The sequence below is a fragment of the Cibotium barometz genome, chromosome 43, assembly GCF_041138505.1.
Source record: "Cibotium barometz isolate CiBa-2024 chromosome 43, ASM4113850v1, whole genome shotgun sequence".
Lineage (NCBI taxonomy): Eukaryota > Viridiplantae > Streptophyta > Polypodiopsida > Cyatheales > Cibotiaceae > Cibotium > Cibotium barometz.
In genome coordinates, this window is record NC_141088.1 from 12882975 (window position 1) to 13027153 (window position 144179).

Below are 144179 nucleotides of genomic sequence, written 5' to 3' on the forward strand. Positions count from 1 at the left end.
AAATTTCCTATTCATCGACACCTTGACCCTGTAGAGATTCAAGGATACGATTCATAGGTATGACCTAGCTCTATCCCGCACAGGGGGAGCGTGATTTTCTAAACATCAAATCACCCATAGGGCAATTGATCAAAAATTGGGCAACTACTAGACTTGATTTCTAGAGACAACGCTTTTTTCCTCATCTTATGCAAGGCACAGCCGCTGGCCTAGTCTTCTAGAATAGAGTTGCCCAAGAACCTAACTATCTAACGTAGGGCTTTCACTTAATCTGTTGGAAAGCTACCCGACTAATCGGGTCCACCCGTCCGTAGGATGGTGCCGTCAGGGCATTCCATCCTCCCACTTTCCACCCTACTCACGCATCAATTTGTTTTCTAATTAATACTACCACACTGTTTGACATAAATAAACATATTCCTTAATTAGGGCCCTTCTTCACAAGGTTCGTTAAAACAGCCTTCTTACACAATACCATCATACCAAAGACAAGATGCAATTATATAAAAAGTTTATACATGAATCCATTTCCATACAAGCCAATCCGGCTCTCTTATTCTTATTCTGCCGATGATCTAGAATTCGGCCTTCCAGCCTCTATATGCTGGGCAAAAACCCTACGGGACCATACACCTCATCGTCGACCGCCGCTGGCGAGGACTCAAGCCGGCCTGTCGCCCTCTCAGGCTCCATCGCTTGATCCTCCCGCCCCTTAGAGGGATGTCTGCACACTAGGGTGGGCTTATTTACCGCACTAGCCTGGGCCCTCAGAACTAGGCAGCCTCATAATCTCTCGCCTCAATCGGCGATCCTTATTCTCCCAAAGGTATGAGGGATACCTTGGGCCATTCCCGGGCTTTGCTAATGACGCCGCCCGGCGACACAAGCACGGAACGGAGTTAGCGTTGAAGCCAAAAGAAATCTTGAATTCCAAAGATAACAACTTCAATGCAATTTTCTAAGTATAGCATTCACAATTCATGAAGATAGCAATTTCAACGCAATTTATCGAAAACAACATCACATAATTCGTAATTTCATATAACTTTTATGTCCTCATTTTAAAAGAAAAAGACACCATTCATTAATACTAATTTAAGGAAAAATCTCTTCTTTTGAAAATTAACCAAGCTAACCTGGCCACCGTTTCCTTGAGGGACTTGAAAAGGGAGGACTGGAGCCGCATTGGGCGCATCTCCCTCCATCTCGTTGTTACGTGCGCCTCTTGAGGCAATATTTTGCTGTCTCCGAGATGAGGCCATCTTAGGCGTCGCCTTGTAGAGCTCGCTGCTGCGATCGAAACGCTTCAGTCGGATCTGAATTCCGAGCTCGTTTGCTCACCGTATGAGCAAAAGAATATGGCGCACGAACCCTCGCTTGAGCCAAAAATCCCTTACTAAAGTCTACGCAAATGGGGGGGGGGGGGGGGGGAATTGTGAGATGTCCTTAAGGCCAAAGGCAAAAACGTGGAGAGGGCTGGGAGGGGTTGCTGCAAGCCTCTCTGTAAGTCTATTCACACCGGCGGGGGGGGGGGGGGGGGGAGAGAAGAGTTAAGGACACTGGCCTCTAGCAAGAGGAGGATGGAGGAAAAGTGGCTTATCTGAAAAGAGCCAAATGAGGGGGTGTGAGAAGGGTGGCTGCAAGGGCGGCTGTACTTGCAGCAAGTACGTTACGGCGGTACGGACGGCGGCACAACAAGGCATACGCTACACAGAAATGCGTGCCGACTGCTGAGGAGCACCCCGGGGGTTTATATAGTTGAGGGGTGAGGGTACGGGCGCTGCGCAAAGCAGGGACGAAAGGACGGTGTACCTTCAAAGGCTATGGATCAGTGGCCTGCATGGGTCTACGGGAAAGGTACGGTGTCGGTTGTCTGGGAAAGGAGTGGTACGCATGTACCTTATCCGGTCTGGGTGTCCACCTTGGGGAAGGGTACGCGTGGACCATACAGTCGGCGGCCTTCCTTTGGTTCTTGGGCGGCCATTGTACGGGCATCCTAGTAAGTGTGTACGGACCAAATTTTGGGGCGGGATACCCAAATTTGGGGCGCCCGTCTCGATTTGCGTGCCGGACCGCCCTGGGGGGCGAATTTTTTTTTTTGTCCGGGAGGTTCTCCTGGTCGCAGGGGTTCAGACCGTTCGTCAATCGGACGTGCGGTCGTGCATTTATTAAGGTTTAAAGGTCGTCGTTTTTTAACTAAAATGATTGAAATTAGCGTATAGGCTTGATCCGGTGTCCGTTTTGGATGCTGTAAAATCCTATATTAGGGTAAAATCGCGCGTAGATTCCAAATTTGGGCTCAGAATTTGAAGATTCTAAGTAGAAATGACTCAAATAATAAAATCATTGATATTCATACCATAAAAACTCATAATTACATGGACATTTCTTTATTAGTGAAGATGGGTACGTTACATCCTTCCCCCCTTAAAGAAATCGAGATGTCCTCATCTCATCATGAATTGGGGATAATCCTTTAAGAGTGTAGCTTCATCTTCCCAAGTTGCATCCTCTTCAGGGTAATCTTATGTTCTACAAGAGTTCTATTTCGGAGTTGCCTTTCCCTAGAATCTATGATGCTACTGGGCTGTAATTCAAGGACTCCTTGAGTAGGGATTACAACTTGTTCATCATCAAGAATATGATCGAGACTGGGGACATATGGCTTTAACAAACTTACATGAAATACATTATGGACTTTGATATTGGCTGGGAGTTGGAGTTTATAGGCACTTTTACCTAGACACTTGATAACTGTATAAGGACCACAATACCTAGGGCTGAGCTTCTTATATTTCCCAAGTGATAGAGAACTTCGTTTGGGTCGCACCCGTAGAAGAACTTTGTCTCCTTCCTTGAAGATCCTTTCAGACCTCTTGTTGTCAGCATAATGCTTTTGTCGATCTTGGGCAGCTTTAATATCCTTTTGGATAGCCTTGGTTTGTTCCTCCATCTCTTTGAGCATTTTCCTGGATGCCTCAACTCTTATGGTCGGATCAGAGAAATTTAGAGGAGACAAGCATTCTTGCCCATAGAGTGCTTTGAATGGTGACATTTCTATGCTTTGATGATAAGACGCATTGTAGGCAAATTCTACCAGAGGAAGGTATTGAATCCACCTTCTGGGTTCCCGTCCACAGTATGCTCTGAGAATGTCTTCAATTACTTGATTGACTCTCTCAGTCTGGCCATCGGTCTCTGGATGATAAGCTGTGCTAAAGCAAAGTTGAGTCCCCAGAGCTTGGAATAAAGACTGCTAGAATTTTGAGGTGAAGTCAGAATCCCGATCACTTACTATCCTTTTTGGGAGACCATGAAGTTTGAGGACTTCCTTGATGAATATTCGAGCAACATCAGAGGCTTTGAAGGTCTTCTTTGCTGGTATAAGGTGAGCTACTTTGGTAAGTAAGTCCACTACTACTAGAATGGAGTCATATCCTCCTTGAACAGTGGGGAGACTTGTGACAAAATCCATACTAATGCACTCCCACTTCATTTGGGGAATATCTAAGGGTTGAAGCTTTCCAGGCATCTTGACCCTTTCAGCCTTGATCCTTTGGCATGAGAGACATTGTTTCAAGTACCGAAGCACATCATTTTTCAAGCCTGCCCAATGAAAGCTCCTTCTTACCGCATTTAATGTTTTTGCATAACCTGGGTGTCCTGCAGCAGGGCTATCATGAGCTTCATGGAGGATTAGTTTCTTTAAAGCAGGATCCTTAGGGATACATAGCCTGTGATTGAAGTAGAGGCTTCCTTCATGAGTGGAGTATCCCTTGATTAGATTCTTCTCTTTCTCTGAATGTCCCCCTTCTTCTACTAACTTTATCATCCTCTGATAATCTGGGTCATGAGATGAGACTTCTTCCACCTTGACCAGTATGGGATTATTTGGCATTGAAATTGCATTCAAGAAAGATTTGCGGCTAAGTGCATCAGCTACCACATTGTCTTTCCCAGGGCGGAATTTGATGTCGAAATCATATTCTTGTAGAATTTCAATCCATCTCCTTTGCCGCATGTTGAGGTTAGGCTGGGTGAAGATCCACTTTAGACTTTTGTGGTCAGTTACAAGCTGGAATTTGCCTCCCAAGAGATAATGTCTCCATAATTTGAGGCAATGAACAACTGCTAAGAGCTCCAAATCATGGGTGGCATAGTTTGCTTCATATTTCTTCAGCTTGCGGGAAGTATAAGCAACTGGTCTTCCTTCTTGGCCTAAGACACCACCAAGTGCTAGACTACTAGCATCGGTAACCACTTCAAATTCCTTGGAGAAATCAGGAAGCTTTAAGACTGGGGCAGAAGTAATAATGACTTTCAGTTGATCAAAGCTGTTTTGATGGATTGGCAGCCACACTATTTTGCAATCCTTCTTAAGAAGATCTGTCAAGGGTGCAGCTACCAAGGCATAATCTTTGATAAAAATCCTATACCAACCCGTGATTCCCAAGAATCCACGAACTTCACGAACTGATTTAGGGGGTGGCCATTCTAGAATATCCTTGACCTTGGCGGGGTCTACTGAGATGCCATCTTTGGAGACGATGAATCCAAGATACTCAATTTGATGAGTAAAGAAGGTACATTTGCTCTTCTTGTTGGCATAGAGTTTGTGTCTGCGCAGCAATTGCAGAACTCTACGCACATGCTCCTCATGCTCTTCCATTGATTTGGAGTAGATTAGGATGTCATCAAAGAAAACAAGCACAAACTCATCCAAGTACGGGCGGAATATATCTTGCATTAGGCGGTTGAAGGTTGCAGGAGCATTGGTTAACCCGAATGACATTACAGTAAACTCATAGTGGCCATAACGGGTATTAAAGGCTGTTTTGGGTATATCTGCTTCCTTGACTTTGATTTGATAGTAACCAGACCTCAAATCTATTTTTGAGAAGACTTTGGCCCCATGAAGCCTGTCAAGAAGTTCATCGATGCGAGGGATAGGATACTTATTCTTGACAGTGACTTGATTTAGCCCTCGATAATCTATGCAAAGGCGGAGAGTCCCGTCCTTCTTTTTTTGGAAAAGAACAGGTGCTCCCCACGGAGAGCTACTGGGGCGTACAAATCCTTGTTCAATGAGTTGGGAAAGTTGCTCCTTAAGTTCAATGGCTTCAGGAAGGGACATTTTATAGGGAGTTTTTGAGACGCCAGGGATCACCTCGATTTCATGGTCGACTTCTCGAGGAGGCGGTAACCCTGTAAGCTCGTCAGGGAAGATGTCAGAGAATTCTTGGAGCCAAGAGGGTTCTGTCTCCATACTAGGTTCAATGACTTTGTTGAGTTTGACTAAGAAAACTTGCTGACCCTTACGTGTCCCCTTGAGAAGATGTTTTGCCTTGACTACCCTAGACTTAGGTTTTCCTGTGATTCCCTGAACAGATATTACTTGGCCATGCTCATTTTCAAAAGTGATACTCCCCTGGTTACAATGAATGCTAGCTTTGTTTGCAATTAACCAATCCATCCCAAGGATTCCATCATAAATTCCTAGTGGCAAGACTCTAAAGTGACCATGAGTTTGCTCATTACCCAGCTCAAAATCAAGGTTTCCTATAGAGTGGCGAGATACTACTTCTTTCCCACTGGCTAACTCTACAATCATTTTTCTAGTTGTTTTTTTGACTCAAGTTTAATTTTTGCAAGCACCTAGGAGAAAGGAATGAATGGGTACTGCCACAATCAATCAAAAGCTGAAATGGCTTACCGTGATGAGTGGCGGGGGCTTGGATTACACCAAATTGTTTATTCGGACCTTGGTGTTCTACCGCCGCATGGACGGTGGCGCGCTCTTCTTCAGCCGTTTCCAAGGTCGGTTCTTCACTTATAACACAGGCAGTTCTAGCAACTGTTCCTCCGCGACCTCTGCCACCACGGCCACTGCCTCTTGCACCTTGGTGGGTAGGGGTTCCACGGCCTTGATTTCCTCTGTTACCTTGGGGGAATGATGTTGCCATCTTGGGACAGTTGGCTCTAAAGTGTCTCGGCTCATTGCACTCAAAACACAGAGGCCCTTCTCTGGAAGAAGCAGCATACGAGCGGGGGGCAAAAGAGTTGCCTTGTCGCCCTCTGTTGTAGTAGGGAAAATTCTGTTGAGGTTTCTTGTAGGGTTGATCTCTAAGGTTTGCCTCAGGGTAAGATCTCTTTTGATTCTTCGGTTTGTTAGCCTTCCTTTCTTTCACAAGGGGCTTAGCTCGTACGAGAGCATCCTGTAATGTGCTTGGCCTCATTGCTTCAAGGCGGGAATCTAGGGGTTCATTTAGCCCTTGGCAGAAACGAGCCACTTGCTGGGAAGTAGTCATAGCTGGGGCATACTTCCGAAGGGTAATGAATTTGGAATAGTAGTCCTCAAGAGTTAAGCTGCACTGTCTAAGACTAAAGAACTCATTCATCTTTATGGATTCATGGGATGGAGGAAGATATCTTTCCTTCACTGCCTGCTTGATGTCTTCCCACGTTTGAGAATGCTTGGTGACTTCCTTGTCTCACGGCACCACTGTTTCCACCAGAGTTTAGCATCTCCAGTGAGGCGAAACCGTGCGAGCATAGACTGATTTGCTACTCCAGTACCGGCAGCAAAGAAATAATCATCCATCGCCTCAATCCAGACTTCAGCATCCTTCTCAACCTTTGAACCTTCTCCTTTAAAGGAGGGAGGTTGCATTTGCTTGAGCAGGAGCTTCTTCTCCTGGGTATCGGTATAAAGCGCATTGGGAAGTGGAGGGTGGTCATCCTGGCCATCATCGTAAAAACAATTTTTAAGATTACAAGATTCATATTTGCACAACGCTTAATTTTTGGAGAGTAAAACCATTGAAATTATTTTATTTCCAAATATTTACAAGGACAAGTTTTATTACAAAGATCTGAGACTAATATAATTAGTCTTATTTGACATCAAGGGAAATTCCTAGGCTTCACTGTGACATAAGGGTAGAGCGGTCCACATATGTGAAATATGGGGGTTCCGCTGTAGTTTCTAAGACTCTAAAAACTGATGGTAAGGGTGGTAAACTCTGGATTGGGGTATGTCCCAACACTGCTACTCTATCAGCAGGTAAGACCTGCATTACTTTGTCATACACCCAACGATCCTGAGGTATGCGAACCCCATCTATAGTCACCGAGGTGTCGGCCCTGGGGGTACCGACGAACCAAAATAAGCGGATCATCTTCAGCTTCTCAATCCAACGAATCCGCTTAAGGTCGGTGGTAAGGTTCCCAATCTGATCTGCTCAGATGATGAAGTATCTCGGCCCACGACTCCAGAAATCTCTACCCCATCCTTTCTGAATACGAGAGAAATGAGGGAGGGATATCTTCTCTAATATCTGCACCATGGTGTCGTGGAACTCGAAATTCGAGGAGTGACTAGCAGTCTCGAAGATGCATTGGAAAACTAGAAATTTGGAGTAGGCATCTTTCTCTTCCTACAATCATTCAAACATCGATTTAATTTATTTGTTTTAGTAGGATGTCTTTACTAATTAGCATTATGTTAGGTAAAACATTTATTACAAAACAGTCCTTAAACTGCAATTCCTAGGAGCCAAACACCAATTGTAAGGTTCCTCCCTCTAAAAATGGGAGAAACACTTAAGATAGTCCGCTAAGTCTTATCTTGGGAAAAATTTCCTATTCATCGATACCTTGACCCTGTAGAGATTCAAGGATACGATTCATAGGTATGACCTAGCTCTATCCCGCAGGGGAAGCGTGATTTTCTAAACATCAAATCACCCATAGGGCAATTGATCAAAAATTGGGCAACTACTAGACTTGATTTCTAGAGACAACGCTTTTTTCCTCATCTTATGCAAGGCACAGCCGCTGGCCTAGTCTTCTAGAATAGAGTTGCCCAAGAACCTAACTATCTAACGTAGGGCTTTCACTTAATCTGTTGGAAAGCTACCCGACTAATCGGGTCCACCCGTCCGTAGGATGGTGCCGTCAGGGCATTCCATCCTCCCACTTTCCACCCTACTCACGCATCAATTTGTTTTCTAATTAATACTACCACACTGTTTGACATAAATAAACATATTCCTTAATTAGGGCCCTTCTTCACAAGGTTCGTTAAAACAGCCTTCTTACACAATACCATCATACCAAAGACAAGATGTAATTATATAAAAAGTTTATACATGAATCCATTTCCATACAAGCCAATCCGGCTCTCTTATTCTTATTCTGCCGATGATCTAGAATTCGGCCTTCCAGCCTCTATATGCTGGGCAAAACCCTACGGGACCATACACCTCATCGTCGGCCGCTGGCGAGGACTCAAGCCGGCATGTCGCCCTCTCAGGCTCCATCGCTTGATCCTCCCGCCCCTCAGAGGGATGTCTGCACACTAGGGTGGGCTTATTTACCGCACTAGCCTGGGCCCTCAGAACTAGGCAGCCTCATAATCTCTCGCCTCAATCGGCGATCCTTATTCTCCCAAAGGTATGAGGGATACCTTGGGCCATTCTCGGGCTTTGCTAATGACGCCGCCCGGCTACACAAGCACGGAACGGAGTTAGCGTTGAAGCCAAAAGAAATCTTGAATTCCAAAGATAACAACTTCAATGCAATTTTCTAAGTATAGCATTCACAATTCATGAAGATAGCAATTTCAACGCAATTTATCGAAAACAACATCACATAATTCGTAATTTCATATAACTTTTATGTCCTCATTTTAAAAGAAAAAGACACCATTCATTAATACTAATTTAAGGAAAAATCTCTTCTTTTGAAAATTAACCAAGCTAACCTGGCCACCGTTTCCTTGAGGGACTTGAAAAGGGAGGACTGGAGCCGCATTGGGCGCATCTCCCTCCATCTCGTTGTTACGTGCGCCTCTTGAGGCAATATTTTGCCGTCTCCGGGATGAGGCCATCTTAGGCGTCGCCTTGTAGAGATCATGCTGCGATGGAAACGCTTCAGTCGGATCTGAATTCCGAGCTCGTTTGCTCACCGTATGAGCAAAAGAATATGGCGCACGAACCCTCGCTTGAGCCAAAAATCCCTTACTAAAGTCTACGCAAATGGGGGGGGGGAATTGTGAGATGTCCTTAAGGCCAAAGGCAAAAACGTGGAGAGGGCTGGGAGGGGTTGCTGCAAGCCTCTCTGTAAGTCTATTCACACGGGGGGGGGAGAAGAGTTAAGGACACTGGCCTCTAGCAAGAGGAGGATGGAGGAAAATTGGCTTATCTGAAAAGAGCCAAATGAGGGGGTGTGAGAGGGGTGGCTGCAAGGGCGGCTGTACTTGCAGCAAGTACGTTACGGCGGTACGGACGGCGACACAACAGGACATACGCTACACAGAAATGCGTGCCGACCGAGGAGCACCCTGGGGGTTTATATAGCTGAGGGGTGAGGGTACGGGCGCTGCGCAAAGCAGGGACGAAAGGACGGTGTACCTTCAAAGGCTATGGATCAGTGGCCTGCATGGGTCTACGGGAAAGGTACGGTGTCGGTTGTCTGGGAAAGGAGTGGTACGCATGTACCTTATCCGGTCTGGGTGTCCACCTAAGGGTACGCGTGGACCATACAGTAGGCGGCCTTCCTTTGGTTCTTGGGCGGCCATTGTACGGGCGCCCTAGTAAGTGTGTACGGACCAAATTTTGGGGTGGAGTACCCAAATTTGGGGCGCCCGCCTCGATTTGCGTGCCGAACCGCCTCGGGGGGCGAAATTTTTTTTTTGTCAGGGAGGTTCTCCTGGTCGCAGGGGTTCAGACCGTTCATCAATCGGACGTGCGGTCGTGCATTTATTAAGGTTTAAAGGTCGCCGTTTTTTAACTAAAATGATTGAAATTAACGTATAGGCTTGATCCGGTGCCCGTTTTGGATGCTCTAAAATCCTATATTAGGGTAAAATCGCGCGCAGATTCCAAATTTGGGCTCAGAATTTGAAGATTCTAAGTAGAAATGACTCAAATAATAAAATCATTGATATTCATACCATAAAAACTCATAATTACATGGACACATTTATTAGTTAAAAATTATGAAGTATTAATAAAAAAATGAGATATTTTGGAGTAATCATTCATTTTTGACACATTGGTAAGGAGAAGGGGGCCCTTCAAGGAGGCACCTATTTCACATGTGTGGATGAGTTTTAAACTAAAAAATAATAGGATATTTTTATCTCTGCTCTCTCCTAGATCAAACCAAATAAAAAAGAGAGCCAAACTGGTCCAAAACTTGTCCAAATTCAGCCAAACTTGTCCAAAACTTGTCCAAATTCAGCCAAACTAAAGCTGGAAAATTCTAGAACTCACTTGGACTCAGTTAGTGGCCTCTCTCACCTATAAATAGACCCTCATTATTTTGTATTCTCATCTGTGAACTAAACTATGTCGGTATTACTCTAAGATAAGCTTATTTTCTATTATCCTCTAAAAACCCTCTACAAATTGAAGAGATTGGAGCTTTTCTCTCTCTTCAATATTCCTTGGAGACTTCATCAACATACCAAACCAATTGATTGGTTGGGGGCCTCTACTTTGATCAAAGAATCAAGCAATCTAAGAGGTAAAATGTGGTTTATGGTCTTTTTTCTTTAATCTCCAAATGTTTCTCTCTTCTCAACCCCTCTCAAGCTTGAGAAGCATTCAATTGAATGGCTTTTGAATACAATTGAAGTTCTTTAATGAATTGTAGTGATAAAACACATAAATTTCCATTTATGCTTAAATTATAATATTTTTTAAGCATTTCTTTCTCTCCCCCAAAGAATGGTCATTCCTATCACCTATTCTATATTCAAATGAAGCTTCTCATGAAGCAATTCTCTAATCTAAAAGTAATTTCTATGCTTGTCAAATTGATGCCAACTAAGTGGCTTTTTAATGCTTTTATGCTATTTAATTTAGAAAAATTAACAATCAAGTCCATAATTGGATATTGATCCAATTAATGGTCATTCTAATAGGGATATTACTAAACTTTATGCTTTCAAATTATTGAGAATTATTCAAATATTTAAATGAGGAAAGTGTAAGTCCTAATGTAAAGGAATTAATGGAGATTTTTATTTAAATTTTATGAGAAAATTTAGTTAAGTTTATCTTTTTGCATAGATAAGTTTAAATGGTGAAAGAGAAATTCCCACCATATTGGAATTCAAATATTTGAATGAGGAAAGTGTAATTCCTAGTGTGTAAAGGAATTAATGGAGATTTTTATTTAAATTTTAAGAGAAAATTTAGTTAAATTTATCTTTTTGCATAGATAAGTTTAAATGATGAAAGAGGAATTCCCACCATATTTGAAATTTAATCATTTGAATGAGAAAAGTGAAATTTCTAGCTTAATGAAATTAATGGATATTTTTATGTAATTTTTAAGAAGAATTTTAGATAGATTTAATTTATGGTAAAAGAGGAATTCCCATTGCACTCATTAAATGAGAAAAAGAGGGATTTTAAGTTTATTCAAAAAAATAGGTATTGGTATTTAGTCAAAGAAGAAATTTTATGATATTTAAGAAAAGAGGGATTTGAATTAAATCTTAGTGTCAAAAGATGAATTTCCACCATAATTCTACCTAATGAATTAAGGTCGAGAAATTATGTGGCATAAAGAATATCTTTGGATATTTTAATTGGTAAAATCACTAAATGTATATTTACACAAAACTAGATGTTTATTTGAAGGGAATCCTTGTAGAACTAAACCGAGTGAATTTGGTTAGACTACGAGAGGGACGGAAAGTAAACCTACTTGTCCATCTCTCGATCTGAATCAAGTAAAAACTTCGTGTGACCAATTCCAATTTCTAATCCACAAAGAATAGATTACCGGAACTAAACTAGTTTTTTCCTGACCGAACTCACCAAGTATCTAGTTGGATAATCAGACTGAATGATAGGTAGATTGCCCTGATGAGAGATCAAGGATCCTCATTACGAAACTAGAAATTATGGAAAAAGGGTTTTTGGAACCAATCTCAAACTGGAATCTTACTTGCATTGGAACCGGTGTTTTTTTAATTCAAAGGACTGTTTTACGCCAGAATGCCGGAGGAAGTATTTGGCTTATGTTTTTCTAAGAGGAGGTTCATTGGAACAGACGGTGGGGAGTTGTCAAGGGACGTTGCTCGTGGCAAAGCCTGCCGAGAGGTCTTGACCAGCCTCGGTATGGTTAAAATGGTGCGCTTTCGGTAAGATGGGCGAGGATCAACGAAGCGGTCCCTGAGTGAAGTGCTAGGACTCCTAAGGAGGATCCTAGAGGGTTCTGACCAGGCGATGCACGGGATCGCGGTTGCTAGGACACCCATGCATACGTCGAGGAAGATTTCGGATTGACTAAAAGGAAAGATTTTTGGGAACCAAATTTTAATACTGGATCTCGTTGGTTGGCCAGCTGGTCTTCAACGGAGAGTCCAGAGAATATTATTGTAATACAATGGACTCGGAATTTTGGAAAATGATGATCAGAAATATTATGATTTCTATTGAAGGATTGTTTTAAAGCCAGTCGAATCTGTTATAATAAATGGTAATTTCATATTAGGTGTGTACGTGGTATGCCTACCTTAATTTTTGCATGAATCACTGGCTAGGGGGGCTGGGAACTCTTTTCCTCGATACCCGGACAAAAACACAACCAAATATTTATAAAGGAGTCCCACCAATACAGTGGTCGGGTGGTTGGCTACCCCATGGGCCGAGGCTATGGATTGGAGGATTCCTGATGTGAGAAACAACTAGATACGATTAGTTATGTTAATTAGTTTAAATCCTGAGAAGACCTTGTTCTGTGGGAGGGGATCAGTGGGACTGTGCCTCGTAAATGAGGAAAAAAGCGGTGATTCCATGGACCAAATGCAAGTCTCTGACTATGTGACTTCAGGTTTGGTCAGATCAGTTTAACTAGTTAAGACTTTGACTCGTTAGAGTAATTACCCGTTAGAATATTTTTCCCATGGCGGAATCGTCCGTGCCTTCCGAGCAAGGGAAGTCTTCCGGGCCCGGTCTCGGAGGGACCGCTCGGGCTAGCCTCTAGTCGCGCGGACATCCGCAGGCGAGGCCCCGAGTGTGGATCCCCACCTTGCATGGGAGGCCGATGCCGCTTCTGCCGTCGTCGGCACCGCAGAGGGGGCAGGGACCCCACAGCTGGTATCAGAGCTTTGTTGAAAGCTAATAAGGATAAACGAATTCTTATCAGAAATTGATAATAAAAAACTTAGAAAAAGCATTTTTCATAATGTATTTTCATTCCGCAAGTCTCATTAATAAAGAATTTTTAATCAAAGAAATTATTTTTTTAGATGGAAGTTCCATACTTATCTGGTGTTCCCGACCTCACCCAGTCACAAGACATGACTGCGTTCGCTCTTCGAGCATCTCATCTCTTCCGCTACAACTCGAACAAGCCGAGTCAGAGACTCGCACGCCATTTTGAGGATTTATATTTTCTTGACCCAGCGAAGAGACGACAGCAAGTGGTTTGCAGGGCAGCAGTATGTCCACGCCTCTTGCAACCAGCATGCAATGCTGAGGCAGAACTTCTCATTGGCCATGATTCTGATGAAGCTGAAAGTGGTACATGGCATCATTCTATATCATTCAACGCCTCTCGAAATTTCAAACTTTCATGCCAAATCTACAGACTCCTTAGTCGCTTTATTCCTAAGGAGAAGATAATAGCTCCCTTGGCAGTAAGAGAACGGTTGTATCAGGGCATGGCTCTGGCCCCCCCCAGTACCGTCGTCTTATGCATATCTCGAGGAGGAGATTTTGATTTCTGGAGCCGAGCTGCTCTATGTACATATTGCAACTTTTATATAAATAAAGAAATGTTTTCTGGAGAAAAATTCCATGTTGTATAAGTGATTGTTTATGGACGAACTGATAAAGAAAAATCTATTATCGGACATATGTCATAGATCTCCAATAAGATTATTTATCTTGTTTAAGAAATTGTTTTCCGAATCCCTTAAGTCTTAGGATCTCGTGGATGATATCAAAATAAAAATTTAATAATATATCATTTTTGGCAGAATCATGAGAGGCGAGGAAACTGTGGTCGGCCAGATCTTCTCTCTGAAGATGATGAGCTTGACCCCGACGTTCGCAAGGCTCTTCATAGAACTCAGCACTTCAAAGGAGAAGGGGAGAACCTGGGCGAGGCTGTGGAGAAATGGGTGGAAGCTATGGAAGAATATTTTGATGTCACAGGATACAATGAGCGAAGCAAAATGGCTCTTGCCAGGCTAAAAATAGTGGACACAGCTAGGGTGGCATGGAGGAACCATTGTGACACCAACCGTCTGGACAGGAATACTCAGTCCTAGAACGACCTTAAAACCTATTTGAGGAAGAGATTTTGTCCCCCTGGGTTTTTGGAAACCAAAATGAACGAATTCTTAGAGCTAAAGCAGGGGAGCAAAACCATCGAGGAATATCACCAGGCCTTCGCTCTTCTACTCAAATATTCACCACCTCTACTAGTAGATGAAGAGCAACTCATGGGGCCAGGTTCATTCAGGGAATGAACAAACCCTTGGACACACTAGTCAAGAATGCCAAGCCATTGTCCATGGCAGAAGCTGTCGGAATGGCGAAGGACTTTGCCAAAGCCTTCATCGTGAAAGTCCCGCGCCAAAGCCAACTCCCTCATCCTTTAAAAGATTTCAGACAGCGGGAAGTTCTTCCAACTTTTCGCCTCCAAAGAGACACCAAGGTCCTAACCAGAATGTGGAGACGGAAAGTTTCAGAAATGAAGGAAGACCTTTCCCCCGAAGTACATTCTTAGGAACTCCGGCTCTCTCTAGAATGCAAAGGGAAGAGCTTCGAAGCAAGAACAAATGCTTCGGATGTCAGGGATTTGGGCACCAGCTCAAGGATTGCCCATCTCCTTCGGTGGGCCAAGGAAGCCAGGGTCCCAGAGTTCAAAGAACGACTCCTTCATATCAGTCCAATGAGGGTCCTCCATGCCAGAATCAGGGTAACCTAAGAAGAGTGCCAGCTCAGCCTGCAGCCTCCATGTAAAGCAGTCTTTGAACTCCCTCCCAGAATTGGAATAACCAAAGAGAGAGAGTTCCACCTTAGACTGCAGCAGCTAGAGCAGTCACCATAGCTGAGGAAGTAGAGGAAGAGAAAGGATAGATCTATGCAGCAATAGAGCATCAGGGGAATAACCGTCAATTCTCAATCCTCCAGACTCCAGCAGAGTACCAGGGTAAGTAATTCAAGCTTTTGATTGATTCAGGCAGTACTCATTCTTTTATTTCCCAGGATGTCTGCGTAAATTAGTCCTAAATAAAAAATCAGGGAAACCTATGCAAGTGGAATCAGCCTAGTGGGAAGATTCTTTTCACTCACATTGAGACTAACCTTATTCAGTTTAGCCTAGATGGGAACGTAACAGAGTGCCAGTTCAGAGTCCTACCCCTGGGAATATATGATGGAATCCTTGGAAAGGATTAGTTCCAAAAGAATCAGGCTGACATTCATTGTCACAAAGGAACCATCTCTTTTCTTGACCTTCAATCACGGGAATAAAGTTCAAGGAATTGGAATTTTCGGATCCCCAGTGCTACAATTAGTCAAGGCTTCCAAATTATTAAAAGGGCTCAGAAAGAGGCAAGCTGTGTATGTTGTTAAAATGAATCCAGTAGACAATCAGCTATGTATCCCCAATGATGTGGGAATAAAGGGAAGAATTCTGAGAGAAGCCCATGATAGCCCGATAGCTAGACATCCAGGGTTTATAAAAACCTATTTGTCTGTGAAGAAAAGCTTCTTTTGGCCGGGACTCAAAAATGATGTACTTGATCATGTGCGAAAATGCTTGATGTGCCAAAGAGTCAAGGTTGAGAGAGTCAAGATGCCAGGAAACTGCAGCCTCTAGACATTCCACAGATGAAGTGGGAATGCATCAGTATGGACTTTGTCACTGGATTACCTTCAGTGCGATTAGGTTACAACTCCATTTTTGTGGTAGTTGACAGGCTAACCAAAGTTGCCCATCTGATTCCAGTAAAAGAAACATACTCTGCAATGGATGTTGCCAGAGTTTTCCTTAAGGAGATCTTCAGATTGCATGGTTTACCCAGGAGGATAGTAAGTGACAGAGATCCCAAATTCACGTCGAAATTCTAGACTGCGTTCTTTGAAGCAGTAGGAACTTTCTTGGATCTCAGCACAGTCTATCACCCCAAAACAGATGGCCAGACGGAAAGGGTGAATCAGGTAATAGAAGATATCCTTTGGTGATGCTGCAGAGCAGGGAACCCAAGAAGTGGTTAAGTCATCTGGTCGAATTTGCTTACAATGCTTCTTATCATCAGAGCATTGGGATAAGTCCTTTCAAAGCTTTGTATGGACAATATTGCCTTACACCGTTGACTTGGTCTGACCCATTGTTCAGAGTCAAAATATCCAGACAAATGCTTGATGACATGGACCAGCAGATGCAATCAATCCGTAAAGATATAAAGGCAGCCCAAGACAAACAAAAGCATTATGCAAATAAAAAGAGGTTAGAGAGAGAGTTTGAAGAGTCAGATATGGTCTTCATTCGAGTACAACCAAAAAGAAGTTCCTTATCCTTAGGGAAGTACAAGAAGCTCTCTCCTGGATACTGTGGGCCGTATGCTGTCATAAAGAAAGTGGGTGATCTAGCCTACAAACTTCTTCTACCTCCCCATCTCAAGGGTCATGATGTATTCCATGTTAGTTTGCTTAAGAAGTATGTACCTAGCCTGAGTCACATGCTTGATGATGAACAATTGATCTCTCCGACTCAAGGCCAAATGGTACTCCAACCTCAGGAAATCCTTGACGTTTGGGAGAAGATTCTCAGGAGCAGAGTCCTTAGTAAAGTGGAAGTTCTTCCCTCTAGAAGACGCCACCTCAGAGAAAGAAGAAGAGTTGGCGAAGGATTACCCCCACTTTGCGGATGAGGACATCTCACGTTTTTCAAGTGGGAGAGAATGTAAGATTCCTCCTTAGACTGAATAACAAATAAGCCTCTACTTCAATCCCTTGTAATCATTCTATGTTTCTGAATACAAGAAAATATTATTTTTCCTTGTTTGGCCTCGTGAGATAAAAATTTCTAGAGTGGTAAATCAATATTAGAATATTTTTGGATAAATAAATTCTATAAATATCAAAAAAATATTTTCCTAAAACAAAAAATCAAAATAGATTTTCCAAGGTGCAATTGGGATTAATTAAAAATAATTTAGAAGACCTTAGTGTAAGGGTCAAGATTTTCTAAAATTTTTGGATTAAAGTTCCTATGGACCAATAAGATTAATCCAAATGTTGGGATAATATAAATCCAAAGAATAAAAGAAAATACGCAAAAATGAATAAATGCCCACATAAGATGAAGAGTTGACTGTACTAGATTTATTAGTTAAAAATTATGAAGTATTAATTAAAAAATGAGATATTTTGGAGTAATCATTCATTTTTGACACATTGGTAAGGAGAAGGGGACCCTTCAAGGAGGCACCTATTTCACATGTGTGGATGAGTTTTAAACTCAAAAATAATAGGATATTTTTATCTCTCCTCTCTCCTAGATCAAACCAAATAAAAAAGAGAGCCAAACTGGCCTAAAACTTGTCCAAATTCAGCCAAACTGAAGCTGGAAAATTTTAGAACTCAGTTGGACTCAGTTAGTGGCCTCCCTCACCTATAAATAGACCCTCATTCTTTTGTATTCTCATCTGTGAACTAAACTATGCCGGTATTACTCTAAGATAAGCTTATTTTCTATTATCCTCTAAAAACCCTCTACAAATTGAAGAGATTGGAGCTTCTATCTCTCTCTCTCTCTTAAATCTTCCTTGGAGACTTCATCAATATACCAAACCAATTGATTGGTTGGGAGCCTCTACTTTGATCAAAGAATCAAGCAATCTAGGAGGTAAAATGTGGTTTATGGTCTTTTTTCTTTAATCTCCAAATGTTTCTCCTTTCTCAACCCCTCTCAAGCTTGAGAAGCATTCAATTGAATGGCTTTTGAATACAATTGAAGTTCTTTAATGAATTGTAGTGATAAAATACATAAATTTCCATTTATGCTTAAATTATAATGTTTTTTAAGCATTTCTCTCTAGAATAGGTCATTCCTATGACCTATTCTATATTCAAATGAAGCTTCTCATGAAGTAATTCTCTAATCTAAAAGTAATTTCTATGCTTGTCAAATTGAGGCCAACTAAGTGGCTTTTTAATGCTTTTATGCTATTTAATTTATGAAAAAATTAAGAATCAAGTTCATAATTGGATATTGATCCAATTAATGGTCATTCTAATCATAGGGATATTACTAAGCTTTATGCTTTCAAATTATTGAGAATTATTAGTAATAGCAGCAGAGCTATGGTAAAATTTCTAAAAAATTAACACATAAATCATTTTCATTCATAATATGAAAAGAGGACTTCCTACCATATTCTAGGATTAATTATCCTAGATTAATTGAATGATTCTCATTATAATCATGGAAAAAATAAAATTTATGTTTATGCATAAATAGTTAATTAGGAAAAAGAGGAATTTCTAGAAATCTATTTTTATGTTAAAAGAGTAATCCCCATGACAATGGAAATCCATGTAATGAAGTAAGAGAAAAATAATGATGCTAAAATAATGTATATTTCATTTAAAAATTAAAGAAGGATTCTAGTTAAATTTATCTTTTTGGATAGATAAGTTTTAACGATGAAAGAGGAGTTCCCACCATATTGGAATTCAAATATTTAAATGAGGAAAGTGTAATTCCTAGTGTAAAGAAATTAATGGAGATTTTTATTTAAATTTTAAGAGAAAATTTAGTTAAATTTATCTTTTTGCATAGATAAGTTTAAATGATAAAAGAGGAATTCCCACCATATTGGAATTCAAATATTTAAATGAGGAAAGTGTAATTCCTAGTGTAAAGGAATTAATGAAGATTTTTATTTAAATTTTAAGAGAAAATTTAGTTGAATTTATCTTTTTGCTTAGATAAGTTTAAATGATGAAAGAGGAATTCCCACCATATTTGGAATTCAATCATTTGAATGAGAAAAGTGGAATTTCTAGCTTAATGGAATTAATCGATATTTTTATGTAATTTTTAAGAAGAATTTTAGATAGATTTAATTTATGGTAAAAGAGAAATTCCCATGATAATTGGATTGCACTCATTAAATGAGAAAAAGAGGGATTTTAAGTTTATTCAAAAAAAAATAGGTATTAGCATTTAGTTAAAAGAAGAAATTTTATGATATTTAAGAAAAGAGGGATTTGAATTAAATCTTAGTCTTAAAAGATGCATTAAATCTTAGTCTTAAAAGATGAATTAAATCTTAGTCTTAAAAGATGATTTTCCACCATAATTCTACCTAATGAATTAAGGTCGAGAAATTATGTGGCATAAAGAATATCTTTGGATATTTTAATTGGTAAAATCACTAAATGTATATTTACCCAAAACTGGATGTTTATCTGAAGGGAATCCTTGTAGAACTAAACCGAGTAAATTTGGTTAGACTACGAGAGGGACAGACAGTAAACCTACTTGTCCATCTCTCGATCTGAATTAAGTAAAAACTTTATGACCAATTCCAGTTTCTAATCACAAAGAATAGACTATCGAAACTAAACTAGTTTTTCCTGACCAAACTCACCAAGTATCTAGTTGGATAATCAGACTGAATGATGGGTAGATTACCCTGATGAGAGATCAAGGATCCTCATTTATGAAACTAGGAATTATGAAAAATGGGTTGCTGGAACCAATCTCAAACTGGAATCTTACTTGCATTGGAATCTGTGTTTTTTTTAATTCAAAGGATTGTTTTACGGCAAAATGCTGGAGGAAGCATTTGGTTTATGTTTTTCTAAGAGGAGGTTCGTTGTTGGAACAGTCGGCGGGGAGTCGTCAAGGGACGTTGCTCGCGCGGCAAAGCCTGTCGAGGTCTTGACCCCCAGCCTCGGTACGGTTAAATGGTGCGCTTCCAGTACGATGGGTGAGGACCAACGAAGCGGTCCCTGAGTGAAGTGCTAGGACACCTAAGGAGGATCTTGGAGGGTTCTGACCAGGCGATGCACAGGCTCGCAGTTGCGAGGACACCCATGCGTACGTCGAGGAAGATTTCGGATGGACTAAAAGGAAAGATTTTTGGGAACCAAATTTTGATACTGGATCTCGTTGGTTGGCCAATTGGTCTTCAACGAAGAGTCTAGAGAATATTATTGTAATACAATGGACTCAAAATTTTGGAAAATGATGATCAGAAATATTATGATGCCTATTGAAGGATTGTTTTAAAGCCAGCCAAATCTGTTATAAATGGTTATTTCATATTAGGTGTGTACGTGGTATGCCTATCTTAATTTTTGCATGAATTGCCAGCTAGGGGACCTGGGAACTCTTTTCCTCGGTACCCGGGTAAAAACACAACCAAATCTTTATAAAGAAATCCCACCAATACAATGGTCAGGTGGTTGGCTAACCCATGGGCCAGATGGGGTAGGCTGGATCGGAGGATTCTTGATGAGAAACAACTAGATACGATTAGTTACATTAATTAGTTTAAATCCTGAGAAGACCTTGTTCTATGGGAGGGGATTAGCGGTTGTGCCTCGTAAATGAGAAAAAAAGCAGTGATTCCATGGACCAAATGCAAGTCTCTTCTTGACCTGACTATGTGACTTCAGGTTCGGTCATATCAGTTTAACTAGTTAAGACTTTGACTCGTTAGAGTACCGTTAGAAGATTTTTCCCATGGCGAAATCGTCCGTGCCTTCCGAGCGAGGGGAGTCTTCCGAGCCCGGTCTTGGAGGGACCGCCCGAGCTAGCCTCTCGTCCTCCCGGACATCCGCAGGCGAGGCCCTGAGTGTGGATCCCCACCCCCCGCGTGGGAGGTGACGCCGCTTCCCATCGGCATGGGCACCACACGGAGGGGGCAGGGACCCCACAATATCATTGGATAGAGCAAGGGAATGCTAATCTTTGTGCATCAACAATGGTGTAAATTAATCTAAAATAGGAGATTAATTAGACTCTTAATTAAAGTCTCCTCTTTTAAGGCAAAATTAATCAAAGAAAGTCAAATTTCTCAAATCGATGAAAAAATTGAAGTTATTAGGTGTTTTGATGCATCTAGATGCTCTCAAAACACTCAAAAATTATAATTTTGACTACTCATATAATCAATTTAGACCCCAATTAACACATTTTCTAATTTTTTGGCCTCTTCAACAAGATTAATCACCCTTAATGATAAAAACCAGTCCATTAAGAGAAATTAACCAAATTCAAGGATTTTTTTATGGTTTTAAGAAATTTTTTGAAAGATTAAGCTACTCCTAATGCTTGCTAACACTCTAATCCAAACAATTTCAACAAAAAACACACAATTAAACTAAAATTTATCTTAGTTCTATGTTTAAACTAAAGAGAGCTAACATTCACTAAAAATTGCATTCTATTGCATTGTTTGATGCAATGGATGCAAACTAAGCCTAATACAAACTATGTGCAAGCCCTAAGAACATGAAAAACCAAAACAATAATAAAAACAACAATTTAATCTAAAAATTAAGCAAAAAGCATTCTTTTCAAAAACCAAAAAGAGAGCTATTCTACACCAAATCTTACACAAATCACCTTCAAATCCACATCTTTTTCATGGGAAACCACTAATCAAGATAATGGGCAATGGGTTATGCATAGATTAGAGGCAAAACGATAGAAAAAGCCAAGGGATGGCTTCTCATCAGCAGTGGCGCCAAAAATGTTATGGCTCACCTTAACCCTCCTTAAAACACATCCAAAAAGAGATTACCTGGTGAACTGCAACTGTCGGTGGATCTTTCCAATGGCTGAGCTTGTAACCCTTGAGGTCTCCAAGTTCTACAACTTATTGAGAAGCAATTCCACCACGTCTCCCGAGCGTTGTCACATTGCCGCGTTGCACTATGGGTCCTTGTCCCTCCTCTCACCTCACTTCACTCACACACTCACTAGCATGCATTAGGGAGAGAGATAAGCAAGAGGATTAGCAAGAGCAAGACTCAATTGCACAATGGGAGAGTATCTTGTATTATGAGAGAAATTCACTTATATACATGGCCATAAGTGTTCACACTCACTTAAACTATGGCCGGCCAGGCACTTTAGGCTCATAAGAGGCCTAGTGCTATTATAATGACTACTCTCATAATATATCCATGAAGCACATCACTTAGGACTTCATCCTAACTTGCTACCACACGCTCTTGAAGCAGGAATCGCCATAAATACTCCATCATACCATTACGGGCGCTCGTCCAAGTTATAGCTTTGGATACTATTGCTTCATATCTTGAATGTATGACCCTTGGTGTATCTACCGTGACTCCTTGATGTAAGATAATGGTGGTAGCTCTTGTTAATCCTAGAATTGGATTAACACTTATTTAATGTTTTTGTGCCTTCTTCTTTGAGAGTGATGGTGTCTTTTAACACTTTCAAAGGAATTCGCTTCATGATGTTTGTGTACTTCCAAGAGAAAACATCTTGAAAATTTTTGAGTAGATTTATCAATTCTCCTTGCTCTGCAAGGTGAGGTCTTTGAAAATTAATATTGGCTAGGGTTCTTTACCAAGGCCAATGAGGTTTACTTCCTTGACCTCAGCAAAGGATGTCATAAGAGGTATGTGGAAGTTCTCCACTTGGGCTTCTTTGGGCCCTCATTGTGTAGCTTTCTGCCCATAATGTTGTAGGATTTAAAGTACTCAAGAACTTACCTTAGATCTTCCTCTAAAGGCTAGGAGATCGCTTTAAGCTTGGCTTGTTTCTCTACCTTTGCCTTGATCTTGTCGAGCTTGTGTCTCGCAGTTCAGTAGAGATTGGTTTACTCAAATCTAGTGTCACATTTTGTGGCCACTACCTTGCATTTGAGAGGGTAATTTTATTTAGGTCAAATTTCTAATATTTGGGGTAGATCTCATGTGAGACAACGGCCTTGATGTAGCAAAGCCAATGAAGGTATGTCTCTATAGATAGAATATGTTTCTTAGACTTCTTACGGGTTTTCCTCTTTCTTTGCTAAGAGTTTATGGGAAATATAGAAGTTGATTCTTTCAAGGAGGAATATTTGCTAGCTATTCCAAGTTTGATGTCACCACTGTTAGCTTCTAAAAGGGATGACGCACTTAGCATAAACATGGATGTGTTATCTCCATCCCATGCAATCTTGTAAATCTTATTCCAAGTTTCTATGGGGGGGAGTGTCCTTGAATCCCCTAGCCTCCTTTACTTATGTAAATGTGATTGGTCTCCCAATCATGAATTGGCATTGCATCTCTCATGTAAGGCCATGGCCTTCCAAGGATAATAATGTACGACCCTCTTCTCTAAAATCCCATCACAATGGATGGTGGAAACCCAATCCAAAGGTCTTGACTTTTACATCCTAAATCATGTCCAATGGTTTAGTTGTGTTCCCATTAGTAAGCTTACAAGTGGTGGACTTTGCGAGGCCTCCCAATAATCCTTGGTGATTTTATTAACACCAACACCACCGTCCAAAAGGTTATGGTGATATGCTTTTTTTATAAATTACATTTGAAAGCAAAAAGAAAAAGAAACAAACAGCATGTTAGGTGCTCCAAAGAATGAGTCATCGAACATTGCTTAATCTGATTGGGCATTTATGGTCACATGTGCTTATGATCCTTCAAATCGTATAGGATGCATGTCAATTGTAGAATCCAAACATGCTTGGTACTATGATATTGGTGCTTCTATACAGAAATACCAAGGTAGACGAGCTTAGGTTCATGTGGTGCACCTCCATGCAAGAAGAAATGGATAAATGGAAGGTAGAAATGTATGCCCAAATGATGAGCTAGTTAAATGAGATGCGAGAAGAATTGATTAAGATGGTGGAAGCCAAAAACAACCAAGAAGCCTTGCTCAGCACAGGGTTGGAGGCCTAAGTCACCACATGCAGGAAGTATGAGGAAGGTGAAATTTAACCATCTCTTAATGATGAGATGAATATGCTTAGGGAGAAAGTGTAGACCACATGGGATAAAAAGATCCAAGACATAGAGATTGATGGAGGAAGCAGGCAACTAGATCGAGGTTACAAAGAAACAACAAAACCCACCCTCAACCTTGAACCTAATCAATTACTTGCTTGAAGAGGAGAAGAGACAAAAGATCCGAACACCACATATGAGAGCGGTGGGATGAAGGAAGGGGCCTCACCAAAAGAAGGTGCCATAGCACTATGCAAAAAGATGGGAATTCCCTACACTCCCTTTGATGAGGCATGGAGAGTGGTGGGATGGAAGGACGGGGCCTTACCAAAAGAAGATGCCATAGCACTAAATAGGAAGATGGGAATTCCCGACACCCCCTTCGTCAAGGCATGGAGAGTGGTGGGATGGAAGGAAGTGGCCTCACCCCCCTTCATTGAGGCATGGAGAGTGGGCAAGGACACCACAAAGGAGCATGCACTCATCCTCAAGTTTGAGGGTTTGGAGGTGAAGCAAGTAAGGCAAACCTTAAAGGGGGAAAAGACTCACCTTAAGGATGATCTCACACCAAACTAGGTTGCTCATAGGAGGGAGTGCATGTGACACATGCTAGAAGCGCAAAAGGAAACGAAGTGAACAATGTACACAGATGGGAGGGTGATTATTGCCAAGCAACACTATCCATGATGGTGCGCGACCTATGAGACCAAGCTAGGGATTGTGGTTTGGAACTACAATGGCACAATGTGGACAGATGCAGGCCTATTAGAGGAAAAATTTAGAGGGCGTGACATGGTCCTATATATAGAGACACACCAATGCTAGGGGAGCCGACTACATAAGGTTCGGGGATATAGATAGGAGTCCATCCATCACCCATAGCCATGCATAGCACGAGGCACTAGAGGCTCAAGAGGAGTCGTCATATTATATAGCAAGAGCTACAACATGTGATGTAGGTGCTAAGACATGATGATGAGGATGCACAATTCATGTGGGTGAGGTTCATGAGAGAGAGGGCCTAAGACATCTACCTTTGCAGTGTGCTACTTTGCACTAGCCACACATCTAGATATGCCACTTGTGGTGGGGAGTCTCCATACCTACCAATTATTCAAGACAGATGATCCCCTGTACCAAGAGATCGACATGGTGGGCACGGATCTCGAGTGGACATCACAAGACATGGCAACTTGCACAAACTATGGGGAGTACTTCTTGGCCCTTGGTGGGGCTCACAAAGCTATTTACAATGGCCTAGCCCAATGGCCTAGTTCCAAGTCTTTCACTTGCTAACCCCTTCCGCCGACATGGAGCCAGTATAGTGGACTACTTAGTGGGTTCTCTCTCCTTGATACCATCCATACCGTAATTTACCATTTTTCCCTGCCCCATTGATGTTATATAGCTGATCATGTATACTTAGCCTTCTCCCTCACATACTAGTACACCACTCAGCCACCTACTCTAGCACATCATCATCACCTGAGATACCGCTTCACCAAGGAAACCTATTCCGTCTACTCCATTGACATTTTTTGCACCCTTTCCGACCTCGATCCACACATCCCACTTGATGAGCTTACCATATAGCTCGTATAGCCACCCTTCATACATCAGCCATAGCTTCCTTCTCATAAACTAGATCCACTTCCGTACCACTAGGTGGGACTATTTCACAAAATAGTTGGTATGATGAGAAGTGCCACGAGCGATCTTTTGACGTATCACATGGACGAAGAAGCGATCCTATCTAGCCAATCTCGATGAGCAGGATCTATACTCGTTATTTCTAGGACGAGTCTGCAAGGAGGCTTGGAGGATCTTCTAGGATTATTGCCTCTACTGCCCCTGATCACCTCCCCTGACATATGGCATACCTATGCCACCTCCCTTTACCATGTCCCTAGACAACCACCCCTCCCTCACCCACTTGAGTCTCATCTCCCCCATTCCTCCTTCTTCCACTTGACCATGGTGAGAGATGCTATTGAGACATGATGCAGAATGGGAAAGCACAGGATCATGATGGGCTACTTGCCATCATCACTTCTCCCATGCAAGGGATGTGTTGACTCCACTTTTGGTTCATATGTTTAACAGGGCCTTATGTGAAGGTTTCCCCCACCAATTGGTCTTCTAATACCATTTTCCCCATTCTGAAGTGTAGGTGACCCCATGGACCCCGATAACTACAGGACTATTATGATAGGTCACAAATTGGCCAAGATTTATGGATCAATTTTGGAGCATGAGCTTAGCAAATGGGCGAGGAGTAGAGACTTAGAGTAATAGGGCAGGTAGGTTTTTGGAGGGGACACTCCACACTAGATCACATCTACATGCTATGGAGGATCATTGAGGAGGGGAGAGCAGATATACTATTGCTTTCTGGATTTTCTCAAGGCTTTTGACACTGTCCCATGGGCTAGAATGATGAGGAGACTTCAGGATATGGGAGTACCAGAGCACATTGGTTATGGGCCCCAGCGGATCATACACAGCACTATCGAGGGGAAATAGGGCTACCCTTAGTCTCCTACTCTATTCGGGCTATACATTGATGAGATGTTTGACTACATAGATAAATAAGGAGGATTAGAAGAACAATTGGTAGGAGTATTGATACCTATCCTATTGTATGCAGACAACATTGTTGTAAGATTCCTCCCTTTGGCTTTTGAGGTGTGTAAGTGTAAGAACCTCCCCTTTTGATCTTATAATTATTCCCCTCTCTGAAATAAAAGAAAGATCCTATTTTACTCTGTTTTGGCCTAGAGAGAGAAAATATCTAGAGAGAGATAATTCAAATTTGAGATATTTTTGGATATAAAAATCCTCCTAGTGTCTAAAATGGTTTCCCCTAAAACAGATATTCAAAAAGAAATTTCCAATGTGCAATTGGAATAAATTGAAATCAAGTAAAAAGGACCTTAGCCTAAGGGTCAAGATTTTCTGAAATTTTTGAATTAAGGTTCCTATGGACCAATTAGATTAATCCAAATGTAGGGAGGAGATAAATGGAAGAATAAAAGAAAATCCCCAAAAAATGAGTAAATGCTCACATAAGATGAAGAGTTGACTAAGGACAAGAAAAGAAGAGATATTTAGAAGAAATGATGCATTTTTGACACCTCAGTGTGGGGAATTCCCCTCATGAAGGAGGCGCCTATTTCACATGTGTGGTTGAGTTTTAAACTCACAAATAATGAGATATTTTCATCTCTCCTCTCTCCTACTTCAACTAGATCCAAAAAGTAAGCTAAACTGACCTAAAAATGGTCAAAATTTGACCAAACTGATCTGGAAAATTCTAGAATCAGTTTGCTTGGTTAGAGGCTCACTTTTTCCTATAAATGAAGCCTCCCCCTTTGTAAATGGTTAATAGTGTTTTATGCACTGTTACTCTACTCCTCCCCAGAGAGCCAAAAACAGTGAATTCATTGATAATTCATTTGTTTTTGACCATTTTCTCTTCAAAAGAATTGGTGGCCACTCTTGTTGCAAACAACAGTAGATCCCTCAAACCATCAAGCCAAAGGAAAGCTCACAAAACTCCTACTTTTTCTTATTCTATTTTATGGTTTTCTGATTTTTGCTTTCTTTAAAATGAAAAGGGATGTTATGCCTTGCAAGAAAGGCTTTTCCCTTTCTCTTCATTATTGAATTCAGCCTTTCTTTATCCTAGATGTGTAATCAAATTGATGGAATTAAACTTTTCATATTCTTTACTCTTAATGAAGTGAAAATTGATTATATTAGAATGATTTAAATCATCTTGGATAATTTCTAGTAAATTTTAGAGTGAAAATTTTGAAAAATGGTCAGCCGTACAAAGGAGGTTATGGCAAAATTTTCTTAAATTTGGTGAAATAAGTTTTATCTTTTTATTATTCAAAAAGAGTAATCCCCACCACCGCTTGTGTATTCTAAAAGTGTTATTTTTATTCTATGCATAGAAAAATGCATATTAGAAATATTTTTATTATAAAAGTGTTATTTTTATTAGAATTAATTTCTATGCATAGAAAGATGCATATTGGGAATATTTTGATTAAAAAGGTGTTAATTTTATCAAATTGATTTTTATGCATAAATAGATGCATAAAAGAATTTTTTTATTATAAAAGTGTTACTTTCATTAAAATTAAAATTGAATTTATGCATAAATAGATGCATAAAAGAATTTTTTTATTATAAAAGCATTACTTTTATCAAATATTGATTTTATGCATAGAAAGATGTATAAAGAATTTATTTTTATTCCAAAAGTGTTATTCTCATCAAATTTTGATTTTATGCATAGAAAGATGCATAAAGAATTTATTTTTATTCCAAAAGTGTTATTCTCATCAATTTTGATTTAATACATAGAAAGATGCATAAAGAAATTTGTTTTTAGTTCAAAAGAGTTACTCTCATTAACTTTGATTTTATGCATAGAAAGATGCATGAAGAAATTTATTTTTATTTCAAAAGAGTTATTCCCATCAATTTTGATTTTATGCATAGAAAGATACATAAAGAAATTTATTTTTATTTCAAAAGAGTTATTCTCATCAATTTTGATTTTATGCATAGAAAGATGCACAAAAAAATTTATTTTTATTTCAAAAGAGTTATTCTCATTAATTTTGATTTTATGCATAGAAAGATGCATAAAGAATTTATTTTTATTCCAAAAGTGTTATATCAAATTTTGATTTTATGCATAGAAAGATGCATAAAGAATTTATTTTTATTCCAAAAGTGTTATTCTCATTAATTTTGATTTTATGCATAGAAAGATGCGTAAAGAATTTATTTTTATTCCAAAAGTGTTATTCTCATCAATTTTGATTTTATGCATAGAAAGATGCGTAAAGAATTTATTTTTATTCCAAAAGTGTTATTCTCATCAATTTTGATTTTACGCATAGAAAGATGCGTAAAGAAATTTATTTTTATTCCAAAAGAGTTACTCTCATCAATTTTGATTTTATGCATAGAAAGATGCATAAAGAAATTTATTTTTATTTCAAAAGAGTTATTCTCATCAATTTTGATTTTATGCATAGAAAGATGCATAAAGAAATTTATTTTTATTTCAAAATAGTTATTCTCATTAAAATTGAATTTATGCATAGAAAGATGCATAAAAGATTTATTTTTATTTTGAAAGTGTTATTCTACTTAAAATTGAATTTATGCATAAATAGATGCATAAACGGATTTTTATAAAAGTGTTATTTTCCACACTGAAGTTATTCTTATGCATAAATAAATGCGTAAAGAATCTTTATATCAAAAATAAGAATTCTCTTACATTCTATAAATAGATGTGATAAGATGTGATATGAATCAGATAGATGAGAATGAATAGAGAATGGATGTGATGAGAATAGAAGTGATGAGAATGAGACGTAAATAGATGTGATGATATGTGATGCGAATCAGATAGATGGGAATGAATGGATGGATGGATGCGATGAGAATAGGAGTGACGAGAATGTGAGGTGAATAGATGTGATGAGATGTAATGCGAATCAGATAGATGGGAAAGAATGGATGGATGGATGTGATGAGAATAGAAGTGATGAGAATGAGAGGTAAATAGATGTGATGAGATGTGATGTGAATCAGATAAATATGAATGAATAGATGAGATATGATGTCATGTGAATCAGGATGTAAATGAATGATATAGGGTGTGAATGAATGTGCTAGCATGTGAATCGGGATGTGAATGAATGATAAGGGATGTGAATGGATGTGATGTGATGTGAATCGGGATGTGAATGAACGATAAGGGACGTGAATGAATGTGTTAACATGTGAATCGGGATGTGAATGAATGAGATGTGATGTGAAATGGATGTGATAAGATGCGATGTAAACTGGATAGATGTTAATGTATGTGAAGTGATGAGATGTATGGGTAGATGCAAGTGGATGAGATCTGATGAGGATAAATGAGGAAATAAGTGATGAGATAGAAAAAGATATGATTAGATGAGAATGGGAATACTTATGAAATGAATGTGGATTGATGTGGATGATGTGGATGGATGTATGGATGATGTGGATTGATGTGTGGGTAATGTGGATTGACGTGAATGGATGTATGGATGATGTGGATTGATGTGTGGATTGATGTGGATGATGTGGATGGATGTATGGATGATGTAGATTGATGTGTGGGTAATGTGGATTGATGTGAATGGATGTATGGATGATGTGGGTTGATGTGTGGATAATGTGGATTGACGTGAATGGATGTATGGATGATGTGGATTGATGTGTGGATAATGTGGATTAATGTGGATGGATGTATGGATGATGTGGATTGATGTATGGAAGATGTGGATGGATGTGTGGATAATGTGGATTGATGTGGATGGATGTATGGATGATGTGGATTGATGTGGATGGATGTATGGATGATGTGGATTGATGTGTGGATAATGCGATTGGATGTGATTTGATGTGGGAATGATGTGATGTGATAGGGATCGATGAAGAAAAAAAATTATGGGAAGATGAGAAAAGATGGGGACTAATGTGAAAGGATGTGGAGTGATGAGAAAAGATGGAAATATTGTTGGAACTGTATTTGTATGTGAAATCTGTTTTTAAATAACTGTTTTATGTCAAGAATGCTAGGAAAGCATTTTGACCGTCTTGTGAATGAGGTCGTGGGGAGACCTATCTGTTAAAGTTGCAACTGCTGACGGAGAGTCAACGGAGGACGTCTCGCGTAGCAAGGTTGGCCGAGGTCTTGACCAGCCTCGTTTTGATTTAAATGGTGAGCTTCCGGTACAGTGGATGAGGGACCAAGGAAGCGGCCTATGAGTGAAGCGCTAGGTGACCTACGAAGGATCCTAGAGGGTGCTGACCATATGTGGTGCTCGGGCTCTGGGTCACCGAAGATACCCACACGTACGTCGAGGAAGATATTGGAACAAGGAGTAAGAGTTGTTTTCTGAATTCGGGCATGGATTTGGTTGATTGACCTTGCTGGTCCTCAACGGATGAGTCCATGGCTCTTTTATATGGATCTGTTGGTTGATCTTGCTGATCTTCAACGGAGACTCCATTTTTGTTAAAGTGAATACTTGCCGGTTACTATGAGCTAGGAACTATTGAAAAGGCCCCTGAGTGGACAGGGGGTGAGCGTTCTGGTTGTTGCCAATGATGCCATAGGTACACCGATGAAGGAATGTTTGGAAATAAGGATTCAACTGGATAATTAGAGGATTATGATCAGTGACACTATGGTTTCATTAAATGATTGTTTTAAAGACTGTTGAATCTATGAAAAAGGCAATTTCATATTGGGTGTGTAAGTGGTGTGACTTGTTTTAAGTTTGCATGAATATCCAGCTAGGAGGCCTGGGAACTCTTTTCCCTGGTACCCGGGACAACCTAACCAAATTCTTAATGGACTGGATGGGGTTAGGCTAGACTGATGGATCCCTAAATTGAGACTCAATTCTGCTCTGGATCGATAGATGAAGTAAATCCTGGACAAAAATTGTTCTATGGAAAAGAATCAACGGTTGTGCCTCTCAATGAGGAAAAAAGCGTTAGTCTCTATGATCCAAGTACAATATTTTCCCTGATCTGACTATGGGACTTATGGGTTCGGTCAGATTAGTTCAGCTAGTTAAGGCTTTTGACTACGTTAGAGAAAAAGATTATGGGAGCTCCCACCAAATAGATATACCCTCGGCTTGCCCTAGGTCCTTAAGATAGCTTGCACTAGATGGAGACATGCAATACTGGTATACACATGTGAGCACTTGGTTTGGTATACATGGCATGCAGATGGGGCACTCCCACTGTGTTTTTCAATACAACATAGAGGCTCCCTCCTTTGCTCTCAGCCGCACAGAGCTGAATAAGGTCATTAGGAAGGACATTGTGAAACTAGACGCTCAAAGGACCTGGTGGTCACCCATTCAGCCCTTGGGGATGAAGATGGCCTTCTATAGAGATCATCTTCTTCGCTTGACAGGAGGATGATTTCATTATACGCCCATGCTACATGGACACACATCTGCCATTTGGTGCAATGTGCAATTGGAAAGATCCCTCGCACCTCATCCCATTAGTTGAGAATAGAGACATCAAGATATGGGTTGGGGGCAACTACATAAGAGGACAAGATATGCCACTTTGTCATACAGAGGCTAAGATAGAGGCCCACTATATATTCCCATGCCTGGTATACTATGAGATCAAGGGGAGGTTCCACTGCATCTTCCGAGATGGATTTGGACCACTTTCCAAGATCATGGATTTCCCAGACCAGATATGCCTAGGGCTCCTCCTTCTGGAGCTCTAAAGACACAAGGAGTCCTTACTATGACCTAGACTAGTTGCAGTCGAGTGATCGAGCACCAACATAGAGAGCTCTCACTGACTTCTTCTTCTAGACGAGCTCCGAGAGCATATCCACCCACTACACTCAATCTCTAGGTTGATGCGAGAGCTCGGATACCAAGAGGAGTGACACTAGATAAATCCATCGAGCTATATAAAGCCCGATGCCCCTAACCTCTCTCTCTCTATCTCTAAAGTGAACAACACACCTATAGTTATGTTTTGTGTCGTCTTGGGAAGACTTCCTAGCAATGGTGAGCCTCTAAGATCGACAGAGTCCAGCAAGAAGACTAGATCAAGAGCTCCAAAAAATGATACTTGTTAATGCTTGTGCATTCAAACTTGCAATGCATCTATAGTCTTACAATTGACCTGTCTAAAGTCAACACTCATGGGGACATGGGTATAGGGAGGTTTTGGGTGGTGTATCCTCACTGTGGTCACTTTGGCTAGCAAAGTTTTTTCAGTGACACCAGCCTCTAGTAGGGGTAGGCTACTGCGAAGAGACCCCCGATGTTGAATAAATAGACAAACAGTTCCAAATGCATCAAAAAAAGGGGGGCTCCCAGAGCTCCCCGAGCACTTGCACACTCCCCCTTTTTTTTCTATGGACATACTCCTACCACTCGTGGGCATGTTTTCTGGTCACCTCCTTGTGTCTGGGTAAAGTACTCTATGAAGATTCTCTATGATATGTCTCCTCTTGGTCTTAGTGCTACTCAGCATAGCATATCTCAGTGGTGATGCATCTCTAAAAGAGAAATATGCCTAGACATTGCTTGTCCTTATAGTCTCCATGATCATAGAGAGAGTGGTCCCAAACCCCCCCTAAATAGGCAGTGGTATATCTACTTGGTATCCCATAGTACACTGGGCATTTACATATGTAATTGTCCTCTGTCTCTACCTCCCCCATGGTACATCTTTTGCAACTCCTTTGCTCCTTCCTCTATGCCCTCATATGTCCTCTATCTCTACCTCTCCCATGTGGTATGGATGCCTTGCCCCAAACGCATCACAGAAAGGGGGGCTCCTAGATCTCCCCGAGCACCCGCGCATGCGGTGGTTGGCGGGGAGCCCCCTTTTTTTTGTACGCGCGGGTGCTTGGGGAGCCCCCTTTTTTTTGTCTATGGATTGGGTCCAAAACCTAATGCCAGAAAACAAGGATGCAAGAGGTCTAAGCAAGGAGTAGGTGTGTTGATAGAGATTTTATGATTGATGGTTTTATGGTTCTTTGTGGATGGTAATATAGTAATGATGTGGATGGTTCATTGTATGATAGTATGATGTGGGTGATTGTTGCAATGTTTTTTTCTATATATAGGTGGCATGCTCTTACGGTCAGGATCCACTGGCTGAAGGTCTATTGAACAAGAGGCCTCATCTAGATTACATGTGGCCACACCAATCAAGAGGTGAGGATCTTCCAAACGATGCATTTTGGTAGATGATGAGGCTCAAGAGAATGGCTCCAATGTGATGAGTGATGAGGAGACACTTCCATTAGTGACAAAATCGACCTCTCTTCTGGAGTTTGAGGATGGGGCAAATGCAACTACGGAAAATCAAGAATCTCATTCAAGGGTGTTGGGTAAGAAAATTTTGATACCCTATTTTAAAAGTGAGAAAATATTTGTATTTTTAAGTGTAATGTGTACTCTTCATTTGAATTTGAGGTTTTCCAATGCATGCTTCACCATACCTTTCCTTAAGACCTTTGTAATTGCATCATCAACCTCTTCACTTGGGTTGGAAAACATATTCTTCATGTTTGCACATTGTGCATAGACCCACCGATTATATTGCCCACTCCCTCTGGTCAACTCATGAAGTGGTTTGAGCCACCTCACATGCTCACATGCTTGTTTGGTTTTCATTGAGGGTCTAGCAACAACAGTCTTTGAAAGTATTGCTGCCATCTTTTTGTTGTCCTTCTCCAAACCCTGCATTTTACAATGCAATTATGCATTGTCTACCTCAACAACATGCACCGCATTTTCCATAACATGCATCACATCTTGCAGACTCTGATTCTCTCTCTCCTTTTCACTTAGTGATTTTGTGAGCTCCTTAATCCTTGCATCCATGCCCATCATGGTGCACTGAACAGATGTGTAAACACTATGAGGAAGCATTGCTAGCCTTCTAGTGTATCCCAATAACCCTGCATTACCTTCACACACATACTTAATGAAAGATATAAGCCCACTAAATTGTGGAGGTGTTTGGGTAATTGGATCGGGTGGATAAATACACCCCTCAACCCAAAAATCGACATGTTTTTTCCCTGCATTTCTTTCTTGTTGCATTATCTCTGGTTGCTTTTTACTTGTTAATGTTCTCTTGTCTAGCGGTGTGTACTCGGCCTCCAATTGGAAGTGAATGTCTCTCTTCCTTTTTTCCAGCGTGCATCCTAAAATTAGCATTTGGACAAAACACAGCTATTAACCAAAAATTAGCTCTGAACCAAATACAACTATTAACAAAAAAGTAGCTTTTTTACATTTGTACAATTCAAAAATATAACCAGAAATAATATTATTGAACACAACTTTAACCAGATATAACTTCAAAATAATATAGAGCTAAATCATAACTTGTAATCAAAATAACACACTTATTTCACCCAAATAACACAAAATAACATCATAAATGAGCAATAACATTATTGAACATAACATAAAGACTTCAATATATCCTAAAACTAAATCATAACTATTAATCAACAATTATATTTCACACACTTCTTTCACTCAGAAAATCACTAATAAACAATCTAAATAACACAAAAACAGCATCCTTAAACTCAACTATTATCTTCTATTTCACACATGACTAAATCACATTTAGAACAATAAGATGGTCAAAATAGAAAACAAAACAAAATAACTCAAATAATATTAAACCATAACAAAACAATATAACAGATAACAAGATGGACATACCTCCATTACTCTCTTGTTCTTTGATTCTTTTATTCTCTTGTTTCCAAAACTAAATCAATACTATTAATCAACAATTTACTAAAGTCTTCCTCAAAATGAGCTAGAAAAACAAAGCTTTTAAAGTTTCAACCAACATCAACATTCAAGAAAAGACATGATTTTTGGAATAGAAGAACTCTGACATGAACATGATTGCTTTACACTTTTAAACAAGTATACATTGTGATTTATACCTAGCACAAAACCAAATACATTGAAAAAAACATCGCTCATTATAATTAATAAAAACTTTGACACTGACATAAGCAGCTCTAAAGATTTGAAAATTTTAAAAATTTTGATTTTAATTTTTTTTTTTCGAGAATGGTACGTCCGTATGCTTAGGTTGGTATGAGCATACGCTTAGGTTCGTATGCCCATGGCTAAGGTTGGTATGGCCATACGCTTAGGAAGGTACATCCATGGTTTTAAAAAATATACTTTTTGGGAACGGTACGTCTGTACACTTAGGTTGGTATAGGCATATGCTTAGGTTGGTACGCTCGTAGCTAAGGTCGGTACGGCCATACACTTAGGAAGGTATGGTCGTGGTAGAAAAAAATTCGGGAATGGTACGTCATTCACTTAGGTTGGTACGCCTGTGGGTTAAGGTTGGTATGGCCGTACCCTTAGGAAGGTACGACTGTGGTAATTTATTAACCTTTTTTTTTCAAGAATGGTACATCCATGCGCTTAGGTTGGTACGAGCATACACTTAGATTGGTATGGCCATGGTAAATTTTTTATTTTTCTGGGCATGGTACGTCCATACACTTAGGTTGGTACACCCATGGCTAAGGTTGGTACGACTGTACGCTTAGCAAGGTAAGGCCGTGTTAATATTTTTAAAACATTTTTTTGAGAATGCTAGTCTATACGCTTGGGTTGGTATATACGGACGTATGCTTAGGTTGGTACGCTCATGGCTAAGGTTGGTACGATCGTACGAGTAGGAAGGTACGATCGTGGTAAAATTTTAAATTTTTATAGTTTTTGGTACGTCCGTATCTTAGGTTGGTATGGGCATACGCTTAGGTTGGTACGCTCGTGGCTAAGGTTGGTAGTACGGCTATACGCTTAGGAGGGTACAATCATAGAAATATTTTTAAAAGAAAATTTAAACTTTTTTTCGGGAATGGTATATCCATATGCTTAGGTTAGTATGAGCGTATGCTTGTGTTGGTATGCCATGGCTAAGGTTGGTACGTCCGTACGCTTAGGAAGGTATGGTTGTGGTAAATTTTTTTGGGAATGGTACGTCTGTATGCTTAGGTTGGTACGAGCGTATGCTTAGGTTGGTACACCCGTGGCTAAGGTTAGCACGGTCATACACTTAGGAAGGTATGGCCGTTGGTAAAAATAAAATAAAATATTAATTTTTTTTCGAGTTCGTGCGACCGTATGCTCATACACCCGTGGCCTTAGGTGTGAACGGGCGTGACGAGTTTGAAGTTTGAATTTGAATTTCAACTTTGGAGGGAAGTGAGTGGGAGACAACTAAGATGCCCTCATTAATGCAAGGTAGGTGGAAAAAGGCTAAAGTTAGAGGCTACCTCTAAATTAGTGGATTTTGACTAATTTAGAGGTACTCTAACTTAACTAATGATTAATCTTCTTAATCCCACTATTAATCACCTTTTAACCCTCTTCCTTGCCCTCTTATTGGTGAGGAGTTTAAGCATGGGGATTCGATAGGTGGATTAGCAATGTTTAGGCTAATCCAAACATGTGATTACTCCTAAATAATCTCAAAAATAGGCAAATGAGACCTAATTAGTGCTAATTCTTGCTATTTAAGGCTTAATGGGAGTGGAGTAAACATGGATTTGGGTCAAGGCAAGTGTTTAAAACACTAATGCCACTCCAATTAGTCTAATTACAAGTAATTAGGCTCAATTTTTATTTTTTGCTCTCTTTAAGTTCACTAATCACACTAACCAATAGATTAGTGATAATTTATAAAAATTAAAAAATAGTTTATGGTTTTTTGATGTATTAGCGTTCTATTTGACAATGCTAACCTACCTATGCAAATTAATTAAGTAAAAGAATCAAGATTAAGCTAAAAATTAAGAAAAATAATCTAGATTTAAGAAAAAACCATCTTGATTAGGCTCTCTAATCGCCTAAGTCTCAAGTTTTTTGGATATGATAATAAAACTGGACTAAAAGAAACAATTTCTAAAGCTTTAAAGGGGGGACGTGAGAGCATTACAGCTTGTCCATCTTCTTTTAACTGCCATGTATAATGGATCGACCCGCAGTGTTGGTGGCGCGCTCACATACACTTGGCTATATTCTAGAATTTCTAGGTATTCCTTTCTCCTGACAGGCCGAATTCCAAAATCTTCCAGGCAGGGGTGCTCTTCAGTTGGTGACTATGGTGGCGTAGCCACCTCTTGTGTGCACAGGGTTTGCTTTCCTCCACCTGCGAAAATAGTAGTAGCTGATCTTCATAAATGTAACTACCCTTATCGTTAGCAAATCAGCTAACTGAGGATTGGCTAGCTTTATGTGCTTTGCCACATTCGCCCATAATGTGCCCTCTCTAGCCAATGGAAGTAGTTCTTCTAAGTCAGATCGTGGGGCACGGAGAGGGTATGGTACATTATGCTATTTTGTTGGAGTGACTTCTGAATATGCTTCTGGCATGATCCGCGCTCAGGCTCAAATGGAATAATCTGCATGAGTACCTTGAACGTTAACTTTGGCTTCCAAAGATGATTTCTTGCATGTATGAGTCCCTCGTACTCTGCAGTAGTAGCTGACAAAGAATCCAACATGGTATCATCAGTAAATGGTTCAAAATTATCTTGCGGGGTGGTGTGTATTACCTCTTGAGAGTGCCCTGTTGGAGATGGGTGAGGTGCAAGTATCTCCTTGGGGCTGAGAGTGTTAGTGGGAAAATCTATCTCGGGAGGATAAAAAGATGAGAAAATGCATTCAGCGCCTGAGATGTGTTAGTAGCTTGCGTGTTAGGATATGGGTTAAGTAGCTTACTAGCGACATTAGAATAGACAGGGTAAGTTGATTTTGAAAATGAAGAAGAAGATTCTTCTTAACCCTGACCTGTGCTAGGGGGTGGGTGGCTAGGCTTATGAGACTTAATAAACTCCCATTAAGTTTGGAATTTCTTCTTCGTTTATAGTGGGATACTCTATATGCGTAGCATCAAAATTGTATTGTACATTTGTCAGCATGGCTTCTAAATGTTTGTAGATATTAGTGTAGAGTTTTAGAATTCTAAAAGGATGATAGAGAATGGACTCACATAGGTGTAGATGTTGGTGAGTGTTATATACCTCTAGCCAGTCGTGACTTATGACCCATTGGTAACTATGTGCTCCTACCTTGTAGTTGGCGGGCGTCTCTAGAATGTCATCTCGGACAAACAAGTCTAATTTTTTAACACTTTTGTCCAAAAATTTTGAGTTTTAGAGAACGCAACACCAACTATGAAGGTTTAGCACGATAGGATGTAGAGGATAGAAAAAGATGTCCTAGGGATTAGTCAATACTAAGTCACCCCTCAAAATTCCCATGATTACAGTAGGATCAGCGTCTCTTTTCGTATTTTGTTTGATTAATTTGAGTTCTCCTAGCCCTATATCTTCAGATAGATTTATATCATATTGAAGTAGAGAGAGGGTTAGTGTAGACAAAAACAAAGAAAGAGTGTGAGGAGGGGCCCGAGGAGTTACTGGCAGCTGTCCCAACTCAGAGGCGCGCACAAGGAGGAGACGAAGATCATCACTGATTTTCAGCCCCGCTGACTTCTTTCTTGGATTGCGAGTTGATGCTCTAATTCTTGTATGTGGGAGTCTGTGTTGCTAAGAAGGTTTGAAATGGACGTTTGTCTGACCATCCTTACAACATCTAATTCTTCAAATCTTTGTGTTGCATCTTCTTGGGCTTGTAGGGCGGTTGCTTCCCTTGCCTGAGCCTCGATAATCTCTTAGAGTCTTTCGGCCGCCAACCTCTAAGTGTCTTAAAGTTGTTTTGTAAGTTGTGTCACTATCTCTTAGTGTGCCAACTCATTTTTGTGTGCTTCTATCTGGCTCTGATCTTCTCTGCATGAGCCTTGTAGGTCTGTTCCCTTTCATGTTGTAGATGGTTTGCCCTCTCCTCCTATGCTTTGAGCTGTGTTGTTAGCTGCGTGATTTGGTGTTGCAATGCTTCTTCCTTGGCCCTGGCATTGGCTTGGAAGTCCTGTACTTGGTGCATGGAGTGTCGTGAGTTCCTTTGTGTGGGTGACTTCTTTCTGGAGTTGTTCCTTCGCTTTTTCCAATATTGTTGATAGTCAATGTTCTGCTCTGCAGCAGCAGAGCAGAACATTGACTATCAACAGCAGTAGCAGAGCAGCAGGGAGGCCAACTGGGGTAGTCTCTCTTCATCTTCCAATCTTCTCCTCTTGCTTGGACTTGATAGCTCTGGAATTCTTTGTCTTTTACTTACTTTCATGGGGGCCTCTAGTTTTTGTACCACCAGGGCTGTGGCTACTTCCACATCTTGTATTTCCTCAGCTTATATTAACATTGTTGGTTCTGGAGCTGTCTCTGTTGGCATGTCTGCCAGACTTGAGTCTTTGAGAGGAGATAAGTCTGTAAATATGAGTTGGTCTGGGTTTATTGAAGGAGTGATTTGTTGCTGGGGTTCCTGTGTGGTATGGCTGAGAATATTCTCTTTCAGTGCCTCTTGGTAAGTGCGGATTTATGTGGCCACTTCCTCCTCGAGTCTTTGTGACTCAGCAGCAACATCTGTAAGCACTCCCCTCATCTTCTTATAGATATTCTCTTCTTGCAATCTTTCTTCATTTGCTTTATTATATCCTTGGTCTCCATCAAGATGGCTTGCCCTTCGTGTACATCTTCAACTGTTAACTTGGGGCTGGTCTGGTAGCAGTGCCAACTGCATATGTTCCTCCGGTTCAGGCTCCTTGAGAGGTCTTTTTGCTACATGGTTGAGAACTTGTGTGAGAAGGTATGCGTTACATATTTTAGATTGGTGGGCCTTCAAGTAGTTCTCCATTTCCTTGTGTAGATAGTATGCCCAATCTTCTTCTTTCTCTTTGTTTACTTTTGTAATTCTATTGAGACCGACTCTATTGTATTTGTCTATTCGCTTTATTTGCATCATCAAAGACATGGACCTGCAAGCCTTCTCGGTAGCCTCATCTTGGATATTCTCGTACTTGGCACCATTCGAATTGTATGAACACTTCTTGAGCATGGCCTCTGAAGGCATCTTGTCAATGATGTGTTGGTGGACCTTGATTGCAACTGGAAGTTGCAGAGCCTCCCTAATTAGGTCCTTTGTGATAAGGAGTTCTTCCGTAGTGCCATTTTCCTTGGTGATCCATCCTCTTTTGGTCCCCTTGTCATAGGTCTTTAGGTACTCTCTGTACAGTTCTGTGTCGATACTGCGGGGGGGAGTATCTGCGCCATCTTTCGGAGACCTAGTTTGTCTAGTTTTACTTTAACTTCAGCCTCTTCTAGTATTTGTAGACATTCCATGCTATGGTACTGGAGGGCTACCTTTCCATGGGCTATATGAGCTTCTTGCGGGGATGATGGTCCCATCATGGAAAGGCTGGGCATAAGGACTCAAGAAGTTCAGCGGTCTCATCATGGAAAGGTTGGGCATAGGGACTCAAGAACTTCAGCGGTCTTGCTGTGTTCCCGTCTTCTCTGGTTAGCTGGGGATCCAATAGCACTACTGGCTTGAGTTGGGGTTCTCGTGGGCTTCAGACTCCAAGGCTGACATCTGTATTAGGCACATAGGATCAGTCGAATGACTGGTGGGGTTGATATAGTTTAGTTTAATTGAAGAGGTCGTTAGTGTAGGAGCAATCCTATGGTGTGTTGATAGTCAGTTCATGGCAAGGTGGGAGTGAGCACGTGAATGTGCAAGTCATGAAAAGGTTAGTCCGTGATGAAAGGGTCTAGACGTGAAAAGGTTATCCCATGAAAAGGTGACTATGTGAAAATGGTGAGGCCGTGAAAGCCCGTGAAAGGATCTGGCCATGAAAAGGTTAGCCCGTGAAAGGATCTGGCCATGAAAGGGTCTGGCCATGAAAAGGTTATTCCGTGAAAAGGTCAGACCGTAAAAGCACAGGTTTTATGAAAAGGCTAGTCCGTGAAAGGGTCTGGCCGTGAAAGGGTGAGGCCGTGAAAGGGTTAGCCCGTGAAAGGGTCTGGCCGTGAAAGAGTCTGGCCATGAAAGGGTGATGCCGTGAAAGCACAAGTTTTGTGAAAACACAGGTTTCATGAAAAACCCAGTTGTATTTTTAATCGTTCAATCAGATTGTTTGATGCATATTGAATGATTAATCTTTATTGAATCATACATACGTGAAGGGAAAAAGTCATGTGTGCTACCAATTAATTTGGTTATTCCCAAAATGTCATGATTCATAAACAAAACAAAAACAGAAACAACAAAAACAAAAAGGAAAGAAAGGTAGAGGATCAAGCTCCCACCTTGAAGGGGATAGTCGAGAAGTTCGTGGAGAAAAAGCGAGCTCGGGAGATGCAAGTTGAAGCGATTCGCAAACACACATGATGCAAAATGACGAAAAGAAGAAAGAAATTTGATTTTATAATGCAGTCGTGGACAGGGCGGCTACCTTAATAAAGAAAGCCACATGGCACTGTGTGATTGGCCCGTGAAATTTTACCATTTCATGGCATGAACGTTTTTTTGTAGTTTCACGTGGAACTCGAAATTTTGTTCACGGGGTGTGAAAAGTCAGAAAAGGGTTCACGGCGTGAACAAATTTTTGCACTTTCACGTGGAATGCATAAGATCGAATACTTATTATTATATTTCTTTCTACATGCTTAAGCAATCAAACATGCACATGATGAGTGAACAATGCTTTGCTTACCTTGTACCCATTTGTGCAATTATTATTATTGCCATGAGAACCAAGGGGTCACTTGAGAACCAAGGGGTCACTTGGGCACCTTTGGGCATTTGTTGGTGTCATTTTAGTTCCATGTGGGAGTTTTTTATTGTGCCTTCCACCCAATCGAACAATGTTGTCTCACTGTGCCTAGTTGTGGAGGGCTTCTATCTGCATCTCCTTTTGCTAAACTGCTTTGCTTTTACCTTTAGGTTCCTTGTTCAGTCTTGTAGCCAGAGTGGGTACTTTCGTTGCTTTGGCAATTCCCAACCCATTTGGCTGAGTTTTCTTTAATATCCTCCGCACAAGGGTTGGCATGGTTCTTGCTTGAGTCAGGAGTTGTTGTTGCATGCTCTTACCATCTTCTTTAGGTTCCTTGTTCATCCTTGTAGCCAGAGTGGGTACTTTCGTTGCTTTGGCAATTCCCAACCCATTTGGCTGAGTTTTCTTTATCCTCCACACAAGGGTTGGCGTGGTTCTTGCTTGAGAGTCAGAAGTTGTTGTTGCATGCTCTTACCACCTTCTTTTTGATGATTCGAGCTGTTTGTGGTATTGGCCACACTGAGTGGGGTTTGGGTACCCATATTGCCGTATTGCCTTGATAGTATCCTTGTGTTCACAGTAAATCCTTTTGAACCCATTGCTTACGGAATCCTTGAGGTTTCTTCGAGTGCTTGGAGTCTTGCCAATCGGTTCGAGTCAGCAAGATCTTACTTTTGAATTGTTTGCAAGTTCTTCTTGGGTCCTTTATATCATTCCTGGTGTTCATCATGTTTGGTTGATCTGTAAGTTGATTTTTGGGCACCCACTTCTGTGTACCCTTAGATGTAGGGTATTGTGTGGGTAAGCTTCGCAGAATAGTTCCTAGTTCTGTCCTTTGAGTTGTTGCCATTGCACTTGTTGTTTGTTCATCAATTATGATGTGCTTCCCTCTGTTTGTCAAGTTCCATAAGGGTATGGACATAACCTTCTTGCCTGTGCTTTTAGCAATGATGTTCATTCTTCCCATTGGATATTGCATTTACTGGCACAGATCCAGGATCGTCCTAGAATCATCTCTTCTTCCATGGAACCTGCAGGCATGACAAACACCTTCCCAAACAAGGAATTATTTCTTATGGAAATGTTAACATTTAAAAATTCCTCGGCTTTTGTGGTTATCAAGTGAATGCTACGAACTTGCGCATCAGTGGGTTCAAGGTGTGGTTTATCTAATGCTACCCAGGTTTCATATGAGATCAAGTTATGACTTGACCTCGTATCTATTAATGCAATGCTTGTTGCATGGCCTTTAGCTATAGTAAGTCCCACCTTGAGTCGTGCTAGCTCAATGTTTAGTTCCCCTTCGTCCAAAAGGGTCACAGAAGCCATGTTGACATGTCTCAATCTTTTGTGCACTAATTGTTTGGCTTTGGCCTCTCTAGCCTTAGCCTCTTCTTGTGCTTACTGCATCTTTTCTTTTGCAAGCTGCTTCTATTGTTTCAAGAGGTGTTCTTGCAAGAGCATCTCTTGGGTCAGTGGTCCAAAGTATTTTTTTAATTTACTTCCATTGACATAACCCTCCATTTGGATGCCGTCAATTGTCTCAATTTGAACAGACCCCCGAGGTGTGATTTTCGATACTCGGAATGGTCCCAGGCCGCCTCAGTATTTAAGTTTCTTTTTCCTGGCGCTTCTGACACCATACATGAGGACCAGGTCTCTCGTTTCAAGTTCTTTTTACTTAAGGTTTTTGTCGAACCAATGTTTCCTGCGTAATTTTTCAACCATGAGTCCATGTGATGCTATCAGTCTGGTCTCATCAAGATTCTCTAAGTCAATTAGCCTTTCAGCTAATGCATTCTCTGTTAGACGCTCTTGTACGGCAATCCTTAAGCTTGGGACTAGGTATTCCATAGGCATAACTACTTCCACACCATAAGCTAGACAGAAGGGAGTGTACCCCGTCGCTACCTTACATGATGTTCGATAGGCCCATAGGGTTGTTGTCAGCTTATGTTCCCAGTCTGTTCGACTTGCTTCCAAGGTTTTTGTCAAGATAGTACACAAAATATTGTTTGTACTCTCTACTTGACCATTGGCCTATGGATAATAAGGTGATGATTTTCTATGGATCACTAAGAATCCCGTAAGTAAATGATCAATCACCTCATTAATAAAATGTGAGCCGCGATCACTAACCAATTCTAACGGGCAGCTGAACCTCGAGATGATTTTCTCATATAAAAATTTTGCAGTTGTTGGTGCATCAACTCTCCTTGAGGCTCTGGCTTCTGCCCATTTTGTGAAATAGTCCATGGCCATGATTATGTATCGGGCTTGGGATGGATGTGCCGCGCTTGACTAATCGGTGTCCCACAAAATCTATCCCCCATTTCTTGAACGGTTGTCTTACAATAATAGGGGTGAGTGGCATCTTGTCCTTTTGTTGTAGAAATAGCAAAATGTTGACATTCTTCGCATCTTTTGACGAATTCTATGGTGTCTCCGAATAACGTAGGCCACCATAGTCCTGCTTGAGCTGTGATTTCTCCAGCAAAATTCCCGCCTACTATCCCTGAATGAGCTTCTTCCAATATGGTGACGAACTCATCCTCTCTAACGCATTTGCTGTGAGCACATTATCTTTTCCTAGCTTATACAGTCCTCCCACAAATCAATTGATAAGGTGCAGCCAGCTTGATAAGCCGTCGCATTTTATCTTTGTTCAAAGGTATTTCTTGCAAAAAACCATAAGCTAGATACTCTAAGATTTCTTCACTCCATTCGGGTACCATGTCCAACTTGAATAAACAAGCATCACGGAGATCATCATCAACACCAATTGCTAGTTCCCCATTTGGAATTCTTGACATGTGGTTGGCCAACACATGATGTGTTCCCTTCCTTACCAATGTGACTGTAAAGTCGAATTCCAACAACGATAGTAACCATCATGTGATTCTCCCCATGGTGTGCAAGGTTTATTTACTTGGTATAGTAAGGCTTGATGGTCCATGAAAAATACGAATTTGTTGGGCCAAGAGGTAATGTCAATATTTCTTGATAGCGTAAACCATGTCCAATCCTTCTCTCTCTGTGGTGGTGTAATTCACCTCTACATCATTCAGCTAGACGACTAGCAAAGCAGACTGGATAGTCTAATTTGAACTCACCAAGCTGGGCTAGTACGTAACCAATAGCAAAATTTGATGCATCAATATGCATGTGAAATATGAGATCCCAATTGGAGGGTCGTAGAATTGGCATGCTTGCCAACGCTTGCTTTCAGTCGATCATATGCTCCTGACACTCCTCGGTCCACTCAAAGACAATGAGGAGCTTGTACAAGGGTCTGGCTATTTCTGCATAAAAAATTATGAAGCGATGATAGTACCCCACATGGCCCATAAATCTTTGCACACCTATGTAATTGATGAGTAGTGGCAGCTCCAATATCAGCTTGACCTTGCTATCATCCGTGGATATACCATTCTTTGAGACAATGTGTCCCAATATCACACCATGTTTGACCCAAAACTGACACTTTAAAGAGTTCAGGGATATGCGATATAATTGACATCGCTCAGACACTTTCCTCAAGCAGGCCAGATGGTCTACCCATCAAGAGAGTGTGCACACAAGTCGTCAATGAATATCTCCAACCACTTTTGTAAGTAGTCCTTGAAGGCATTGAAAGGTTGCTGGGGCGTTCATGAGGCCGAATGGCATAACCTTGTATGCAAATGTCCCCTCCACATTGTGTTGAAAGATGTCTTGTGTTGGTCCTCTGCTGCTATGGACACCTGATTGTAACCGGAGAATCCATCCAAGAAGCTGTAAGCTTCTCTCCCAGCCACTCTTTCCAAAACATGTTCCGTATAAGGCAATGGATAATGGTCTTTCCTAGTGGCTGCATTAACCTTTTTAAGATCAACACATACCCTAAGCTTTCCATTATTTTTTGGCACTATCACGATTGGTGACAACCAATCTGTATGTTCCATTTCATAGATGAAATCCGTAGTATGATCCTGTCAATTTCCTCCTTTACAATTTTCGCATACTTAGGATTCATCTGGTATGGTTTATGTCTGGTTGGTCTCGACCCTTCCATGATTGGAATCGTATGTTGTACTACCTCAGCGGAACCCCATTCATCTCTTTGTAATTCCAGGCGAAACAATCCTTAAATTCCTTGAGGAGAGAAATGAGCTCGTCTTCTTCAGTCGAAGTCAAGTCTTTAGCAATGTATACGGGCCGAGCTTTTTCCCCCTGGTCCTGCAATATCCACTTCCTTAACTTTTGTCATCGGGCCATCGTAATGATGTGGACAGCCGATGTCCTCTTTCACCCTTGTAGCTGTCAGTTGGACCACTTTCCATTCGCCCACCAAACAGTATAGGTTTTGAAGTGGTCGGGTACTGAGAGCAAGTCCGGTTTATCCTCATTTTCACTTTTGGCTTTAGCCATGATCTTTCTAGCCTCACGTTCTGCCTCTACCAGAGCTTTATTGGGTTTTTGGCGCCCAGCTTTTGTAAGGTTGGGTGTTTCTAGCTCTTAAAGGACTATTTTCTCTTTGTGCCTTCCCTCCAACGATATCTTACTCAACTCCTCGCCCCAATCCTTTGAGAATTCATCGTGTACCTTAGTGGCATCAAGGTACCTCACCCACTGGGCATCCGTGGGTTTTCTTCGTAATAGGGCATTTCGTCGGGCTATATACCATTTTTGTTTCTGCCATCGTCTGAGGCGCTGGAGCACTGGTATGGCTTCGTGCTATGGTACCTTCTGTACTTGATGTCTCCTCTTTTGATTCCTCATCAATGGTCTACCAATTAACCATGCAGATAGAGGTTGTGGGGACGGTTCCAGATTCCAAATACTGGGTTCCCCTGGGCTGCATAACATCAATGGTGGCCAACACATGCATCCAGTTTTCAGTGAAGTCCAGAGGAGGAAGTGACGCATACATTTTAATTTCCTCTTCATCCTTGGGATCTCCCTCTAAGGACTGGCATATCTGTATAGAGGTGGTACGTTCCGTGGTGGTGACCGAATCATTACCAAACAACTACCCCTCCATGGGGTGTGCTTTCCATGTTCTGAGATCAATCTTTAAGATTTACGAATCCCTACGTATATACACGTGATCCAAGGCCCAATCATGCACTAATTTGGATTCCCTCACGAAGGGTCTCCCCAATATTATGTCATATGAATCATGTTCTTGGCGTAGGAAATCCATGACCACAAATGTATGATGGTAGTGAAACGTAAAGAGTTTGAATTTAACATTCTCCAGAAGCCCAATGGGCCTCGAAGATGTTCCGTCTGCCACTTTAACGATTAGATCTGCTTTTTTTAGATCGGGTTTCCCCCAATTTTCCCAGTAACGTTTTGTGATGATGCTAACCCCCACCCCACCATCCAGGATAGCCAGTGCGCCTGGTACCCATTATGATAAATCGATATTGTAGCATTTGTGTCATCGCTTTCATAGTAGCATCCCAGTTGATTAACTGGTATCTTAACGACTCGGGTTTTCCTTGTATGCCTCAAGGTTCTTTCTGCCAGAGGTGCAGAGCCTCATCTATGGTATCAGTTAGCTTTAGTCTGCCTTCTACCCATTCTTTTACATCTGTCCATATAGGGTTGATGAATTGCGTAATAGTTTCCCTAATTGTATTTGTACATGCGTGGACAGCACAGCCACGAGACTTCCTATGTCTCTAGGTTCTTTGGAGATAGAGGGTTCTTCCCAGATATGTATCTCGTATTCCTCCACACGGGGAAGAATGATGAACTCCCCCAAACCCTTTTCCTCAAACATTCTAGACACTGTGCTTGCTTGGGACTTGTCTTTTGTTTCTTCCGGAATTGGGGTTGGCATGTCTAATTCCCTATCTCGGGTTGGCTCGTTTCGTGGATAAACTGTATCCCTTACCCAGTTAGTCCTCAGCTTGGCTTCATGAAGTTGTTTGGCATTCTTCGACTAAGGCCCTGGCATCTTCAAGCTTTCTTATTTCCTCGTCGGAATTGGGGTATTCACTGACCCCCTTAGGAGTTGTTGGTTTGCTCTCTTTGCTCTTCCTGGTCTGATCCTTTATAATTGATCCCTTGACACCCCTCTTCCTTCTATTGGGTGGATCCGGTCTCGATTGTATCTTCTTTGGATCCGTCTTGGATTGTGACCCTTGTGTCTCCTGCGGCAAATTCTAGAAACAGCCACATCTGCTCGATTCCTTCCCTTGTCTCCTAATTGAGTTTGAGCTCTTGTTAGGACATTGACTGGTGTGATATTCCTAGGTTGTACACTAATGGTCCGGATGGTGGCCTGATTGTTGGCAATAGTTGAGCCACTTGCATGGTATGGAAAATCCTTGATCAAATGATCAATTCCACATTTAGTACATGTGAGTACTGACATGTCATTGGGCAAAGCGGCCACTTGTTGTGGTTGATGTGTATGGACCATATTCTTGTTTGGGCACTCGGCGACTCGATGCAGCCCTCCGCCCAAAGCATTGTAGCGATCCTCTTCTTAGATTCGAGTTCATGTCCTTGCCCTTCCATTGTACCGTGGTTTGAAACACAAGTATTGGTGTGTTATTTTGTAGGACGTAATATTCCGGCGTAGCCTCAGTCGTTTCCTCGTAGTACTCCTCGCTAAGTTCTACTTCCCGCACCATGTCAACATCTTATGTGACGGATCTTCAATCAATACTTGATTGATCTTAGCCTGTGGTGGTTGTGGTGGTAGAACTGGTGGTGTCAAAGGTGAAGCATTTTGTACTCGAAACAACCCCCTAGGTAAGTAGGAAGAGTTGGGTTGTCCAGCCACAGCGTGGTGATCTGTATAGGTGGCGCCGATAAAGCCAATGAGGCTCTAAGTGCTGGTAGTAGCTGTGTAAAATTTTGAAATCTTGGATATCTACACATTGAAGTGTCATGATTTCCTAATTTTACACAGTGAGCACAATAGAGTAATGGCCTTGCTCTTAAATGTGGACACTCGGTGATAGTGTGATTTAATCTACACATAGAGCACCATACTAATTCCTTGCTGCGGGGGTAAAGGTGATTATGCCCATGCCCAGGTGTTTTTCTTCCCTCTTTGACTTTCAATTTCTCTAATATGGCATTACTTAGCTCATCCACCGTCATGTTTCCAACTTGCTTGCTTCGAGTTCCAATTTCTTGGTGGCTCGAGACACGCGAAGTCGTAGTTACTGAAGATGTTTTAACATCTTCCAGTTGCGGCAATTCTAACATATTATCTTCATATTCGATTGCCAGTTTGCAACATGCATCAAGAGTAGCAGGTCAGGCTAGTACCAAGTAATCATGCATTTTGTGGTCTCTAACTCCTCTCCGGAAGAAGCAAGGCAACAACTGATTATCAGTTAACCTCTCCCGAAGTTTGCACCTCGAATTTAAGTGCTTAAGACGAGAAACATAATCTCTCATCAACTCATCTTCCTTTTGTTTGATATTATGTAACTATGCCACACAGGGCTTCATCTGTCACCACTTCGGGCAAAACTGGGCACAAAAACATTCTTTAGCCTTGTGAAGTTAACCTTATCCTCAAGCTTAAGGGTTCGGAACCACTGATGATGAGATTTTCCTTCCAAGGTCAATGAGAAGGCATGTATCATTGTCACATCACTGACCGTAGGTTTCACATGTGGATTCAAAAATCTCTACATGTTGGATAGGATCCCCGTCTCCCCAGAGAACTTTTGGACAAGTTTGGAAATGATATGGGGTTTCATCTAGGAAGGTCGGGATTCTAGAGTAGTGCCTAGTTCTTTGACCATCCCCTGCCACCATATTTAGCATGTCTGTCCTTGTGGCGTAGGAATGTAGGGTGATTGATCATCTCCTCAATATCCTTTTTGGTGTACATACGATCCTCTACTTCACCTGCCATGCTTACTAGGTTACCCTCTTCTTCTATTGTTTGTAAACCCTTCCTCCGTTCTAGATTCCTCATTTATGGGTTCCAAGTTTGGAATTTCTCTCTCACTTCTACCCATAACTATTTTTGGTTCCTTAGGTTAAAACTCCCCATTTCCTTTTTCTTAACTCTCATTCTTCGAGTATTGAGCTCTTGTTTCCTTAAGCGAAATTCTCATAGTTGTCATTCCACCTCGCTCCATTTGAGTTCTAACTCTACTTCCTAGGTGGTGGGGAAGAATATTTGACCCATCTTGGCCGCACCTTCTATGTCCCGTCTTATTCAAGGGTCTTACTCAAGGGGTGCCAGTATTTGACAGCCTAGAATTCGATGTTTGAATGGGCACTTCTTGTCGTGGCCTGAGTCCAGCGCTGGTTGATGGACCCAAGCCCGCACATTGTGCTTCCTCGTCTCGTGATTGGTTTGGAGACCAAAAAATCCCCGAGCGATATCAATGATACCACTAGATCTGGTTGGGGAGGGTGGTTTCTCCTCTTCCCCAAACCCAACGTATCTTAGCCCTTCTTCCATGGACTCTTCGCTCGCTACTAGTTTCAGCGGTGGTCAGGTTTCTTAAAACACTCAGGTGTGTGCTTGCGGCCACACTTCTTTGATAGGAAGATCTTGGGTGATTCGGTGCACTATCGTCAGAGGCATAAGATCATCTCCGATGAGTTTTCCAGCTCTTAAGTACATGTATGTACGATTTGATAAGCTATTTGTCAACCCAATTTGATTTTGCTTCCAATTCTATCGCTCTGTTGTTTCAGAAGCCGTGAAACTGTAAAGAATGGTTCACAAAGAATGGTTCACGACGTGAAGTTGCAGGAAATGGTTCACGGCGTGAACGTTATTCTACACTCACGTGCGCAAAAAATTATTCCTTTCGGGTCAGATCCGCTCTTTTTTATATAGGCTTCCCTCCTTTATCGATGCTTGTGGCCTTGGTCTGCTGACTAATCATTGGATTGGCCAACCCGTGAATCTACGAAGAAGGTTTCACATCGTGAATAAGAAAGGGTTCACGTCGTGAACAAGAAAGGTTCACGTCGTGAACAATTTCAAAAGGGTTCACGTCGTGAACCGGGAAGGGTTTCATGCCGTGAACAACTACATAAGGTTTCACGTCGTGAATGCTTTGCTAAACTTTCACGTGCTCAAAAATTTTGGCAGACTTCGCAGTGTCAGAGGTGTCAGGATAAGGTTGTCTAATCTTGGCAAGGAAATCCCGTGATTTTTGGCGTTAATTGTGGCACTGATTTCGTGAGCGATTCGTGGCATGAAGTTGCAAAAAAAGGTTTCACAGCGTGGACATTTTTCTGCAGTTTCACGTGGAAATTCCCACATCGAAAGTTGTGATTTTGGGTGCTTAATACTTATCGAATTGATACCAAATCGATGATGCAAATATCAAAATTAACAAGAACAAACAATGAAGCTCTATCTTAAAACCACTCCACCACAAACATACACATGACAACCAATTTCTCACGATTTCTTCCTACCACACATCTTATCCACTCATTTTTCATACAATGTACTACCAGAATGCAAGAATGCAAGGGCAATAATGAATCCTATGCAATGGGATCTGAAACTCCAAGAGGATGGAAGAAACAAAGGTGTTTCCCCGGCAACAACGCCAAAAATGTTATGGGCTACGACACCTCCAAGAGGGAACTCTACACATTCACCTAAAGGATGAGCAATAGATCATAGCCGTCGTACGGCACTTACTAATGCTTCGAACTTGAGTCCCCTGAGGCCTTTAAGCTTGCTTGTTAAGCTCTAATCTCCAAGCTCCACCTCCACGATGTCACCTAAGCATAAAAGAGGAACAATGCTAGAATGCTCTCACTCCTTCAATCTCTCTCAATGCTTACTAATGCTTCGAACTTGAGTCCCCTGAGGCCTTTAAGCTTGCTTGTTAAGCTCTAATCTCCAAGCTCCACCTCCACGATGTCACCTAAGCATAAAAGAGGAACAATGCTAGAATGCTCTCACTCCTTCAATCTCTCTCAAGACACAAGGGAGAGCTCTCTATAGCACAAAGGGGATTGTGTCTTTTCATTATAAGAAAATGCCTTATATACATTTGGCCCTTATTCACACTTGGGCGCCCAAAACTTAGTTACTAGGCCTTGGGTGGCCAATATCTCATAATGTATAATTTTTATAGTGCTGTTTCATGACACTTATTAATGTCCTCAATTGAGGATCATGTTTGTTAATCCAAAATGAGATTAACAAAGATTTTGGTAAATGCAGCAAATGGGTATTCCCTGTGCAATCATGGTTATGATGATTAAGGAGTTCACACCATGCAAATATTAATGCAAATGCTAAACTAGTTGATTACCTAACCTACAAACAAAACAAATGACAACTTTCAATGCTTAAAGAATGCAAAACAATCTTTTTTCCTCCTATTATCCTCTTTCTTCACAACATTATCCATAACTTATTCTCTTCTCAACCAATCTCACAACTTCAGAGAGCCATAGTAAGGGAAAAGAGACTTGTAAGAAGATGTCATGGAGTGCAAATAGAGTAGAAAACACCGGTGTTTTTTCCAACAGTGGCACCAAAAATGTTACAGGCTATACCACCCCTCCCCTAATGAAAAGGACAATGCTCACCTTAGCTTATCGTGGATACTTACCAGGTATCCAAGCTCTTATCTCTATAGTCTCCAAGCTTTGCTAATGGTAGCTAGCACCACTCTCTTGCCTTCTCCTTAAGCTGTCACCATGAGGTTGTCATGCTTCTCCAAAAGGACACTCACTCCTCTCAACTCTCACATTCAAGTACACAAGCATGAAAGGAACATGTACCAAGAATGTAGCTCTCTCCTATTAACTCTCTCTCTCTCTCTCTCTCTCTCTCTCTCTCTCTCTCTCTCTCTCTCAACACCATAGACAAGCAAGGAAGCAAGGAGATAAGACTAAACTCAATTTACACAAAGGGGGATTATGCCTTTCATTAAGAGAATAGTGTTATTTATACATTTGGCCCTTATTCACACTTGGGTATCCAAAATGTAATAAAAGATGGACTCCATGGTTACAAATTACATGGTTTTGTGGCATAACTAACTATTCTCATAATTACAACCTTTAGAGTGCCATTACATGACACTTATTATGCTATCTCCCATGTGTAATGGAGAGATGCTACGTTAATCCCCAAAATGGGGTTAACATAAGTTCAAAATCACATGCAAACTTTAGCACCCACTCGTATTGATATAGACACAAGTCCTACATGGAACGAGATTGGTGGTGAGTGTTTTTAAAGATAATAGATTACATCAAAAGTATTTCCCCATACTTACAAGTGTTTACAAACTACATTGTAAAGTGTAACGAGCAGTTTATTTGACCTTGCATCTGTACTTGATGACAATGGCACACTCATTGTCATCGGGTCAATGTATCAACATGTGCTCCAAGGCGGCGGATGCAAAAGGATACAAAGTAGGGTGCCTCCTCAATGTACGATACAATACTAAAGTGGAAAGCATTCATGGATCTATGGTGGGCCATAATATTTTCATGTTGTTTGCATGCTTTGATAATGTATGCTTGATCACATTTGTAATCACTACAACTGTGTCACACACTTGAGCGGGCCTACAGTCTCATGTGTCTCCATTTTAGAAGCCTCCTAGGAGAGCACAAATTTGAGCATCCCAAGCTAGATTATGTGTATGATACTATCCATCCTACCCTTTGTAGATGAAAGGGTTTTGCAAGGTACGACTTGAAGGAACTTAAAAGTACCTATTGTAGGAATGCATCATTTGATGGCACTACGATCACACTAACATGATGGTGATATTTGTAGGAGGAGGGATGCAACAAGGTAGAGAGCTATGGACATTGATTCTAAATTTCTTCGTAAGAGAAACGAATTTAGTTCTTTACCTATATGCTGGTGGTGGAGATTTTACACAGGAGGCTCATTCAAGAGGATTGCAGGTAGTCTGTGTAGATCCAAATAAATAAGCCATTAAATTTTCTCTAGAGAAATAGAGTTTGTAATACAGTTTTAATTAATTGAAATTTGGCAGCATTCAAAAGTTTCATGTTTTTAACTACGTAACTGAACTTCCTTTTTTCTGTCTTCATCTCTCTCAAATTCAGTGGTATCATAGACCACTATCCCTCTCTCTCTCTGCATGGTGTAGTGGAAAAGAAGGCAAGTGTAAAAAGATCATTCATAATTGTGGATGTGGTGACCCTGCGCCTTCCATATATGGATGCCGCAGGGGGGGGGAGGGGAGGGGGGTAATAATCATTGTCAATTTATGTGATTTTTGTAATGATGGTATTGATCACTCTTGGACACTCACTCTCTCTTTGTCCTCTTTCATGTGAAAATCATTTAAATAATTTGCTTTGCCAAAATAATGCAGTCTCTTGAGGTGAGGGTAATAAAGCAAAATTGTAACAAGAACAAACGTCGTACATAACTTGTCTACATAAACGAACTTAATTGTTGATCAGTTTTTATTTGTGTGTGTGTGTGTGTGTGTGTGTGTGTGTGTGTGTGTGTGTGTGTGTGTGTGTGTGTGTGTGTGTGTGTGTGAGAGAGAGAGAGAGAGAGAGAGAGAGAGAGAGAGAGAGAGAGAGGGAGGGAGGGAGAGAGAGAGAGAGAGAGAACGGAGGCCTCGCACCCCTTACTGATTTGATAAGTACCATTACTACTAGGGAAGAATTATCAATCCATAATTGTCTATTATTTTGAAACAGAGTTTTATATTGAAACTAAGCCTGTTCTTTGCAAGTTTATGTGAAACAATAGGCACAAATGGAAGTTTATAGAGTTTTACATTATAACTAAACATGTTCTTTGCAAGTTTATGTGACACAAATAGGCATAGTGGAAGAAAGCATCATCCTCAAAAGGGATGGATTATGGGCATTTATTGCACCATATCAATTGGCAAAAGAAATTCGCAATGCTTGATCTTCCAAATAAGACCATTACCGTATCCCTGAAACTCAATACTTCTCTTGCCTCACTGCATGGACTGCCCCCTCAAACCAATTTGGTGATCTAAAACCTTTTCAACAAAGATGAAGGCCACACGCCAAGCTTCACAACCCCCAAAAATTCAAGTGGGTACCCAAGAGGACCTTGGCTAGCCAAGGAACCTATGATGCCAATGCAATACCTAGCAACCACCAACTACCAAGAACCCTATTCACAAGTAGTCATGTCAAAAGGTCCCCCTGAGCACCAAAGCTTCACCCACAAGTTGAGCCCCACTAGATTGTTGTGAAATTGTTAGTAGCCCAGGGCTACTATGAAGAGAACCCCCACCTCTGTGTCCCAAAGCGGAAGGCACTCTCACTGAGCCTCAAACCCCAAGCCGAAGAATGCATCACAAGCCAAACCAAAGATGGAGTGGAGATAAAAACTTGCACCTCTGATACCCCTCCCAATGCTTAAACATATATGGAAAATAAGGGCTGCCATTTCAACCATGCCTCAAGAACCAACACTTTCCATGAAGCAATCTAAGATCTAAGAACCAAGCAACAATAGGCAATACAAAGTCCCCAAGAGGTGACATTACCTAAGCCTAAGCTGGTCAAAAACGAAGCCACCCATGGTGCCAAACCGCAAAGATTGCCAACACCCACCTCATCGGCAACGTCCCAAGGTACAAGTACAAGCGGACCATCAAGGTTCCAGAACACCCCCATGCACCACACTACAACACCAACTCCCTGGTTGGAAGGCCAAAGCCCAATCAAACGCTCTGGTAAACCCAACAGTGATGGTAGTCATCATCAAAGATGAGTAAGCGAATTTTCGCTATCACTCATTAAGATCACAAGGTTTTAAAAACACAAATCATGCTTCTTTAGTAAAGTAAATTGTTAATGTAGAGTTGTTGTGGATGAGTAAAGCACATGACAATGCTCCTATATTACAAAGCTCTAAAATAAAATGAAGTATAACACTTCACATACATTATAAATCCTTAGATTACACACCACTAAAGTAAATTCGATGAGATTGTGCATTTCAATATTTTCCTTGTAGTTATCATCTCAATAATTAGTTGTGGATAATTGATTATGAAAATTTACTTTAAGCTTAGCTTTGTGCTTTATTCTACTTGTCCTCCATGAACATTAACACTAGGCTTGTACATTTTTTAAAGCCATTTTTGTGAATTTTAGAGACCTTTGTAAAAAGACAAAAGCATCTCCCATTAGCGATATAGTTTTAAAAAAATTATCAAAACACGAAAAAAATTCACAAAAAAAGTTTTCCATTATTATTATGTAGGCAAAAGAGGTTCAAAATTTAATTTTTGCTTTGGAAACAACTTAAATAGTTATTTGAGCACGTTATAAATGCAATAGAAAAAACTACTATATGTATTAAATGCGTAGTTTTGTTATATTCTCCTCAAAAGCAGCACTACTATACCATCTTTAAAAGCCACTTTTTTAGCTTTTTTTATAATTGCAAATTTTCTATGTACAATTTTTTTCCCCCAAAGTGTATAATAATAGCACATAAACAAGTAAAGATACGATTTTAGCAGCAATTTTCAATCAACAAAGGGGCATGGCTACAAGGGTTAAGATTTTGTTGTGGCTTTGTGCATGGAAAGGGAAGGTGGAGCCTTTCCATGCATACACTAAGTTTGCATGGAAATCAAAGGAGAATTTTCTATCTTTGTACTGGTCATCCTTCTACTAGTCCAAGTCAACCTAGTCAACACCCACTAGAATTGTAGTCCAAGTCCAATTCAACCTAGAAACACTAGCATTTATGGCCCTACTCAACACCCACTAAAATCAATGGTTTGACACAAGCATGATTAAATGCAATGGCTTCATGTTCTCCAAGTAAATCAACCTTTTTGCCTTTTTTTCTCTCTTTTCTGGTGTCCTCCCACAATCCTTCTTCATGCGAGTGGGTTGTCACACACGTACATACACATAAAATCAAAAGTTCGCTATTACCATCTTATCTAACAAATGTTCACTAATAACCCAAAAGACCACAAACTGCAGCACCTTCCAAGCTCACAAGATCATTGTAATTGAATAAGGGGCTTTTAACTTGAATGTCGACGATTGACACAGTTCTACATGCGCGTGCATGCACACATCTTCACAAGATATCGTTTCACTCACTTGAGGATTGCAGGCAGTGCACTTTGATGGGCAAATAATGGAATGGGATGGTACCTAGTTAGCTCCTCCCTTATGGATGGACTATGTCCTTTTGGACATAACCTTATTGCCCCCTAACCTTTAATTTAGTAGACCAGCTCGACTAGACCATTTGGCTGCATGTAACCTTTTATGTTATCTCATGAAGTTGGCTTCCCCGCAGATATTCAATCACATACTATCACACACATTCATACAAACACGCGAGCCACATGCTACAAGGATTCCCATTGATTAGATTGGAGTCTAATGACATTGCTTGTAATGAGAGCCGTGGCTAGAAAGGCATGCATAACAATTATCAACTGCATCATCACAAAGAATAAAGCTGAGGAATCCTGCACTGCCTTTTCACAGAAGTGATAAGGGCTCACTACATCTCTTTATGCACAGGTTATACCACGCCTAAGCCACCTTTCTTTTGAAATGAAGAAGCATCGAGGCAATGCACTACAGGCCACAAATCTAAACTGCGACCACCTATTGATACCTCACCAGAGACTCTTGGCTGTACCCTCCTCGACCCTTGCTGCAGCAGCCAGGGAGCAACAAAATATCGGACAACACTCCACAAACAGGGCCATGTGCAACTATACCATGATCCCTGCATGGCCGCCTTTTTAAGCTAAACACTGCCAACAGCGGATCCCACATTTCATCATCGGCTAGATGGTCAATCAATTTTCCTCTCATGGCATGCCATTTTGCATTAAAGATACACTGGCATCTCATAAACCTGTTTACATCATAGATAAATACCATCCACTCTCTCTCTCTTTCCCCACCCCCACGCCCCACCCCGCCCCGCCCCAGCTTTTAATCAAGCGATCCAAGTTGAAGTCCCATTCCCTGTACTTCGAAGCCAGTATACAGACATTAGCTTGGTTAAATCATTACAGGAGTCATCTCATCTCCTTATCCAGTTATTTGGTTAACCGTTATTTATTTACTTTTGTTTGTTTGTTCATTCAGTTGACTTGGGGCCCCACCATTGGTTGCTTGCTCAAGTTCTTGCAGGCCTCAGAAGACTATATTGTTGCACTTGCATGCACATTCACAGTCGTAAGATGCAGATAGCACTTGATGCTGATCTTGTAATAAGAAAAGCTCTATTTGAATCTTACAACATTTTGTCACAAAAATGTCTTTCATAATTCCAAACCACCCAATTGTCTTTTGCAAAAACATAATCCATGTTTTGTTTAAATCCAAAACTTTTCAAAAATATTTGAGGAGCCCCAACTGCAAAACGGCCAGCCACCCAGCTATCTTGGGAGATCAAAAGGGATTGAGGTTTGGAACGATCCAGTGTCAACTTCAGGCTCTGCCATGAAAGGTTGAAATGATTGAAAAGGTCCTTGAAACTGGTTAGAAAACTGCATACCAGAAGCCCTAAATCCAGCTTGTGCTGATATTTCTGAGCCATGAAGGCCATGCAAGCCATACAAGCCAGACAATGGCGGTGGAGCCCACCTTGGAACTTCTGGTTCTGTGGGATACTGTCTAAAAGCAGAGGCCCCTTCTCCTCTCCATTGTGTAAAAGCTGCACTGTCCCTGGGTTCTGCCTCCCTTGTTGCATTATGTACAGCAGATGTACCTACAAAATCCCAGCTCAATGGTCCCGGCAATATCTGGCTTTCAGGATAGTGAGCGGACTGTCTCCCTGTTGGTAGTTGAGTTGAGGTTGGAACCCTTCCCCTCCTGCTATCAAAAACACAAAAAGAAAGATGAGTTGCAATTACTAACCTGAATCTCCATGTGCATACAAATCAGTGCTATGGTGCACACAACAACATGACATGGATAGACAAGGCATTCTCTGAGATCATTAAATACCAACTATGATGCTTCTTCCCAAGCACACAAGCATGAGCATGTCATTTGCTTTAGGCTGATTACACATAGGTATACGACCATGGGAGGAACCCACGATGACCACCCGGAAGGCTTGGAGAGCAAATCTTGCCAGCTCAAGCCCCCTCCTGTTCCTGGGGCATAGAATCACCTGTATCCAGCTTTACTTTCAGAGAACAAAATTGCCATCAATAAAAGGCATTCAGTGTACATACCCATTGTTCCTAGGATGCGAAGGAAAATGGTTCCCTGTAGGTTGGCTTTCGGATTGGGGCCATCTTGGTCTATCCTGGAAAGCAATGCCTCCAACACCACCAATCGGTGTTGATACTGTCGATGCCCGTCGAGCAAAATGCCCTCTTGGAGGAGAGAACTGTTGTCGAGGAGCTCCATGATGTGGATGCACAGGGATTTCTTGCACCCTCACATTCTCCTCCACAACTGGTATGCGTCTAGGCAGTGGACCTTGAGCTTGAAGAAATGGGCATGGCTGCAAAGAATCAATACTTCCCATGTGCTCACCAAGCAGTACATTGACAACCAAGTCTGCATCTGCTCATTCAAAACAACCATATCCAAAACATCCTTTATGACTAAGTGAAAAGAGAAAAGGGTAAATTTTTGTGAGTGAGGGCATTTACAGAAAATTCCCTGCCCATTGGACAGGTGAGAGTCGGATGGGGGAGATGCCCAACCCATGAGTGACAGGCAGGTGAGATCTCCCCTTTTCACGGGCAGGGGATCTGTCTGTAAAACCCCTGAACTGATGATGGGTTGAAGAGTACTCACGGGCAGCGGGAGATAGATCTGCATCCCTGATAAATACAACAAGAACAGGCATCAGCCGGCGGCAAAACCAAAAGAACATGGTGACATATTTTCTTGAAAAATGAATGTAGAGTATGAGATTACCCGAGGGACAATGACAGCTGCGCATAGGAGCTTTGATATGGACACCATTGCAAGTGACCAAAATGCTGCCACAAGGTAAAATATCCAGCATAGGCAAGAAAATATCAGAGCCAAAAAAGATAAATAGAAACCCATGGTACAAGCATGTGTGATGAACATACACACACATGGACGTAGTGCTTTTTTTTTCCCCCCCAACTGGCCTTGGGCCAAGATCCTCCCGTATAGTTATCGTTTTTCACCACCTGTACGCACTTTTTTATCCGCCCATAGGTGATGCCTCCAAGGAAACACCTTGTTGGGTTTTGAACCCACAACCTCCTAGTCACCTTTACCACTTGAGCTATCACCTCATTGGCACATGGACGTAGTGCTTGATGTAAAACTTGAGGCAAGGGGCAGACAAGACATGTAAAATAAATGTTGCTAGAACTTACCATTAAATCATGAGGGAAAAGGAGCTCCGACACTCCAGCAAGCACATCATAGTCTTCCTCGTTGATTATGTCCTCAAGTATAGAGTCCTCGCGTTGACGACAACCATTTGCATACAACCACTGACCATTCTCAATATGTCTGCAGTTTGGGCACTGCATTGATCCCTTTGCATTGAATGCGGAGCCTATGCAGTCTGAGAGAGACCCAAATACCCCCATTGTAAGAAAACATGCCAACTTTGCATAAGGAAAAACATTGTCAACTGCATTGCTTGATTATGTGCATGTAAAGATGATTATTGAGAAACTTTAGAGCAAATTATAGCCCCTGATGTCTTACAAACTCTCAAATCTAGGGTCGATATGCAAAAAAAAACCTTTGCCCAACCTTGGATTCATCATAAAATCAAATAAACTTGTAATAATGGTGGAGAAGTGAGAGGAAATAGAAGAGAAGAGTCTTTGCGCAGGCCCATTCTTCCCATGAATGTGAATGAGCTTTGGAACATTTCAGGATTGAGATTTGGTGACTGCCGAAGACACAAACCCTCTCACCCATGGTACCAAGGAGAACATGGTGTTGTGCTGAACAACAGCGGGTTCTTGTGTTACTTTTTGGGTCTACATTCATCAAAATCAAACAAGGAAGCCTTGACAAGTTCTTTGATATTTGACAATAATATCTTCACTGCCAGTAACTGTTTGTCGTGAGTCTTGTCTGGTGAAAAAAAAAAAAGGTTGACCCTTAAAATATGGAGACTTAAAGAGGCCAGACCATCCAACACATCTCGGACAGGACGTGGATTGGAAGGCAGGGGAGGTGCTTCTCAACTATAACCTTCCAAGCAAGCCATCTCTCACATTAACGGGCTGACTTCTGCACCAAGGCACTAATGCAAGGTAAAGTTGTACCTAGCTAAAAGTCAAACCCACCTGAGTGAGAATCAACGCACTAAAGAGTCATTGTGTAAGACTACAATTGCTGTGAGATTGCTGACCAGAGAGAAATGGGCAGCAGAACACACACGCGCGCGCGCACACACACACACAAAACTAATCCTAACCTAATCCTCTCATTACATACAATGAGAGAATGTACAACTAATTGTCTGACGTACAAAAAATGAACAATTCTGTTGATCCCAGCCCACAAGTAAACTCTATTGTTCAAGGCATAGACATATTGGATGGGCCCTTGGGACTTTTTAAGGTGTTTCATATCTCTTGGGCAGGACAACTAACATTGAATGCTCACTATCAAGAAAGAAAGGCCAAGAAATGATTTGCGGGTCTCAATGGTCAAGTTTCATTACATACGTGGCAATACTTGTTGGACTATCTTTTAGACTAAGGTAGTTATAATATAAAAACGGCTCTCATTTTCATTATCCACACCACCTTCAACAGGCATTTGTCATCACTAGGCTCTGTACACTTCCATACACGTACCAGATCTGCTGTACCACTGTACCTAGCCCGTACAGGCTTGTACTTGCTGCCCATACCAACCTGAACCAGTCATCTTCATTGCCGTCGCTGCTGCCCATACAGAACCGGCTAGTTGTATCTCTGTACTGGCTGCACCATGAGTTGTACTTGCTAAAGTGTAACCTGTACCTGCTGAACCAAGGGCTGTACTTTGAATCCAGTAATGTCCATGATGGGAATGAGATCATTTGGGCCAGAAAATGACGGTAATGTACACACCGAATCGTTTATTATTCATGGTACTCTATTTCATTCTGAGAATCATTGTATCATTAGAAGTATCATGGGATAAGTTGTATCTGATAATTTGGCACCTTCCCAGTTTGGGAGAGGAGAAGGCCTTGTACTATTCAAATACTCCTTGAGTGATACAAATACTGTTCACTTTACATGGTAGGTTGCTCTGCAGACAGTGAGGAACAAATGTGATGGAAGCGAGAGAGTGTCACTAGCCTGGACGTTTCCCAGTATGAAAGGAGTCTGGTGGACTCTAGGATGTCTAAATATTTGGAAAGTACAAGCTTTGGGAATGGAGGATTATCCTAGAATACAAAGGACCACACTCCTAAAATTTAGGAGAGTTGCTATTTTTGGCCCGACTCCGATGAAATTCTGTTCGCGTCATTACATCTGGAATTGAGCAGATACCAAGAGTTGGCAAAGTGCCTATGACAGAATGTCTACCAGTTGAGATATTTTTAGAGATAAAGTTTATGGAAGGACCCATCTCTTAGATTGGGACATGTGGCAAGAAAGTGGACCAAAGTGAGACAAGTGGCCTGACACTTGTTAGAAAGTGGATCAAAGTGAGACAAGTGGCCTCACACTTGTCACTTCAGCTATTGTGTGGCTCTCCACTTGTCATTGTAGCCTTCTCTTGCCATTTTAGCTCATGGGAGGCCCAAGTCTATAAATTGGAGCCCTCTCTCTTCATTAAGAGAGGCTCTCTTGCTGCACACTAGCCTCTACCACCGTTTTTACAGGCTGCCCTAATGATGTCTACTCTCTTTCTCTCTCTCTTGAAAGCTGCCCATGAAGAATACCGACTGTTGTGGGGACTGTTTTGGAGGCTTCCATCGCGAAGAAATACTGAAGGCAAGGGTATTTAATCATTTATTATGATTTCTAGCCATTGTACTTGTTGTACCAGCCCTTGTATCGGTTGTACTAGCTTCTGTACTTCTTGTACCACCCATTGTACCGACTGTACCAACTTTTGTACTTGCTGTACCACCCATTGTACCGACTGTACTAGCTTCTGTACTTGTTGTACCAACCATTGTACCTGTTGTACTAGTCACTGTACATGCTGTACCAGCATTTGTACTTGCTATACTTGCTGTACCAGCCATCATACCGACTGTACCAGCCACTGTACTTGCTGTACCAACCAATGTACCAACTGTACCAACCATTGTACCGACTGAATGAAGAGTTGTACTTACTGTACCAGCTCTATTGCATGAAGACCCGTGGTTTTTGGGAAAGAATCAGTACCCACACGGAGATATATGGATTATGTTGTTGGCTCAGCATTTCTACAGCCTATGTTCCGGCTCAGTTGCCTTGTGTTGGACTGTGTTATGGCATTTATATATGGATAATCTGGCATCTCCCGTGGGGAGAGTAAGACCCTCAAAGCTTGTACATGATACTATTCTCCTTGGGTAATAAAATACTCCAAAGAGGCGGGGGGGGGGGGGGGGGGGGGGGGGGGGGGGGGGTGAAACCGGCCTCTGATAGAAACCAGAGTGCGGTAGGAGCAATCACCCGTCCACTTGTAGTCTAGATGATAAACAAAAATACAGATTGGAGCTAGAGTGCCCAAATCTGAAAACACAGCGACACCTGTTGGCCCCAAAACTTGGCGCCCCTTGCGGTATTTCTTTATTCAATTAAAATAATATGTATGGCTGAGTACAACACAAAGACCAGCCAAGAGTTTACACCTGTAAGTCCAATCTGACTGCCCACAAATCCTTCTCAGCACAGAGGATCTATGCACACAGATCTGTGTCCTCAAGCAACACACTGTGCCTCCCTCTGATCAGCCAAGATCACAAAGCAGGCCAGCCATGGGCATACATCTGGCATAACTCAAGAGCATGATACATCTTCTCAGCTCAACATACATATGCTGTCCAATCTCTGTCTTAATCCCTTGTCAATCTGCCAAGCTCCTCCTCTCACAAGGAGCCAGATAACACATACCTATAGCAGACATCAAGCAATAGAAAGAGAGATAGATGAACAGAGTCAAGGCTTACCAAGTTCAGCTCGTGAAACAACACTGGAGGAAGCAACAGCACTAATCTGTGCCTGCAGGCACTTGAATCCACAATCCTGCTTCACACGTGTGCTTGCACTTGCCTGTATCTTCCTCCTGATGCTCACTCTTATGCTGTCCTTGAAAAGTACAGATCTGAAAATCAGCACAGTACCCGTCTGTACCGCCTCGGGATACGTGCCAGGCGTTGAACTAGCATAAACAGCCTGCTGTCCACTTCTGTACCTACCTGAATTTGAGAAAACAGGCCTGTCCAGCACCTGTCCAGCACCTGTTAACACCTCTGCAGCAACTGTACCTTCTGTACCTTGCTGCCCGTACACTGTACGGCAGCTGTACAAGGTGTACTTGCTGAAAAACACACTAGACAGCCTGTACTGGTCTTCTGCGCCGCCAGCAACAGAGGAGAAAGAGAGAGAGAGAGAGTGCCCAGTTCTGGCCGTACAGTGCTGTACGGCTGGTTCCACTCAGAAAAACAGCAACAAAAACTGGTCTTCAGCAGCCGCCTCCTTCTCTTGCTTTTCCACGATTGTTCTCAAGTGCATGAGGGGAGTTCTCCTTTTGCTACACGATTCCCCAAAAAGGGAAGAGAGAGAGAGAAGAGAGAGAAAACTACTCCCCAATTTAATCCCTAGGGCCCCAACTTTAATAAGTTCCTAGGGCCACTAAGGCCTAGGGGCAAACTCCAATAAACATTAAAACTTAATGTTTTTAGTTCCCCCCTTCACACCTAGGGATGTCCACACATCTTAAACACTGTCCGGGCACCCCCCATGTGAATCATAAAATATTCTGACTCTGCAACCACCATGCCCACACTTGTCCTGCTCCATTTTCACAGGGCCATGACATACCCCCCTCCTGAAAGATGGCAAGCGTCCTCGATTGCATTCTGGTGATGCATCAAAATATTCAAAGTGAAATATACAATATGGCAAGATCAGCGTCCCAATCTCTCTGAGCCATATACAAGTATCAATATTCACTGCAAATCAATGGCATAGTAATAGTCCAAGTTGTATACCACTGTGAACCATACATATCCACAAAAATCTCCATGTGACTAGTACACATATATCATAGAAGTCCCATAAACAGATGTACTGTCAGCCTCAGTACCTTCGGATGAGATAAAATCTGCACCAAGCGACCTCTAGATGTCATCTGAGCCTGTCTGTAGCAAGGGAGTGGAGGTGCTACCCCCCTCTTGAGCATCAGGTAATGCTCCAGACCCATGCTCTGCTGAACCTGAATGAGCCACAATAAGAGTCGGCTCTAACTCAAAGGCATCGAGATAAAGCTGCAAAACCTGAGGTGAATCTGTTAAGTCACCTTCCTCCATCCACTTCGCATCCATCGGTGAATAGTTCTTGAACTTCACAAGATAGCGACGGGAAACTTTACCTCGTACCTTCCTTTCTTTATGTGCCAGTATCTGCTCTGGAATCAGAACCTCATCAAGTTCCTCAACTTCCGGCTGAGCCTCATCTGATACATCCTCAGGCACATCCCCACGGAAAGGTCTAAGAAGACTCACGTGAAAAGCATTGTGAATCCTCCAGTGATCTGGTAACTTCAAACGATAGGTTACCTCACCAATCTTTTCCAAAACCTGAAAAGGCCCATAATATCGCATACTCAACTTAGGGAATAAGCGCTCTTTACCCTTCATCTTCTTGAGTCTAGCCTTTTCAAAACGCAAAAGAACCCAATCACCCAATGCAAACTGTAAATCACGTCTGTGACGGTCTGCGGCTTTCTTTTGCTTCTGCTGAGTTTTCTGGAGGGCCAACTTAACTCTCTGATAAGCTTCATCCAAGCTCTCCACATACTGATCAGCCTCAAATATCTTATCCTTTGTAAGCAAAATGGGTGGAACCTTCTTCCCTCCTTCTACAATCTCAAAAGGCGCCTTGCCTGTCGAGCTATGTACAGTGTTGTTATATGCAAACTCCACTAAAGGAAGATACTTTTCCCATTGTTGCTTGTGCTCTGACACATAACACTTGAGAAGATCCAACACTGTAGAGTTAGCCTCTTCTGACTGACCATCTGTCTGTGGATGAAATGACGATGAAAACTTGAGAGTTGTACCCATGTTGTCAAACAACCCTCTCCAAAACAAACTCGTCATCCGTGGATCACGGTCACTAATGATAGACGTAGGCAAGCCATGATATTTGAAGATGTTCGCCATGAACAACTTCACCATATGATCCACTTTAATTGTCTTCCTCACGGGAATGAAATGAGCCTGCTTACTGAACCTGCATATGATAGTCCAGATGCCATCATTTCCCGTTTGTGTCCGTGGAAGATCAAATACAAAATCCATGGCAATGCTCTCCCAAGGTCTATCCGGAATAGGTAAAGGCTGTAATAACCCTGGTGTCTTCTGACGGTCAAACTTTACCTTCTGACATACGATGCATTGCCTCACAAAGGCATCAACATCTCTCCTCAAGGTTGGCCAATAAAAGAAAGTCTCCACTGCTTTGACCGTGGCGTCAATACCCCTATGACCTGCATACGGTGGAGCATGACTTTCAATCATAACCTTGAGTCGCAATGGCCTGGTAACACACAGTCTGCCATGCATCAATAAAAACCCATCTCTGAGAGTGTAATGCTCATGCCGCTGACCCTCAGACATCTGATCATACAACTTTTCAAAATCCTCATCCTGGGCATACTGCTCTTTCATTTCATCAAGCTCATGATGATAAGCAAGTGAAACTGCAGAGACCTGTGGCTTGCGTGACAAAGCATCTGCCACTACATTCTTTTTGCCTTCCACATGCACAATCTGGAAGTGAAACATTGACAAAAAGTTTGCCCAACGCATATGCTTCTCGGAAAGCTTAGTCTGCGTGAGGAAATAACGCAAGGTCTGATGATCTGTCTGCACAGTGAAATCAGCCCCAAGCAAGTAGTGTTTCCATGTAGAAAGAGCGTGAATTACAGCCAACATCTCTTTCTCATACACCTGTAAATGCTTCTCAGCATCTTGCAAAACTCTACTCTCATAGGCTATCACATGTCCCTCTTGCATGAGAACTGCACCAATGCTACTTCCACATGCATCACACTGGACAACAAAAGCCTTTCGGAGGTCCGGTAACACCAATACTGGGTCCGAAGTAAGCTTTTCTTTGAGCTTTTTGAATGCTGTAATTTCCCGATCAGCCCATCTAAACGGAGTTGCTTTCTTCGTCAAAGCATGAAGAGGCGAAGCAATTTCAGCAAAGTGCCGTATGTAACGCCTGTAATAGGAACACAATCCTAGAAAGCTGCGTACATCATGCACAGTCCTCAAAGCTGGCCAATTAAGTATTGCTTCTACCTTTGCTGGATCCATACGGACTCCATGTCCAGACACAATATGCCCCAAGAAATGTATATCCTGCAAAAAGAACTCACTCTTCTTGCCATTAACCACCAACCTATGGTTTCTGAGTTCTGCAAACACAATGGCCAAATGCCTTCTATGCTCTTCCTCATTTTGTGAATGCACAATCATATCATCAAAGAATGTGCCCACAAACTCTCTATGAGGCCTGAAAATCCTGTCCATCATTCTATTAAATGTGGCAGGCGCATTCGTCAAACCAAAGGGCATAACCAAGAACTCATACAACCCAAATGTGGTTCGGAATGCTGTCTTATGCACATCCTCGGGTCTAATGCGTATCTGATGATACCCGCTTTTCAAGTCAATACGACTAAAAACTGTGGAGCCCTGTAAGCGGTCCAAGATGTCATCGATCCTCGGTATGGGGAATCGATTCTTGATGGTATTCTTATTCAGCGCCCTGTAATCTATACACATGCGCCAAGAACCATCCTTCTTCTGCACTAAGAGCACAGGTGAGCAAAAGGGTGATGAGCTAGGCTGTATCAACCCTTTATTCAAAAGCTCCTGCACCTGACTCATAATCTCTTCCTGTTGGGCTGCACTAACACGATACGGCGGTCTATTCGGTGGAGTACTACCAGGAATCAGATCTATGGCATGATCTTCTGGCCTCTCAGGAGGTAATTCCCCTGGCAATGACTCGGAAAAACAGTCTTGAAACCCACTTAAGAAATCAGCCCTGTCCTTATCTAACATTGACAAATTAGACTTAGACTCATCATCCTGTGCATCCTTTACATAAATCAAGTACGCGGAAAGATGCTTTTTCATTACTGATGAAATCGTCGAAGCGGATACAATAGGAACAGATTCCCCTTTGAGTTTTACATCCAAAACATGCTCTTTCCCTCTATGAGTCAGAATAATTTTCCTATTGTAAGTATCCACCACCGCATGTACCCTGTGGCACCATGGCATCCCCAACAAAACATCACAGCCATCCAAAGGCATGATGAAGAACTCTTCGCTGTCCATATAACCCTGCAACAGAAGGCTTTGGTTTCTTTGGCTTGGGCTCTCCTTTATTGTCAGGGTCCTTCTTGGACGTTCTCTTGGGACAATTGAATGACATATGCCCCTCTTCAGTACAGTAAAAACACTTTTGAGCATCTCTCAAAGCCTGTCTTTCCTCAGAAGTCCTTTTGGGCATTGGCAACTTCTTATACTTTGTCTCTGTAGACCCTTTAGCATCACGAGAAGCATGCCCAAATTTTTCAGCTTTCTTGCCCAATTTCTTACTGCCTTTAAACCCAGATGAACCACCTGTGAGTAACGCATTAGCTGTCATAGCATTTTCAATCATCTGTGACATGTTCGTTACTCTTGTCTTTATACAATAATCTCGTACCTCCTTGGGCAGCTCACAACAATACTTCTCTACCTGCTCAGATAATGGCACGGCACGATAAGAAGTCATTGGGAGTAGAGCTTCCCAAAACTTCTTGTTATAATCCTCCAAACTATCACACTTTGAAGCATCAAGCTTGTGCCATGCTGTCATAACATCCACCTCGAATGTAGATGTGAGCCAAACGGAAGAGAAAACCTGTTTGAATTGGACCCATGTGGTGGGTGCTATGCCCTGCAAAAGAAGAGTAGACCACCACTGCAAAGCATTGCCCTTGAGAAAAGTGGCAGCTTTCCTCACCTTAGAGGACTCTGTGTAATTCCCACCAGAAAAAGCAGCATCAAACTGCTGTAAAAAGGTAAGTGCCTTCAATTTATCCTTGGCCCCACTAAAAGTGTCAAACTTCACTGCAGCTCCCCCTTCCTTGTAATCCTTCGCCTTTCCCATAGGCGTTAGATTATCATATGGAAGTGGTTTCGTAAGATTGCTGCCCCAACATTCATACCCATCATTGGGTCAACATTTCCCATTCCAACACCAGGCATACCATACATCCCAGCCATAATTCCAAACATTCCATGCTGCATACCTGGCTACATGCCACCAAACATATTGCCTTGCATCCCAGGTTGCATGCCTGCAAACACATTTCCAGCCATACCGGACTGCATACCACCATACATATTCCCTTGCATGCCAGGCTGAAAATTGGCTCCAAAAGGCCCATACATACCCATGCCTCCCTGAGGATAACCCCCAGTCATGGATTGAAACACCGAGCCACCACCAAAATAACCTGGATGCATGTTCTGCTGAGGAATAGGTGGCTGTCCATAGAAGGAACTCTGTGGGTTAGCACCAAAAGCATGCTGCATGTTCGGAAACTGTGCAGGAGATGGATCCTGTGGAGTGGTACCACTATGACCATGAGAAAGATTCTTTGAACCAACCTTCTTCTTCTTTTTCTGGGACTCTGTGCGGGGCTCTGTGCGAGATCTCATAAATTCAGCAAATCTCTCGCTCTGAGTGAGCTGCATAAAAGTATCCATAACACCAGCCAAGCGATCTTTGAACCGAGCATCATCATCCTCTTTACCATGCACATCTTCTGGCTGTGTTACATCCTCATAGGGCTCAACATCTGCAGTCTGTTCTCCTGCATAAGTATCCTCAGATACATCTCTCTCAGGAGAAGTCTCTTGCTCTTCTTCTTCATGATAGAAGTACTCTTCCTCTGTATCAGACATGATTACTGAATTTTCAGCGATGGCTTTCCTCAAAGCAACCACGAGCTCACCCCCTTCAGAAAGTTGATGATTGGTCCCGGCAACGGAACCTTGAAACCGGCCTCTGATAGAAACCAGAGTGCGGTAGGAGCAATCACCCGTCCACTTGTAGTCTAGATGATAAACAAAAATACAGATTGGAGCTAGAGTGCCCAAATCTGAAAACACAGCGACACCTGTTGGCCCCAAAACTTGGCGCCCCTTGCGGTATTTCTTTATTCAATTAAAATAATATGTATGGCTGAGTACAACACAAAGACCAGCCAAGAGTTTACACCTGTAAGTCCAATCTGACTGCCCACAAATCCTTCTCAGCACAGAGGATCTATGCACACAGATCTGTGTCCTCAAGCAACACACTGTGCCTCCCTCTGATCAGCCAAGATCACAAAGCAGGCCAGCCATGGGCATACATCTGGCATAACTCAAGAGCATGATACATCTTCTCAGCTCAACATACATATGCTGTCCAATCTCTGTCTTAATCCCTTGTCAATCTGCCAAGCTCCTCCTCTCACAAGGAGCCAGATAACACATACCTGTAGCAGACATCAAGCAATAGAAAGAGAGATAGATGAACAGAGTCAAGGCTTACCAAGTTCAGCTCGTGAAACAACACTGGAGGAAGCAACAGCACTAATCTGTGCCTGCAGGCACTTGAATCCACAATCCTGCTTCACACGTGTGCTTGCACTTGCCTGTATCTTCCTCCTGATGCTCACTCTTATGCTGTCCTTGAAAAGTACAGATCTGAAAATCAGCACAGTACCCGTCTGTACCGCCTCGGGATACGTGCCAGGCGTTGAACTAGCATAAACAGCCTGCTGTCCACTTCTGTACCTGCCTGAATTTGAGAAAACAGGCCTGTCCAGCACCTGTCCAGCACCTGTTAACACCTCTGCAGCAACTGTACCTTCTGTACCTTGCTGCCCGTACACTGTACGACAGCTGTACAAGGTGTACTTGCTGAAAAACACACTGCACAGCCTGTACTGGTCTTCTGCGCAGCCAAATCAGCAGCTGTCCTGTGCGCCGCCAGCAACAGAGCAGAAAGAGAGAGAGAGAGAGTGCCCAGTTCTGGCCGTACAGTGCTGTACGGCTGGTTCCACTCAGAAAAACAGCAACAAAAACTGGTCTTCATCAGCCGCCTCCTTCTCTTGCTTTTCCACGATTGTTCTCAAGCGCATGAGGGGAGTTCTCCTTTTGCTACACGATTCCCCAAAAAGGGAAGAGAGAGAGAGAAGAGAGAGAAAACTACTCCCCAATTTAATCCCTAGGGCCCCAACTTTAATAAGTTCCTAGGGCCACTAAGGCCTAGGGGCAAACTCCAATAAACATTAAAACTTAATGTTTTTAGTTCCCCCCTTCACACCTAGGAATGTCCACACATCTTAAACACTGTCCGGGCACCCCCCATGTGAATCATAAAATATTCTGACTCTGCAACCACCATGCCCACACTTGTCCTGCTCCATTTTCACAGGGCCATGACAGGGGGGGTCAGCCCATTCCAGCCTCTATGCGGTGTCACACGTGCAAGCTCCATTTTCAGCATTTGTGGATGTTTTGTCCAGCTTTTATGTTTTATGCAAAGTGATGATGGATATGTGTTAAGGTTGTGGCCATGTTTAAATGTTTTGATATGCTTTGATGGTATCAACAAGTGTGTCAAAGGCCCTAGTCCCTCGGACACCGCCACAGGTCGTGGGGGAGGATGTCACCAGCCTAGACATTTCCCAGTATGAAAGGAGTCTGGTGAACTCTAGGATGTCTAAATATTTGGAAAGTACAAGCTTTGGGAATGGGAGATTATCCTAGAATACAAAGGACCACACTCCTAAAATTTAGGAGAGTTGCTATTTTTGGCCCGACTTCGATGGAAATTCTGTTCGCGTCATTACATATGGAATTGAGCAGATACCAAGAGTTGGCAAAGTGCCTATGACAGAATGTCTACCAGTTGGGATATTTTTAGAGATAAAGTTTATGGAAGGACCCATCTCTTAGATTGGGACATGTGGCAAGAAAGTGGACCAAAGTGAGACAAGTGGCCTGACACTTGTTAGAAAGTGGATCAAAGTGAGACAAGTGGCCTCACACTTGTCACTTCAGCTATTGTGTGGCTCTCCACTTGTCATTGTAGCCTTCTCTTGCCATTTTAGCTCATGGGAGGCCCAAGTCTATAAATTGGAGCCCTCTCTCTTCATTAAGAGAGGCTCTCTTGCTGCACACTAGCCTCTACCACCGTTTTTACAGGCTGCCCTAATGATGTCTACTCTCTTTCTCTCTCTCTTGAAGGTTGCCCATGAAGAATACCGACTGTTGGGAACTGTTTTGGAGGCTTCCATCGTGAAGAAATACTGAAGGCAAGGGTATTTAATCATTTATTATGATTTCTAGCCATTGTACTTGTTGTACCAGCCCTTGTACTGGTTGTACTAGCTTCTGTACTTCTTGTACCACCCATTGTACCGACTGTACCAACTTTTGTACTTGCTGTACCACCCATTGTACCGACTGTACTAGCTTCTGTACTTGTTGTACCAACCATTGTACCTGTTGTACTAGTCATTGTACATGCTGTACCAGCATTTGTACTTGCTATACCTGCTGTACCAGCCATCATACCGACTGTACCAACCATTGTACTTGCTGTACCAACCAATGTACCAACTGTACCAACCATTGTACCGACTGAATGAAGAGTTGTACTTGCTGTACCAGCTCTATTGCATGAAGACCCGTGGTTTTTGGGAAAGAATCAGTACCCACACGGAGGTATATGGATTATGTTGTTGGCTCAACATTTCTACAGCCTATGTCCCGGCTCAGTTGCCTTGTGTTGGACTGTGTTATGGCATTTGTATATGGATAATCTGGCATCTCCCGTGGGGAGAGTAAGACCCTCAAAGCTTGTACATGATACTATTCTCCTTGGGTAATAAAATACTCCAAAGAGGGGGGGGGGGGGGGGGGGGGGGGGGTCAGCCCATTCCGGCCTCTATGCGGTGTCACACGTGCAAGCTCCATTTTCAGCATTTGTGGATGTTTTGTCCAGCTTTTATGTTTTATGCAAAGTGATGATGGATATGTGTTAAGGTTGTGGCCATGTTTAAATGTTTTGATATGCTTTGATGGTATCAACAAGTGTGTCAAAGGTCCTAGTCCCTCGGACACCGCCACAGGTCGTGGGGGAGGATGTCACCAGCCTAGACATTTCCCAGTATGAAAGGAGTCTGGTGAACTCTAGGATGTCTAAATATTTGGAAAGTACAAGCTTTGGGAATGGGAGATTATCCTAGAATACAAAGGACCACACTCCTAAAATTTAGGAGAGTTGCTATTTTTGGCCCGACTTCGATGGAAATTCTGTTCGCGTCATTACATATGGAATTGAGCAGATACCAAGAGTTGGCAAAGTGCCTATGACAGAATGTCTACCAGTTGGGATATTTTTAGAGATAAAGTTTATGGAAGGACCCATCTCTTAGATTGGGACATGTGGCAAGAAAGTGGACCAAAGTGAGACAAGTGGCCTGACACTTGTTAGAAAGTGGATCAAAGTGAGACAAGTGGCCTCACACTTGTCACTTCAGCTATTGTGTGGCTCTCCACTTGTCATTGTAGCCTTCTCTTGCCATTTTAGCTCATGGGAGGCCCAAGTCTATAAATTGGAGCCCTCTCAACGCTTGTACCGACTGTACCAGCTTTTGTACTTGATGTACCACCCACTGTACCGACTGTACCAACTTTTGTACTTGCTGTACCACCCATTGTATCGGCTGTACCAACTTCCGTACTTGCTGTACCAACCACTGTACCTGCTGTACTAGTCACTGTACCAGCATTTGTACTTGTTGTACCTGATGTACCAGCCACCGTACCGACTGTACCAACCACTGTACCTACTGTACCAACCATTGTACCTATTGTACCGGCTGAATGGAGAGTTATACTAGTCACTGTACCAGCATTTGTACTTGTTGTACTTGATGTACCAGCCACCGTACCCACTGTACCAACCACTGTACCGACTGTACCAACCATTGTACCTATTGTACCGGCTGAATGGAGAGTTGTACTTGCTGTACCAGCTCTATTGCATGAAGACCCGTGGTTTTTGGGGAAGAATCAGTACCCACATGGAGGTATATGGATTATGTTGTTGGCTCGGCATTTCTACAGCCTATGTTCCGGCTCAGTTGCCTTGTGTTGGGCTGTGTTATGGCATTTGTATATGGATAATCCGGCATCTCCCGTGGGGAGAGTAAGGCGGCCCTCAAAGCTTGTACATGATATTATTCTCCTTGGGAAATAAAATACTCTAAGGGGGGGGGAGAGGGGGTCGGCCCATTCCGGCCTCTATGCGGCGTCACACGTGCAAGCTCCATTTTCAGCATTTGTGGATGTTTTGTCCAGCTTTTATGTTTTATGCAAAGTGATGATGGATATGTGTTAAGGTTGTGGCCATGTTTAAATGTTGAAATGTTTTAATATGCATTGATGGTATCAACAAGTGTGTCAGGCCCTAGTCCCCCGGGCACTGCCGCGAGTTTGAGAGAGAGAGAGAGAGAGAGAGAGAGAGTATTGTACGACTCAATGTTGGCTTCATTGTATTGATTTCTTACACCAAGTATATGCCTTTTTGTAGGTTTACAACCTTATCTTTTGACCCAAACAAATCACACTCACAAACATACAACACATGTCATGAAACCGGCCTTCAATAAAACTGACGAGCGGTAGACAAAAACTTCACGGTGGAGCATTTGTGAGTCCAAAACGCATCACCAAATACTCATACAATCCAGAAGTAGTATGAAAGGAATTCTTGTGAATATCCTATGGCATTTGTGAGTCCAAAAGGCATCACGGCAAACCATTTGTGAGTCCAAAAGGCATCGCGGCGGAGCATTTGTGAGTCCAAATACTCATACAATCCAGAAGGAGTATGGAAGGAAGTCTTGTGAATATCCTATGGCTAGATTCGAATCTGATGATAGCCACTCTTCAAGTCAATATGCCACGCCTTCCAGCCGATCCAATATATCAGCAACCCTCGGTATAAGAAACCGATTCTTGATGGTAATCTTGTTCAAGGCTCTTTAATCCACGTACATGCAGAATGAGCCATCCTTCTTCTACAGTAGAAGCACTAGAGAACAAAATGGTGAAGAACTAGGCCATATCAACCCCTTTGATAGCAAGTCATGTGCTTGTGTCATAATCTCTTCTTGTTATACCGCACTCACACAGTAAGGAGGTCGCTTCAAAGGTGAACTCCCCGGAATCAACTCTATCACATGATCCTCTCGTCGCTCATGAGACAACTCTCCTGGAATAACATTTGTGAAGCAATCCTTGTATCCCTTTAGAAACTCTAGTCTCTCCCTCTCAAGAGATGTCAAATCTTTTACTAAGTCTTCACTCTTATCCTTTACAAAGATCATATATGCGAAGATGGAAGACTTTATTGCTTTCGAAATAGATACATGGGATACAATAGGGATGGTATCCCCCTTCTTCTTTGCTACGATAGTGATATCCTTGTACTTATGCTTAAGAGAAATGGTCCTCTCGGGAATCTGGATAATAGCACTCTTTCTATGGAACCATGGCATCCCCAAGATGATAAAGCACTTCACAGGTAAAAAATAGAAATCCTCTTAGTCTACATAACCCTGGACATGAATCCTTAACTTACCAATGATAGACGTTACTGCCATTGCATCGCCATGAAACACTTGTTCCGCATCAAATGTCATGACCCTGTGAATTTGTGCAACATAGGTGTGAGCATGGTGGACAGTGTGCACGACACAAGTGTGTAGGACAATAGTTATATGTTCACACTTGGGGACACTTATTAAGGGTTCTTTTTATTACCCCATGTGGGGGAGGGGAATAAATGTTTTGAGAGGACAAAGGGTTCTAAAACCAAAAAAAACAAAGGACTCCTTTGGATAGAATCGTGGCCCTTTGAGGGGAGTTTACGCTATTATTGGCGGCAACTATCTTTTTGGAGGGTAGTCAGCTGCAACTGGACGGGTATGTGCTTTTTGGCGAGCTAGGAAGGCAGGCGACTGGCGGGCTGCAGAAAAGCATAGGGTTGGACTACACGTGGGTCTCTCTTTTTCTCTGGTGAAAGGCTGCGCAGGTCTACATGAGCAAGCCGGAGGCCACAGGACAGGAGGCGGGCTGGACTGGCAGCAACACGTTCTTTTCTCTCTCTCTATCTGGCGACTGTTGGGCTGCAAGACAGGAGGCACACTGGATGGCCCGAGGGCTGGACTGTTTCTCTCTCTTTTGAAAGGGGGAAGGCAGGCGGGTAGACTGCAGGTGCATAGTCGAACAGAGAACCGCAGGGACAAACTACACTACGGAGGTTCCTGGAAACCGGGACGGGGAACAGGGGACCGCATACAGAATATGCAATTTTAAGTAAGCACTCACTTAGGAAACGTAACAATACTAAAACAAAGTCACTTTACACTTCCAAAGCATCAATATTAAGTCATACTAGCAAAAAAATGGGTGTTACAAAAAAGGGGATCGGGCACCTAGGACCCAGTCGCCAAAGGCTAAAGCAAAAGACAAGGGCAAAGGCCTAGGCCCTAACCACGTAAGTGGCATACACAAAAAAGAGACTATCACTAGAGTAGTACATATGTCAAAAAGCCTCAAGGGGCATGTGAAGTGCTAGCCTCACCATCATGGGTCCCTGCAATGCGTGCAGGCTCCATAGAGATGTCCTCCACTTGCTCCTCCAACTCCTCATCATCTTGAGACATCTCCCACTCGGTAAATGCATCATCCTTTGCAGTTCCACTCTTGCAAAGCATTCGCAAGTTTGCACTCACAAAGAGTAGATCATTTGCCCGTTCCACCCCAAGACGGTTCCTCTTCTTCGATGCAATGTGACTGTATGAGCTCCAAAGTTGCTCTAGGCAAGAGGAACTCACTACCTGGCTGAGAATGCGGATGGCTAGATGCTAAAGCTCAGGTCCATCCGAACCAAAATCTTCCCACCACAAAGTAGCCCCAACTTTGAAGTGATCCTCCTGTGCATCCATGTCTCCATAAGAGCCCTGAAAGCTCCTATACCTGGACAACTGGTCACGGATCTTCCGCCTAACATTTGGGTCAGGCACGAGTCGAGTCAAGACAAGTCTCCATAGCTTGCTCACCTCTGCGTCACTTTCTTGTCCTTTACCCTGAAACTCAGGGTCCACAACATAGGCTGCTGCATGCAAAGGAGAGGAGTAGGAGTTCCACCTACGCACACATAGGGCACGGATCTCCTCGTACCTGTCCTCATCTGGCTCGAAATCCCTCAGCTTCTCTATCATGCTGTCCATAGCCTCATATACCTTGCCGATGCATGGCTTCATACCATCCACAAGCCTCATCAAGTGGACAATAGCTTGAACGATAGCATCAATGCACTTCACTTTTTCCCAAAAATCAGGGCTCTCTGCTTTTTCCTTGCATAGAGCTCCTGTCTCAGTGGAAGCCCATGGTGAAGAAGTGAACTCGTCACTAATGAACAACAGTCTCAATGCACCACTACACTCTTTCAATCGGTGGAGCATCAAGAAGTTGTAGGCAAACCTCGTATCTGAGTATTTGAGGAGCTGACGGCTAGATTTTTTGGAGAATTCATTATGTAGGAACTGATGGTTTGTGACAAATGTCACTATTTGGCTACCCACTTGGATGATAGGCCGGATCCATGGCAAGTCCCCAATATCCTTCAAGAGATTATTTAAGCAATGTGCCATGTAAAATGACACGGTGATGTTGGGGTACATGCTCTGAATGATCACTCCGGCTGCCCTGTTTGAAGCCTCCCCATCAGCAACAAAGCCCACAACTAGGTCTGGGCCAATGATCTCTATGCCACTAACCCACTCTGATGCTAGCACATCAGCACTCTTCCCGGTCCCAGAAGCATCATGTGAGGCGATGAAGTACATCTCACCGCGGGAATATGCAACAAGGCCATGGATGGACCTCTTCCGCGTATCACTCCATCCATCGGCTATCAGGGACACTCCATTCCTTGCCCATTGTCGCTTCGTGTTTTCTGTTGCTTGCTCCACAAGCCTCTTCTCCTTCTCTAGCAATGTGGTGCGCAAGGACTGCGATGATGGGGGCGTATAGTTTGGACCATACCCCCCTATCTTCTTCACCGTGACCTTGAAGTAGTCCGATCTATCCACAAAAAATGAATAATTTAATAACCGATCAACTTCAAAGTTCAAAGTTCAAGTAACTTGTAAGAGGAACATTGTAAAATGATAGATCTTAAGCTAGACATCTTAATTCTTGATTACCTGGCAGCATGGAAAGCAATGTGGCCATGAAAGAAGAAGCGGGCTATGGCCGTATCCACCTCTTCCTTCTTCTTGGGGTCCCAATTACCCTCAAGAGTACTTTGCCAGCGTGAGTGTGTGGATGCGGTCGGCATGGAGAAGGATGGTGTTGTGGCCCGTTCTTGTGGGGCGGGTGATGCGCTCGCGGGTGCCGATGAAGTGGATGCACATGGGGATGCCGATGTGTATGCCGATCCTTGGGATGGCCTCACTAGTGTTGCGGGATCCACGGCCACATGCGGCACTCTCCTCCTTGAAAGCAAGGCCTCATGTGCAGCAACACGTTCAAGAAGCCTCCTTCTCGTCTCCGGTGTGACCTGATCACAAAATCGGACCTCACGACTAGGCTCATGCAAGAGGTGAGCTCTCACTTTATCCGCCCCACCCGTTCGCCTATATGGACATAGCTTACAGGACCATGGGCGAGAGCCTTCTCCACTTCTGGGATGATCGGAGTTGACCTCTTCCCACCAAGACCAACCTTCGGTCCTCCTTCCTCTATTCGTATTGGCGCCGCCAGAACGAGGTGCAAGGGATGGTTGCGATGAAGATGCCATGGAGGCAAGTGCCAAGGAGGCTTGAGCAATGGAGGCGAGTTTAAGAGAGAGATGTAGGAGAGGCTAAAGCAAGAGGAGGTGAGACCGTGAGTGTAGGAGAGAGATGTAGGAGAGGCTTGAGCAATGGAGGTGAGAGTAGGAGAGAGATGTAGAAGAGGCTTGCCAATGGAGAGGCCAGAGCAAGAGGTGAGTGTAGGAGAGCAACAAGACTACAAGTGACGACTTGAAATTACAACTTACCCAAGGTCCCAATGCCACTTGAGCCTTGAGGCTTGAGGAGAGCTAGAGTCTTGCCGGGTTGCCCAATGCCCACTTGAGTCTTGAGCCTTGAAAGTTGAGGAGTGTTGAGCCAACGAGCTTTCCACTTGAGCCTTGAAAGTTCAGGAGCGTTGAGGCTTGAGCTTGAGCCTTGCTTGAGCCTTGAGGAGTGTTGCAAGTTCCAAGAGGCAAGAGCTAAGAGGCTAGAGCAAGTGCCAAGGAGGCCCGAGGTGAGTCTTGAAGACTTGAAGACTTGAAGACTTGAAGACTTGAAAGTTTCCTATAGCATGTGCCAATGGGGGCTCTTCTTATAGCCATGGGCCAAGTGGGGAGGGCGCCCAACGGCTAGGCGGCCAACGGCAGATTGGTCAACGCTGCGCAACGGTCAGTTTTTAAGGTTTCTTTTTCATTACCCCATGTGGAGGGAGGGAACAAAAGGTTTTAAAAAACCTTTAAAAAACAATAGAACACCCTTTTTTGAAAGGGATCGTGGCCCATAAGCTATTATTGGGGACCTACACTTCTTTTACGGAGAGGGGCTGGCGGGCTGCAGCTACACGCTTCTCTCTTGGTGAAAAGCAAGGCGGGGAGGGCTGGAGCTTGAGGCGTGTGCTTTTTCTCCTGTAGGGGCTGTAACTAGCAGCGGGTGCCCGGGGAACTAGGGTCTTTGACACACTTGTTGATACCATCAATGCATATTAAAACACTTAAACATGGCCATAGCCTTAACACAACTTTGCATAAAACATAAAAGCTGGACAAAACATCCACAAATGCTGAAAATGGATCTTGCACATGTGACACCACATAGAGGCCAGAATGGGCCGACCCCCCCTTTGGAGTATTTTATTACCCAAGGAGAATAATATCATGTACAAGCTTTGAGAGCCTTACTCTCCCCACGAGAGATGCCGGATTATCCATATACAAATGCCATAACACAGCCCAACACGAGGCTCTACCAAGCCGGAACACAGGCTGTAAAAATGCCGAGCCAACAATATAATCCATATACCTCCGTGTGGGTACTGATTCTTCCCCAAAAACCACAGGTCTTCATGCAATAAAGCTGGTACAGCAAGTACAACTCTCCATTCAGCAGGTACAGTCGATACAATGGCTGGTACAATAAGTACAACACGTACAAATGCTGGTATAGCATGTACAGTGGCTAGTACAACAAGTACAATGGCTGGTACAACAAGTACAAAAGCAGATACAGTCGATACAATGGATGGTATAGCAAGTACAACAAGTACAAGGACTGGTACAGCCAATACAATAGCTGATAAAGCAAGTACAAAGGCTGGTACAACAAGTACAATGGCTAGAAATCATAATAAATGATTAAATACCCTTGCCTTCATTATTTCTTCGCGATGGAAGCCTCCAAAACAGTCCCCAACAACTGGTATTCTTCATGGGCAGCCTTCAAGAGAGAGAGAGAAATAGAGTAGCCATCATTAGGGCAGCCTATAAAACGATGGTAGAGGCTAGTGTGCAACAAGAGAGCCTCTCTTAATGAAGAGAGAGGGCTCCAATTTATAGATTTGGGCCTCCCATGAGCTAAAATGGCAAGAGAAGGCTACAATGACAAGTGGAGAGCCACACAATAGCTGAAGTGACAAGTGTGAGGCCACTTGTCTCACTTTGATCCACTTTCTAACAAGTGTCAGGCCACTTGTCTCACTTTGGTCCACTTTCTTGCCACATGTCCCAATCTAAGAGATGGGTCCTTCCATAAACTTTATCTCTAAAAATATCCCAACTGGTAGACATTCTGTCATAGGCACTTTGCCAACTCTTGGTATCTGCTCAATTCCAGATGTAATGATGCGACAGAATTTCCATCGGAGTCGGGCCAAAAATAGAAACTCTCCTAAATTTTAGGAGTGTGGTCCTTTGTATTCTAGGATAATCCCCCATTCCCAAAGCTTGTACTTTCCAAATATTTAGACATCCTGGAGTCCACCAGACCCCTTTCATACTACTGGGAAATGTCCAGGCTGGTAACAAGGACTGACGGGCTGGACTGCAAGGAGGGGAGCTGGACTGCTTTCTCTCTCTGTAGCTAGGAGTCGGGCAGCAGCACACACAAGGCTCTTCCTTTGTGTAACATGCTGCCAAGCTGAATTCTCCTCTCTCTCTCTCTCTCTCTCTCTCTCTCTCTCTCTCTCTCTCTGTGGTGCGGATAACATGTACCTCGGATCACACGTACCTCTTGCTGTAACTGGCGAGCTCCACACCAACACCCACACACCCCACACAGGCATCGCATACAACCTTCTACTTCACCCATGACTTGGCAGACATATATGAGCATCATGTATATGACGGGCTATTCCAGACGGATCCCCTGTCACCTCTAGACTCACTCACCACCCAGCTGTCATCTCTACTACATACGGCTACCACCCACAGCTTCCCCGTGCCCAGAGAATCGATGGTATCATACACACATTGCACATACAGATAGATCTGGGAGCATGCCCCACAATCGATGGTATGATGATGAGTGCAGAGAGCTATATAGACACCTCCGTGCCCAGAGAGCACTGGGGACCATCACACAAAGACAGGCGAGCCAATAGATGAGGATCCTCACATGCCGTAAGAGGCGTGCATATGAGGAGGCACAGTACTGGGATATATACCACCTTCTCATGAGTAGAGATGCAGCCACTGCATGGCACAGGATGAGACAGCCTCGCCCTCGTACCCCGATTGAGGATCCACACACATGGCACACATATGCAAAGAGCCTCTACCATATCCCTCTGCAGCCGCCCATACCACAGCCACAGGAATCCCGCCATACCACCTCTACTTTCTTTACCGCCTCGATGGTAGAGAGAGCTATCCGCCGGTTACAGCATGGGAGATCGGCTGACCACACAGGTATACAGAGTGAGCATCTTATTTATGCAACTGACACACTGGGACCCTTTGTTGCTCACCTCTTTAATAGGGCACTAGTGGAGGGCCTACCAGCTGAGTGGACTATGCACACCATCGTGCCTCTCCACAAAGCGGGAGACATGCTAGACCCCAGCAACTACAGGACTATCATGATTGATCATACATTGGCCAAACTTTATGGCACAGTGCTCGAGGCAGAGTTGAGCTCATATGCAGAGAAGGAGGGACTACGAGCACCAGGGCAGGCTGGATTCCGACGAGCTTTCTCCACTATTGACCATATATTCACTCTGAGATGTCAGATTGACCAGGCTAGGGCGTGGGAGAAGAGATTATACTGCTGCTTCGTGGATTTCCGCAAAGCATTTGACACGGTGCCACGAGAGAGACTCTTCCAGCGCCCCAGCAACTACAGGACTATCATGATTGATCATACATTGGCCAAACTTTATGGCACAGTGCTCGAGGCAGAGTTGAGCTCATATGCAGAGAAGGAGGGACTACGAGCACCAGGGCAGGCTGGATTCCGACGAGCTTTCTCCACTATTGACCATATATTCACTCTGAGATGTCAGATTGACCAGGCTAGGGCGTGGGAGAAGAGATTATACTGCTGCTTCGTGGATTTCCGCAAAGCATTTGACACGGTGCCACGAGAGAGACTCTTCCAGCGCCTACAGTCATTGGGAATCCCATCAGAGATGGTTTGGGGCATCTATGCTTTATATGAGCAGGTCTTCGGACGCATACGATGCCCCGGGGGGCTATCTGATGTTATTGCTAGTACCATAGGTGTGAAGCAAGGATGCCCACTCTCTGCTACACTATTTGGGCTATACATCGATGAGGTGGCTGACTTCATTGGTCACGGTGGTGGGGACGGCGTAGACATCTCAGGTACCACAATCCACATTATGCTATATGCAGATGATATTATTCTGGTCTCTGAGTCACAGATGGGACTTCAGCACCATCTCCATGCACTCGATGACTTCTGCACATAGAGAGGGCTTACAATGAACCTTGGGAAAACCAAGGCCATGATTTTCCACACCTCAGGGCCGGTTGGACGACGGCGGCAGGCCATCTTCACACTAGCAAGAGGACAGGTAGAGGTGGTAGACTCATATGTGTACCTGGGGATTGCATTTACGACTGCGCCAGGAAGATTTACTATGGCACAGGCAGCCAGGGATAGACTCACACGAGGGTATGCAGCTCTGGCCATGCTAGAGAGACAGTGTCACCAGGCACACTTCCAGGAACCCCGCACGAAGGGGTGGTTGTTTGACACACTAGTCACCCCTGCTTTGATGTATGCTGCACCAGTATGGGCACCTGGGCTCGCCACCTCCACATGGTCTCAGATAGAGAGGCCTCAGATTCTCATGCTCCCACGGATGATCCGCAGCAAACCCTCCGTCCCACATGACATTGTCCAGACGGAGTTTGCTACACCTCCTATGCTAGTAGAGGCCCTCTTCCAGACGATCTGCTTTATACAGAGGATCAGAGATATGCCATCAGATCGACTCTCACATAGAGCTTTTGAGGCGTCCAGGCAGCTCGCAGAGAGTGGAGATAAGAGATCATGGTATTCACAAATGATACAGTGGCTCACTCAGCATGGTCTCGACATAGATCACCAGCCACCTTTCCACTATGATATACATGCACCACACATCCAGCTCTCTCACAATGAGAGGAACAGAGTCCTTCGACAGGATTTATGGCAGCGATACACTCAAGAGACTTGGATTACACCCAGTCAGCCCTCTACCGCGAAGATGCTATACTACAGAGATCAGTTTATGCATATCTCAGCGGATGAATTCATACAGAGACCTAGATACATGGATGTGTACATGCCACACAGTGCCCGAGTGGTGATTGGCCAGCTCAGAGTGTCATCACACCAGCTTGAGATTGAGGCGGGTAGGGCAACACGGATCCCCAGAGCAGAGAGGATATACAGACTATGCCAAGAGGAGGTTGAGAGTGAGAAACATTATGTATGCAGATGCAGAGCATATAGTGTCATTAGAGAGAGATACACCACCATCTTCAGTGGACATCCCTCACTCCGCCACATCATGGAGTCCGCTGACCAGCACAAATTCGGCCAGTTCTTGCTAGAGACACAACGCCATAGAGAGACACTGCTACGGACTCATACCACAAGGAGAGGTAGTGTAACTCGCGGTGGTGGGTGCCCGGGGGACTAGGGCCTTTGACACACTTGTTGATACCATCAATGCATATTAAAACATTTAAACATGGCCACAGCCTTAACACATATCCATCATCACTTTGCATAAAACATAAAGCTGGACAAAACATCCACAAATGCTACAAATGGAGCTTGCACGAGTGACACTGCATAGAGGCCGGAATGGGCCGACCCCCCCCCTTGGAGTATTTTATTACCCAAGGAGAATAATATCATGTACAAGCTTTGAGGGCCTTACTCTCCCCACGGGAGATGCCGGATTATCCATATACAAATGCCATAACACAGCCCAACACAAGGCAACCAAGCCGGAACATAGGCTGTAGAAATGCCGAGCCAACAATATAATCCATATACCTCCGTGTGGGTACTGATTCTTCCCCAAAAACCTGTCAGAATATGCAGCGGAAATGATATCCAAACTTGGGTAGACAAGAGCAAGTAGACTGCAGAAAATAATCAGCACAAGAAACACAGAGAGATGTGTGTAAACTCTTCTCTATACACAAGATCCCGGAGATAACTGAATGAGAAAGTGGAGGAGGATGGGGGGCAATATATACAAGCCCATGAGGGCAGTCGGCCAGCTCTGGGAGAGGCCCACGACTGACTAAATGTCCACGACTGCTGAAAAACAGCAGTCGGCCAGCATCTGGTGCCCTACGTCTGCACAGAACAAGTCGGCCAGCACTCAGATAGCCCACGACTGCTACAGATGCAGTCGGCCAGCTTCAGAGTGGTCCTGGCATCACCTAGCAGCCCTCCAGCCACTAGAAAAAAATGGAAAAAATAGGGAAAAAATACGGGGAGTGTGGAAAAATGATATACGGGCGGGCACACCCACAATAGAGGCCCTGGTGTATACAAATAGACAGGAGATGACTTCTAACACCCCCTCTCAGCTCCTGGCTGTGAAACCAACCCCAGGGAGCTGGAGTGTCGCCTGAGCGTAGCCTGAGGTAGAGACTTCGTGAAGAGGTCCGCCGCATTGTCCTCCGTCGAACAATAAAGTAGCAAGATGTCACCCGCCAAGATCTTCTCACGAACAAAGTGATACTGTATCTCTATATGCTTGGTCCGGGCATGGAAAACCGGGTTCCGAGCAATAGCTATACAACTCTGGTTATCACACTGGATGACTGTGGGCTCCCTCTGTGGAAACCCCATCTCGCCAAGCAGCCTCCGCAGCCATACAACCTCACAAGCAGCACCACAAGCAGCCCGATACTCTGCCTCTGTCGAAGAAAGGGCAATAGTCGGCTGCTTCTTGCTGCTCCAAGAAACCGCTCCTGAGCCGAGGGTAAAAGTGTATCCTGAAGTAGATCTCCTCGTGTCTGGATCTCCTCCCCAATCTGAGTCACTCCAACCTTGGAGCTTGACTCCATTCCCTCCTGTGTAAAAGAGTCCCAGATCCTTCGTACTCTGCAGATACCGCAAGATCCGCAATCCTGCGTCCCAATGAGTCTTCAATGGCGTCTGCATAAAAGAGCTCAACAGCCCCACGGAGAAGCTCAAGTCCAATCTGGTGTTCAGCAACCAGATCAATGAACCAACCAACTTCCGGTACTGCGAGGCATCAACTGGCTCACAAGGATCTGTAACGGTTAACTTTGTGTTCGGGTCCATCGGCGAAGTAATAGGCTTGCAGTTCTCCATCCCAAAGGCCTCAAGCAACTCATGAACATACCGCTGCTGAGAGACGAAAAACCCCCTCTGGGTCTGCCAGATCTCCAATCCCAAGAAGAAGTGGAGTAAGCCTAAGTCGGTCATCTCAAACTCCTTTGACAAGGCAGCCTTCGTCACTCCAATGTGCTCCACATGACCGCCGGTGAGAATGAGATCATCCACATAAAGGATGATGAGTGTGACCATGCCGCGTTCCCGAAAGAGATACAGGTTCGGATCTGCAACCGATCTCTGGAATCCAGTCCGAATAAAGAAGGAATCAATCTTCTGATTCCAAGCCCGCGGAGCCTGCTTAAGACCATACAAGGCCTTACGTAACCTGTAAACCATCCCTTCCGATCCTGGAACAATGAAGCCTGGAGGCTGCTCAACGTACACCTCCTCCTGCAGGTCACCATTAAGGAACGCTGATTTTACATCCATCTGGTACACGGGCCACCTCTGAGAAGAAGCAAGGGAAAGAACGGTCCGAATCGTGGTCATCCGCGCTGTCGGTGCAAAGGTATCCTCGTAGTCGATGCCTGGCCGCTGAGCATAACCCTTAGCCACGAGCCTGGCTTTGTGTTTGTCCACCGACCCATCAGCCGCGTACTTGGTCTTAAAGACCCATTTGACACCAATGACTGACCGCTTCGACGGCCTCGGTACCAACTCCCAAGTGTTGTTCTTCTCGATGGCGTCAAGTTCCACCTGCATGGCTTCCCTCCAAGTATTCTGTGAAAGGGCTTCCTTTACGGAAGTGGGCTCTTTATCCCGCATCATACGAGACATAAGAGCATAGTTCACCTGAAGAAGCTCCGCCGTGTTGCTTTTATCTCGAACTCGATGTGATCTTCGAGGGCCGTCCTCTGTGGTCCACTCGGAGGGTAGCTCCGTGACACCTGACTCCCGAAGGGTGTCCATCAACCACCTAGGTACTCGAACAGATCGTGGAGCCTCCTGTGGTCGCGGGGGCTCAACTCCAGCTGCGGGCTCAACCTCCTGTGATGACTGAGGTGGATCAACTGGAGTGGTAGACTGGGAATCATCATTAGACTCTGGATCTCCAAGAAGTGGCGGCTCCTCAACAGTGGATGCTCGAACATGCTCGTCAAAGACCACATCCCGGCTGACAACAATCTCGTTCCTCTCTGGATCATACAACCTGTATCCCTTGGAAAGAGAGTTATACCCCACAAATACCAGCTTGCGGGACTTGGAGTCAAGCTTCCCCCTCTGCTTCTTCGGAATATGTACATACGCGTCACTCCCAAAAACACGGAAGTGCGAGACATCGGGTTTCCTGCCAAAATATGCCTCAAATGGAGTCATATGGGGTACAGAAGTCGTCGGAGAGCGGTTAATGGTATGGACAGCTGTCGCCACAGCCTCACCCCAAAGTGGACGAGGAAGATCTCGATGCTCCAGCATGGTCCTCGCCATCTCCACCACAGTCCTGTTCTTACGTTCAACAACTCCATTCTCCGAAGGCGATCCGGTATTGGCCAATTCCCTCTTGATGCCATGATCTGCACAAAACCGAAAGAATACAGTCGAGGAGAATTCCCCTCCTTTGTCAGCCCTGAGAGTCTTGACCTGAAATCCAGACTCTTTCTCCACCATCACGTGCCAATCCTTGAACCGAGCAAAAGCCTGGTCCTTCTGTGAAAGAAAGTAGACCCACGTGAATCTGGTACAATCATCAACAAGCAGCATGAAGTAGAGAGATCCTCCCAAGGATGGTATCTGCTGTGGTCCACACAAGTCAGTGTGAATCAACTCCAAAGGTTTCGAAGCCCGCCTGGAAGCCTGCTTCGGAAAGGATTCCCTGTGCTGCTTACCACATATGCAAGAACTGCAGCGTCCTTGCCTACTACCAACATCTGGCAAGCCAACCACCATCTGGTCCCGAAAGGCGCGCCGCAAAGCATCCACATTTAAGTGGCCAAAACGAAAGTGCCACAAGTCTCCGACCTGAGAGCCTGTCAGTGAGGAGAGTGCAGAGAGTTTGTAGATACCGTTCTCCACACCGCCTTCCCAAACAACTTTGCCTGTCTCACGGTCCCTTAGAGCAACTGAATGCTCCTCAAATTCCACCCGAAAGCCAGTCTTGCATACCTCATGCACTGACAAAAGATGAAAGCCCAGAGCAGGGACATAAAGAACACAGGAAGCATGCTTGCCCCCCTTGCCGTCGGGAATGATCTCCATCCGGCCCTCACTATGAATCGGAATAGTGGAGTTATCACCAATAAAGATACGACCTGACTGCCGCTTCAGATCCAGGAAGAAGTCACGGGATGGAGTCATGTGCCTGGAAGCACCACTATCGAGAATCCATTCCCGAGTGTCCTTTGCGGTGAAGCCAACTGCCTCCTCGCTCGAAGACGATGAATCATCGGAGTCCACCATCTCCAAGTGCACAAATGCCGGAGTCTTCGCAGCTGAGGCTGAGGACTCAGCACTCTTCCCTGTCCGCTTAGGGCACTTCCTCCAGTAGTGGCCTTTCTCACCACAATCATTGCAAGATCTTTCGGCCTTCAGCTTCTCTCGTTCTGGATCAGGCTTCTTCTCGGAAGACTTATCTGGTGAAGCCTTCCCTTTGCCCTTGTTGGTATTACGGCCTTTCGACCGTTGGCCAGTTAAGGCCTCCGAACCTCCGCCGTGAGGAGGGTTCGTGAAACGTTCCTCCTGGTCCAAGACCATTGGCACAAGCTCCTCCCAAGTAATGGTGCTGAGCCTGCCACTCGTGATCAACGAGGAATAGAAAGCGGAATACTGACCAGGCAAGTGGGAAAGTAACGTGATGGCCATATCTTCAGACGATATCTCTTTCCCAGCTTGAAGGACTTCCTGCTGAAGGGCCTGCAGCTTGTTAATGTGTTCCCGCATCGTCGAAGACTTTGCAGGGTTCATAACCCGCATCTGCACTTCCAAGGATATCCGCTTCATGGGTGATACCCTGTTGTACAAAGAAGCCAAGTGCTCCCATATGCCTCGTGCCAGCGTCATGTGCTTCACATGGTTGATCACCTGTGGTGTGCAATTGAGGAATATAAATGACCGGACCCTGGCGTTGACACGGTCCCACATTTGTGCCTGTGCCTCTCGGTCCTTCCTCGCTGATAAAACCTCCCCTTCCTCAGCTTCCGACCTTGGCACCCCTTTGATAATAAAATCAGCAAGATCATATGACTCCAGAACTGACTCCATCATGACCTTCCAGATTCCATAATTGGACCCGTCCAACTGCCGATCCACTGGGAACGTGGGAAGAGTCGGAATCTTCACGTGCTTCTCTGCCATCTCGAGTAAATCCGCCATCTCGGAGAGTAACCTGAAGGGGTAGGTGGGTGGGAAAAAATCTGAAAATCAGAATATATGCAAGTGGCTGTCCAGCCCCTCTGCCCGCCTTCCTCTTGCACCTTCACTTCCCGTTCAGCCCGAAACAGTCCACCGATCAGCAACCTGTTGCTCCCCCTCTTGCTCAGAAAAAACGCCCAAGATCTGCTAGAGCCTAGGGCTCTGATACCATGTCAGAATATGCAGCGGAAATGATATCCAAACTTGGGTAGACAAGAGCAAGTAGACTGCAGAAAATAATCAGCACAAGAAACACAGAGAGATGTGTGTAAACTCTTCTCTATACACAAGATCCCGGAGATAACTGAATGAGAAAGTGGAGGAGGATGGGGGGCAATATATACAAGCCCATGAGGGCAGTCGGCCAGCTCTGGGAGAGGCCCACGACGACTGACTAAATGTCCACGACTGCTGAAAAACAGCAGTCGGCCAGCATCTGGTGCCCTACGTCTGCACAGAACAAGTCGGCCAGCACTCAGATAGCCCACGACTGCTACAGATGCAGTCGGCCAGCTTCAGAGTGGTCCTGGCATCACCTGGCAGGCCTCCAGCCACTAGGAAAAAATGGGAAAAATAGGGAAAAAATACGGGGAGTGTGGAAAAATGATATACGGGCGGGCACACCCACAACAGAGGCCCTGGTGTATACAAATAGACAGGAGATGACTTCTAACAAAACCACGGGTCTTCATGCAATAGAGCTAGCACAGCAAGTACAACTCTCCATTCAGCCGGTACAGCAGGTACAATGGCTGGTACAGCAAGTACAATGGCTGGTACAGCCGGTACCGTGGCTGGTGCAGCAGGTACAGCAAGTACAATGGCTGGTACAGCCAGAACAATGGCTGGTACAGCAAGTACAGTGGCTGGTACAGCCGGTTCGGTGGCTGGTACAATAGGTACAGCAAGTACAGTGGCTGGTGTAGCAGGTACAGTGGCTGGTACAGCAGGTACAGCAAGTACAAATGCTGGTACAACACATACAATGGCTAGAAATCATAATAAATGATTGAATACCCTTGCCTTCAGTATTTCTTCGCGATGGAAGCCTCCAAAACAGTCCCATACAGCCGGTATTCTTCATGGGCAGCCTTCAAGTGAGAGAGAAAGAGAGTAGCCATCATTAGAGAAGCCTTCAACGGTGGTAGAGGCTAGTGTGCAGCAAGAGAGCCTCTCTTAATGAAGAGAGAGGACTCCAATTTATAGATTTGGGCCTCCCATGAGCTAAAATGGCAAGAGAAGGCTACAATGACAAGTGGAGAGCCACACAATAGCTGAAGTGACAAGTGTGAGGCCACTTGTCTCACTTTGATCCACTTTATAACAAGTGTCAGGCCACTTGTCTCACTTTGGTCCACTTTCTTGCCACATGTCCCAATCTAAGAGATGGGTCCTTCCATAATCTTTACCTCTAAAAATATCCCAACTGGTAGACATTCTGCTCATAGGCACTTTGCCAACTCTTGGTATCTGCTCAATTCCAGATGTAATGACGCGAACAGAATTTCCATCGGAGTCGGGCCAAAAATAGCAACTCTCCTAAATTTTAGGAGTGTGGTCCTTTGTATTCTAGGATAATCCCCCATTCCCAAAGCTTGTACTTTCCAAATATTTAAACATCCTAGAGTCCACCAGGCCCCTTTCAGACTGGGAAATGTCCAGGCTGGTGACAGGTAGGCGACAGCTCCAGCTCACTGATTTCTTTCAGAGATCTATCCCAGTGCCTATTCTGACACAGGAGGGGGTTACACTTCAGCGCGCTGCGGACCTCCGAGCCAAACGGAGACCAAGAGCACCAGGCTACCAGACTCCCAGACTACATCAGAGGGAGATCACAGAGATACGGGCTCGACATCAGCACCATATCCAGGAGCGGCTAGCTCACTTACACTCACACCCGGAGATCATGCTCCGAAGTATTTTGCCTCGCCATCGCCTATGTATCACATATTACACCCCCATTATGGTACTGGTTGGAGCTAGACAGATCTGCATTGCATTCTTGTATACCCTGCGCATATAGGTTGCATACTGCATAGTTACCAGGGGACGGGGACGGGGACGGGGACGGGGACGGCTAAAGGTAGGGAACGGGGACGGGGGGTGGGGACGGCACTCAAAATTGTTAATTTTAGAGGAGTAAAGAATCAAGATTAATCAATCAATAACAACAAGCTTTCTAACTCCAAAAGTTATGAATCATGATACACATTACATTTAAAATTAAATTACGCTACGAGGTGCAAGAGTCAAGAGTCAAGACTTGCAAAGTCGGAAAAGAAAGACTTTAAAGTTGATAACATTAAATAGATATACTCAAAAGATGTTGGGGCCTAGGCGATACAAAATATAAGTCACTCGCTCTCATACTCTGCGCTCCCAATAAGAGAGGTGCTAGCCTCATGATCATGAGTGCGTGAAGTGTGGATGGGGGTTGTGTCATCCGATGAAGGCTCATGATGAGAACCATCTGTCCCACCCTCCTGTGCTGTGCAATAGTTGTAGCTGCCTCCTCTTGTTCCATCTCCCACTGTGTAAAAGTATCGGCATTGCATCTTGCACTCTTGCCAAGCATGCGCAAGTTTGCGCTAATGAAGACAAGATCATTAGCTCTTTCCACCCCAAGCCGATTTCTTTTCTTTGATGAAATGTGACTGTAGGAGGACCATAATTACTCTAGGCAATAAGAGCTAACGGACTGGCTCAAGATCCGGATCGCCAACTGTTGTAGCTCTGGTCCATCTGATCCGAAGTCCTCCCACCATAATGCTGCACCAACCTTGAATTTGTCCTGCTGCGCATCGGCACATCCATATGAGCCTTGAAATGCCCTGTAATTAGAGAGCTGGTCTCTAATTTTGCGCCTGATTTCTGCATCCCGCGTGGGGCGATCCAAGATGAGTCTCCAACCGTTGCTCACCTCTTTATCACCCTCCTGCCCTTTTCCCTGAAATTCTGGGTCCACCATAAAAGTAGCTGCATGTAAAGGAGAGGAATATGAGCTCCATCTCGCCACACAAAGCGAGTGGATCTCCTCATATCTATCTACGTCTGGCTCAAGCTTCTCAAGACTCTCTATCATCTGGTCCATGGCTTCATATACTTTGCCGATGCATGGCTGCATAGCATCAACAATCCTGAGCAAGTGGACAATGGGATGCACCATGGCGTTAGTGCGCTTGAGGTCCTCCCAAAAATCAGCATCGTCGACCTTTTTCTTGCATGAAATCCCTACCTGTGTACGTGCAAAAGATGAGGAGCAAAACTCATCACTGATGAATAGTTGCCGCACGGCACCCTGACAATCCTTCAAGCGATGCAACATAAGAAAGTTGTATGCAAAGCGAGTGTCCGAGTACTTGAGAAGGACCTTTGTGGACCTCTTCCCAAACTCGGATCGAAGGTATGTGTGATTGTTGATGAAGGTCACAATTGCACATGCATCATCAATCACCGATTCAATCCATGACAATTTCCCAATATCTTTCAAAAGATTATTGAGACAATGTGCCATGCAAAAAGAGACGGTGATTTGAGGATACATACTCTCAAGAATAGCTCCCGCTGCCCTATTTGTCGCCTCACCATCCGTGACGAAACCGATCACACATTCGGGGCCGATAATCTCGACAGCACTACTCCACTCAGCAGCAAGTACATCCGCACTCTTTCCCGTCCCTGAAGCATCGTGTGAGGAGACAAAGTACATCTCCCCCCGTGAGTATGCCACAAGGCCATGGATAGACCTTTTCCGCGTGTCACTCCATCCGTCTGCAATCAAAGAGACTCCATTGCGAGCCCATTGTCTCTTTGTGTTTGCCGCTGCTTGCTCAACAAGGCGTTTCTCCTTGTCAAGCATAGTGGTCCGCAAGGTTTCGGAGGATGGAGGTGTGTAGTGAGGACCGTACTCGCCAATCTTCTTCACCATCGTTTTGAAGTAGTCGGACCTATTTATCATTTCAAAAAAAAAGAGGGTAAGTAATTAGAATGGCAAAATGGTGAATCGTGACTCGTGAGACATGATGATGAAATCATGTTAGTGAAATGCGTACCGTGCCACACGAAAAGCAATGTGGTCATGAAAAAAGAAGCGGGCCACCGCGGCATCAACCTCCTCCTCCTTTTTGGGATCCCAACTCCCCTCAAGAGTACTTTGCCGACGAGAGAGAGAGGGCGGACTAGGTTGCGGCATTGAGAAGGCGGCTTGTGTGAAGTCTCGAGTAGTGCCACGAGGAGGACATGATAGAGGGGTAGATGAAGATGCACCACCACCCGATGTAGAACCTGATGTTTGGGTTGGAGTGACATAAGTGTTGGGATCCACTCCACGCATCCTTTGGCTTGCACTCAAAGCTTGATGGGCGGCAAGCTTTGCAAGAAGCTCCTTTCTTATCTCCGGTGTGACCCGCTCACAAAATTTCACGTCATGACCGGGCTCATGCAACAAATGGGCCCTCACCCTATTGGCCCCACCCACACGCTTATATGGGCAAAGCTTGCATGTCCATGGACGTGCACCCCCCGCATGAGCAGGAGGCTCGAAGTTGACCTCATCCCACCATGACCACCCATCCGTTCTACTCCTACCGCCCGCACGAGAAGAGGATGCCATGAATAGTTAGTAACTTAGTAGTAGTCTAGTAGAAGAGGGTGGAGAGAGCTTAGAGAGTAGAGTAGGAGAAGAAGTAGAGGGAAGATTGAAGTAGTCTAGTAGGAGAGGGTGGAGAGGAAGGTGGTGGAGTAGGAGAGGGAGAGGGTGGAAAGGAAGGTGGTGGAGTAGGAGAGGGAGATGGTGGAGAGGAACTCAAGTCTTGGAAGTTGGAAGGCTTGAGTAGAAGAGGAGTAGCTTGCAGCCCATTATATAGCATATGGCAGCTGGCTCTCTCTCTCTCTCTCTCTCTCAAACTCTCAAACGGCCAGCCGCCGCCAACGGCTAGTAGCCGTTATCAGAAAAAAAAACGGCTGGAATTTGTAGCCGTTGCAGAATTTGTAGCCGTTGCAGACGTCCCCCCGTCCCCCCGGGCGGGGACGCCCGTCCCCTGGTCACGTCCCGTCCATTCCGTCCCCCACGCCGTCCCGCCGCCGTTATGCAAATGCCGTTAGTCGGGACGGCGTTCCCACGTCCCACGTGGGCGTCCCGCCCCCGTCCCCCTGTCACTATGGCATACTGAGCCTCTAGCAGTAGTGCTCCATCCATCACACCCCCCCACTAGCTCACTACTTTCATAGTTTATTTCATGTTCATTTTGTCCTTTTTTTTCTGGACATCCAGAAGACATTGACAGTTGTACATTGATTTGTCTCATAGGTCGAGTTCGGCCTCTAGTAGACGTTAATACAACTTTCTTTCTTCTTTCTTTCTCTCTTGCAAGGAGGCCGGGCTGGACTGACCACGCTTTCTCTCTCTTGTGATGAGGATTGACAAGACTGAACCACGTTTTGTCTCTCCTTTGGAAGGGGGGTGGGCAGACTGCAGACAGCGCACACAGCTGAACAGGCTTCTCTCTCTCCCTCCCTCTCTCTCTCTCCCATTGTAATTTAAACTCTTAAGAGTCTTAAGAGTTCATTTTGAGTTATTTTTTTTCAGTTTTATGCCTCTTTGGCATCGATACCCAGAGTGGAATGTAAATGGATGTACCTGGTCTGTCCCATAGGTCGAGTTCGGCCTCCCGTGGACGTTAATATAACTTTCTTTCTTTCTTTCTCTCTCTCTCTCTCTCTCTCTCTCTCTCTCTCGTTTGGAAAGGGGACGGGGGGGGCAGAATTGCAGGAGGACCAGAGGACTGTTTATGGGCTGTTTTGGTTGGCTGCAAGTACAGCTGTGTATGGGTCTCTGGCTGCAAGTACAGGATCACTTGGATGTGTTTCTTGGCATGGAGGAGATGCAAGCTCGCATGGGTGCATGTTCATGGAGCAGATTGTTTTCTTCCTGCTTGAAAGGAAGAGAGGGACCTGCAGTTTTGCGCATATCTATGTATCTCAATTTCGGGGCAGATTTACCGCCAAACATATTCAATGAGAACTCTCTTCTTTATGTGTGTGCATTGTTGCCACTGTCTTTGGATGGTGCTGTGTATGGTTTCGTGTGGAAACAAGACGAAGGTTTCAAGGGGAAACAGGCCTAAGGGTTTCTGGAAGAAACATGTTTTTGGTTTCTCCAAGAGATAGGTCACATGCAGGCAGGAGATAGGTCACATGCAGGCAGTGGTTACAGGAATGGATACATGTTTTGTAAAGCCTTAATGCTGATTGGACAAGGATCGGGGAATCTATTACTGAGATGAATAGTACCCTTGGAAGGCAGAGAGGGATAGTACAGGTGTGTCGACTGTACGGTATGTTGTGCTTTGATGCGAGTTCTCTTTGGGAAACTGTTTGGAGTCTTTGTCGTGATGGAGGAGCACTGGATGTGTCAGGGTGTGATACTGTCCATAGGGTGAGAGGCTATGGATGGTTGTGGCAGCCTTGACTGAGAAAGAAAGCTTCTGTATACATGACTCATGTGAAAGAGTCTTTTGATGTGAACAATAGCTGGAATTGTTTGTGGATGCCAAGTGAACAAGAAGCCATGATGCAGGGTCTTTGCAGGCTTCAAGAGTTCTACTATGACGGCTGAGTTTCCAGCCTTATCGTAATCAAAGCTCTTATAATCAATTAAAGAAATACCGCAAGAGACGCCACTATGTTTTGGGACCAATCGATGTTCGTGTACTGTTTGCAGGAGCAGTCTAGCTCCCCCTGTTTGTTTTCCTTTTCTAGGTCTTCAAAGGTGTTGAAGTGTTTTGTATGCAAGTTTGTTTTGCATCGCCGGGTCGCCCTTTGCTTTGTCTAAGGCCGGTTTACAACTGGCCACCCTTTATTTTCCCCCTATTTTTCCCATTTTTCTTGTTATTTTTTCCAGGTCGGGTGATCATGTCCAATCAGCCAGCTCCTTATACTCCAGTTGGCTAGTCCCTTCTTACCTATAAATAGGTGGGCTGGCCTCTTCCCTTTTCTTTCATTGATGTGTGGTTCATGTATTGACACACTCACCTTTTTGTATTCTTCACTTATGAGACTAGTTTGTCTCTTGCTCCGGATTGCTTTCATTGCAATATATTCAGCTTATTAGCTTCATTGATGTATACCATTTTATACCCCCAGTATGGTACAGGATGGAGCTAGCTAGGTTGCATATCATGATTGTATACTCCATGCATATAGCTTTGCATTCTCCTAGTAGTAGAGCTCCATCCCCTCCCCCACTCATTGTACTTATTGCACACCCAGATTCAGCTTTTTAGTTCAGTACTTTTTCATTTTGTTGAGATGACAAAGGATACCCCAGACAGGTACACTGATTTGTCTCATAGGCCAAGTTCGGTCTTTGGAAGACGTTAATAAAATCTCTCTCTCTCTCTCTCTCTCTCTCTCTCTCTCTCTCTCTCTCTCTCGCACTCTTAGATCAGCACACTCTAGTGCTCATCTTGCTTCCGCTATGTGCACTCTTTCAAGGGTCCTATTCATAATGTACACAGCAATTGCTACAGCTTCTCCACAAGAATAATGTGACATATTCTTTCAAACATCAAGACACATACCACTTCTGCAATGTGCCTATTTTTTCTTTCTGCAACACCATTATGTTGCAGAGTGTACCTGCATGTAAACTACCTCTTGATTGCTTGCTTTCTCGAGAAATCACTGAACTCATTGGAGAAATACTCTTCCCACCATCTGATCTCGGGTATTTTATTTATATGCGTTTTTCTTTCTCGATCAAAACTTTAAATCTCTGAAAGTGAGCGAACACCTCACTTGTCTCCTTCATGAAATAAACCCACACTTTCCTAGTGCGATAACAATGAATGTAACATAATACCTGTAACCTATAATTGTTGCAGTCTTGGTCGATCCCCATAAATCTAAATGTATAACATCTAATGGTCTTACACTAACATACTTTTCATGTAGAAAAGCGCTGACATGCTTCACATACTTTATGCATACCATCAACCTTAAACTTTGGCAAACTTGCAACAATATTTTGAGCCTACATAGACTTCAGTCATATATTCACATGACCAATACGCTTGTGCCATATGTCAATATCTGCAATGACACATGTTTCATGCACAAACATAAAAACATTATCCATGAATGCAATGGAGGTCTTGAATAGCTTGTACTCTTTGCCAAGCCCATTCAGGCAGACGCTCACTAAATCATCATCTTCCACCAATACATTGATAGATCCAAGGAATTCAACAATGCCCTTGATCTTTAAAGCATACTCATTGATAAACATGCTTTTCTTCTCCATAATATATATATATATATATATATATTCCATCATAAAGCCAGATGACTCTGAACTTACGAATAATTTTAAAAGAAAGAAGAGAATTAGTAAAAACAAACAAAATCAAAAATAGGAAAGCTTAATAGAGACACCCAAGAAACTAAATCATACGTCCACATACACACACACACACACACACACACACACACACAAATTCTTTATTGAATCACAACAAAATAATTTCTAACAAACAAGCTAAAGAAATTTTTAACGACTAATTAGCAAAACAAACTTTAAATGACTAATTCGCTAAAACAAAACAAGTAAAGACAAAAATACAAAAAGTGCGAATATTACCTTAAAGATTGTCTAATCATGCAACGCTTCTCCACAATATGTAGCTCTTGTTTTAGTTGCAGTTTCCTTGCCTTTGTGTTGGTCTGGAACATCTGCACCAGGATCTACCATGCAGCTGTTGGAGTGATAGCATCATGTATGTGTCCTATCATTGTGTCTATGACACTAATTGAAAGCCAATACATGACTTTCCTTGCACCTTGGTTCCAGTCCTTGAACACCTTTACATTTGCTGAAGTGACATTCTCTTCAGGTAACTCTAGAGGCTCCTCATTGTCTCCCTTGACATAGTCCCAAAATCCTTTACCTGTCTGAAAATTTATCATTCTGAACTTTCAAGCATGAAAGTTGTTCTCGTCCGGCTTCTCACTGATAATCTGATTGAGTCCGTCAGACATGTTTCCCTGCAGTAACCAAAAACCTGCAAACAAATAATTTCTGTATGCAACCTATAACACAGCAGTATCTTCTGTGACTACCACAGCAGTACTTCAACGCAACCTGTATGTCACCAAATGTGACTAGAGTACATGTACATACACCCAAGATCAGCAATACATATGGTTGTAGAGAAGAGAAGATGGAAGAAAATTCAACCATCCATCTCTCGTGTCTTGCTCTCTCTCGTGTGTGTTTGCAAGGAACTCAAGCTCTCACTCCCCCGCATTCTCTTTATGATATCAGAGCTTGGTTCAAGCTAAGGAGCTAAGCGGCAAGCAAAGGAAGTAGTACACGGGTAAGAGCATCATCTCTTCCCTTTCTTGTTTAGGTATGACACCCCTTGGGTAGCTTCGGGAGCTACACATCTCCAATTGAGCTGCTGCCTTCATAGGTGAGGAGGTGTCTGTGTGGCGCAAAGTACTTTGTATTGAAGTTTTGCAGCCAGATTCGCATTTCAAACGCATTTCGGTCTCCGTTCGGTGTCATAGCAAGGTGTTTTCGAGGAGTTTTCAGACATTTTAGTTGAGAACTTTCTCTGCTCGAAACTTGTTATTGTAGTGTAGCAGTGCATTTTAGGAGTGCAAACAGTGTTTGTATACAACTAAAAAGATACGAGCACATACTATAAGGGAAAGTACTCTCCTACAATAACATACAATGGTCAGTCCATAGTGTGAACTCAACTATATGAGCTGGCGCTATAACTATGCAATAACTTTAGTACTCCAAAGTGGCTATCACAGAGCCTGTCGTTCGCTACTCCAAAGTGGCTATCACAGAGCCTGTCGTTCGCTAGCAACATATCAACCATAATCTCCCCAACCATGCCAGTGACATAAGTGCAGAAGCTATCACCCAATCGGGCCATCAATGTCAGCAGCACTCTCAGATCAGTTCCAAAGGTCTAGCAACAGACATGATCAGTTTCAATATGTGACCCGCCACAGTGTTAAGGGAAAGAAGTGATCAGGCATGGGGATAGCAGTGGAGCAGATACTCACTTCTTCAGCAAGACTTGGAAGTAGAGATCAAGAGTGGAAGATGTTCAAACAAAAATATCACAGTCAAAGTCAAAGTCAGAAGTGGCAGGTTAAAGTTAGAAGTCCAGGGATGTAAGCCAAGCAAGGCATGCCGTAACAGACTCAACCACGTGTCCAAAAGATAGAGATATAGAGAGAGAGGGGAGAGAGAAGGGAATAGGGATCTTGCACAGTACACCACATTGAGCGAGGAACAGGCCCCGCCTCCTTTCAAAAATTTATTCAAGCACAATCCACGGGCACACTGGCCAAGATCAATACAATCAATGAATACAAAACAAACAGATATGCCAATGTAGGATATCCCAGTCGATGTCGATGTCGAGGCACAAGATCTCTGATGTCGAGCACACCACGGGGATGACCCACAAGTATCTCTCACTGGGCAAGTACCAAATCTAATATCCAAATCCAAATCCAATGAATACAAGTCCAAGTCCAAGTCCAAGTCCAGATCCAAATCCAAGTCCAAGTTCCATGTTCATATCCAAGCTTCATGCCCAAGCTATATGTCCAAGTTCTCCATGTTCATGTCCAAGCTATATGTCCAAGTTCCATGTTTATGTCCACGCTTCATGCCCAAGCTATATGTCTCAGTCTAGGTTCCATGTTTATGTCCCATGTCCAAGCTCTATGCCCTTCTAAATCTCCACAACTCCTATAGCCTTGTCAATGATGAGAACCTTAGAAAAGCTCTTTCTGGCAAGAAAACTGATATAAAACTTGTTTTAATGGTTTTCGGGCGATAAAAACCTCCAAAAAGCAATTTTTAGGGTTTTGAAGCAGCTTTAAGCTTTCTGAAATTTATGTCCGTACATGTCCATGCAGCTCTGTACACGCATCCGTATCACAGTCTCCTCTTTCCAATGGTGCCCTTGACTCGCGGTCAACCCTGTTTGACTTTTTGCTTTTTCTTGCTTTTTGACCAAGAATGGTGCTTTCTCTTAATCAAACCTTATGGACCTTGTCCCCGTGTCTTCTTCCACCTGTCTGGTGTCTGGGCATGGATTTAATCATGTGAAAAGAGCTAGGAGGACCAAATAGTTACAAGGGAGGAAGGACGATAGAGTGTCCACCCCGTCATCAAGTTTAGCAGGAGGGGATGTCACATGCACGCCTGTGCCATGACATAATCCTTAGTAAGAACATCATAATCCCTAACTAGGACAGCAATTAGAACATCAACTAAGGTATAGCATAAAGCATCAATACCATCAGCAGAAGCACCATCAACATCAATATTAGCATCACCATTATCAGCATGGAGAACACTGGAGTCCTCTCAGGGCAACAGCAGGATCTCAAGCAACCAGTCGGCCCACACTTGTGAGTTGGCTAGCAATACACGGACAAAGCAAGGAAGTAAACGCAGCATTTAAAGACAGTTTTATGATTATTTTATCCAAAACAAGTCGACAACACATGGAGGGGGCGGACCAACATCTCTTGCTAATATACAAGCATAAAGTCATTCATTTGCACAGGCATTCAGTCGTTCAACATATTCAGAAAGAAGAAGTCATCATCAACCATGTAGCAGAGGCCAGAGGTCACCCCTAGGGAGCTAACGAAGGACCTAAGCCATGTACAAGCATTACAATCACCTTTTTGTACCATATTAAATACAAGAAAACCTAACATCAACTATCTCTTCTTCTTCTCTATCCTCTGTCTTAGTCACGTCTAAATCAACATCTTGTCCTTAATCAGGACTAGGGTTGTGGATCAGTACAGCAAGGCTTCCGCGCATGAAACAGGTGGTGAGTGCTTTCCATTGCTGAAGAAAAAGCAAATAGCATCGCGTTATCCCTCGTAGGGGAGAGAGGGAGAGAGAGTGAGAGAGAGAGAACCTTTGCTCTGATATCACTATAACAGGCATTCGTAAGGACTGTGACATGGGTACTTAGCTTATCTTCAAGAAAACAACAACTTCATGCAGAAAACCTTGAGAAAATCTGAAAATTAAAAAAAAAAAGAGAGAGAGTAGAGAGAGAAGACACCACACTAGGAGTCGGATAGCCGTGGGCTGAACCCCCCCCCCCCCCCCCTTCCGAGTTATATTAGATAAAGCCCCTTGGAGGAGTCTTGAGTACAAGTTCTTAGAGCTAGAGAGCTCTCTTGTCGTTTTACATGTCTCAACAATGAGAGAATGGCTGAAATTATAGTTCTTCCCCAAAAGCACTTGAGAAAAGCGCATTATAACTCACTTATAGCCCAAAAAACATCTTTTTCATAATAAAAGCTCTTCTCTTTTTAGTATTTAAAAAGCTTTCAATCATTTGCTTTCCAAAACCCAATCCATAGTCACTGCCCTGCAGTCTTTTCAAAATTCACATCCAAGGCCCTACTGCTATCCTCAAGGAAATCCCTGAATACTTGCAACAGTGGATCACTCAACTTCAGAGGGAAAATCTATCGCTCCTCAAGGAAAGGCTTCATGGGTTCCAAAATGCATCAAAGCATCCACGACTAAAGCGAATCCAGGTGCACAGATTTACCAAGAGGAGGAATATGGCCTAGGACACAATGGGAACCTCATGAGCAAAATTGACACAAAAGTTGGTTTGTTTTTTTTATACAAGTTGAGGCACACTCAAATTTTCATCAAATTTATCCATTTATGGTCCCTAGGGAGTTCAGGTGCCAAGGCCATGGACCAAAGGCTCAATGTGGGGTGCCCACGCTTGGTACCTTTTTGGAAGGCTTTGCACCCCACGACCAACCCTAGGGCACTTGTCGGCTTGCATCGTTTGGTCCCCATCGGAGCATGTTTGGGTACGATAGTATGGGGAAGACCCGGATTTTTTATGGCCTCTTAACGACCAAGAGACTTAAGAAATCTACACCGAGCACTAATTACTAGCACAGACATGCTCCGATTGTGACCAAATGTTTCAAGCATGTGGAGGTGGATCCCCCTCACATGCTTACAACGTTTGGTCCCCATCGGAGCATGTTTGGGTACGATGGTATGGGGAAGACCCAAATTTTGCCATGGCCTCTTAAGCACCAAGAGACTTGAAAAATCTGCACCGGGCGCTAATTACTAACCCAAACATGCTCCGATCATGACCAAACTTTGCAAGCATGTAGTGGGGGTGCCCCCCTCCCACATTCTTGCAAAGTTATGCAACCAGTACACCTACATAAAGGCCTATGCAGCCTTGGATCTCCTATCTCACATTCTTGCAAACCCATGTGCTGACAGCTGACCAAAGGCAGCCTTCAACCATCAAACGTAAGCACCAGGACATCCCAAATTCAGTCCAGCAGTTGTTACAATGTCGTTCACCGGTGATCCCACTCGTGTACGTCCGGCATATGTTAGTGTCGTGCCTTAACCCTCTTGTATGATGTAATGTTGTCATGGTGTCCCGAACAGTTATTAAGCCATTTGATTGGATGTCCAATGCCTGGTCATTGTCAAGAGTCAGTGTCTCAGTGTGTACAAACCCATTACACATGGTACTCGTGACAAAACATTTCAGGGCAAACGCTAAGGTGCATGGAAGGGTTTGTGGGCAGCCATTTGGCCACCCTAGAAGGAAGCGATGGTGGATGGTTTGGGTGCCCATGGCCATGCAGCAAAGGCCCAATGTGGGGTGCCCACCCTTTGTAGCTTTTTGAAAGGCTTAACACCCCACAACCAACCCTAGGGCACTAGCCGCCCAGCCCTACACAGGTCGACCTGCATAGATGCAGCCAGTACCCCCTATATAATACCCAGCCTTGGATCTCCTATCGCACATTCTTACAAGCCCATGTGCTGACACAGCTGACCAGAGGCAGTCAGCCAACACAGGCAAGCACCAGGAGACCTCGAATTCAGTCAAACAGTCGTCGATGGAAAAAACGCAGGCACCTAGGAGCAGAAACACAAAGCCGTCCAGCAACTGCAGTTCAGATCGGCCAGCAATCAATCCTCCTCCTCTGTCCTCTCTGCAAGTCCTTTGGTAGGATTTACAACCCTAAGGTCTGTCCTTGCATTGCATACAACAAACAAGTAAATTAATTCTCTCTCTCTCTCTCTCTCTCTCTCTCTCTCTCTCTCAAATCCAGTTCATGACCTCTGCGTATTTATTTTTATCGATTAAAAGGTTCCTCTAAGCTTCTGCATGTGACAATTTCCCACCACAAAGAATCGTGAAGACGTAATCACTGATGACACGCTTATTCGTGCCCCCCTGGCAGCCATAGAGTTCGTGAGAATGCACCCACTTTGACTCGTGCACCCTGTGCATCAGGTGGCATAATTCCACTGAAGGCCTCTCTTCCACACAATCTCGCTTCAAGTGCCGTACTTCCACTGGCTGCCCCCCTTCTGCACAATCTACTTTTTCATGCAAAAAGTCCATCATATACTCTCCACAAAATAATCAAGTAGGGACAGAGAATAGAACTTAGTAGAGAGAGTTAAAAAACAGATAGGTAGAAGCAAGAAAGAAAAAAGAAATACGAGATAAGTCTTTCTAGCCGGCAGGGACCACACATGACGAGAAAATTGTGTGGGAGGGATGGTGTGGTTTGTGGTTTTGAGTAACATATTCTTTGAGAATGTAAATGAGCATTCCTATGGAATGCCCAACGGGTACGGGAAGTTTTGTACAGAGTACAGGGTTCCGTACACATACAAAATGCTGTATGCAACCGTGCCAATAGCCTCTCTGTAGAATTCACATACAATTTCTGACCTTTGTAAGCTTATGCGCTCTGAAACGAACAAAAACAAGAAGGTGGAAGAGATAACTGACCCAAATGGAAGTGGTGTCCACAAATAAGCTTCGCAATGGACCGCTCACTAGCATCGCTGACAGCTTCCAAGCACACAGAGCAAGAAGCCGGTGCTTGCAAAAACCCTAATTTGTGGCCGGCCATGCCCAAACCTCGAAGCTTCTGTTTCTGCAGTCCGATTCAAGCAATGCCCCAGATCTTACCCTTCAGATCCAACCAATTCAGATGCCCTAACCCCAACCGCCTGAAATCTGCCTTAATCCTGGCCCTAGCTCTAACCCTGAAATCTGAGATGCCCTGGCTCCACCGCTAATTCTAACCGTGGCGCTAACCCTAACCCTAAACGCTGAGCTGATACAGTTGAATCAAAGCCCGCTGCCGCTTCTGCTTCTCCAATTTGCACAGATCGGTTAGCCTCCGCCGCTTCTCAGACTACCGGAATCACAAACAGAGAGGCCATCAAATTATCAAGCCTGAGAATGAACCTTGTTATGTGAGCAGAGTAGATAAAATAAGAAGAAGGCAATAACAGTCCGCAGGAAAAATGTTACCTTCTGCATGGGAGCTTCTGAAGTCCATGATGCATCACCACCATCCCAACAGCTGCAGTATAATTGGCAATGGCATGCGCTACCCCAACATAGAAGGAAAGCCTGCCAGCTTGATTTTATTACTAATCCCCAAATTCCTTCCTTGACTTTGAAATGATGAGTGTTTACCAAATTCATGGGATAGTCTTGGCCCTTGAGCTTTAAAGTCAAGTCTACTTTTTTTTTAAAGAGGCCCGTTACACATAACCCACTGCGCATGTATGGGCGGGGGAGATTGCCCGCCCATGAATTATGGGCGGTGGATACCCCACCACATCAACATGGGCAGGCAAGGGTATGGCGATGTGTAATGGGCCCAAGTCTATATTCTACTAGATGGTGTATGTAAGTTACAAATTGCAATTTGCAACATGGACGGTCCCTCGCAAAAGTAACTTAGTTCTGGTTTCATGCATCCATAGGCAACTTAAAATATTGGTATAGCAACTCCTACGCAGGCAATCGCCCCAAGAATTTCTCAACCAGCAGAGGCAAAATGCTTCATCTTAATAGTGCTAGAAAAACTCAACAGTCAATGTATTTTTTTTCTTGAACTCGATAGTAAGTTATGTCGTCATCATACTTCTACTTATATAAGATCATGATTATCCCCGTTGTCTTTGGGCCTTGCATAAACCATCTATATATTATAATTTGATCACTCAAAGCAGAGTTATTGATCCACCTTGCTTTAAACCCCCTTCTCATGTCAACCATTTGGTTACTTCCAAGTAGTCCTTGTTTTCGAGGCTTATTTGCATATGTTCCTGAATCAAAGAAGATAAATGCTTCCACATACCGTATTGCAATGGCAATGTAACCATCATTCTCGAGAGGGCTCTAAAACTAGAGCCCCCATTTTTTGTAACCCCTCCCCCCAAAACCCAAATGCCCTATATCACATGTAGCATCACTTGGGTTATACACCATTCAAACATGTGTGTGTGTGTGGAGAGAGAGAGAGAGAGTTAGAAAAGAAGAGAGTGTTTCTTGTGTAATATCTCTTTTATTGATGATATTATATAGTTGTTTAGGGATTCTTCCTTGTCAATATTTAGGCTCTATCTTTTCCTCACCACACTTGTTGGATCTCTGAATGGTTTTATGTATTTTTTGGATTTGGTTCCTTCTTTGTGTTTAAAGGAAAATCTCACTATTCAAAGAGGCTAGTTTTGGAGGATGAGGTTTGGATTACCTTATCCTCTATGGGTAGAAGTAAGTTTTGTGGATAAAACGATTTGTCCTTTGAGTGTTTCCTTTTCCTTTGGCATTAGTGGCTCTCATATTTTGGATGTGCTATTAATGGTGCGGAAGTTTGACAGGTGCACCTTGGTTTATTCTGACGAGTGTAGACAGGCTACACCGACTAAAACGGTTGGTCCATGTGGTGGTGAGGAGAAATGATAGGGCCCTGGCTGGCATGATGAGCTCCTGCTTGGTGATATTGGACCACTCCACCCCATCCTTGGTGGTGGTGCCCTGGTAAGTTTTGCCTCGAACAAGGCGGGTGGTGTTGGTTAGGTAAACATATGCTTGGTCCATCCGCGGGAGATGAAGGGGGCATCGCGAATAACATTGAGACCGAGATGGACGGTTTGGGCTTGGCCTATATTATCCAGCACCTTGGTGTCATACATCGAGACTAAGATGGACGGTCTGGGCTTGGCCTGTATTATCCAGCACCTTGGCATCATACGTCTTGGTAGAATAGAGACAGTTGAACAAATCTGGGCCCCATGGTTTCACTGTGGACCGTCGAGCCCAATTTGTTCCAGGCCGGTGACAATGGCTAGGTCCGCGCGACAATACAGCTCTATGACAAGGCCCTGTATAGTATAGGAGCTTGTGCTCCACCTTATGATTATTTTTCATCATAAGGCTATGGACAGTGTGTCGACTAACCTGGTGCATCAAGGTCTCCCCTAGAGGGGATAGCTCAGTGGGGTGCTTTGTATATTCCTCAAAGCGACCCCCGTCAGACGCTTCTTCTTTTGTGGGGTATGGGTGAGGACCTCGAGGGAGGAGTCTGAATGCTCGACCATTGTGCAGAGGATAGGATACGGGAAGGGGAGAGCTCATGAAAAAAATTGGCAAGAGTTTGGGTAGATAGAAGACAAAGAGTGAGGAAAATGAAAAGGCAGGTCCCTTTTTATAGTTTTGCAGGAAGGACATAGGAGTGGCACAGAAAGGTACGACCATGGCAACCAACGGGCGTGGCTTAGGGTTGGTACGACCGTGGTCTCATTGGTGGGGATGGCAAGGAAATGGTCGTGGTAAATAGCACCTGGCTGGCAAGGAAATGGTCTCATTGGTGGGCTGGCAAGGAAATGGTCGTGGTAAATAGGATGGAACGGTTGTGGCTTGAGGTTGGTACGAAGAGTACCTTCTCCAGGGTACGACTGTGGCTTATGTTTGGTATGGCTGTGGCTTATCGTTGGTACGGTCATGGCTTGGGGTTGGTACGGCCATGCATTAGGTTGGTACGGCCATGGCTTAAGCTATTGAGAATGGTACGGCCATGGCTTTACAACGGTATGATCGTGTTTTTTGACAGATGGTACGGTTGTGTCTTTCTTGCTCTCATTTTTTTTTGGCACTGTGCATAAACAAGTTTTGTACCCCTTGGCTATGTAGCTAGCACCCCATTGTGGGTTTTGTACTGGCTGTGTGCCCAATTTGCCAAAGTGAGAAGTTGGCTCCAATTTGGTGGTGGCGAGATTTGGTATATCCTTTGGAAGTTCAAAGGCTTCCAAGGAGGGAGTAGCTGAGGGTGGAGAGGCCAAGGGTTGAGTGCGCGTACTCCGCGCGATCCGGATAATGAGTGGTGGGGGAATAGCTGAAGTCGAGGGTATATTATGGTTAGGGACCATGGGCTTTAGTTGGATGGGCAAGGGTGCTTCGTGAAGTTTTTGTTTCCCTTTGTCTTGTGCAGTAGTAGTGGGGCGGAGGCCACTTTGGACTTCCATTGGAATGTTAGTAACTGTGAAATGACACGGGTGTAGGAAGGGGGTACCTTGGTTGTTTGGGGACCCAAATTTGGTGATTACCTTGATAGTTGTTTTGAGCTTAAAGTAGTGGCTTAGGGATCCACCGGTAATTTGTTGCTGGGAAAGGCTAAGGGTGTGGGCAAGGATGGTTCGGCCTTGGGGAGCGTTTGGGCCGGCGCCGATTGTCCTGTACCTTGTGGGCTTGGGGTTGCCGAATGGGTTGCCGCCGTCGAGAGGGATGAGGAGCGGGTTTTGCTAGTGTGTGAGTGTGGGAAGTGGATCAGCGGGGATCCACACATTAGTGGCACCTTCATAATACCCTTGGGCCATGAGAAGCTTCTTAGGTATCCACTGGCGAGAGTGCTTGTCATGTGTGCATCAGTTAGATTTGTTAGTAGGGTTAGTGCTATGAGTGGGATTAGTCTTACGAGGGGGGTCAGCAAAACGGTGGTTGCATCAGTTAGATTTGTTAGTAGGGTTAGTGCTATGAGTGGGATTAGTCTTACGAGGGGGGTCAGCAAAACGGTGGTTGCATTTGGGATGTAGATTGGGCTGCTGTAGAGTTGGGTAGTGGTGAGGATATGCAAGGCAACTGGGTGTTCAGAGTAGGAAGAGGCCTCTTTTTAAGTGGCATGGATTAGTGTTGGTCGGAGGGCAAAATAATAGTGGTAAGGGGAGGGTCGTACAACCCTCATACTTAAGCTACACACCATAGCTGACTTGTGTTTGACACCCTTCTAACCTCAATTAACCCCAGCTGACACCTGCTAAAATCTGGTTGTAACTTGATTCAGTTCCCTATTGTTCGCATTGGTAAGTTGTCAATAACCCAATCTTCTCGCTAGCTCGCCCTCACTCCACATACACCACACCCTTAAAGAACGCTAAGCCAAACTTTGGGGGAAAAACATCGTGGTCAACATGGCCCAAGTAGTAGACCTCGAAGAAGATGATTGGGAAGTGAAACCTGCTCAGTTGTGGTTAGGAATAACCACCCCAACAAGCTTGACCCAAAAATTGGCTCTTGTCGATACAGGGGCTAATCACAACTTAATGTCCTACGACACATGGCTCTCCCTTGGGAGGCCCCCATTAAAAGATACCCCAGCCACAGTCACAACAGTGGCCTAGCAAGTAGTTCAATGTTTAGGCACAATCACAACCTTATTCCAGATTGAAAATAATCCCTTTCAAGGGAAGTTTTATGTGATGCCTACTACAGGAACTATGCATGAGGAAATTCTTCTCGGACACGGATGGATGGGAAACAAAACTCTCTCCTTGTGAGAACCCCACCTATTCCATAGATGATACTCTTCAATAGATTCAACTTATGTAATAGTAAGGGTAGCTTCTACTACTAGCAAATATACAATTACAATTTGGAGTTTATCCTCCTTGGTCCCCTTTCCCTTGAGCACAGTCACAAGTGTGTTTTAATCAACACTCCCTCACCCAAGCATATCATCCTCCTTGGTCCCCTTTCCCTTGAGCACAGTCACAAGTGTGTTTTAATCAACACTCCCTCACCCAAGCATATCATCCTCTAGATTATAGTATCCATCTAAATACCTTACCTTGATTTCCCCTAAGAGAGGAGTGGCAATGTTTGAGTTCTTGTCTATCATCTTTTTCCTCTCAGTCAACTATGGGAGAGAGTTTACAACACTTCATGTCAAAACCTATCGTGCCTACCATTTGTCCACAAAGCTTAGTTCCATGGCTTATATGAACGCCATGGCCATATAAGCCATGGAACCAAGCTTGGACATTGGGTTTAGACATGACAACCAGCATGAGGAGGAGATTTGTTTACCATATTGCGAGTCGACGAGCTTTGTCCACAAGCTTGGTTCCATGGCTTATCTATCCATGGCGTTCAATCGTGCTTAGTACGATTGAACGCCACGGCCAAAAAAGCCATGGAACCAAGCTTGAACATTGGTTTTGGACATGACGACCAGCATGAGGAGGTAGTTGATGGCGACTCTGACACCAAGGAGGGCAGAGTCGAGGAGTTTTTACTACTAAGAAGCTAATGAAAACAACTCTTCAAATGTATAAATGCTAATGTTTGAATTAAAAGATCTTGGACGTTGGATAGCTCGTAACTATGGACATGGTAGCAAAAAACACGAGCCAAAAAATTAGACAGTACTTTTAGAGAGGAGAGAGTCATGCACTTTACCTTTTTCTTGAGACTGTTGGTGAACTTGAAAGGGGAGTATTTCCCGAGGTGTAGAGCTCTCTTCATTGAGAGAGAGAGAGAGAGAGAGAGAGAGAGAGAGAGAGAGAGAGAGAGAGAGAGAGAGCCTTGTGTCCGCCCTCTCCCTTCCATTCGCCGCCCTCTCTTGTGCTGCCACCTCATAGTCGTGCGCAGAGAGCAAAAACATTTAGGTTAATTAAAACCTAAAATGTAGAGTTTAATTACAACCTATATCAGGTTGTAATTAGGTTTAAATTACATCTCAATATTTTCCCCTAATTAAAACAAACTCAATATTTTTTTTTCTTGATAGAGATAATGCCAATCAGTTGGATAATGCCAATCAGTTGATAATGATGCCACTCCACTCCAAACTATGATATTTGGAAACCTCGTGATCTCAAAATTTCGGGATGAAAACTCTAGATTATCTGAATTTCGAATTTTTGGATTTCAGAGAACTCTAGATCTCTTGGATATCGGACCTTCGGATTTGGAAGACTTCGTAGAAGTAATTGTATCATCCGAAACGTTAGATCAAAAGTGGTCCAGATTTATGTCTGAATTTGGATGAACTATAACCATTCGGGGCACTATGCACTATGATCATCTGGATGCATTATGCACTATGACCTTCCGGATGCACTATGCACTATGAATATCTGGAGTAGGAATCAGTCTAGATCCACCAACATTCCAAATGTCCGGATTTGGAATCATTCCGGATCCGCCAACTTTCTAGATGTCCAGATTTGGAATCTGTCTAGATGCACCAACTTTTCGGATGTCTGCATTTGAAATCTATCCAGATCCACTAACTTTATGGATGTTCGGATTTGGAATCAATCCGAGACCACGAACTTTCTAGATGTCCGGATTCAAAATCAGCCCAAATTCGTGAACTTTCTAGATGTCCGGATTCAAAATCAGCCCAAATTCGTAAACTTTTCGGATGTTCAGATTCGGAATCTATTCGGATCCGCCAATTTTTAAATTCGTAATTAGTCTAGATTCGCGAGCTATACGGATGTCTAGATTCGAAATCAGTCCCCAGATCCACATACTTTTTGAACGCTTGAATTTGGAATTTGTCCGGATCTGCCAACTTTTTGGATGTATGGATTCAGATTGCATTCGGATTTGATACTTTCTGGATTCATTATCATCTAGATATCTGGATCCGGCTTAAGTCTGAAATCCACAATTAAAGATATTTAATCTAGAAAGAAAAAAAATAAAACCAAATTGTAGTCAAAATTTAATAAGCAACAATTGAGGTGGCAATGACAATTGGAGCGTTATCGGACGACGCATTTGCTCGCTGTCTGCTTTGGATGAAGGATTTCTTCTGTCATCACGCTCTAGAAAACTCCTCACTATTGTTCTTCTTCATTCGAACTGGGGTAGGTGTGATGAGCTGTTGATGCCTACGGTCACCTTCACCTCCCTTCATTTAATGCACCGTGTCACTTAGTGTTGAGGCTTCGCCTCCATTAAATACTAGATCATACCATCCCTTGGGCGGTTAAGCGAAAGCAAGATAGGAAAAATAATATCCACCAAAATCTATTGATTCCTCGAGAAGTCCTCCTAGGTCAAATCTGAAACAGATTTTAGGAAGGAAAATGGGTTTAGGGGGGGTAACACACAACCACAGTACAATTTCTTGTAAGATCATGATGATTTGTATTGAAAAGATGTTGTTGTGGTAGCAATCAAGTTGAGGAGTACTTTAATGTGAGTATGCACAAGATTAAACCCCTTTGTCAAGAACATGAGAATCCTTCCATTCCATTTCAAAGTACACATGGTGCTCCACACAAGACCATGATACTATCTGCATGCTTGCATTGTGACCAAATAATTGTGCTATTCTTGACACATAAATAAAACTCCATGTTTACAAACACAAGACTGTGATGCATGCAAGAAAATATCCCATCCATGGTGGATGGGAATTATCATGCTTTTGATCACTCCATGGAAGTTGAGGGGGCTTTTTAAAGTTGCTTACTCTTTGACTTGTTTTTCAAATATTTTGTGAGCTTATAAGCCCATCTTTTTTTATGCGATTCAATCTAGAGAGATTGATCAGCTTCAATAGATCACTGCTAAATCACAATCAAACTAGAGGCCTAATCACATGAAATTTAAATAAGACACAAGGACTTCAATAGATCACTGCTAAATCACAATCAAACTAGAGGCCTAATCACATGAAATTTAAATAAGACACAAGGACTTCAAAAACACAAAGATTGTTTGATTCACATAGGTTTTTTGAAGACAAAAACTTCACATAGATAGAGGAAGAATTAATTCAAAAACATATTATTGAGTAACTTACATTGTAGCTGGAGACAGGGGCTTCACATAGATAGTGGGAGAGGAACCTACATGTAGCTAGTGTTCAATTAACAATGCGAATTGAGTAATTTTTTATCATTTTCTACATGTCTTTATTTATACATTTTGAGCGTCTTCTTGAATGCATGGTATTCAAAAATATGTATTTGTTATGAGTACCAAGGTCGTGGGTGCACGTCACATTATGAGTACCAAGGTTATGGGTGCAATTTTGAGATACATGTATGGATATTTGTTATCACTCGCCCAGTGACGAAATGATTTCCCCATCCCAAAAAAATAGAAAAAAAAAGAAGAAACTTTCATTTTAATTTCTATTTCCAATAAAATTTAAAACATGTCACTACTTATGTTTTTCTCATGTCACTAATAGAATTGGTTCAACTAGCTTATTAAATGGTAGTAGATATTTTACAAGGTCATGTTGCTCTGAACCTGAACAATTGTGTGAAAACATGGCAGTTGACAGTCCAAGATTTAACCGTAAGCAAAAAAAGATTGTGCAGGTGAGTCAGAGTGAAGTAGCAGAAGGTTCATCTACTGTTGTGCTCGGGGTTTATTCAAGCTTGGAGAAACTGACATTAAAGAGTAGCCTCTTGTTAAAGAAGGGGAATTGATAAAAGGAGGTAACAGAGAAGGTGAGGAAGGGAACAGAGTTAAGAGAGAAGGGGAAGGGGATAGGGAAGAAGAGAAAGAAGTGGATGGGGATGGGGAAGGAGAGATGAAAGGAGTTGATATTGGAGGGGATGATGAAGCTCATGAAGGAGGGAGTGAAGGTAATGACAAAGGGTGATGAAGAAGAGACTATAGAAGGTGTTGAAGGGGGAAATCAAGAAGGAGGGGAATCTGTTAAAGAATCAAGTTCTCAACAAGAAAGTGTATAGGAGACAAATGTGCCAAAAAGTGTGGGTAAGAGGAAGATAGAGATATTTGGTGAGCTGTTGAAAACTAGTACACCTCAAGCTTTCCTAAAGAGAATTAGGGTGAATTTTACGACACCACCTCCAAAAATCCCTCTATGTAGGCTCATTCCGACATAAGCAATTAGAAAATAAAGTCCATCAATAGAGAAAACTCTATCAAGGTCTTTTATGAAGATGGGTGGTGGGTGGTCACTTGGAAAGTAAGGGGTCCTTCATTGTTTCCATCCTTGATTTAGAGGGGGAAGAGACCCCCCTGACAGATGAGAGGAGGGAGTCTTAGAGTGATGCATGGAAGACTATGAATGATAGGTTTGAGAAACTCTTGAACACAAATCCATAGTGGGGTCCATACCTTAGGGGCAAAATGATCCACATACTTGATGGAAGCAATAGCCACAAAGCATTCACGGATTGCATCAAAAGAGGTGAGTATTATATTATAATTGTTTATGTCGATGGTCAAATCTCATCTTTTACTTATTTATAATTGTGTTCTTGATGTTGTAAATACCAAACTGATTTGTCGATGCACTTCAGTGTTGTTTGTGATTTTGTTTCATTTGAGAACAGTGATGTTGGAGAACTCTTGTTTTCTCACCCGATTGAACAAGTAAGAAATTTTGCTCTCCCAATTGAACTTATTTATTCTCTCATCTGATTGACCAATGTGCATTTTGGATCGTTGATTGAAATGTTATCTTGTGTGGTAGGATCAATGAGTTTGGGTATGTTCCCAGCACATTTGGAGATAAGCTTTTTCAGATTAGGAAACTTGGGGAATCATACCTTACTACTCGTATTGTTGCTGAAATTGATGAAGAAGATAAGAAATGGATTGAAGCAGAGTTGAGAAATATAGTTTATGCAAGAGGAAAAAAGGTTTGGTACAAGATTCTAATTCAGATACTCACACAACTTGTTTTCAAGGTAATTTCCTACTCGTAACTTGCATTTTTTTAAATGTCAGGATTACATATATGTCTTCCATTTGCAAAGTGAAAACATGAACTTACATTAAATGAGGCCATACAAAAGGTCATAAGAGAGGTGGAGGTGTTGTATAGAAGAAAAGCATGAAAGTATGCGAGGCTTGCAGATCCTCACAATGGTGAGTGTTACTGGCGTGCTGTCCTTTCTTTGCCTTGGCATGAGCCAAGCAAACACATTGCCATAGAGGAGAAATTGAACATGATTGTTGCTCCCTGCATATTAAAGATGAAGATAAATCCTTTCTTGTGGGGATGCTTAACAATTCCCAATCTCTTATACACACCTTGGAGTAATTACCTAATGACAAGAGGAAGATATGAGATTGGTTGCACATATTTGTTTATTGGCTTCAAATTTTTTAATTGGGGGTATCTTTGTTGCATGATATCTGTAATGCACATAGAGTGAGGCTTCCTACTAATGACAATTTGTACATAGAGTATGTTATGACCAATTGAAGAAAGTATTTTGAAAAGGCTTTCAAGACTCATCAAGGAAGCATGAGATTCAATAATGACATCGACCACCATCAGCCCAGTCTTCGCTCGCAAGGCTACACAACATGTTATTTACAGGTGACCTACTTCCTATATACTTCTTGACCTCTTAAATTAATCATCAATGACACCTATTGAAATCAGTTTATGTAATAAGCAGGTGGCTTCTTAAGCTTGTGAGTGTGGGTTCACTTGAGAGCATACCTCTGCTAGCAACCATATGGACTTGCAATGATACACCATCATATATGTACGAAGACTTACAATTGGAAGAGTAAGTGTGTATTCTTTGAGTTCTTATAATACAATAGTCAACTGTAACTTTTTCTTATTCTTGTTACACCTATACACAGGCTATTTGTAGTATTGAGAGAGATCATTGTCCATGGTGGTTGGACATGGAAAAAAATATAGCACTAGATGAAGAGATGGATCTATATCAACAACATAAGTCTGTATTACTTCTACAAGCACAGCCTAAGATTACACATGAGATAAGTGAGAATCATTTTTCTTTCATGTGTTATAATATAATTACATGATGTAACATGTGTTTTACATGTGTGTTGTATGTTTAGAATACTCCCTTTACATCCCGTGCCCAGTCTACTGCATCGGCCACATTACTCACGCCACATGTGAACCTAGGAAGACAACTTGTAGAACAGGCCTTCTTGCAGGCAAGCAAGAGGCAAAGTAACACAAGCAGGGAGTAGTAGCATTTGTGGAGAGGAAACTGAGAATGTTGGAGATCCACCAATAGACATTTTGGAACCAAAAGATGAGTTGACTCTCCACAATGAAGATCCCTACTTGACCTAGCCATGCTAACATTTAAAATTGTGGTAGAAATTATATTTTCCTTTAATGCAAGCATTGTAGATCTTCCTTTAATGCAAGCATTGTAGATCTTGCTTTGGATATTCAGAATTGGAAGCAACCCTCCACCATAATGAGTGGAATCATGGAAGAGTTGAATATAATTTGTACTAAAGGTAAGGTGAAAGGGAAGATGGTGGATCATTGTGCTGAGCTAATATTTGGTGACTTCCCATCTGACATTGTTGTAGAGGGTTATTCCATAAGTAAGATTCCGTCTTGGAATAGGGATGATGATAATCTATATACCTTGGCCTTTAAATTTGCTGACTTTTGTCTCTCTGATGCTGGCTTCTTTGCATACCTGTACATAATGGAGGAGGCTACAAAGGTCGAGCATGGTGCCTCAATTCAAGGTTTTATAGTGGTGCATCACCAAGTTGTGAAGTGTATACCACCGGTGGGAAGAAAAAAGGGACTAATGGCAACAAAGGTAACCTTTCTGCTGCATAGAAGCCTACATAGAAGCTAATTTCATATAATACTTTATTTTCATTATCTTAGTAAATGTGTAGCATAGGTGACATGCCTTATCTTATCTGCATTTTTATGCTCTTCTTCACCAAAAAATGTATTCTCAATTCATAGTAATCAAGTTAAAGACTTGATTACTATGTATTGTTAATTCATAGTGATCAAGTTAAAGACTTGAACCTTGGAGAGGAACTTGATGTGGAGCATGAACTCATTCATGATATGTATATATTTAGTTTCAATTATCTTTGTTTTTGTCAAGAATTTGTTTAATTTTGAATTTGTTTCAATATGTATGTTCTTAATTATCATTATCTTTATGTTCGTCATGTAGTTTGATTTTTAATGATAATCTATTGAATAACTAGAGTTCCTCTTGAAGATTTGGCCAAAAGAAAGGGCTCTTCTTTGAGAGGTGTTTACCAGAGAGGCCAGAAGTTCTACAAGTATATCGTTTCATTGTTCAGCAAGCTTGGGGATACTGTTATGGATTTGTTCTTTGGAACTTGGACACTTGGTCCTGCAGTAACATATATTAATTGCAATGTGATATTGTTAAAGAAGGATGAGTGCGTTTACGAGCGCCTATTAGAATCCTACAATGCTAAGGTCATAAGTATTTCCAAGATTAAGCAAAGTTATTCCCACTAATGTGCATTGAAATATAATTTCCTCTAACTAATCTACATATTTCTTTTGCATATTTAGAACAAAGAGAAACAACTTAGAATACCATTGATGCCTTCTTGTTTGGAGCATCATTCCATGTTTTGATTCTTGTGTTTTCTTATTTAGATTTAGAAGCTCCTCTTACACTTAGAGCTTCAAACATTATGGTGGACATTATCTTAATTTTACTATTGTAGACATCTGTTATGATCAATCTAGGTTTCTTGCCTTTGTTTATCATGATTAAGAGTCTCCTTTTACTATTACAGCTTCAAATATTATGGACATTATCTCATTTTTTCTATTTGTTGTTAATCCCATTTTGGATTAACAAAGATGCTCCTCCAATTAAGGACATTAATAAGTGTCATGAAAAGGCACTATCAAAGTTGTATTGAGATTCTGGCCACCCAAGGCCTTAGTTAGTAAGTTTTGGGTGCTTAAGTATGAATAAGGGATAGTTGTATAAAAGGTAATTCTCATAATGAAATTATACAACCCCCCTTTGTGCTATGATAGCTCTTATGCTTTGTGGAGAGAGAGAGAGAGAGAGAGAGAGAAGAGAGCTCTATGATAGCTCTTATGCTTTGTCGAGAGAGAGAGAGAGAGAGAGAGAGAGAGAGAGAGAGAGAGAGAGAGAGCTCTAGTACATGTCCCTCTTTCATGCATACATATGTGAGAGAGAGTGAGAGGTTTATTGCCTTACATTCGTGGTGTGTGCGACTTCGCGGGCGGTGATAGTGTGGAGCTGGTGTTCAGAGGAGTGGAGCTTTGGGGAGCCTCAAGGGATGCAAGCTTGAAGCATTGGTAAGTACCCAACGATTATTGTGTCTATTGCTTCTCTCGTTTATAGTTGTGTGGAGTTCCTTCTTGGGAGGTGTAGTATCCCATAACATTTTTAGCGCTGCTGTCGGGGAAACACCTTTGTTTCTTCCACCCTCTTAGAGCTTCAGCTCCCACTATGCAAGATTCATCATTTCCTTTGCATTTAGAAGGTGTAATGTGAAGAAACTATGTAGATAAGGTTTGAATGGTAGAGAAGAAATTGCAGAAAATTGTGTTTTGAATGTGTGGGTGAGTACTTGGAAGAGCCTAGAGGAAAGGTACATTGGTTTTTTCTTTTAATTTTGATACTTTTGTCACCAATTGTGCTACTGTGAGCTAGCAGGGGGGCGACACCTTGTTTTTTTGTTTTTTATATAAATTCACAAAAATTACAAAAATAAAGAGCCATTGGTCGTGTTAATAAGTTGCATTGCATTTCCAATCCTTAGCACGACTTCTGGATCAATTGGATAGGGAAATAACACTCCAAAATATCATTCTATCGACGCGGTAGTTAAACACGTAAAAGTGTAGAAAATGGTTCATGGTGTGAACCATTTTTTGCTACTTCATGGCATGAAGCGCATTTTGCAAATCAGCACCAGGATTTTCGGGATTACCTTGCTAAAAATAGGGCACCTTACCCTGACACATCTAACAAAATGAAACTGAAGAATCTTATCACGTGAGATAGCAGTGTGAGCGTTTCACGACGTGAACCATTTTCTCTTTCATAGCATGAACCATTTTCTGTTTCACAACGTGAATCATTAATGGCCTACTACTTCATGGGTTAAGCCTTCATAACGGCCTAACACTTCATGCGTTAGCAATTCACGAGGTAAGCTCTCACAGAGTGCTAGTTCATGAATTAAGGGTTGTCATACCAGTTGTAAAAGAGGTACTCTAATTACACTATTTGGGTCTGTTCAACTCAAATTAAAGTAAATTTTGAGCTAAAAAAATCAAAACGTGAAACCTCAATTACCGTAGTGCAAGGAATAGTTCACGGTGTGAACCATTGCTTGTTACTTTACGGCGTGAACTGCTCTTTGCTACTTCATGACATGAACCATTCTGCGGTTTCATGGATTACTGCTAGTTCATGACCAAAAGAGACTGTTCGGCAGAAAATAGTTGAAAACATTGGAGTGGTAATTTTGCCTGTCGAAATACACTCTCATGCACTTAAGGTCTGGTAAACTCATTGGAGACGACCTTACTCGACGATATTGCATCAAACCACCCAGGTTCTTCCTACCAAAGGAGTGTTTGTTCACACCGCTCGGCGAGACGAGCACTCAATTGATTGTTTTAGCTTGGAGGAATTTGAGCACCATTGATACAAGTAGTGAAGAATTCATGGAAAAGGGCTACGATTCTTCGGCTTTGGAGAGGGAAAAAAATAATCTTCCCCTGTAAGATCCAACAGAATCTTTGATATGGCCAGGGGATTTTTTGGCCTCCAACATGGCATGGAAGATGACGCACAATTTGCGGGCACGGGCCCGTCAACCAGTGCTGGACATGGTCTAAGACCAAAATTATCAACCCAGCCTTCTGGCTCCAGGCATACTAACATAGTGAGGATCAGTGGGACAACCCCCAGGGTTAGGAGGGATAAGGAAAGTGTGGCCAAGACAGGTCAAATCTTCTTCCCCACATTGGAGGAAATAGAAATAGACTTGCAGAGGGTTGAGGCATAACGACAATTGCGATTAATGAGCTTAAGAAAACAAGAGCTCGATACTCAAAGAACAAGGGCAAAATAGAGGGAAATGGAGAATGTAAATCCGTTCCAATCAGTGGCAAAGAACGAGAAAGATCTAGAAATACCACTAATAACATGTAGACGGGCATAAAAAAAGGATCAATACCAACTCTAGAACCCATCAATGAGGAATCAAGGGCAGATGAAGGCCTTGAGACGCAAAACAAGGAGGAAAATTTACCTAGGTTATCGATAGAAACTGAGGATCGCCTTTATACAAGAGAAGAGATATAAGAAATGATCAATGATCCCACATTCTTGTAGGGCATGGAGCTCTTAATCCAACAAAGGTGGGCTAATGCAGCTAATAATGAGCCAGGCAATGAGGAGTTGGCTGGACCTAGCCATAGACTCGAATTAAATAGAAGAACCAATGCAGGAAGAGAAAGAGGTGTAGTTAGGGGGAGTAGCTCCTCTAAGACCAATTGTGGATCCAAACGCAGATCTCAATGCTGTCATAAGGGCGAATTTGCTAAATATGGCTGGATAAATGGGCCAAGATATGGTTAGGGAACTAGGCATCGCCCAATAGTACAAACCATCCCAAATGATGCCACATATTATTTCCAAGCTTGTGCAAAAGTTCTCAGAAGGCATTGGGGACTTGATCTAGCATATAGAGGTCTTTGAGTCAACCTGTGAAACCTGTGGGCCAATGAGTGATGTAACCATGATTCATGCCTTTTCACTGAACTCACCAATGGTATCAAACCCTAAAGTAAGAGGATAAATTCAAATTCACTAGGCTTAAGAATGTGTTTATACCAAGCTTTGCTTGAAGTGGTAACATATGGAGTCATGTAGCTCAGCTTCACAATATTAAGCAAAAAGAAAATGAGTCCATGCGAGATTATGGATCTTAACTCAAGCAGTTGAATTCAAGATGCAAGTTAAAAGAGAGGCTAGCTAATGATCAATTATTGCCTTGCTTCCGGAGATGAGTCTGAGATCATAAAATGCATGATTACCTAGTGTTAGCCCAACCAGCTACTTTAGATGTGTGCTGTAAGCTAGCAATAGAATATGAGGACAAATACTTGAATTTCCACAACCCGAAGATGCCAAGGCAGCTTCAGTATAGTGACAAAATTGCGAGTTTCAAGTCACAAGAACAGAGGAACCCTGAATAAGCAGGTTGGAAATATGAGAATGAAAGAGCTAAGTAATGCCATATTAGAGAAAATCAAGGTTAGGGATGGGAGAGAAGCATCAAGGAATGCTTATCTCTACCCCCGGAGAGATCTGATTTGGTACTCTATTTGTAGACAAAACCACTCAAGCACCAAATGCCCTCACTTAAGACTAAGGCAATTACTTTATTGTGCTCATTGTGTGAGATTGGGGAACCATGACACTGCCATGTGCCGATATCTGAGGGTCCAGCCCTTAGCACAATTTCGAGCACCAAGAGTGCCGCTAGCCTTACCAGAACTACCAATGCAAACCACTGCGGTTATAGGGAAACCAAACCCATCCTACTTACCAAGAGGGATGTTCCGAATACAGATATGTCACCTTTGCTGCCACATGTTCTACCACCACAACCTCCACAGGCTAAAATCAACCAGGTGTTAATCGAGGAGCCCTTGGACGAGGGTGAAGTCATGCGTGAGGTAGAAATCAATAATGATTACTATGAAGAACCCTGCGGTGCCAGTGTTTCAAACCACGGTACAATGGAAAGGTAAAGACATAAACTCAACTATGAGAAGGGGGCCACTACAGTGTTTTAGTTGTGAAGGACCTCATTGAATAGCGAAGTGCCCTAATAAGAATGTAGCTAATGCAAGCCAAGCCCAACCCTTAGCAGCATCGACCAACGTCATGCCAACACTGTCCTATGTCTAGTGTGGGGTTGATCATTTGATTAAAGACTATCCATATCGCGCCAATTGTTAGGCTTCCACTTCTAACCATGTCATTATCATGACTATAAGTGTACAGCTTGGGAATGTCCTGACATGGGCGCAAGTGGGCAAAGGTAAAAACCAAGTAGATGTCACAACCTCTAAAACTAGGAAAGGAGAAGAGTGAAGAAAGTGGGCAAAGGTGATACCATGGTCACAATTCAAGATGGGTCTAAAGAAGATACCATCGACACACTGGATCCACCCAATCAAGGGAAGGAGATGACCAAGTTCCAAAATAGGATGGGCACAACCAAGAAACTGCAAGGGAGAGACCAGCGACCCCTAAAGGGATTTGGGAATATCCAAACGTTGACGATGAGGAGATAAGGAAGCTTGAGGAAGCTAAGGCTCTAGTTGAGGAGTGCCAATGAAATCACAAAGCTAGATTAAGGGCTAATAGGGCTAGGGATACAATGTACCCAAGAAACAAGCTAAGGAAATTGGATGTGCCTACTCCAATTCTAGAAGGATCTAAGGAAGGGACTCATAGTAACCTCATGGCGAGAATGTTTGAGGAAGCAAAGTAAGAATTGTCCATCCCTTCAATCCCTAGGGTTGAATATGCAAAAAACACATGGAAGGAACCCTCACTTTTTGCCAAGGAGCCTAGAGACATAGGTAGTCTCGCAACCATATTGTCCACCATCGTCAAAATGCCAGTGGGACCATTGTTACACAATACACTGACATTACGGGCAGATATTAAGGACTGGGTAGAGGAAGATTAAACCCAATGTCCATTTGTAGAGGATACTCAGTCACCTCTAGCAGAGAAAAACCTAGTACCTGAGGAGGAAGAAACTCCCAGATTCATCAAAATACCTGTCAATCAACGGGGCCAATATTATGAGAGTGATGATACAAATGCTACGATCCTAATTCACCATAACAGATACCAAGCATTGGCTATCTTGGATGGAGGAGGAGGGGTGAGCATCATTACAAAACGATGTTGGGAAAACTAGGGTAAACCAGAATTGGAAAGAGCAGATCTAATCATCAAAATGGTAGACAGAACATCTTCAAGATCTATGGGGTTATTTAAAAACATCAAACTTAAGGTCTTTTTGGTCCAATACCATCATACATTTATTGTAATGAACTTTCTATGGCAACCGGATTCATATGACATTATCTTGGATAGACCTTTCATGAGGGAAGCCAATTGGTGCATGATTGGGCATTAGATCAAGTGTATGTTCGAAAGGACTCGCAGATTCTAAATATTGATCTACAAACATGGAAGAGACACCCAATAGAAGGGCAATTGTTTGGAAATGATTCGGTCACCATCAAACAAACCACGTCCCTACAAGTTTGCCAACCAATGGAGGTGAATACATGGAACAAGGAAGAGGCCGCAATGTACGCGTCTCTTCCACCCTCGAATTTCAGTGAAAATTGGATGCATGTGTGCTTGCTACTATATATGTGTTGCCTTCTAGAGAAACCTACTACGTTGAATTAGGGAACATTCCTACCATCTCAGTACGCATAGATGTGCAACCAAGAGAAGAACAAACGGAGGATGAAGTCTCCAGCACATACGGTTCTGGATTACAAGGCTGCAATAGCATCCAACGCCTCAGGAGATGGCGTAAACAAAAGAGGAATATCGCTCGATGAAATGCCCTATTACAAAGTAAACTCACGGATGCCTAGCGGCCGAGGTATCTCGAGGTCACTAAGGTGCACGAGGAGTTTTCTAAGAATTGGGGCGAAGAGTTGAGTAAGATAACCATGGAAGGAAAACAAGAGGAGAAGGCAATACCTCAAGAGTCGGAAGCACCTAAACTCATGAAGGCAGGACATAGAAAATGAAACAAGGCTCTAGTTAATGCCGAGCATGAGGCTAAAAAGGCGATGGTTCAGACAAAAGATGAGGAGGAGGATAGGCCAAACCTACTCTTAATACATGACCATTTTAAGACATACAACATTAACGAATGAAAAGAGGTCCAACTGATGGGCTAAAAGGGTAAAGGAAGATGGTCAATCCACGTCTTACGATGGTCTAGCTGAAGTGAAGGAGGTTGACCTTGCTGAGCCAAGGGAGGATCCCAAATCTATCTATATTGCTAAGGATTTAACTACTCATTGCTCTCCTCTTAGGATTCAAAGATTTCTTTGCTTGGAAATACACTAAAATGAAGGGTGTACCACTCGAGGTGGTCCAACACACGATTCCGATCATGGACGGATCAAGACCATCCAAGCAAAATCCATATTAGATGAATCCAAAATATGCAGCACTTGTAAAGGAGAAAGGGAAGAATTACACGCTGGTTACTTCTACTCTTGGAATTCAACTTTACGGTTACGATAAGAAAGAGAACAAAACATGTGTTGGCTGACCATATGTCTAGAATTCCAAATGGAGAATCTGCAACTAGCATTGATGATGAGATGACCTCCCTGATGCTTTTCTGTTCGAACTTGACATGGTGCTTGAGTGGAGTAAGGAAATTTTGAACTATCCAGCTCATGGATTTCTGTAAGATCGACCTTTGAACAAGGATAAAATGCATCGGCTCATTAAGTTGGCTGCAACTTATCAATTGATTGCTAGAGAATTATACAAGTTAGGCAAAGATGATATCTTGAGAAGATGCATGCGAGAAGATGAATTACTTTAGGAATAGCCGGAGGACATTTTGCAGGATAATCTATAGCTCACAAAGTACTTCAAGCAAGACTATGGTGGCCTACGTTATTCGGGGATGCCATAGAGTTTGTGAAAAGATGCGAGGAATGTCAAAGATTTGCTATTCCACAACAAAAAGACAAGATGCCACTTACCCTTATAATTGTAAAACAACCCTTTGAGAAATGGGGGATTGATTTTATTGGACCCATTAGTCCAGCAATGCATCCGTTTACAAGCCTGATATGTGATCGTGGTCAAAGATTATTTCACAAAGTGGGCAAAGACAAGGCCTCTAAACGAGCTGATGCCCGAACCATAACCAAGTTCTTATACGAACATATCATTTCTAGATTTGGTTGCCCACTTGAGTTAGTCAGTGTGTGACTGGGGTTCACATTTCATTAATGAGGTGATTGAACACTTACTTATAGGATTCCTTATAGTACATCACAAATCATCACCTTATTACCCACAAGCAAATGGTCAAGCAGAGAGCACCAACAAGATTATATGTGCTATTTTGACGAAAACCTTAGAAGCCAGTCACACGGATTATGAACACAAGCTGACTACAGCTCTATGGGCTTATCGTACATCATATAAGGTAGCGATGGCGTATACTCCCTTTTGCCTAATTTATGGCATTGATGTAATTATGCTAATGGAGTTTTTAGTTCCAAGCCTACGAACTGTAGTACAAGAAAGGCTTACTAAAAATGCACTAGCCGAGAGATTGGTTGATTTGGAAAAACTTGATGAAACCAGGCTAATTGCAGCACATGCACTTATGGTCGAGAAATTACAAAGAAAATGTCCGTTTGACCATAACCTAAAACACAAGGAACTAAAAATGGGAGACCTCGTCCTCCTGTATGGAGTTGGAGGCACCAAGAAAAAGAAACTCAAATACAGAGGGTTAGGACCTTTCCAAGTGTCCGAGATCACCCCCTCAAGGGTCGGTCCGAATTGAAACCATTGAGGGAGTAGAAATGGAAGGTTACATATCAATGGGAGAAAACTCAAAAAGTATTACGAACCCCTGACCCAGGAAATGCCTGCACAAGAGCATCTTCTAAAACTAAAGAAGGAGCTAGCTAATGAAATAATCCGACAAGCTCTAGAAGAAGCCAAGGCAAAACAGAGACTCCAGGGAAAAATGCTACATGTGAACATGGCTTCACTCACCTTGCTTGACGAGGAAGACCTGGACATTGAGCCTCCACGTCTCAGTGTAAGAGTTTCTACGAAAAAGAGTCATACTAAAAGCATTGCATTAATTGATATGGGATCAAGTCATAACATGATCTCCTATAAAACATGGGTAGCTTTAGGCAAACCTTACCTCGAGGCATCTAATGCACAAGGTCGCAGTGTGCATTTGTCAAACCACAAAACTGTGGGATTTTTTAATGTTAATATTTCTATTAGAAAGAATCCCTTGGTTGGAAAGGTATTTGTCATTCCTGTAAGATCCATGGAGGAAGAGATGATTCTTGGAAGATCCTAGATTTGCGCAAGTAATTGCCACATCTAATAGGACGAACAGACATCACAACTCAATGATGGCAAGGACACCATCACTGTGCCATTATGAAGTCCATTAAATAAAGGAAAACAAGCAAATGACATTTGACATGGAGTAGCTTGTACCAAAAAAAGTAGAGGCTATAACAAAGGAAGCATCCACGTCACAACCTCATCTCCATATAAGAAAACCATAAGAAAAGTAGCAAAAGTACCTAGTACATCAATAGTGGATTCCCAAAAACCAACTTTGAGCCCAAGGGTACTATAAAACAAACAAATCCTCATGGAAATCTAGCCAAAAAATCCATGCTACAAGCAAGGAATCAGCAAGAAGGCACCCCAAGGACAGAAGCAATATTCCAAACAGGCCCGCACTCAACTTAACATTCAAAAGCGCTGGGTCCGTAAGGACTTACTTGCAACATAGGGCTACTATCAAGGGAGTGCAATAATATGGCTACCAAAGACCCACCCAAAACCCTATGCTATGAGCACCTTCAATACAATAGAAGAGACCAAGAATAAACAAAACCAATCCACTGCTAAATCAAGTGATAAAGAAGAACCAACATTGGTTTGGCAAAAGAAAGTTGTTCAATCAGGTAAACAGGGGAGTGCGACACCACCAATGTCATCCACCAAAGAGAAAGAGCTGAATAAAATTATGGACCATGAAGACGTGCACTCACATGCATAAGAAACATAATAGGTTTACTAGGATTCAGTGGGATACACTCCTCAACTGGATGGAGGGAAAAATCCGACGCTCTCACTCTGAACTAAAGCGGTTGCAACAAAAAATACCCACATGTTCCAAGGTACCCCATTGGTTTACATGGCCATAAATAGAGAAGAATCATAAAGGTACCCATCCCCCAAGCAAGTGGGTACAAGGTAAAAGAGTATGCCTTTCATGTCGTGAGACACGTTCATTCATTTCATGTGCACTATTCTCCTTCTCTGAATGCATAATATGTGGCCTTGACTGCTTGAGCATATAGGAAGCCATAGGGTATTGAAATTTATGCATGCATAAGGGATCAGATAGTTTCACGCCATGAATGGGTCCGGGTTACTTCATGCCATGAAACACTCAGAACTGTTTCACACCGTGAGACACTTCAAAATGGTTCACGACATAAACCGACTTTAGCACTTCATGCCGTGAAACGGTCACAAGCCCTCCACCTATTGTAAGCTGACACGTAGCATTTCCATTGTAAGCTGGCCGCCGCGCTAGGACCGACGGATAAATCATAAATACTGTTTCTTCCTTTTTTGTAAGATTCCTCCCTCCAGCTTTTGAGGTGTGCAGGTGTAAGAACCTCCCCTTCTGATCTTATAATTAGTCCCCTCTCTGAAATAAAAGAAATATCCAGTTTTACCCTGTTTTGGTCTAGAGAGAGAAAATATCTAGAGAGAGGTAATTCAAAAATAAGATATTTTTGGATATAAAAATCCTCCTAGTGTTTAAAATGATTTCCCCTGAAATAGAAATTCAAAAAGAACTTTCCAATGTGCAATTGGAATTATTTGAAAATAGTTAAAAAGGACCTTAGCCTAAGGGTCCAGATTTTCAAAAAAAATTTGAATTATGCTCCAATTAAGGTTCCTATATGGACCAATAAGATTAATCCAAATGTAGGGAGAGGAGATAAATTAAAGAATAAAAGAAAATCCCCCAAAAATGAGTAAATACTCACATAAGATGAAGAGTTGACTAAGGAAAAGGTTATTAGTTAAAAAAGAAGAGATATTTAAAGGAAATGATGCATTTTTGATACCTCAGTGTGGGGAATTTCCCTCATGAAGGAGGTGCCTATTTCACATGTGTGGATGAGTTTTAAACTCACAAATAATGAGATATTTTTATCTCTCCTCTCTCCTGTTTCAACTAGATCCAAAAAGTAAGCTAAACTGACCTAAAAATGGTCAAAAATTGACCAAACTGATCTAGAAAATTCTAGAATCAGTTTGCTTGGTTAGAGGCTCATTTTTTCCTATAAATAGAAGCCTCCCCCTTTGTAAAAGCTTAATGGTGTTTATGCGCTGTTACTCTACTTCTGTCCTGAGCCATTTAACATTGAATTTCTTGATAATTCAATTATTTTTGGCTTAATCCTCTCCAAGTGAATTTGGTGGCCACTCTTGCTATGCAAACAAGAGTAGAACCCTCAATCCCTCAAGCCAAAGGAAAGCTCATAAAACTCTATGTAAGTTAATAATTCTACTTTTTTTTTAGTTCTAATCTATGGTTTTCTTAAATTTCATGCTTTGTAAATGTTTGAATTAAAATCTGATTCTATGCCTTGATGGAAAGGCCACCCCCTTCTCTTCTTTACAATTCAGCCCTTCTTAATCCTACAAAGTTTAATTAAAAGATTGATTAAACTTTTTTCATTGTTTACTCTCTTGATTTTTAGAAAATGGAGTAGATTAGAGATATTAGAATTCAAATTGGATTAGTTCAAGTCATAAATTGAATGTTAAAATTGAGAAATGGTCAGCCATACAAAGGAGGTTATGGTAAAATTTTCTTAAATTTTGTGGAGCTAAAGTTTATCATTAGGTTATTCTAAAAGAGTAATTCCTTCCGTTTGTGCATTCTAAAAGATTTATTTTTATTTCAAAAGTGTCATTCTCATTAAAATTGAATTTATGCATAGAAGAATGCATAAAAGATTTATTTTTATTTTAAAAGTGTCATTCTCATTAAAATTGAATTTATGCATAGAAGGATGCATAAAAGATTTATTTTTATTTCAAAAGTGTGATTCTCATAAAATTGAATTTATGCATAGAAAGATGCATAAAAGATTTATTTTTATTTCAAAAGTGTGATTCTCATTAAAATTGAATTTATTTTATTTCAAAAGTGTTATTTTCCTTAAATTTGAATTATGCATAATAGATGCGTAAAGAATCTTTATATCAAAAATTAGAATCCTCTTAAATTCTATGTTTAAATTCTGTGAATAGAAGTGATGAGAATATGAGGCGAATACATGTGATGAGATAAGATGTGAATCAGATAGATGATGGATGGATGTGATGTGAATAGAAGTGAGGAGAATATGAGGTGAATAGATGTGATGAGATAAGATGTGAATTAGATAGATGATGATTGGATGGATGGATGTGATATGAATTAGATAGATGATGATTGGATGGATGGATGTGACGTGAATTAGATAGATGAGATAAGATGTGAATTAGATAGATGATGATTGGATGGATGGATGTGATATGAATTAGATAGATGATGATTGGATGGATGGATGTGACGTGAATTAGATAGATGCGAATGGATGGATGGATGTGATGTGAATAGAAGTGATGAGAATATGAGGTGAATAGATGTGATGAGATGTGATGGGAATTAGATGTAGATTCAGTGTAGTAGCGCTAGTATGATTGCACCACATCAAAGGAGGCCAATCTAGGACACTATAATAGAAACAAAGGAGGAGATTTCCCAATTGAAAACATTCCATGTTTCTAAGACAGGGAAGGGGCGTTTCAAAGAGAGGAGGGCGGCATCCAAACAACACCCCTAGCAACAAAATCGTCTTCCTCACACATTCACCCAAGTCCACCTATGGACACTTAGACAAATACTCCTCCACACATCCACCCAAGTCCACTGCCCAGACATTTAGACAAAGCGTACATCCATCCAAGTGCTCCATGGGTGTTTTTAAGTGTAGGTGATGACCACATTGGGTACACCTAGATTATAGAGTCCGTTCCACTTAGACTATAGAGTCCGTTCCACTCAGGTCCACATGTCCCTCCCTCCCCCCACCCCTTTTTGCACCGGGCGGGGGAGCACTTACGCTCCAAAGAGGCACGCAAGTGTGCCATGTGGGCACTAAAAGTACTGTAAGTCACATGAAAGGTGCACAAACTTAACCAAGGCACATGCAAACCCTCCTCACAAGGAGAGAAGGGGACAAATTGGTGCGATGGCAAGATGAATCTCAATGGATTATAGTAGCAATACTTCTCTACCACTTACAATACCCAGCCACATATTTAAGTCATCTACAAAGGATTCATCTCCTCAATCGTCTAGAATTGCCATTCAGAGCCCCCGAGAGGCTCTCGACACATGCTATCAGGAACACACAAGCATCCTTGCTATAAAAGTCAGGTAACAACCAGGGAGGGAGAGCGCCCCGTCTAGCATGGATTATAACTTAGAGACATTCAGTCGTCATAATCCTACACATGGTAGCTTCATTTCACTAGCTTTTCAACCAAGCACAATGAACAATTATGTGAATCAACGGTTCCTCTCGTACTAAGTTGAATTACTATTTGCGATAAGTAGCGTAAAACTAACCTGTCTCATGATGGTCTCTGACAATGTCTTCTGCTTGGATTGGCATGCGAAGATGAGAAGTAGGGGCCAAGCCCCGCCTCCACCTCACGGAGTAAATAAAATAACATTAAAAGTAGTGGTATTTCGCTTGCACCAAAGGCTCCCACTTATTCTACACCTCTCAAGCCATTTCACAAAAACAGTAAGCTCAATAGGGTCTTCTTTTCTCACGATTTTCCCACTCTTTTCCTAAGCACATTTCCTTAGCTTTGGTTTCACAAGATAGTAGATAGGGTCAATGGGAATCTCTTTAATCCATTCATGTACGTCACTAATTAGATAATGAGGCATTTGGCTACCTTAAGTGAGTCATTAGTTACTCCCGCCATTTACCTGTGCTTGGTTGAATTTCTTCACTTTGACATTTAGAGCAATGGGTAGAAATTACATTGCGTCAACATCCGTGGGGGACCATTGCAATGCTTTATTTTAATTAAACAATCGGATTTCGCTTGTTTGTACCAATTCAAAGACGGCTATTCACCACCTAGGGAGGGCCGCCACCACGTGAGGGACGATGATCTACATCCATCGCCTAGTGGGCATGCGAAGGCCGCCCTTACTATTGGGGTAGCTTGGGCAGACCCTCGATAGCCTCTGGGGTCAAAGTGCAGACCCCTAGACCTAGCCCTTAGAGCCAATCCTTTTCTCGAAGTTACGGATCTGTTTGGTCGACCTCCCTTACCTACGTTATTCTATTGACCAGAGGCTATTCACCTTAGAGACATGATGCGGTTATGAGTACGATTGGGCATGATTGCCATTCTCTCCTCTAGATTTTCACGGGCTGCAAGGGCCGCATTGGACACCATGAAACGTGCAGTGCTTTACCAATCTATGGACCCTATCTCTGAGTGATCCGATTTCATGGTGAGCGGGCTGTTAAAAAGAAAAGAGCACTCTTCCCAGGGCCCCGGATCGTGTCTCCGGATTCGATAATTTTCATCCATCATCACATCACAATTTGAGAATATTAACCCGATTCCCTTTCGATGCACAGCCCGCAGTGCGCCCTTAACATAAGACTGCCCCATCTATTAGGATCGACTAACCCATGTGCAATTATTGTTCACATGGAACCTTTCTCCACTTCGGTCTTTAAATTTCTCATATTTTCTACTACCACACCAAGATCTGCATTGGGGGCCATTTCACTCGGGCTCGTGGTTGGAGCTGCGGCATGACCCCTATGCCCTCCTACTCATCAAGGCCTCGCTCTCACCCCGATGGCCGGGTATAGGTCGTGCACGTCAACGCCATTCATTTTTGGGGCTAGTTGATTCAAGTGAGTTGTTATACACTCCTTAGCAGATTTTGACTTCCATGACCACCGTCGTGTTATCTTAATTAATCAACACCCTTTGTGGGATCTAGGTTAGTGCATAGTTCAACACCATAACCTGGCTTTTGGTTCATCTCGCATCGCTAGTTCAGCTTACCAAAAATGGCCCAATTGGAGCTCCCATTCCGCACTAGGGTTCAATAGAGCAACCTCGGCCGCTTACCTATTTAAAGGTTGAGAATAGTTTGAGGGTGTTTCACCTCCATGCCTATAATCATTTGCTTTACCCGATAAAATTGCAACGAGCTCCTTTAGGAGGGAACATCTACTAGATGGTTCGATTAGTCTTTTGCTCCTATACCCAAGTCTAATGAATGATTTACACGTCAGTATCGCTATGAGCCTCCACCATAGTTTCCTCTGGCTTCACCCTGCTCATGCATAATTCACCATCTTTCACATCCCAAAAGGTACACTCCCACTCAAACCTTTCACAAAAGATCAGAGTCAGTTAGTGCACCCCGCGAGGGGGATCCCACCTATTAGTTACTTATGCCTCTGTGAGTTTGCCACCCATCGGGTCGCATACATGCTAGACTACTTGGTCCATGTTTAAAGATGGATTGGGATGGAAATCCCAGAGCGTCAATGTCTCGAGCACACAAGTGCGTAAAGCCCGCCACACAAGTGGCACGTGCTTCATTCCTCGTCTGACACGACGGCATCGATGGGTTAAATATAGCCCACTCTTGTTCAACTGTGCTAGCCCACGCTGACCAATGCCCTGCATCAAATGGTGGACCATCTCGCGCCATTCCGCATCTGACCCGGGTGCACCTGCTGCCTCCATTCACTTCCCCCCTAGAAAATTCAAGCACTCTTTAACTCTCTTTTCAAAGTCCTTTCCAGCTTTCCCTTGCAATACTTGTTCACTATTGATCTCATGCTCATATTTAGCCTTGGATGGAATTTACCACCCACTAGGGCTACATTCCCAAAAAGCTCAACTCGTCAACAATGCCTCATGGAGGAGCGACAGGGTCCACGCTCGACGGGGCTCTCACCCTCTCTAACACCCCTTTCTAAGGGACTTGTTGTCACAAAGGACGCTTCTCTAGACTACAATTCACATGGTGAGGCCGCGTGATTCTCAAGTTGGGCTCTTTCCGGTTCGCTCGCCGGCGGCTACTAGGAAAATCCTCGTTAGTTTATTTTCCTCCACTTAGTGATATACTTAAACTAAGCGGGTAGTCTTACCTAATCTAAGTTCCATTTGGTTTTTTCAATCGAGGGGGAAGACCCATGGCGCACCACTAGGCTGACCCTCATGAGTTCGATGCACACACGATTAGGCGATCCAACTGCAAATACCGATCCTCTCGGTAGGCCAAGGGGAGTATAAGTCTAAGGAATTTCATGCATATATGGTTGATCATGGGATAAAAAACCAATGTGCCCTATACACCCTAGAAAAACGATGTAGCTGAATGCAAAAATAGGTCTCTCATGGAGATGGCACGTTGTATGGTCAAAAGTTAGGAGTTACCTCATGTTTCTAGTTAGAAGCAATTATGTGTGCAACATATGTTTCGAATAGGTGTCCTACAAAGGCTTTGTATACAATTATGTCATTTGAAGCTTGGAATAACCCCTTGTAAGAAGCCTTGGTTTGTATCGCTTGCGACACTACCATCAGCTTTACATTTAAGCTTGTAAATCCAAAAAGATTAAGATGTTGATGGGTATTATATACTTCTATCCAACCATGGATTATGACCCATTGATAACTCTTTCCAACAACCTCATAGTTGGCCGGTGTTGTTGGGATATCATCTAGCATGAATAGGTCGAGTTTATCGACACTGTTATCCAAGATGTCTGATTGTTGTAGCACATGACACCAACTACAAAGGTTGAACACTATGGGATGTAATCTCCCCAAAGAATTGCCATGATGATGGTGGGGTCGGTATCTCTTTTCGTATTTTTATAGATGATTGTAAGGTCTCCTAGGTTGAGGTTGATCTCGTATTGAAGGAGAGAGAGAGAGTTAGTGTAGATAAGACCAATGTTATTGTTTGAGGAGGGGCTCAAGGAGTTATCGGCAAACGAACCTATCTCCGAGGCTCGTTCGATGAGGAGTCATAATTTGTCAGTGGTCTCTACCCTCTAAGTCCTTTGTTGCATGGCAAGTTGGCATTTTAGCTCTTGTATCTTTGAGTCATTTCTGGAAAGGAGGCTAGAAATGGTAGCTTCTCGAACCCCTCTAGCAACAGTGGGCAGCTCATCATATCTTCTTGTGGCTTCTTCTTGTTCTCTTCTCGTAGTTGTGGCCTGTATATGAACCTCTTCAATCCGCCTCTACCTTTCTGCTCTACTAAACTCTAGCTGCTTTGCTGAGCTGCTGATTTACATGTTCCAGCAGTCGCTGGTGGTTAGCCAACATATGATCCATTTCCACAGTCTTTGTTTGGATTACCTCATTTAAAGCTTTTAGTTTGTCAGATTGTGCTTTGTTTAGCTGCTCCCTTTCAGTTTGAAGGCTGACCACCCTTTGTTCGGCTGCAGCAATGGCTTCATTTAACATAGTGATTTGACCCTTAAACCCTTCTTCCTTGGCTGTGAACATGGCATGGGCATCCTGAAGCTGCTTTGTAAGTTGGCCTTTTTTCTCTCTTGCCTGTGCTACTTCCTTTTGAAGGTGATTCTTGGCTTGGTTGACTTGTGCTTTGAGCTCCATGTTTTCTTTGATTTTCTAAACCACTATCTTGCTAAGCACTTTGTTATGCTCTTCTAATATCTGGAACTTGTTTCCCTGTTCTTGTGCTTCTTTTAAGCTTTTAAGTATTACCTCCCTATGTGTTGCATTTGCTCCAGCCATTTGCTCCTTAAGTGCTTACATTTGACCATTCACTTCCTGTAATTACCTCTATAAGCTGGCATTCCTATCATGGAGCATGTGAGTTTTAAGTAGGTGGCATCTCCATACCTTTTGTTCTTGTTCCCACATAAAGGCACTTGTGGATGCGGAGTTCTCTATTTCACATGAAATTGTAGTTACAGCAAGCTGTCAAGGCCTTCCATGGTTTCTTGTAGAAATGTATCAGCCTCCAAGTTCTATAGGAAAGAACCGTCTCTAATTGTGCTCATATCTTTAATTCTCCTCTTCTTATTGGGGCTTGTAGGTTCTTTTGCTCTCTTTATCTTTTCAGTATCATGGCCTTCCCCTATGGCATCTCGTTTTGTTAATGTAGCTTCTTCATATCTTGTATCCACATCTGTCTGGGATACTTGTTGTTTTGGGGCATGTTATGCACCTATCTCTGCCGAAGGTGGCTAATAAGAAATGATAGGATTGTGGAGTGGTGAGAGGTTCGGGAATACCATTTGAGCAGGGCTTGAGGGTGGTGTGTGAAGGGGCGTTGCAGGAGCTGTGCTTGCGGGTATCCCCTATGCTTCTGTCTGCTCCAGTAATTGCTTTAATGATGCTATCTCTTGTGACACTTCTGCATCCAAGCGCTGGGATTTAGGTTCAACTTGCTGGAGGATCCCCCTCATCTTCTTGTCTTTCTTGGTCCTCTTAACCTTCTTCAGTTCTCCTATATAACAGCTCTTTTGTTTCTTTTAAGACTACTTATCCTTGTTGCAGCTCTATGGGAATGTTAATAGATGGTTCCAAGGGTGCTGCAGCTTGGGGTACTTGTGCTTCTTGTGTGCCTTCTAGGACTGGAAGGTTAGCTGCATGGCTGAGCACTCTTGTAAAGGAGATAAGGGTTACACACCTTAGATTGGTGTGACTTCAGATAATTCTCCATTTCCCGATAGAATGTACCATGCCCAGTCTTCTTCCTTTTCTTCATGAACCTTAGCGAGGCAGTTTAAGGGGACCCTGTTATACCTATCCATTGGTTTAACCTGCATAAGCATGGATATGGCTCTGTAAACCTTTCCATCAACAACCTCATTCCTTATGTTATCATATTCTACCCCATTAGAGTTATAAGAAATCCTCTTCAACATGTTTTCCATGGGCATTTGCTCAAAATTGTGTATATGTGTTGGGATTGGTGAGGGCAATTGTAGAGCGTCTCATATCAGCTCCTCTGTGAGATAAGGAGCTGTTCAGTTGTGCCATCTAACTTTGTCATTGTACCCCTCTTGGTAGATTTGTCATAAGTCTTCAAATACTCTGTACGTAAATTTGTGTTGATAGTGCGGGGGAGTATTTCTACCATTCACCAAGGCCCACCTTTTCTAGCTTGTCCTTGACTTCTGTATCCTCCAGTATCTATAAGCACTCTCGAATGTGGTACTAGAGCAAAATATTTCCGTGAGCTGTTTGTATATCTATGATGATTACAGAGCCCTTAAACTTCTGTGCATATGGCCCAAGGAAGCTGAGTTTAGTGCCTTGGAATGCTCTCTTCCTTCTAGTCTACTGGCGACCCCTTTGTACTGGCCTGCGTGATAGTCGATTCCCTTCTACTTCAAGGTCTGTTGTAGCAGAGGAAGCCATCTAGAACATTGAAAAGAGCGTCAATTGTAATGACTAGTAGGAGCTCGTGGTCCTTCTCTTTCTTTCTTTTTTGGTTCATGTCTGGGTGTTTGTGTATTGATGCAAAAAGTGTTAGTGGGGTGAGCAATAACGAGTGTGTGTGGGAATGAATTTTACTTTGTGAAGGTGAGAAATAAAGAGTGTTAGTGGGGTGAGCAATAACGGGTGTGTGTGGGAATGAATTTTAATTCGTGAAGGTGCAGTTTGTGAAATATTAGTGCGTGAGGTGGTTAAGACGTGAGGTGCTAAAGCTGTGAAGGGCTTAGCACATGAGATGCTAAAGCCGTGAGATGCTAAAGTTGTGAAGAGCTTAGCATGTGAGATAGTTAAGACGTAAAGGGCTTAGCACTTGTTGAGATGCTAAAGCCATGAAGGGTTTAGCACGTGAGATAGTTAAGACATGAAGGGCTTAGCACGTGAGATGCTAAAGCCGTGAAGGGCTTAGCACATAAGATGGTTAAGATGTGAAGGGCTTAGCACGTGAAATGCTAAAGCTGTAAAGGGCTTAGAAGATGAGATAGTAGATTATTACTTCCTGAGATAACAAGGTTGGTGGGTCATGATTATCAGCGTAGAAGTGGGGTTAGTGGTGTAGGTGAGGTATGAATAACTAATTTAAAGGGTTCGGTGAAATGTAATTCCATCAAAGGGGTTGGTGTGAACCTCGTGAAATAGTAGATTGCTATTTCATAGGTTTAAAACCACATGTTCTTGTGAATGGATGTGGGGAGAGATTAACATTTTTTCATGCAATGGATTGTGAAAAACAACTGATCTGACCGAACCCGTAAGTCCCATAGTTAGATCAGGGAAAAGATTGCACTTGGATCATAGAGACCAATGCTTTTTTCCTCATTGAGAGGCACAGCCGTTGATTCTTTTTCACAGAATAATTTTTGTCCGAGATTTACTTCATCTATTGTACCATAACAGAATTGAGTCTCAATTTAGGGATCCAGCCTATAACCCCATCCAGTCCCGTGGGTTAGCCAACCGCCCAACCACTGTAGTGATGGGATCCAATTAAATTTCATCCCGGGTACCAGGGAAAAGAGTTCCCAGATCCCCTAGCCGGGTGTTCATGCAAACTTCAAACTAGTCACACCACTTACACACCCAATATGAAATTGCCTTTTTCATAGAATCAGCTATCTTTAAAAACCAATAATTTAATGAAACCACTGTGTCACTGATCATAATCCTCAAAAATCTCGAGTTGAATCTTTATTTCCAATCATTCCTTCATCGGTGTACCTATGGCATCATTGGTAACCAGAATGCTCACCACCTGTCCACTTAGGGGCCTTTTCGATAGTTCCTAGCTCATAGTAACCAGCAAAAAATTCACATATCAAAAATGAAATCTCCGTTGAAGATCAGCAAGATCAACCAATGGATCCATATATAAAAGAGCCATGGACTCATCCGTTGAGGACCAGCAAGGTCAACAATCAACCAGATCCATGCCCGAATTCAGAAAACAACTCTTACTCCTTGTTCCAATATCTTCCACGATGCACATGTGGGTATCGTCGCAGCCACCTAGAGCCCGAGCACCGTATGCTCAGCACTCTCTAGGATCCTTCGCAGGTGACCTAGCGCTTCACTCATAGGCCGCTTCCTTGGTCCCTCCTCATCCACCATACCAAAAGCTCACCATTTTAATCGAACCGAGGCTTCGCCAACTTTGCTACGCGAGACGTCCTCCATTGACTCTCCGTCAACTATTGCAACTTTATCAGATTAGGTCTCCACGACATCATTCACAAGATAGTCAAAATAGCATTCTTGACATAAAACAGTCATTTAAAAACACCTTAAAAATAGAGTTTCTATAACGAACTCTCATCTTTCCACATTACTCCACATCAAATCACATTATTTAATTCCACAATCATTTCATAAGTATTCCTATTCTCATCCAATCGCATCATTTTCATCTCATCACATCTTTCCTCAATTTATCCTCATAAGATCTCATCAACCATATCCACATCTCATCACATCACATTCATTCACATCTCATCCATTCAGACCACATCACATTCACTCACATCTCATCCATTCAGACCACATCACATTCACTCACGTCACATCTCATTCATTTTACCTCATCTCATTCATTCACATCCATTCAGACCACATCACATTCACTCACGTCACATCTCATTCATTTTACCTCATCTCATTCATTCACATCTATCTCGATTCACATCACATCACATCACATTCATTTTACCTCATCACATTCACTCACAACACATCTCATTCATTTTACCTCATCACATTCACTCACAACACATCTCATTCATTTTACCTCATCTCATTCATTCACATCTATCCCAATTCACATCACATCACATCACATTCATTCTCATCCATTATATCACATCACTTCTATCCACATCATATCTCATTCATACACATCTCATCTCATTCATCCACATCCATCCAACCGTTCACATGTACGACTACTCGTTTCTATCCATACATTCATATCTATCACTTTACATCCACATATATTCATGTCACATCTCATCTTTTTACATCACATCACATTCTTTCACATACACAACTATATCCATTCTTTCACATACATCCACATCCATTCTTTCACATACTCATTCACATCCATTCTTCTCATACACATTCACATCCATTCTTCACATACACATCCTTATCCATTCTTCACATTCACATCCATTCTTCACATACACATCCTTATCCATTCTTTCAGAAGCTCCAATCTCTTCAATTTGTAGAGGATTTTTAGAGGATAATAGAAAATATCATTATTTCAGTTTCACATGACATCACATCTCATCCATTCATTAATTCCCATCTATCCGATTCACATCACATCTCACATCTATTCACCTCACATTCTCATCATCTCTATTCACATCACATCCATCCTTCATTCATTCCCATCTATCTGATTCACATCACATCTCACATCTATTCACCTCACATTCTCATCATCTCTATTCACATCACATCCATCCTTCATTCATTCCCATCTATCTGATTCACATCACATCTCACATCTATTCACCTCTATTCATATCACATCTATCCATCCATTCACATCTATCTAATTCACATCACATCCATCCATCCAATCATCTCATGTATCTGATTCACATCTTATCTCATCACATCTATTCACCTCATATTCTCATCACCTCTATTCACACCACATCCATCCATCCATTCTTCTTCCCATCACAAATCCACAGTTAAGCGCGCTTGGGCAGGACTCGATGGGTGACCTCCCAAGAAGTCCTAGTGTTGCACCCTTTTTGGGCATGTATACCCCCCAACTCGATGTCGTGCTATTATACCTCCCCCCGCACCCCCAATGCCACCATACCTCGCACCCCCAATGCCATGCCACCATACCTCGCACCCCCCAAACCCGGTGTCGTGCTATCGTACCCCCCTCCCACAGAGTCAAGGCCTCATGCCCAACACCCTTTTTTGGGTGCATATAACTCCCCCACCTGACATTGTGCCGTGATACCTCTATCTCGTGGAGTCATGCTCGACTACCTTCACAAACACCCCTACAAACACGTTTGATAGGGGCTCCAAGATGTGGCAGCTCAGAGACCATGCACATCACCCAATGCCTTTGTGGTAGAAACTGTACATACAACATGCATCTAGCATCATGTAAAGGCCTTTACATGCATCTAGCATGTAAAGGCCATGAGACAAAGTACTAGAAGAAAAAAGTGTATTGACATCACTACGGTCATAAACAATACATCTGTCATGAGACAAACTAAGCTAGCCTTAGTAATGGCAGAGATAAATATTGTCAAATACCAGACATGTACATATGCAGCCATGCATACATCCTTATGCGAAGAGTCAAAACTACATTCCAAAATGAAAGCCTAATCATCATGTGCATAGTTTGCAGATTCTTTGTTTTCTACATTGGATATAGCCATACGTGAGTCTTTCTTTTCCTCCTTCTTGAGCCGCATCCTTTACTCTTAATATAGTGACCAGGTTTCCTATAATAGTTGCTTTGCCCTTAGCTTGTAGACAAGATCCGATGTGGTGAGTGTTTGATGATGCTTTCATGTGTATCCGCACATCCGTCTATAGTATATCTAACAATACTACTCCAGAATTTGATGAAGAAAAGTGCAAATTTGAGCCTCGAAGATGTTTGTAAAAAACTGAAAAGCGCGTGAACAGCCCCCAAAACGTGCCCATAATGAAAATCTAATCACAAAAATGTGCCCAAAATGAAAATCTGACCGCCACAAAACTTCAATACAAACTACAACACACTTCACATTCCACTTTCTTCTCCCAAAAGGGCTCCTTGATCCGTTTCAAGAAGACAGGGGTGAAGGGTAGGCAGTATCAACAGAGGCGAGGAGCGTATTCTCTGATACCAAATGCTGGAAACAAGGTTGTAAGAATGCACACACACATAGTGGAAAAGCTCAAGGGAGCACATAATGAGATGAGAGATAGATAATGAATGTGTGTTGCACACAAATGATAAGTATACCACAAGATGGGTGTATACTAGTATGGGGGAAAAAACCTCCTAAAGAGGGAAAAAGTGCCACAGCTAGTCCTAGTATGTTCACACACATCACTACCAAATATAGTTGCATAAAAGTTATTTGTGCCTAATACTTTGGAGGGCTTCTTGGTACTGAGATTGCAGTATGCTTTTGTAGAATCCATAACCTCACATAATTTCTCAAGCATACCAAGTTTGAAACAAATCCCGTAGGGGTAAGGTGGGGTCAACAGAGCTCCAAACAACTTCATGGCACTTTTCAAGCATGAATGGCCATCAAGGCTAATCTGATGTCCATGCGTGGTACAAATTCAACCCTCCCATGCCCTATCTCATGCACCAAGCTAATCAACATATATTCTTGATGCGTACCAAACCCCGTCAAATCCAGATAAGTTAAGCTTTTATTTTCGGGCATACAAAGTAGGCACGGGACATTAGATGAGCTGAACTTGGGAAAGTTGTCACAACACATGATAAAAAGAGGATCTTCTGGCTCATCGGTTTGGCTAATGCATACATGTGTATCTTCAGCAACATGTGAACTTGATGGATGATCAATTCTAGCAAATTTTGAATAGTCTAAGAATTTTATTGGTCCAAAATACCTGGATAGCTCAAGCAATGCCCTTGAGTACATTTTCTTACACCTCGTAAAATGAAGGAGAAAATGACCATTTTTCTTAAATATAATAAAAGCAAGTAACTATTCAAGCATAAGAAAGTTTTCATGGTACAAAGATTGTAAAAATGTAAAAAGTTTTGCACCAAGGCTAGACTACTATCCATGCATGGAAAAATAAGGGTGTTCTAGATACTAGAAATTTGCACGAGCTTATACATATCTTGTCTCATTTCCAAACTCAAGTATATCAAACCTTGACAAATTCTATCATAGTTTGGGTAATTTTTAGACATGTTGAAGTATGCCATGGATATAATTTTTACATATGGCTTTCCAGAATCCAAAAGTTGTTTACATCCCATGTGAAGGTGGTCTTTTGGTAATCTAATGATCACGAGTCTTTGCACAGGCCTCATACTTGTTGAGGAAAACCATTAGCATATCAAAATGTGATTTTATCCATGCTTGGTATTTTTAAGACCTTAAATACACCAAAATGCAACAAGCTGATGTACATAGGTCCATAACACGTGGTTACATGCTAACTAAATTTTGACAATGTATGGTCTTCCAAATAACATATACTTGTGTTCTCGGCGTTACATGCATGCTTCGGGAAAATCTAACTCAACAGATGTCCACACCCACTAAAAAGATTGCCATCACGTCACTAGATGATTGTGCTGGCTAAGATATGCCTAAACAAACTTGCTTTATATCTTATAGATTTAGAACAATAATGTCTATGTTTTCAAGCATGTTCACAACAAGCTCTTCAACTAGGTTTTGTATGGCTGGCCAAGAGGGTTAAAAGTTATTTACACTCGAGAAAAAACATTATTAACCCCATTTTAGGATTAACAAGGTTTGCCACACCTAATTATATGCCAAAGCATGAGTAATCTACATCAAATGTCAAGGATAAACACACCAAACTCATGTACAAACAAGCCATGAAGCAATGATCTCAAACTTGGACGGATCGTAAAGGCCCGACAGATAATTAATCATGTTTACTCCTCCAAGAGCATATGGCAATAAGCTAGGATGTGCTTGCTAGTGTTGTAATGCATTAATGTATTACGAGATGAAGCAATGTGCAAGCAATAGGCCAAATAAAAGCTTAGGCGCGTCTGCCTGATCATGGTTTAAGTGTGTGTGAATACTTATGGCCTCTATATATAAGTCAATTTCTCTCATAATGCAAGGATACTCTCCCATTGTGCAATTGAGCTTTCCCTCTCATTGAACCTCTCTCTAATCTTCTCTCTAATGCATGCATGCTAGTGAGTGTGTATGACTGATTTGAGGTGAGAGGAGGAAGTAGTGCCTATAATGCAACATGACGCCATGACGATGCTCGTAGGAGATGGCAAATGGTAAGCATCGTCATTATGCCACATGAAATCTTCATCTTCATGAGATGATCACATCCCTCTTCATGCCCTCCATTGAAGATATTTTGGTGTTTTGAATTACATTCACATGGTTTCAATGATTTCCAAATAGAAAGAAGGATGATGATTAAAAACGGAATACCAGATGGTAATTTGCTTATTTGGAAGCTTGCTTGTCCATCTCCACAGACTTATGATTTAGCTGTCTTGACTACTACCAAGTGTCAGGCCTCGCCGCCTGTGCAACAGAATTTGGGGTTTTGTTATTCTGGTTCTGTCCGGTACCCGCTATGGATAGCTCCCCCCGTTCCGTACATCTTCCTGAGATAACTCTCCAATCTTATCACATCACTGCTCCTTGTTGCACCCAAAAATAAATAAATGCAAGAATGCATTACCCGCCGCCATCGCTCATGGTGTGTGGGAAAGAACGCATACTAGGAACGAACCAGCTCTGCAAGTTCACCAAGTGTTGAGGGGCAATCCTCAACATGACATTTTCACAAATAGAACTATGCTGAGAGATCCACAAACCATTGTATTGCATGATCTCGAGAGTATGTACGTTGAATATAAGATGAAGGTAATATGAAAAGGAATGATGTGGGGATGCTAAGGGGTATGGGTTACTACCCTTTAAATGTATTGTTAAATGCCTAGGATAGGTTCATATGCATACTAACAAAAAAAAAATCCCTATCAGAGTGCCATTAGAAGTAATATCATGATAGTATTGTGTGTAGGACACTAACATTGCTTGAAAATCATTTTTTTAAAAACATGAAGAAAATCCATCACTTTTATCCAATTTCACTTAATCGACTGGCTTTTTTTTAAATGTATTTAGCAAAGTAATTAGGCTAATTAGGTTATCTCTCTCCTCCTTTTTCTTCCACTCTCATTCTCTCTGTTTAACCGCGAATGGGTCATGATCTCTGTCACATAATGATGGCATTGCCCGATAAAAGAAGCGTTGAGCGCGTTGGGCAGCCCTATAAGCTAGCCGGCCTAACAAGGCCTCACAAATAGGCATTACCTAATAAGGTTATAAGCCTCTAATAGGCATTACCTAATAAGGCTATAAGCCTCTAAGTCCCATACACTGATGCAAGGCGATCGACGGCCTACATGGAGGGAGCCTTGGCCGATGATAGCGATGACTTCCTATGTCAGCCCACCAGCTGCTGTGATCCCACTAGATAAAAGCCAGGATCATGCTATGATTGATGTGATTATCATCTCCAACCCTCACAAGGTTGACGTGATTGCATTGTGAAGACTTCGTGACTCTGCCTCCCCGTGAATGCCGACATGAAGTCGTGATCTTGCCTATTGTGGAAGCCGTGAACACTGTGATTCTACATGCCGTGAACACCGTGAAACCTAACGTGACAACTTGACGTGATCCTACTAGTCGTGATCTTGACGTGAATCCGCTGGCCATGAACATCGTGATTATTGCCATCATGGCGGCACAACTTATCATGATCCTACAGGA

At 42.8% G+C, this 144179-nt stretch overlaps 2 protein-coding genes and 1 pseudogene across 7 annotated transcripts; all 3 read right to left on the reverse strand.

Moving 5' to 3' along the window:
* Positions 1-58472: 58472 nt before the first annotated feature.
* Positions 58473-105346, reverse strand: LOC147613545 (uncharacterized). Of its 6 annotated transcripts, none has more exons than XM_086781531.1 (7): positions 105176-105346; positions 104645-105097; positions 60584-60777; positions 60147-60211; positions 60024-60049; positions 59450-59786; positions 58473-59081 (listed from the first exon to the last, which is right to left on the reverse strand). In XM_086781531.1, the coding sequence occupies exons 2-7, from the start codon at positions 104766-104768 to the stop codon at positions 58646-58648; spliced, it is 1182 nt and encodes a 393-aa protein (XP_086637657.1). In that variant the 5' UTR covers positions 104769-105097; positions 105176-105346; the 3' UTR covers positions 58473-58645. The 6 variants fall into 6 exon arrangements, with proteins under 6 accessions (XP_086637657.1, XP_086637655.1, XP_086637656.1 ...); XM_086781529.1 differs by having other exon boundaries at positions 58473-59084; positions 105176-105341; XM_086781530.1 differs by having other exon boundaries at positions 104645-105056; positions 105176-105324.
* LOC147613546 (uncharacterized) lies at positions 91823-93770 on the reverse strand. Its single transcript, XM_086781186.1, has one exon. It carries the CDS (start codon positions 93730-93732, stop codon positions 92446-92448), a length of 1287 nt encoding a protein of 428 aa, XP_086637312.1. The 5' UTR covers positions 93733-93770; the 3' UTR covers positions 91823-92445.
* A 24492-nt stretch (positions 105347-129838) lies between the features above and the next one.
* Positions 129839-132823, reverse strand: LOC147613547 (25S ribosomal RNA; annotated as a pseudogene).
* Positions 132824-144179: the final 11356 nt, after the last annotated feature.

What these genes read in the sequence shown, in the direction of transcription:
- LOC147613546 (XM_086781186.1), bottom strand. Translation starts at nt 93,732, where the DNA reads ATGATAAATAGGTCCGACTACTTCAAAACGATGGTGAAGAAGATTGGC.
- LOC147613545 (XM_086781529.1), bottom strand. Translation starts at nt 104,768, where the DNA reads ATGGCCGGCCACAAATTAGGGTTTTTGCAAGCACCGGCTTCTTGCTCT. An exon ending in TGGACACCACTTCCATTTGG is followed by an intron (nt 60,778 to 104,644) that starts GTCAGTTATCTC and finishes GGTCTCTCTCAG; the next exon opens with ACTGCATAGGCTCCGCATTC. An exon ending in CAGCTGTCATTGTCCCTCGG is followed by an intron (nt 60,050 to 60,146) that starts GTAATCTCATAC and finishes TGTATTTATCAG; the next exon opens with GGATGCAGATCTATCTCCCG.